At 38.1% G+C, this 138,491-nt stretch overlaps 16 protein-coding genes, 1 long non-coding RNA gene and 1 pseudogene across 25 annotated transcripts; 14 read left to right on the top strand and 4 right to left on the bottom strand.

Annotated features, from left to right (window-relative positions):
• The first annotated feature begins 3,902 nt into the window (after positions 1 to 3,902).
• Positions 3,903 to 8,170, top strand: LOC116211630 (transmembrane protein 184A-like). Of its 2 annotated transcripts, none has more exons than XM_031546093.1 (7): positions 3,903 to 4,391; positions 4,476 to 4,658; positions 4,786 to 4,859; positions 5,477 to 5,626; positions 6,092 to 6,377; positions 7,041 to 7,274; positions 7,414 to 8,170. In XM_031546093.1, the coding sequence occupies exons 2-7, from the start codon at positions 4,503 to 4,505 to the stop codon at positions 7,663 to 7,665; spliced, it is 1,152 nt and encodes a 383-aa protein (XP_031401953.1). In that variant the 5' UTR covers positions 3,903 to 4,391; positions 4,476 to 4,502; the 3' UTR covers positions 7,666 to 8,170. The 2 variants fall into 2 exon arrangements, with proteins under 2 accessions (XP_031401953.1, XP_031401952.1); XM_031546092.1 differs by having other exon boundaries at positions 3,907 to 4,391; positions 7,371 to 8,170.
• Positions 8,171 to 10,356: 2,186 nt separating this feature from the next.
• Positions 10,357 to 11,911, top strand: LOC116209906. Of its 2 annotated transcripts, none has more exons than XM_031543660.1 (2): positions 10,357 to 11,027; positions 11,682 to 11,911. In XM_031543660.1, exon 1 carries the CDS (start codon positions 10,631 to 10,633, stop codon positions 10,994 to 10,996), a length of 366 nt encoding a protein of 121 aa, XP_031399520.1. In that variant the 5' UTR covers positions 10,357 to 10,630; the 3' UTR covers positions 10,997 to 11,027; positions 11,682 to 11,911. The 2 variants fall into 2 exon arrangements, with proteins under 2 accessions (XP_031399520.1, XP_031399519.1); XM_031543659.1 differs by lacking the exon at positions 11,682 to 11,911 and adding an exon at positions 11,376 to 11,659.
• Positions 11,912 to 22,098: 10,187 nt separating this feature from the next.
• LOC116211639 (nectarin-1-like) lies at positions 22,099 to 23,217 on the bottom strand. Its single transcript, XM_031546101.1, has 2 exons — positions 22,977 to 23,217; positions 22,099 to 22,852 (listed from the first exon to the last, which is right to left on the bottom strand). The coding sequence occupies exons 1-2, from the start codon at positions 23,089 to 23,091 to the stop codon at positions 22,317 to 22,319; spliced, it is 651 nt and encodes a 216-aa protein (XP_031401961.1). The 5' UTR covers positions 23,092 to 23,217; the 3' UTR covers positions 22,099 to 22,316.
• Positions 23,218 to 32,452: 9,235 nt separating this feature from the next.
• On the top strand, positions 32,453 to 33,781 carry LOC116212213. The gene is made up of 4 exons (XM_031546781.1): positions 32,453 to 32,788; positions 32,982 to 33,207; positions 33,314 to 33,383; positions 33,613 to 33,781. Exons 1-4 carry the CDS (start codon positions 32,453 to 32,455, stop codon positions 33,779 to 33,781), a joined length of 801 nt encoding a protein of 266 aa, XP_031402641.1.
• A 4,445-nt stretch (positions 33,782 to 38,226) lies between these two features.
• LOC116211419 (heavy metal-associated isoprenylated plant protein 2-like) lies at positions 38,227 to 39,291 on the top strand. 2 transcript variants are annotated; one of them, XM_031545790.1, is made up of 3 exons: positions 38,227 to 38,385; positions 38,497 to 38,572; positions 38,676 to 39,291. In XM_031545790.1, exons 1-3 carry the CDS (start codon positions 38,380 to 38,382, stop codon positions 38,930 to 38,932), a joined length of 339 nt encoding a protein of 112 aa, XP_031401650.1. In that variant the 5' UTR covers positions 38,227 to 38,379; the 3' UTR covers positions 38,933 to 39,291. The 2 variants fall into 2 exon arrangements, with proteins under 2 accessions (XP_031401650.1, XP_031401651.1); XM_031545791.1 differs by lacking the exon at positions 38,227 to 38,385 and having other exon boundaries at positions 38,491 to 38,572.
• A 132-nt stretch (positions 39,292 to 39,423) lies between these two features.
• LOC116211418 (pentatricopeptide repeat-containing protein At3g56550-like) lies at positions 39,424 to 42,025 on the bottom strand. The gene is given in 2 exon segments (XM_031545789.1): positions 39,424 to 41,435; positions 41,438 to 42,025. Coding segments are annotated over 2 exon segments (1,758 nt in total). The 5' UTR covers positions 41,898 to 42,025; the 3' UTR covers positions 39,424 to 40,137.
• Positions 42,026 to 45,657: 3,632 nt separating this feature from the next.
• On the bottom strand, positions 45,658 to 57,273 carry LOC116211179 (vacuolar protein sorting-associated protein 51 homolog). Its single transcript, XM_031545427.1, has 20 exons — positions 56,222 to 57,273; positions 55,787 to 55,926; positions 55,551 to 55,605; positions 55,325 to 55,432; positions 54,800 to 54,898; positions 54,580 to 54,657; positions 53,734 to 53,811; positions 53,126 to 53,266; positions 52,343 to 52,443; positions 52,165 to 52,232; positions 50,012 to 50,085; positions 49,825 to 49,891; positions 49,296 to 49,399; positions 48,640 to 48,900; positions 48,403 to 48,519; positions 47,353 to 47,424; positions 47,205 to 47,255; positions 46,842 to 47,069; positions 46,578 to 46,754; positions 45,658 to 46,214 (listed from the first exon to the last, which is right to left on the bottom strand). The coding sequence occupies exons 1-20, from the start codon at positions 56,390 to 56,392 to the stop codon at positions 46,119 to 46,121; spliced, it is 2,286 nt and encodes a 761-aa protein (XP_031401287.1). The 5' UTR covers positions 56,393 to 57,273; the 3' UTR covers positions 45,658 to 46,118.
• A 5,338-nt stretch (positions 57,274 to 62,611) lies between these two features.
• Positions 62,612 to 64,086, top strand: LOC116210302. Its single transcript, XR_004157463.1, has 2 exons — positions 62,612 to 63,066; positions 63,156 to 64,086. It is a non-coding gene; the product is annotated as an uncharacterized LOC116210302 (long non-coding RNA).
• Positions 64,087 to 68,442: 4,356 nt separating this feature from the next.
• LOC116209864 (DNA replication licensing factor MCM7) lies at positions 68,443 to 75,413 on the top strand. Its single transcript, XM_031543596.1, has 15 exons — positions 68,443 to 68,603; positions 68,723 to 68,790; positions 68,962 to 69,021; positions 69,104 to 69,327; positions 69,899 to 70,076; positions 70,330 to 70,452; positions 70,621 to 70,710; positions 70,868 to 71,010; positions 71,502 to 71,679; positions 72,550 to 72,741; positions 73,020 to 73,192; positions 73,310 to 73,513; positions 74,137 to 74,302; positions 74,620 to 74,841; positions 75,001 to 75,413. Exons 1-15 carry the CDS (start codon positions 68,573 to 68,575, stop codon positions 75,103 to 75,105), a joined length of 2,157 nt encoding a protein of 718 aa, XP_031399456.1. The 5' UTR covers positions 68,443 to 68,572; the 3' UTR covers positions 75,106 to 75,413.
• A 2,027-nt stretch (positions 75,414 to 77,440) lies between these two features.
• On the top strand, positions 77,441 to 92,253 carry LOC116210526 (bromodomain and WD repeat-containing protein 3). Its single transcript, XM_031544409.1, has 25 exons — positions 77,441 to 77,804; positions 80,495 to 80,864; positions 81,481 to 81,635; positions 81,841 to 82,080; positions 82,891 to 83,000; positions 83,110 to 83,187; positions 83,282 to 83,388; positions 83,545 to 83,639; positions 83,717 to 83,847; positions 84,003 to 84,106; positions 84,188 to 84,265; positions 84,439 to 84,517; positions 84,640 to 84,808; positions 85,411 to 85,481; positions 85,580 to 85,660; positions 85,753 to 85,823; positions 86,809 to 86,905; positions 87,041 to 87,100; positions 87,462 to 87,516; positions 87,605 to 88,005; positions 88,295 to 89,112; positions 89,607 to 90,327; positions 90,682 to 91,248; positions 91,376 to 91,434; positions 91,756 to 92,253. The coding sequence occupies exons 2-25, from the start codon at positions 80,509 to 80,511 to the stop codon at positions 91,949 to 91,951; spliced, it is 4,899 nt and encodes a 1,632-aa protein (XP_031400269.1). The 5' UTR covers positions 77,441 to 77,804; positions 80,495 to 80,508; the 3' UTR covers positions 91,952 to 92,253.
• A 4,760-nt stretch (positions 92,254 to 97,013) lies between these two features.
• Positions 97,014 to 99,498, top strand: LOC116211682 (50S ribosomal protein L24-like). Of its 2 annotated transcripts, none has more exons than XM_031546159.1 (6): positions 97,014 to 97,147; positions 97,767 to 97,878; positions 97,962 to 98,057; positions 98,645 to 98,748; positions 98,862 to 98,998; positions 99,254 to 99,498. In XM_031546159.1, exons 2-6 carry the CDS (start codon positions 97,819 to 97,821, stop codon positions 99,334 to 99,336), a joined length of 480 nt encoding a protein of 159 aa, XP_031402019.1. In that variant the 5' UTR covers positions 97,014 to 97,147; positions 97,767 to 97,818; the 3' UTR covers positions 99,337 to 99,498. The 2 variants fall into 2 exon arrangements, with proteins under 2 accessions (XP_031402019.1, XP_031402020.1); XM_031546160.1 differs by having other exon boundaries at positions 97,764 to 97,878.
• Positions 97,020 to 114,575, top strand: LOC116211680 (ribosomal RNA small subunit methyltransferase). Of its 2 annotated transcripts, none has more exons than XM_031546154.1 (4): positions 97,020 to 97,147; positions 111,590 to 111,713; positions 112,501 to 112,848; positions 113,537 to 114,575. In XM_031546154.1, the coding sequence occupies exons 3-4, from the start codon at positions 112,543 to 112,545 to the stop codon at positions 114,269 to 114,271; spliced, it is 1,041 nt and encodes a 346-aa protein (XP_031402014.1). In that variant the 5' UTR covers positions 97,020 to 97,147; positions 111,590 to 111,713; positions 112,501 to 112,542; the 3' UTR covers positions 114,272 to 114,575. The 2 variants fall into 2 exon arrangements, with proteins under 2 accessions (XP_031402014.1, XP_031402015.1); XM_031546155.1 differs by having other exon boundaries at positions 112,482 to 112,848.
• LOC116211681 (2-dehydro-3-deoxyphosphooctonate aldolase 1) lies at positions 100,712 to 106,209 on the top strand. Its single transcript, XM_031546156.1, has 14 exons — positions 100,712 to 100,866; positions 100,969 to 101,054; positions 101,157 to 101,254; positions 101,887 to 101,983; positions 102,370 to 102,435; positions 102,890 to 102,949; positions 103,045 to 103,119; positions 103,293 to 103,377; positions 103,501 to 103,559; positions 104,264 to 104,308; positions 104,472 to 104,570; positions 104,987 to 105,034; positions 105,216 to 105,263; positions 105,666 to 106,209. Exons 2-14 carry the CDS (start codon positions 101,016 to 101,018, stop codon positions 105,720 to 105,722), a joined length of 876 nt encoding a protein of 291 aa, XP_031402016.1. The 5' UTR covers positions 100,712 to 100,866; positions 100,969 to 101,015; the 3' UTR covers positions 105,723 to 106,209.
• A 707-nt stretch (positions 114,576 to 115,282) lies between the features above and the next one.
• LOC116209880 (50S ribosomal protein L24-like) lies at positions 115,283 to 118,759 on the top strand. Of its 4 annotated transcripts, none has more exons than XM_031543623.1 (7): positions 115,283 to 115,436; positions 115,904 to 116,027; positions 117,022 to 117,133; positions 117,217 to 117,312; positions 117,898 to 118,001; positions 118,115 to 118,251; positions 118,507 to 118,759. In XM_031543623.1, the coding sequence occupies exons 3-7, from the start codon at positions 117,074 to 117,076 to the stop codon at positions 118,587 to 118,589; spliced, it is 480 nt and encodes a 159-aa protein (XP_031399483.1). In that variant the 5' UTR covers positions 115,283 to 115,436; positions 115,904 to 116,027; positions 117,022 to 117,073; the 3' UTR covers positions 118,590 to 118,759. The 4 variants fall into 4 exon arrangements, with proteins under 4 accessions (XP_031399483.1, XP_031399484.1, XP_031399485.1 ...); XM_031543624.1 differs by having other exon boundaries at positions 117,019 to 117,133; XM_031543625.1 differs by lacking the exon at positions 115,904 to 116,027 and having other exon boundaries at positions 115,305 to 115,436.
• A 1,202-nt stretch (positions 118,760 to 119,961) lies between these two features.
• On the top strand, positions 119,962 to 125,512 carry LOC116209879 (2-dehydro-3-deoxyphosphooctonate aldolase 1-like). Its single transcript, XM_031543622.1, has 14 exons — positions 119,962 to 120,119; positions 120,222 to 120,307; positions 120,410 to 120,507; positions 121,141 to 121,237; positions 121,624 to 121,689; positions 122,143 to 122,202; positions 122,298 to 122,372; positions 122,546 to 122,621; positions 122,707 to 122,765; positions 123,541 to 123,585; positions 123,749 to 123,847; positions 124,264 to 124,311; positions 124,519 to 124,566; positions 124,969 to 125,512. Exons 2-14 carry the CDS (start codon positions 120,269 to 120,271, stop codon positions 125,023 to 125,025), a joined length of 867 nt encoding a protein of 288 aa, XP_031399482.1. The 5' UTR covers positions 119,962 to 120,119; positions 120,222 to 120,268; the 3' UTR covers positions 125,026 to 125,512.
• A 354-nt stretch (positions 125,513 to 125,866) lies between these two features.
• On the top strand, positions 125,867 to 129,737 carry LOC116212212. Its single transcript, XM_031546779.1, has 3 exons — positions 125,867 to 125,916; positions 126,743 to 127,011; positions 129,475 to 129,737. The coding sequence occupies exons 1-3, from the start codon at positions 125,867 to 125,869 to the stop codon at positions 129,555 to 129,557; spliced, it is 402 nt and encodes a 133-aa protein (XP_031402639.1). The 3' UTR covers positions 129,558 to 129,737.
• Positions 129,738 to 131,116: 1,379 nt separating this feature from the next.
• Positions 131,117 to 131,723, top strand: LOC116209878. Its single transcript, XM_031543621.1, has one exon. It carries the CDS (start codon positions 131,136 to 131,138, stop codon positions 131,406 to 131,408), a length of 273 nt encoding a protein of 90 aa, XP_031399481.1. The 5' UTR covers positions 131,117 to 131,135; the 3' UTR covers positions 131,409 to 131,723.
• Positions 131,724 to 131,818: 95 nt separating this feature from the next.
• On the bottom strand, positions 131,819 to 135,248 carry LOC116212211 (annotated as a pseudogene).
• Between the last annotated feature and the right edge of the window lie 3,243 nt (positions 135,249 to 138,491).

Here is a 138,491-nt window from a genome sequence, read left to right as displayed (position 1 = left end):
GACGGGAGGGCCTACGACCAGGACTAGCATGAGCCCTATCTCCTCCACAGCCTCCCGCTCTCTCCTCAAAGCCCTGAGCTCTCTCACAAAATGCAACTGTAAACCATGGCGCTGAACACTAGTAGGAATGCTATCCGTCCGATGATAATGATAGACAGAAAGACCTCGTTGTCCACTGTCAGCGATACCGCGATAATCAGCTAGAGGGAGAAGAAAGAGCTCACTGTAGTGGCATCTATCAGCCCAACGCTAGCCGCCGTATACATCTTCACGTAGTCCAAGCACGTCAAACTCGTGCTGTTGCCAACTGTGTCGTCAAGGAGAAACCTCTTATGGAGCTGACTATAAGCAATGCGGCAAGAGGAGCAATTGATGATGTTCCCAAGCAACTGTGGCTGGCACCAATGCTGGACGTCTCTAAGTGCCGTCGTCAGTACAAGCGACTCGAAGTCTCAACATGTCCCGATGCCCTTGCACCGAGGCCCGATGGCCTTGTACCGGGGTTCGGTAGCCCTTGCATTGGGGCTCGGGGTAGCCCATGCAAGCAGGGCATCGCAAGAAGAATGGATGTTTGTGCCAGGGTACCGATCCTGGAGGGCGAACAGACACGAATCACCTGACTCCGGCCTGGGAAGGAACGACCCCGTACGTCGAAAAAACTCCTCAAGTGCAAGTTCCAATCCAGCATTGATGGCACTGCACTCGAAAGTGACGTTCCGGTTCGGAGTGCTGGTCAGGTTGACCCTGTCCACTATGGTGAAGTCGACGGGGTAGCCCGTGTTGGAAGCCACTGACAGTAATGGCAGTCCAAGCAACCCGACTACCTTGGCGAGTAAAAGGACGGATAATCGTACCTGCAAATAGGAGGTTGCTTTGTGTTTTAAATAGAATGCCACATAATAAATGTACGAGAGGATGAATCGATGATCACTTTAAATTTAAACTTATCAATATAACATTACTACCGATTTAATGATTGGCGATGCACGACTGGTATGAGGAAGAACCAATTAAATTGCAACAAACTAAATAATAAGTGTTAATCATTCGATTAATTGTAGTAAGTCTTCTTAATTGAAGCAATCTTATTGGTTTTTCCTCACCACATCATTATGAGGTAGGATCATTCAAAATTTTCTCGGTGGCAGGTGTGCAAACTGCCTCTAGATAATGCTTTTTACGACAATTTAAACTGCCGCCGACGTATTCATTTCTACGGCTAATGCAAGTCATGAGGTGGTCATTGACTTCTTCTATCTCTTCAAAAAAATCTAGATCTATACTATAAGCTAAAACAAAATTAGAAAGAAGTGTACAAGGAGAAGGAGTAGTAGTGAAAAAAAAATCTCAAGAGAGGGTTAATTTGACATCTTTCACCCATCTAACCAAAAAATATATATATATATATATATTAAATATTCACTATTAACTTTTCTTCTTTCCTTTTTGGCCTCTTACTATTAACTAGTAAAATACACTTATATACTACCACCAACTTCTTCATTTCTTATTTACTTTTAATAATATTGTTGCACTTTTTATAAAAATCCCCAGTTCTCCATCTTTTTACCATCAAAATCATCATGGCAACTCCTTTTCATTTATTTTTATTGCTTTCTTTTTTGAAGTTTATTTATTTTTCATTAAAAAAATTGTATATTTTTGGAAAGGGAGAGTATTTTTTTCATTAAGAGAAATATAAAAAAAAAACTTATTTCCCTTTTATTATGTGATAATTTATCTATACAACTAAATCTTCAAAAAAGATTTTATTTCACACTTTTCAACTTTTTTGGTTGTGTTTTCAACTTCAATCTCATATAATCATCTCATCAACTTCCTTCATCATGATATTTCTTTTTAGTTTTTTAATTCTTACATAAGTTAGTTAAAAAGGAAATATTAGCATCTACATAAATTAAAATCTATTAATTTATATATGTATATAATTGAAAGAAAATTATAAAATTCAAATTTCTAATCCACATTAATGCGCAGTGGATAATTACTTACTAATTATAAATTTAGGTAAATGAGCAAAAAACTAGTATTAATGGTAAATTTTCCTGAAAGATTAAAAATAATTATGTGCTAACTTTTGACGAATTATTTTTTATGCTGTAAATCTCTTTATGAGAATTGGAAATATATTAATTAAGACTTATATAGACATAATTAGTTAACTTTTATGTTGCAAACTCGAAAATTAGAGAATAAAATTATATTGGATCTTATTATATGGATTCTCAAAATTCAAATTAACCGCAAAGTATCATATTGTAAGCATGAGTAAAAAAGAATTTCTTATGCAATTATGAATATTCAGTTAAAAGTTCAAAGTAAAAAAAAATCACAATTAAAAACTTTTAATGAATACAAGTTTCAAATCTTTGTTTATTAATATAAGAAAATCCCACGGAAACTTCCGCTCTTCGTATTTGAAAATAACACGTTGAACCGAAGGCAGGAACAGGAAAAGAAACTTCTCGAAAGTCAACTTTTACTTTCATTAAACTAAATTGTCAAAACGATAAAGGGAGGATTTTCTTCTTAGGCCCCTGCGGCTATGCGTTGGACTGATGAAATTCTAACTTTTCAAGAAATTATCATTATCAAAAGAATTCGGATATAATCGTCAAAATATTATTCCAAGGGATAAAGACAAATTTGTGATGAGTTAAGAGATGATAAACAAACCCTCCATAATGTTTACAAAATGCCTCTTTTGTCAAGTTGTCTAAAATTAAATCATCGCTTTGATTGATTTTCAAGTAAAAATTCTATCCAATTCAATTATATTTTTTTTCCAAATTCAACATTGAAATTATTATTATTTTGTCTTTTTCTTCACTTAATAATAATATTTTACTCATATTTTTTCTAATCATTTTTATAATAAGTTTTTATTAATAAATTCTCTATTACTTTCACATTTATATATACATACATATATATTCTCACACATCCATATATTTGACAACACTTATAATCATTAAACAAAATCAAGTTAAGTTGGATTATGATTCAGCTCGCAAACTTATCAAGGTGCCAACCAACAAATAGATCTCAATAGGAAATGGGGTCTTCTTAATCAATCAGTTTGTCATAAAATGATTTTAAAAAAATTCGATGCTTTTTGTGAAATTCCTAGGTACATACTATTAGCCCCCCATTACCCTTTAATCATAATAAATCTTAGAGAAAAAGGAAGTAATAGATTAAAGCTCGAAACCACAAGTGTTGCGGAAAGATAGGTTCCATACTCTAATGGAGCTCCACCAGTATTTGGCAGGCTAACGAGTTCAATTAATTAACTCTGTTCAAGCCGAGTCGACTCATTAAATGAGTAAAACTCTCCTAATTCCATCAACAAGACTCGAAATTGCTTAAGAGAAACAAATTTTAAACTGTTTGAACATCCATAGTGATATTTATCTTGCTCTTTTTTAGTTGATATTATAATTGTAACACCCTCAACCTGTTGAAATTTTTTTTGGCCATATCCTCTTTCTATTTATAAAAATATTCCTCTCTTCTTCTTTTTTTTCATGTACCGTGATATTCAGAAACCTAATCAATTCAAATCGAATCAATCATTTAAGAAGTAAAGTTTTCACCACGTAAATTTTGTTCATTTACAATATTCAAATATGAAATCTTATTTAAGACAAATAAATATCGAACTACTTGAATTATGTTTGATTGAAAATATCTTCTTTTTTTTTTTTTCATGAGCAATTCGAAACACATCCTTTTTCGTTTTCTAGTTACCTACAAAGACAGCAACACATTCTCGGGCGAAAAAATAAAAAGAAAGGGAAAAATGGATAACTATTTGAAAAACGGCCTCTCACCTTACGGTTCTCGTCATTGGCTTCAGAAACTTTAAAAGATGAAAAAATCAAAAATAAAAATTAATAAAGGAAAGAAAATCACATATCGAATCGATCCGAATCGCTTCTCATTTTTACAGCGAGAAGAAGACTCTGAGAAGGAAGCCGCCATTGTTGTTTGCCAGTGAAGCATCATTCCCCCCTCTTCTTCTCCCCCGTCGGATTCTCTAGCCGGATCCCGTTCCTCTGTTTGTCGGCGCTGTGCTTCCCCTGCCGGCTGTCTCCGGCAGGCCTGTCCCCCTAACTGCCCGGCTTTGTCGAATTGGACCTCGATCATCCGCCCAGATTGCATTCCCTCCCGGATGTGTTGAGCTTTGAGCGATTGGTTTTGTACTGGAGTCGGTTGCAGTCATATAGATACGGCGGCAGGTCAATCGCAGGTCAGATCAGGGTTCGCGGCCGTACGAGTTCCTTCGGAGCTGGCATATGGACCATTTCGACGATTGCTTATTGAATTCGAAGTGCGAGCTGTAGCATTAGGGTTTATCTTCCAGCGAGGTACCTATCCTTTGGTTGAATTGGCAAAAGCTTGCGCATTGAGGTTTAGGTTGTCTGATCTTTGTGGTTTATGGTGATTTGCAGGGATTATTGGTTGATGTGAAGTTTGCAATGGCGGATTTAGAGTCAATTCTGTTCATCGTCATTGCATTCCTTTGCACCGTTGGGTCCATTGCCTTGGCGATATTCCATATATACAGGCATCTCTTGAATTACACCGAGCCCATTTATCAGAGATACATTGTCCGCATCATATTCATGGTTCCGGTGGGTAATCTGTTCTTCTGGTGGAAACTACGTTGTCTTTCTATTAGCCTGGGATTCATTTTGAAGATACTTGATGATAAATTTTGGGATTTGCATAGCGCTGTGTAATTATTTCTTCCATTGGCAGGTTTATGCGCTGATGTCTTTCTTGTCGCTCATCTTGCCAGATAGTTCGATATACTTTAATTCCATTCGAGAAGTGTAAGTTTTGTCAACTTTGCCTTTTTTATTTTTTCCATTACAGTTCAAACTGTCAAATAGTTGAGATTGTTCGTGCTGCATCTGCGTGTCCTTTTTATCTTCTGGTACTTTAATCACTCTTTTCTTTTCTTGATTCTTGGTCAAATTTCTTTGGGCGTTCTAAGACTCCCTCATATCCGTTGTTTTCTTTAACCATTGGTTGGAAGTCCCTCCATTATGAACTGCTTTTATGAAGCTCTGCATCTAATGCTTAGGCCTGACTAAGGGACTGAAAGCTGAAGACAACCTGAGCATAGATGTCCATCATATTCTCATATGTCTGATCATTAAACTTCTAATTTTCCGACTAAATGAGCAGCTTGAGAGTTTGGAGTTCCTCCACACGATTTATCTGTCTCTGTAGTATCATGACTATGTCATAATAAGAGTAATATGACGTCTGGTCTATATTTGTTGTTTATGCAACCGATATTTTCTCTTTGTTATTCTTTGTCTTTCTTTTTTTGTCGGAAGGTTCACAACTTAATTGTTTTTTTTTTCCTGATTGGAATCCGTGATATTTTTCCATGAACAATTCTCTCCCCTATCTAATACCTATTACTTATGATCTCTTTCAGTTACGAAGCATGGGTCATTTATAATTTCCTGTCATTGTGCCTTGCGTGGGTTGGTGGCCCGGGAGCTGTGGTGTTAAGTTTAACTGGCCGAGTACTAAAGCCATCATGCTACTTAATGACCTGTTGCCTTCCTCCATTGTCACTAGATGGGTGAGTAGTCGACAATCAAACTTTGATCTGTTGATTAATATCTTGTTGATGTAAGTCTTTAGATAGGTAGAATATATGCGCATGAACTTGCATGACCTTTAGATCCTTAGAATTAATTTAGTTAAATCAGATAACTGACTCTTAGAGCCAATTTATCTTCATTACTTTTGCTTCTCATGCGTTTATCTTATTGCTTGCATGTGGAATATTACTATATTATCTAGAGCTCAATCATTCAACTTACAATGTGGAAATTTTTTTTTACTGAAAATCTGTTGAGCATGTTTCAAATATGCATTGGATAAACAATATTTATAGTTGTCATAAATGTGTAGATCTCTAGGTGGAAGTTTTTCTTTTCCTTGGAAAGAGCGGTGTGGCTTATGGATTTTATGGTGATCCAGAGAATTTCATGGTAACCGCTTGAACAGATAGGTGTTGAGATTTATAAAATCTTTGATGCAGGCGCTTTATTCGGAGGTGCAAGCAAGGATGTCTACAGTTTGTGATACTGAAGCCCTTTCTAGCAGCTGTAACTCTTATACTCTATGCAAATGGGAATTATCATGATGGAAACTTCAATCCGAGGCAATCTTATCTGTACCTCACTATAATCTACACCATATCCTACTCGTTGGCTCTTTATGCTTTGGCATTGTTTTATGTGGCCTGCAAAGATCTGCTTCAGCCGTTCAATCCAGTTCCAAAGTTCATAATCATCAAATCTGTTGTCTTCTTGACTTATTGGCAGGTAACGTTTTGTTCTTATCTCTCTCTCTCTCTCTCTCTCTCTCTCTATATATATATATATATATATATATCTGTGTGTGCTTAACCAGAGAGACATGAGCCTTGGACCTAATACTGAATGATAATGCAAGTTGTAATTACTCATCTGGTTGGGGATGCATGTAAACTTCTGTCGTAAGTAAATTTATGGAAGCATGTTTTCCAATTACTTTTCCCTGACCCTTTGAAAATAGTAGTCAACCGCTGCTCCCTCTTGTCCAATAAGGCCAGAGAAAGAACCAAGCTAGAATAACTGCTGGAGAGGCTTGAAAGTTAGAAACCATGTCTAGTATGGCAGAAGCAAAATAGATATTTATCAAAGATGTGATTTGATAGAGCTACGGCCTTGTGTGAAAGTATCATGTTTATTGCTAAACTGCAATGTCTGAACTTCCAAGCAATTTTTCCTGATACAAGGTGGGATTTAAGTGCAAGCTTGCTTGCCTCTTATTTTTCTCACGTCCTGGAACTTTTAAGTTATGATGTACTTTATCAACAGTGTAGAAATTTTTCTGTGAATGCAATCTATCGGCAAGTTTTAAGCCTCATCTGGTTAAAAACTTGAACTTGAAGTATCCACGCCCTTCATCTCATTTTTCTGTTGCTTCTTTGCCCCCTCTTGCAGGGTGTCTTGGTTTTCCTTGCTGCAAAATCCGGGTTCATAAAAGATGCCGACCAGGCTGCTCGGTTTCAGGATTTCATCATCTGTGTTGAGATGCTGATTGCTGCTATTGGCCATCTATACGCTTTCCCATACAAAGAGTATGCAGGAGCTAATGTTGGTGGTTCTCATGGTTTGATTGGAAGCCTTACGCATGCTGTGAAGTTAAATGACTTGTACCATGACACTGTCCATCAGGTGACTGCTGAAATCTGTTCGTTTTATTTTCCAGTAAACAATACTCTAGTCATCCTTATTTATCTGCATTATGCTTGACATTTTCTAAACTTGCAGTTTGCACCGACTTATCATGAGTATGTGCTTTATAACCACACAGAGGGTGAAGAGGGAGCTAAGAAGTATCGCTCAAGAACCTTTGTGCCGACAGGCCAAGAAATGGAGGCTGTCAGAAAGAACAAAGCCATGTTTGGAAACAAGCTGGAGGAGGTGGAGCTCTCAGGCTCCTCTGCTACAAGCTCTCCGAACAATGATAGCAGAGTGCCTGATTCTACGAGTTCTGAGGCCCCCCAATCTTCTCTTCTTGTTGATATATCAGATCCCTTCTCTGTGTCATATGACATGTCACTAGTCGACCTGAACAGCTATCCTGCAGAAGTTCCAGCCGTCAGTGAGGAAGGAAAGAGATGACAAGGAAAATGATATTTTCCTGTGTAACTTCTGCAGCACGATTTTTTGCGAGATCAGTACGAGGTTCAGGTATCATCCTTCAGTCAGGGAAGCACTATTGCTTACAATTGTGTGTTGTCAGGTACTTCCCACTGATGTCGTCTTTGGTAGTCTAGTTGTCCTCTGTACATTGTAGATACCAAACTGCCATACGTGTGAATTTACAGTGTCAGAATTGGCTTGTGCTCTCTAGTTTAAAATTCTTTTCCGTGTGGTCTAGTTCTGATTTGCAGGATGATCAAATCCATCATCATATGATGATAGGGTTCAATCGACCGGCTAGCTTAATTAGAGTTGCTTGAGCATTATCATCGGCTGTGGTTTGTTTTCTCACCGTTTCACCTCCATCTTAATCCAAATTTCTGGTCCCGGCGTTTCTCAAGGGAGGACCCAGTTTCTTATTCCAAGTGGGGGTTTCTCCATTTTGTTATGGCTTTCACTGTCTTATTCACTTGGAACTTAGCTTTCTCATGCTTTCGGCCAGGTCCCAGGTGCTGTAGTACATGTTAAGCTTCATCAACTCTTTTAAAAATATGATGGCGACATGTCAAAAGGTACAAATGCCTAAATTTAGGTTAGAGATTGCACATAGTTAGGGAAGAAATATGCGGTTCATTATGTATTTTTATCATATGTTGTGTTCTGGTAGGAACATACGCCGGGTCAATAGTTTTGGTGCAAGTACGTTCAGGTTGTGGTCATTTCCTTCCCTTCCAGGCGTCTTGACTTTGTGAATTTTTGTAGTTAGCTTCGCAGGGGAAGATATACACTGAGAACATACGTGGGATTGGTGTTCATTGGATCTTTTTCTTTTTTTTTAGTAAATATAATATCTCATGGAGTTCGCTAAACTTGCAAGGAAGTACACAAAATACACATCAAGAAGAGATCTCTCTCTTATTTATTTATTTATAAATAATTTTTCTCGTTGGTGTGTTGAATAAGGGAAAGAAGAGATGGCATTTGGGTACAACTGTCTTTGATTAAAATTGATCTTGGAGTCACCATATGTTACGCAAGTTCCTCTGCATGCATGTAATGACAATGCATGTACTTTGCCTCTTTTATCTCCTTCCACTTTCCGGACTGCTTTTGCTCATCACGTAACCATCCATGTCAAGTTTTTCTCATTCTTCTTCCTTAAGATACAGCAGGCTCGTATGTCGGGAACAGTTCGGCCGTCCGAGACGGTATGTGTATCTCTGAAGATAACTTACCCTCAAGGAGGGGCATGAAATCATCGAGTAGGTCCCAAGCATGGGATCTCTAAGCCAACGATTTACGTTGAGAAGGATATTGAAACAGGTCTGTCAAACGGGAAATGGGCAGATTTTAGGCTGAGTTATTAAAGTGTGAGAGTTATTGATGACGGATTGGCGTGATCGATTGACTCACTAATTGGAGGATATGGCTCGTGAACATCGTAATCTTCCGTCAAACTGAAAACGGGGGAATGAAGGAGCAATGAAGCTCTGTGATGGAGGTGAAATTCGATGAACCGGCAGGAGAATCAAACCAAACTATTCGCGTTTGTTAAGGAAAAATAAAAAATAAGAAAACAAAGTTTACTTGTGCATCGTTTGAGGTTGCCATTACGTCGATAGTAAATAGTAACAATTCAAAAACTTAAAACAGGCTAGTCGTTGCGCTGACAAAAAGTTTTACCTATTAAATGTGTCGAACAAAAAATGTTTCATGTGTTCATTAAAAAAAAAAATAGGTTTCATGGGAAGAGTTATGATCGAGAGGGACACAAGAAACGAAAAAGACAAGTTAAATTAAAAGGAGAGAATTTTAAATTTTCCTATGTCATAATGATGCGCCGGAGAAATACTGATAAAATTGTTTCAATTAAGAATAATTATATGCTTTGTTTGATTTCACAATATGATTTTAAAATCACACTTTAACTTAATTTTACTTCCAATAAAACAAAATAACTCATACAAAATCAAAAAGTGAGCCCCATTTATACCACTTTTTTTTCACAACAAAACAAAATAACTTATACAAAGTCAAAGGGTGGATCCCATTTATATCATTCATTTTCAAAATCAAAATTTAATTTTAAAATCATACTTTGAAACCAAACGCAGCATATAGTATTCGCTTGAGTGATTGATGCTCATTTTTTATTATATCCTCATAATAATCAATATAAAAATTATTCTAATTCAAAATTATAATGACAATGGCATGAGTTATTAGTTTACTTATATATTCAATTTAATGATTCTTCAACAGACGTGAGCGAAATTTTGAATTAATAGGATTTTAAACACATCAATTATAAGGATTTAATATTTTATTTTCTTTTTATTATAATTTAATTGATATTTTTTCACTTCAAGCCATGGAATAGCATTACCGAAAAATCTCTATGTTAAAGGAGAGGGCACAAAAGCCGCGTGATAGCCCACCTTCTAAAAAAAATGGCTGGAATTTCCCTTATTTATTGCACTTACCCGTACGAAGGAAAATTGAATTTATCACCAACCTATCCCAAAAGAAAAAGTAAAAAATTAATTTTATCATATAAAAACCATTAAAAAATTAACCACAGTTCCCTTGTATATATAGCAAGAACAGACACGAACACGATAGAAAATAATAATGATAATAATAACAATATTCCATCCATAAAGCTCGCCCCGTTTCCCTCCGCCTCCCCCCTTCCCCGGCGGCGCACTGTACTGCCTCCGGTCCCTACTTCTTCTTCTTCTTGCCCCCTTCCCCTTTCCATTCAACCCCTCCAACAAGAAATGCAACCATACGAAGAACCTCCCCATTCCTGAAATCACTTCCCACTTCAGACAACCCACGAGAGATTATTACCCCCATCCTATCCTTCTTCCGAGGGGCCGGAGATGGCGTTGACGGGCATGAGCTACAACTATACCTCCCTCACGGGCCCCATTTTCAGGACGGACTCGGCTGGGTACATGGCGGAGCCGGTGGGGTGCAGCAAGAGGCAGGTGTTCCTAAGGAGCTACCAGTTTAGCAGGAAGAGGAGCCTGTCGGAGCGGATCAGGAGGTCCCTGGTCCGGGTGAAGCGGCTGTTCTGGTTCAGGCTCCGGTCGGCCCGCAAGCTCAGGCGGGTCGTGTGGGCCAAGCTGTCGAAGCTCCGGCAGGGGTTCTACGGCCGGAGGAGGCCGTCGAGGTTCCTCCGCCTCGTCAACGGGAATCACTACTACTACCGCAGCAACTGCGATGGCTTCCCCTGCTTCTGCTAGAGCAAAAATTATTAGTCTGGTGGCCTGGCCGGTGGGTCTCTTTCTATTTTTAGCTTCTTTTTTTTTTCTTTAATTTAAAAATATAATTATAGTGAAGGAAATTATCTATTTGTTCTTCTTTTGTTAGTGATTAAATTATTAGTGTTAAGGGGTAAAGTCAAAAAAAGCAAAAAAGAAGAAGAAAGAAATTGATGGTTCATTGCATGATTTAATTGGATGCATAATTCTTCTGCTTTCTCTACCTTTTTCTTTTCTTTTCTTTTCTTTTCTTTATGGTGGTTTTGTTAAATCTGATGCTTTTTTTTTTGTCTTATAATTATAAAACCATTGAAAATGATTTTTTTTTATTTTTTTTGGTGTTGGGTGTGGAGAATTAAAGGCGATTTTAACCAAACAAGTTAAGTGGGAAGTGATGATGGAGAAGGGGAAATCACCTCAGCTGTGTGCCGATTTTGGCTCTAACAATTACAAGAAACAGTGAAAGTCAAAGGCATTGAAAGATCCAATGAGTTTGAATGAAAGAGAGTCGTGGAAGGAAAGAAGACGTTGCCGTCGTTGTTATTAATTTAATCTCTCGGCCTCTTTGGGTTTCTAATTCACATTGCACTTGTTGAATATATGGTTTATGATTTACATATCACTCCGACGAAGATCGTTGGCCAATTACAACCGTTAATTGTCGCAGAAGCCGGTTACAGTTAACAGCAGATCCACACAAGAATCCTGCGTATAGCCATAACCATATCGGCTGCATAGTCGGCCCCGCATTATTCACGCTGCTGGAGTCTGATCGGAGTTATATGCAGTTAATTGTCATGTCATGTGGTGTACGTCGGAATTCGGTTTATTTAGCTTTAGCTTCAATTGCATGGCAGACCCCCAAAAGGAATTTCTTCATGTTCATTTCTGGATTTCCTTTCGATTTCTCGGAGCGACCTTTTCTCCGTTCTTTGCTTCATTCTTTATCCCTTTATCACCTGAGATTCACGAGGATACTGATACAGAACAAAAGAGAAACACAGAGACGTGAAGTACCCAACTGACGCCATTAAAGAGGCCCTTTGCAGGGTTCAATTGGGGTTTCGGATATCAGTGTTCACACCAAAAAACCAGGCCTCATTTATCATCCTCTTCCTCTTTCCCATAACATTAAAAGAAAGGGATGCAATCCTCAAAGTTCAATGCTTTTGACCAACTCGCGTGACTTTGGTGAAAGCATGCACAAGTTCTGCTGTACAAAAGTTGAAAATCTATAAAAGTCGACCAAAGGAGGAGAAGAGTGACGACTGGTGATCACTTTGGCAATAAAAAGGTCTGGGAACCCTTTGTTGACCGATTTAAAAACCGAATTGGTGATCAAACGTGTTTCAATCGGCACTTGATAGGTCATATGGCACGCCGAGGCTTTTGTAATAACAAGTTATCCGGTAGAGCCATACATGTCAAGGTTGATAGCTTGTTTGGATCACGGACTAGATAGGAGTATAGAGGGATGAATTATGTAGAGTTATCATACAAATTTGTATAAAAACCTTTAAAATCCATCCCTCCATGATCATTCATAACCCGCGATCTAAACAAGCTCTAAGGAGTACGGTTCTCGATTAGCTGGTTAAGACATGTACACGAACATATGGTTTGGACATATCGAGATATTTATTTCCGAGGAAGATTCTGAGGTAAGGCTGCGGGATGGCATTATATTCCACGCAAAAAAATCTCACCAATTTGTGCAAAGATTGAAAAGGAATCAAATGGGTTCTTTGCTGTACAACACAGCCCCTCAAATGCGAGAAAGTCTCAAATGCCACGGACGTATATCACCTAATAATGTCACAAATTAATATAATTCATCAATTTTTTAAAAAAAATTAAGTTTTAGTAATATTATAAAAAAATCATTATGGATAAAAATAATTTTTTTATATATGGTGAAACAGTGTCGCTTGATATACTCGTTCCTGTTACGCATAATTCAATGCACGTTGACTTTTGAGGGAGAGATTGCATGGAATTCAGAGTAGATCTTCGCACGTGCTTTCTACACAATTAAGCAGCGCACTTCCAATCCAACCCAATGGCGTGTTGACTAAAGAAACATTTCATTCAAATCCAAAGTTGGAAACCACAGGGACGATGATGTTTTCGCTGTGTTGATGTTGTTGTTGGATCTCTGCATCAGAAATCAAGAAGGTCCATGAAGGACATGGGGAAAGAAGATCGACTGACTCGATCAGGAGCGGCCGATGCATTAGGCTGACAATGGCCTTTGCCTTAGACCGCCGAAAATTAGAGGCTCTCCAAGCGATCTATAGGCTCATAACTTAATGTTATATTTATTTTTATATAGATTAAAATCTCTAATAATTCATTTAATCTTTAATAATTATCTCTCTTATATTCAGTTAATTTTCCACAATTCCTATTTTTTTTTCTCTTAATCAATCCAATTTGTTTCTCATTTTCCCATAGTACCTCATTACTCTTCCTATCAACTAATAATGAATCTTATTTCACACACGCTTAATTCCCGTAGGATTAATTTGAACATTTGAATTGTCCATTAAAACTAATTAGCAATAGGCACGCACGCTTGACCCAAAAAAAAAAAGCAATCAAATAATTTAACTGATAAATGGTAATTTTCATTAATCGGCATAGGAAAGGAAAATAAAAAAGGTAAATTAGCTATTTGTTAGCTATGTAAACCTTCCTTATATTCTGCAATTAAGTGACAAGACCAACGACTATGCATTCTTCCCGATTGTAATTATTCTTTAATTAATTCACCAAGACCAATCGTCATTTTTTCCAATTATAAACTTTAACACCGCTCTTTTATTTTTTCAATCTTATATCTTGATTTTCAAGATCTAATTAGTAATTTTACAGCTCTAAAAGGTAGAACAATAAATCTTAGGGTTAATTACGTAGAAAAACACTACCTTTGCACTTTTTCCTAAACATAACACAACTTTTAGAAAATAGCACAAAAATACATGATATTTGTATTTTTTTCCTAAATATAGCACGATCTTTTGAGAGTAGCACATAAATGCACGACTTTTGCCCTTAAATATAACACAATCTTTAAAAAATAACACAGAAAAACACGACTTTCAGGTTTAGCTGCAATTCTAGTATGACGTCAATTATTCATCAAATAAAACCGTAATAGCTAACGGCGCCTGGTGGCACGACATGATTGGACGAATGGCTCCCACATATTTTTATTTAATTAAAAAATAATTCTAAAAATTTTAAAAATTAAAAAAGAATTTTTTTTAAAAGAAATGAGCGAATTGTAATTGCAAGAGCGCAATCGAAGCCCCCACCGCCAAAATAAAAATGCCCTCAATTTTGAGGCTCTTTCGATTCCGGCGGTGGGTGCCCTGATTACGGCCACCACCCACATAATTGAGATCATGTTGCGCCCAACGATCCCAATTGGGAGATAGTGGCCACTGGCATAGCCACCACCGTTGGTCCCCTCCCCCTTTTCTCTTATTGAGTTGAATCCCCCTTTCTTTTCGTTTAATTTTTATAATTTTTATAAGGGATTTTTACCTAAAATGACTAATGGTTTACGTGTTTTGTCAAATCTATCATATGCTTTTTTTTGTTAGCTATATCCCATGATTTACATTTTACTTCAAATCTATCCCGCCGTTATCTTTTCCGTCGACATCTAACGGTCGTGCTGACGAGGCACGTGGAGAGATAGTGGGCCCTCACTTGCCACGTGAGCGCCACGTCAGCACGGCCGTTAGATGTCGACGGAAAAGATAACGGCGTGATAGATTTGATGCAAAAAGTAAACCATGGGATATATCTGACAAAAAAAATCATATGATAGATTTGACAAAACAGGTAAATCATTAGCCATTTGGGGTAAAAATCCTTTTTTATAATTATTTTTTAATTAAATAAAAACCTGTTGAGTCTACTCGTCTAATCATGTTACACCATGTAACATCATTAGCTCCACATTAGCCGTTACTACTATAATCTGATTGAATAATTGACATCGTGTTAGATGCACAATTAAACTTGAATGTCGTGCCTTTTTGTGCATGCTATATTTTTTTAAAAAAAGTGCAAAGGTTGTGCTTTTTTGTGTTACTCTTAAAAGGTCGTGCTATATTAAGGAAAAGATATAAAGGTCGTGCCTTTCTATATTATTTTCTAAAGGCCGTGCTATATTTAGGGAAAAAAAAGTGTAAAGGCCGTGCTTTTCCGAGTGATTAACCTTAAATCTTGCATAAAAAGTGTTGTAAAGCGGACATTCGATTCGACTTATGATTACTGGGAATTCGACAAATAATCTGCCCAATTTAAGCCTAAGCTCAAGCCCACAACATATTTGAAAAGGGGGCAATAGAGAAAACTTATCAAGTTGAAGGGAATATATAAAATTGTTGTAAACTTCGGGGCAGAAGGAAGGAAGGAAGAAAGAAGTTGGTTTGATAAGCTTCTTTTTTTGATAAGTGGTTTGATAAGCTTCAGTACTTCAGCAGCAGAACCAGAGGAAACTCATGCATGGAGAATGGAACATCCTTGTCCCTCGCAATAATTGAAAGAAGATGGATCGGATTATTCATGACACCCTCTAAGCGATGTACGTAAAATTAATCACTAAACAAGAACTCAACTAGGACCTTGTTTAGATTAGCTTGACATGACCCATGCAATTCGATTGCTTCTGTGATGATATGTTCCCAGAGTATATAATGATATGACAGGCCAGGTATCCTGCTCGGTTTATATGATCAGGTCCAGCTAATATGTTGAATCCGATTAATATTAGGTTTGGCTAAGAACATTTTCCTAGACCGACATGTTAACATATGTATGATTTAACCTTTCAAGTAACATATGTTAATATATCTCATTCCAGCTATTTCTGGTCATGCCTGGAATAGAAGTTAGTTGAGAGATCATGACTCGATCGCATTGACTTGCTTGTAGCTTTTGATCTTACCATTACGCAGAGAAAGTAAGCGGGAGGGTTTGCAGTATTGCTCTGTATCTGCGTTTGCTCTTGTATTACTGACCTATTTGATGGTTCTGAAGTGACCCGTGTGGTAGATTTCGCGAGTACTACGATCAAAATAGTTAACAGGTCCTCTAGTCGAGAAGCCAATCTAGAGGATTTTCTCATACACTTGTGGTGGATTCTCCAATGTCCGATCGAAAGACATCTTTCACACGTCTTGCCACAATACATTGTTTTGTCCTACCCGGCCATGGCAGTGCAAGATACAGTCTGATCTCAGCTTTTGAGTAAACAATCTGTTAAGCAGCCAATTTTCCTTGAAGTTCAAATTGATAGGGAAGTGCATCACAACTCGCAGTTGTAATTTTAGGCATTAGTTTTAACACTTCGTATTGACATGCAGGCAGAAGCAGACAGAACAAAAGTACCAGAAACGTGAGATGAGGTTACCAGAATCTATTGTCTTTGACTGTACTAACAATGTCTAATCGACATGTTTTGACAGGATCATTTCTAATTTCTTTTGACTGATCAGAAGGAAAGCAACGCTAATCGAATGCTAAGGTCCTTGTAATACTAAAATGTGTTAATAATGCCCGTCACCCGTGATAAGAGGTTGTCACTCCTTTCTTCTCACAAAAATTATAAAATGCATTTGGTCAAGGAGCAGACCAAATGGAAACCTGGTCGGGCTTGGTGCTCGTATCAATCCAGCACCGAACCAAAATCATGCCCATAATGAGAATGGTTCCTTTTTATACCAGTTCCGGCTCTGTTATGGTTATCGCTTTTGCTTGTGCTGGAAATGACTGGATCTTGGTCAGTTTTCTCTACCGTTGCAAATGAAAACCAATCCATATACGAAAACGAACATAAACATAACAGTCTTTAGGCTAGTCCTACTTACCTTGATCAAGAAATGAACAGGAAGGGGATGATGAGTGAGAACCAAAATGGAGATGTGTATATATTGCGGAGAAGTTAACAGCTCAATATCCATAAAACAATGGGGGACGTTGAGTCGGTAAATGAAACGCACGAACAATGCCTTTCTGATCTGCATAAAAAATGTATTACCTTCTTCTTTCTGATCGTCCTGCCCCAGGATGATACCGACATTGCAACTGTTTGTTCTTAATCTTAAAGCGCACCAGTTCAAGCACGACAGAGCTGGTTATTTTAAAGTTCGATCTTTAGTTATGACTTGGGTTTGGGTTCAGACTTGGCAAGAACTATACATCTTGCTCTACCTGTAGCCAAAGTACAACAGGAAGCCATATCGACCGGAACAAAACTAGATTACTCAGCTCTTTTAGGTTGGTGTTTTAGACATGATTTTGTCGGGCTTCGCCTAGAAGGCAAATTTAAACCAAAATGTGGCCAGTATCCTAAGGTTAATAATGATTATCTTTAATTGATGAATAGGTCGAGTATATGCTTCTCGAAGGCTCGTTTCCTAAGCTGGATATGTTATGAAGACTGCTGGCATAATTTTCGTGGGCTGGAAATTCGGTCAATGCAAGAGGCGATCTGGAAATTCCTGAACACAGACAAAATCTCCCGATGTGGGACTTGAATCCCCACCGCCGGGAGGCTGGGTCCCCCAAGTACGGCAATAGGACCCCAACACAACGAGGTCAATGCACGCATAATATATATATATATATATATATATAACCGAAGAGGGAACAACACTAGCTGGCAAAGCACGGGGTGTAACCAAACTAGCTGTATTACCTGTTATAAACACATGCACAAAGAGTGCTGAAGTAGTATTCTTCCAGATCATGTTGAAATGCTAAGATTACCCTCTCATATTCCTTTGACTAATCAATAGCTGAAATACTATTCTTCCAGAATGTTGAATTTCCAATTTTTTTTCACTTTTTTTTAATTTATAATTTGGTACTGTAAAACATATATGAAATTCATCGAGTCTACTGACGATGCTAAATAGATGAGTTTTCCAAGTATTGATTGCTCACTGTATAATCTCTAAGATTAATCTTCTGGTCAGTTTATTGACCAAGAGGCTATGGATAAGAGGAGTAGAAAACCGCTGTCTTTGATTAAGGTTTGGAGTTGGAGAGGTGGGGCTGATCCCATTGCCGCGATATGGATCCACAGGGACGAAAAGGTCATCCTTCTTTTTCGCCTTCGCCTTTACCTTAGCCATGGCTTCTTGTTCTTTCTTTCTTTGATTAACCGACGCCTCTCAGGTCTTGATGATCATCTCTATGTCGTGCATGTAGTCTGTCTTGAACTCCTCGAAGATTTGCAACCTAACTTGCCTTGTAATCTTTTAACCATTAATAACTGGGCCTAGAATAAGTACGAGACAACCCTCTAATCTTAAACAAAGAAGTAATCCATATGCATGGGAAGGAAGGCACACAATAAAAATTTAAGAAGAAAATGTATAAAAAAATATTAATAAAAGATCAAAAGAAAATAAACAAAAGAAAGAAAGAAAAGCCCTGTATTGCATAATGAGTTTTTGAATTATTCACCAAAATACTACATCACTTCGCGAAGTGTTGGACATGGCATTTTTCAAGGAGTTCAAGACAGACTACATGGCATATATGTCTGTGTAACATATTTTGACTCGTTCATTTCTAATTCTTATCAGAAAGGATGCAATGCTAACCAAATGCCAAGGTCCTTTTTGTCGGCCTACCTCCCAGATCAATCAAAAATATATTCATCATGATTAGAGCAAGCTATGTCCAGGGGCCTGTCGAATCAGCTAATTAGCAGTTGATGATTGCATGATCCGAGATAACAGCTTAGGACATCATTGATTGGACTATAGTCATGACAAATTTTCCAGAGTTGAAGGCAATCACACTGCAGTGTGGTGATGCTCAATGTGGAACCTCGCAATGAATAGTAGACTGCAGTGTTCTCATGGACTTTCCGTCAGAAAAACCAACCAAGGACTCCTTTTGAATGTTAGGATCGTGCTCAGCAACGCAATGAATGGTCGAGGACCTTATAAAAGGTACATTTCGGTTTCTTTACCCCAATTCGGTAGTTTATGAAACTTTTGTTTTGTAAAGTGAAAACTACCTCAGCGAGGTGCCCTATAGGGGTTTCAGGCCGTGTCCTGTGCAGAGGTTGAAGATGAATGTTAAATGTAAAACTTTATTGGATATACACTGATGCATTGTGCACCTGACTATGTTGGAGTATTGTCTCAGAATCATGAGGCTTGAGTCAACAAAAGCCATGTGAGATTACTTGAAGGAAGAATATGAAGGAGATGGAAAGATTAGAGGTATGAAAGTGTTAACTTTGTTGGGAGAATTTGAAAGGCTTCAGATGAAAGAGAGAGAAACTGTGAAGGAGTTTGCTAATAGGCTTGTGGTGAGTGCTAGGAGCTGATATCAAGGGTGATAGGCTAGTGCAAAAGATTCTGATTTCTGTACCAGAAAGGTTCGAGGCAACTATTGCTTCATTGGAGAACATTAAGGAATTTTCAGACATCAAACTTGCAGAAGTTCTTAGTGCTTTGCAGGCTCAGAAGTAGAAAAGTATGATGAGAAGAAAAGGAATTGGAGAAGAAGGAATGGTTGAAGGAGTTTTGAAGCCAAAATGTAGCAAAGTTCTGGTGGAAAAGGAAAGAATTTGAAAGAATATGGCCGTGCTTCTGAGATTGTTGCAGCAGAAAGATCGAGCAACAATAGAGGGGGAAAACATCCTCCATGTCAACACTGTGGTGGAAGGAACCATCCACACTACAAGTGCTGGAGAAGACCTAATGTGAAATGCAGAAAGTGTCATCAGTTTGGGCATGTTGAAGTCATCTACAAGGAGGAAGAGGCTTAGCAGCAATAAGAGGCACAACCTACAGTTGAAGAAGCAGTAGAACAACTCTTTGTCGCTTATGGTTTTACCTCACTTGTTGCAAAAGGATGCTAGGGCTTGTTGATAGTGGCTGCAAAAATCACATGACTAGTAATGTGAATCTGTTTAAGGAGCTACATAGATCAGTTTCCTCTAGAGTAAGAATTGGGAATAGAGAGTACTTGGCAGTGAAGGGTAAAGGAACTATCCAAATAGAGTTGTGTTGGTACAAAACTAATTTCTGAGGTTTTGTATGTTCCTAAGATTGCCCAAAGTTTGTTGAGTGTTGGTCAGCCTGTAGAGAAAGCATACAAGGTGATCTTTGAGGAGAAAACGTATTTGATTTCTGATTCAAAGGGTCAAAAGTTATTTGAGATTCCAATGATTAATGTCGTGGACTAGAAATTCGATTGCTGCATGGGGCAATGGACATGGAATATTCTTCTAGTAGTCTGTTACTGAATTTCAGGCAAGTCGAATACATTTAGAACACTAGCAGCAAGGGGAGATCAGGTTAAGTACCCCGAGAAGAAACTAGAGTCTATTCTTTGTCTTTGATACTGTGCCTTAACAATGTCTATACGACATGTTTTGACACGATCATTTATAAATTCTTTGACTGATCAATGCTATGCTAGTTGAATGCTAAGCGGCTAAGGTCCTTGTAACAGTAAACCAGAAAAAAGCTCGTCATAGTTGTCACCTCTGATTTGAATTTGTGAATTCCTTCTTGTCGCTTCATTAGCATGCTATCTTCAGCATTGAATCTGGGCCTGTTGCATCAGCCCAGAAGCCGATGATTGTGTGATTCCAGATAACAGCTCAGGTCTCAGGACATCACTGATCGGAATATAGTCATGAACCAGAGTTGAAGGCAATCTCGATATGCAGAGTGATGTTGCCGGGCGTGGCGCCCCATGATGAATAATACATCTGGGATTTTCAGTTTTAATGACCAGCAACGCTTATGCTTTTATAGTTTTAGTACATCATCTCATTCCTGGGCTAGAGTATGACTCTGGATTTGGTCAGTTTTTTTACACCATGCCTAAATGAAACCACATCATAAGCGAAAAACAAGCATATATGAAACAGTCTCCACAATTGTCCAACATATTTGTAACTTTTTCCTACAAATCCCAGCACGATTGAGGGGAAGCATCAACAAGTACATATTACAAAAGTGCAAAGTAGCTGAGAAGGGAAATCATGGTCAGCAAATCGTTCGAACCAGTGATTACAAGAAAATCGTGATGATGGAATGGAATAGCAGCAGGGCATAATAGTCTCCCATTTGCTAGACTTCCGTCACTTCCGAAGTCCACACTTTTCTATCCGTAGAATGATACCACTTTTATGTGAGTTTACATCTTTGCAATACAGATTCATGGGAGTCGTCAAGAACTTTAGTCTAATTGACTGAACATTTTCATATAAAACTTCTGAGGTCGTCTATTTTAGAAGTGTTAATAAATATTTCTTCCTCACATATATGACTTGCTGATGATATAATCTCTTTCAAATCATATTCCGCAATCATTCGTAAGCTCTACGCTTGTCCTCATTGGCATGGTTTGTAAAAAAAAACCCATTACATCGCCTTAGCATCGTATAATTGTTTGAATGGTGGTATTTATCTACCTTTTGTCTTTCATTAATTTGAACTGCCAATTAAGATACGCTTCTGTACCCCGCAAATGTGAATACTCGAAGAAATAGGTATCTGGCCGGTCTATTAATATCAATATAACAGCAAATACCGGGTAAGGTTCCGTTTTCATAGTCGTGAACAGTCACTTTCAATTCGAAAAGTTCTTGCGTCAAAAGATTCCAATTCCACCGTCGAGCTTCATCCTGCAATGAACTCGACCATTGACCAATAATTCTATATCACAATTGAACAAGTTCCTGAACTGGATAATTATAAAAAGGGACAGCCAAATAAGAAATTAAAGTTGCTGCATTTTTCTGGAACATTCTCTATTAGTATATGAATAGTATGTAAGATTTAATTATTCAATTAGGTAAGATAGGTGGTATGTTATGTTTATTTCCAATTGACATTGGAACAATTAGGCTGCTTGCAGATGGACTCTGATATATGTCGAGACTTTTCCGAGAAAAAGCTCTTTTGCATTCCAACTTGATGCAACTATGGATGATGTTGCCTGCTCGACAATAAGTTTTTGTGGACAACTTACATCGTTGTCCACATCATGCTCACAACTGCAGGAATGTAGGTACTGAACTATGAATATATATATATTCAAATTCATCGAACATTTATTGAACCATTTGAATTGTTACAAGTACAATGTGGAACCAAACAGAGGAAAGGCGATTGATAACCGCAACATCTTATTCGTGGAACCTGAAATATTCAAATGTTTGTCTCCTCCACTTCAACATTAATTGGTAAATTTTAAACTGTACACGGAGACAGATTGAAAGTACTTCCCCATCACTGGATGACTTCTACTTTGGAGTGAGCTTCTTCCTGATCTCCTCGACCTCGTAATAGTCAATCTGGAACGCCTTCGCCAACACATCATCAGCCACGCTCGGTTTTGAAGCGAACAACATAGCGGCAATTGACTGTGTTCCTGGCAACTGACTGTTGAATGCAGCAATCACTGCAGCCTGGCCCATCCCGCTATTCTTCTGGAAGTGGACCAAGCCCTTCGGAAACACAAAGATCTCGCCCTGCTTTATGGTCTTGGAAACAAGGACATTAGCGGTGGTCATGAAGCCAACATCGAGCTGGCCCTCGAGGACGAACACGATCTCGGTGGCCCTTGGGTGGGTGTGGGGCGGGTTGAGTCCACCAGGGGCATAGTCGATCCGGGAGAGTGAGACTCCTAGCGTGTTCAAGCCTGGGATCTGCTGAACGTTCGCTGGGGTGACGAGCGAACCCATAGTGTTGTTGGTGAGCCCAGGCTTGGCCAACGCACCAGAGGAGAAGTCCGTCGCGTTGAAGGTTGCCTTGCAAGGGAAGCCATTGACTTTGATATCTGAGCCAATTTTAAGTTCAAGAATTCACATCAGACAGATAATATCGAGTGGAATGGAACCGCTAAATATAATCAGTCGCAAACGAGCTTGGAGATCATTTTGAAATTTAAAGCATGTCATTACCTGAAGCGAGATCAGCGACACAAACGTCCTGAAGCATGTCAGGATCGGTGGCAATTGCTGCACCACAGAAGATGGCAAGAGCCATAAGGAAGAGCTTGACAGTGGTCGTGCCCATATCTTTTCCGGTATCTTCGGACAAGTGCAAAAAAGATGGAAACAATCAAGAAAAAGGAATAGGAAAGGGATGATGATTGAGAACCAAATGTGGAGATGCACTTATAAGGAGGAGAAGCTGACTGCTAATCCCACAAATGAATGGGGATTTTGATTTGGCAATATAACGCACGAACCATGCCTTTCTCTGCTGTAATAAATATATAATTATATCTGATGTTTTCATAATTCTGCAGGGCAAGAAAAACACTAATATTGGTTGATATATAAATCCAATGATTGTATTTTTTTAGTTTAGTTTATTATATTAGTTAGTAAACATCCTAACTAATAAATGGGGATATTAAGTTTTGTCAACGGTCTCATCTTCGATGGCTGATAAAATCATTGACCGAGAAAGGAGATTTGGAGCAGTAACATCGTCCTTAAACTAAAATCGTGCATCTTTAATTCCCCTTCCGCTATCGGCCTCGTTTTAATCGAAGAAGGAAAAAAGATAAACTCATTAGTAAGATCCTTGCTCTACTTGCTGCCAGAAGTGCGATAAAGAACGAGACCAACGGAACTGAACTAGATTACCCTGTTCTTTTAGGTTAGTTTTCTACACATGATTTATCGGACTTGATTGGAAGATCAATCCAAGCCAAAACTTGGAGACTGTCCAACGCTCTATGATTTTCTTGATGAGCAGATCGACTGAATGCTCCTCGAAGGGTCATTAACTACCTCATAAGCTAAATAAGAATGCTGGCATATAGCTAGATTAGATCTTTAACTTCTCGATCGATCATCCCGCCTTTAAAATATGAATGCCGTGGACGTCCGATTAGTGCATCAGACAATGGATGACATCCTGGGACACAAAACGAAATGAGAAATCTCCATTTCTAGTCATATTTGTTTATGATATATGAGAATGAAAACACTAATGAGCACCAACGATATTTGTTATAGCGTATACTTTGGGAAGATGCTTTTTTATTAGTACTTAATTAATATCTTAACCCAAAACTTTAAGATGTTCAAGAAAAGTTGCATGCATCATAATAATCATCCTATTCCTTTGACTAATCCGCACCGGAATACTATTCTTCCGTAAGTTGACTTCTCATTTTTCTTTTCTCTTCTTTCTTTTCCTGTTTATTAAGACATCTGGAAAATTCATCCCGAATCTACTCAGCTAAACATTTTAAGTTCTTTTTTTTTTTTGGCCGAATTGAGTGTTTACTATCTACTATACTATCAAAAAATATAGTTTTTAGTGTAAGATCGACCAACTGGCTTCAAGTGAGCGGAGTAGAATACTAATTTCTTCGATTAAGCTATGGATTTAGGATTTAGTATTAAGGGATCTATAGCCGCGAAATGGATTTATAGGACAAGAAAGGCGCCCGACGTTCTTTTCTACCTTCGCCTTGGACATGGCTTCTAGTTGTTCTTTCTTCCTTGATTTTCCAAGGCCCCTGGACTGGCAGCCCCTATGACCCCTGATCCGCAGGTCTTGATGGATGGTCATCTCGATTTATACGCATCGTCGACTGTCGGTAACTCCTTGAAGGTTTGCACGCTTGCAGCATGATTTGCCTTGTAATTTTGAATTTGTTCCATAAGATCAGGGCCTTGAAATGCAAGACAGAGATATTAGGGCATATGTAAAGTAGTGGGCTCATACCTATTTTGGATCTCTCTTAGTTTAGACTCATTCATCAAGGCCAATCTACATGGAATTTGTCTGCAGACAGGCCCACATTGGTCCATTGGCCATGCGTGATAAGAAACAGATAGAGATCAATAATGAATTCGTGCTTTCTTATAAGATAAGATTAACCTTTTTTGGAGTTCATGTTTGTGATCATGTTAAATAATACAATAACTAGTCATTTCACTCGCGCGTTACGCGAAAATGGTATTTGTGGCAGGAGTTTGTGTAGTTTGTTATAGATAATCTTTAAAAGTATTGATTAGCTTATTATTGTAGAATTAACTCTTTGATAATGTTAAACTCATCGTATTACATTTGCTCTATCAAATGCTTTGTTTACATTAAAAGCTATATTATTCACTTAAAAAGCATTGATTTATATATTTTATAAATAAGATTAGTAAAATCACATGAATCAAATTATTTTAATCAAGATTAAAAAATTAATTAATAACTTTTAGTTTTTAAAAAACTCTTAATTTTCAATATCGAAATAGTAGAAAATATTTGCATTTATATCCTTTATACAATAATAAATAACTCGTAGAATTTAAATGTTTCAACTTTAAGTAAATTTAATAAAAAGAGAGATTAAATTTATTCCATTCATACTATGAACTTTTAAATAAATAAATTCTTTTAACATCATTGTTAATTTCTAAGTATATTTAATATTAACATAAAGCTTGTAATAATTTTGTAATATTCCAAACACCCTTATAATTTCAATTACGTAAGTGATTACTTGTGTGGAAAATTTTAGAAAAATATTTTCTTATCCTTTTTAAATTGAAAAACCCCATTACAATTTCAAGAATATAAAGCGTTTGTAGAACTGAAAATTGAAAAAGAAAATACTTTTATTTAATCGAATTCCAAAAGAAGTATTTGTTACTAAATTGTACGAACTCTTAGATCAATTCACTTGTATTATTTTCTTTATTTTTTGATTGTATTTAATATTCTTCTAGTAAACATAATTTTACTTGTTAAATCGAGAATTATAAAATTGGAATAATTTTAGTAAACTGAAATGATAATTCCTTCGAATTTTGTGTGTTGAACAGCCTGTGAATGCCTCACACAATCTAATTGCCACTCATATTGTAATTAATTACAAAAAAGCCACCGTGAGTGATTTGGTACAGTCGATTCGGCGATTTAGCATCTCCCTTTAATAAATTGAATTGATATAAATATCCCTATAAATCAATTTATTTACTTGTGCATTGACTACTAATGTATTAAAGAGGAAAGAGAAGATTAGTGAAATTTGGGTAAATAGGAGTATGAGAACTTGACACATTGCACCACCTTATTAATCCTGAGATGACACATGAAGCAACATCATTAAACTTATTTTTTCATTTCACTATCATATATTATATATAGATGAATAACATCGATCTTATTGGTATATAAAGTTTTTCTTTGGATGCAATTTTGATATGATTTTGGCTTCTTCTATAAGTACTTCAGATTTCAGTGTCTCCACACTTGCTAATGTTGGTTCATGATCCTACAAATTATAATCTAGGCTTCACATGAAAACTCGAAACTCAAAACTAAGGGTCTAGTCCAATGGTCACCGTGCAACTGTTCGCAAAAGCTGCGAAGATTCAAATTTCATATCCTCTTGAAATGAATTGTACGAATTCGTCGCTATAAATTTTCCAAACTGCTTGACTTTTCCGTGTGAAATGAAGGAAAAAAAAAAAGAATCACACCAAAAAAAAAACACCATCAAGGATTTGTTGTGCGGATAAGACCATAACTAGCTAAGATTTTATTAGTTATCATTATATTAAATAATAAGCTATCTAGGATTATTAGGTTAATTAAGACTCAGGAATACATAAATTTATATATGTCAATATCCCGACGACCTAGACTTTTAAATTTTTACTAATTAATTAATTGACGGTCGTCACCTTTTCCTTATTTGATGAGACAATATGCAGTCAATTAAATTAATTAAATTATTTATCAATTAATCTTTATTTATTGTGGATTTATTGTGGATGTCAGTGTCGAGACCAAGATTTTGGGCATCGAGGCGACGAAATTAATTAAAAAATAAAAATATTTATGCTTGAATTTTTGCTGTATCCTTAAAAAATTTCTTCTTATTCAACCGTACAATTCACAATATCGTATGTTGTAATGAACATCAAGAGAAAAGAGCACTTTGTGTTTCTTTTTAAAATATCATAAAAGCACAAAAATTATCTTCCCCACTATTATATCATGATCAGTTAAAATTCATAGAGTCTGATGATATTTACACGGATAGTATATATGTATTTTTCTTGTAATAATACTCACTTTGGGTATTAGCTTGATCGATGGGTTTAATTTTGTAACTGTAAAAAGTGAAAAAGGTGAAGTCGCAAACACGCGGCAAAATGATTATGTCGCAGCTATTTAATACTTAATTTATTTATGGAAATTAATTAAATATAATTGTGACATAAATGCTTAGCCGCTTTTTCGGTGAATGGCGGGGCATAAATGCTTAACCGATTTAATAGACATATTAATTAGTCAAATGACCCGGAGGATTGTTCATATTGTTAATAACTTAATATTGCTAATTTTATAATACAAAATATTAAAGATAAATAAAAATATTGGAAGTAGTTGTATTAATTTGTATCTCTAAATAATTTAGTAAAAGTCTTCTTGGGAATTTATATTATAGAAATTTGGAAAAAAAATTGAGAAAATGTCCACATCAATATATAAAAGCTGAAACGTGAAGTCATGGGATTCTATTTAAGAACCTTCACCTCTCTAAATTTTCTATAAATTTTTCTCGATTTTTTTATTATTTTAATAAGCAAACACAATTATTCTGTTAATTTTTTTTATGCTCGGCTAATTATTACGTTTCTTGTGAATACCCTGTAAACTCACAGAACAGGTAAGTTCGGCCAAAGGTTGTTCATGTGGCTCAACATGGAGTATTTTCCTGCATGTCGTTCGGGGCGTGATTTGAACCTGGGACTTCCCATTAGTCGTCACATTTTAACCACCATAACAATCCTATCGGGTTTTTGTTAATCATTATTAATGGGGATACTTGAAGAGACAGCTTACCACGAGCTAAGAACCATGAATAAAAGAATTTCATGAGTCCAATACGCTTACGTGGAGGCTATCGTTGCACGAACGGAAAAATTTCATGAGAGTACACTAAATTAATATATCTATATATATACACACACACTTTATCCTTGCAATTCACCAATTCAGTTTTATATATGGATTTTCATTTCTTATTTTACTTATTCATGTTTAAAAAAGCCCATTATTCTTATTAGGGTAAATTGCAATAAAAACCATGAATTGTGCATGAAATTTCAAATCTACCACGCACTTCAACAGTTGGAACAAAAAATCATCAACTATTACTTAAATTCCACATCTACCATTCATTCAGTTTTCCGTCCACTTTTGTTGTTTGGCCTGTAGCAATCGTTTGCCACAAACATTGCCAAGCCCGCAAAAATGGAAATATGACATGGGGTTCTACCTCAACTAACATATTCAAAAAAAATTAATACTAAAGCATGTATAATCAAAATGATGTTATTTTAGATTTATTTTGAAAATGAAAAAAAAAAATATTTAAGAAAATAGGGATAAGGGAGACAGGGTGGAGGACTTCACCGGCGACCCCTCACCGATAAAATCGCCCAAGGTGTTGGGGCCTCCGGCAACCTTGCTAGTGGGGGAGGTCCTCGGTACGAAGCTTGGGTCGGGGCTCCTGCTCAACTCTCTCTCTCTCTCTCTTGACTGAGTAAGAGAGTTGATTGAGGGGAGCATGGGAAGGGTCTTCCCCCCTATTCCCTTTCCCTCCGAAGAGAGTAGGAACATAGGGGAATGCTCCACTCACGACCTCACTTGGAGGAAGGTCACCAGCAGAGAACCCTACCGAAGCTCCCTTCAATTCATTAAATTAAAGTAAAAAAGAAAGAATTTTGGTTATTTTTATAATTTTTCAAAAGAGCAAAACAATTTTGCTTTTTGAGTTTGACGGACTAAATTATGGCTTCAATCCACATAAGAGGCCACGTCAAATTTTTATTCGGTCATTTTAACGATGGGCCATTTTGATAGATGAAATCGAAGTTTAGAAATGATTTTAAGACAAAAAGACTTTTGGAGGATCAAAGTGGTGACCCAAATTTCAAGGATCATTTTGATAGTTTTCTCTAAAATATTCGTATAAGGCCTTTTTATTTTAAAATTATTTTCTTAATTTGAGAAATAAAAAAGAAAATGAAAGCGTCAAAAAGAGAGGAAGGGCAGTGTTCGCCTACCGTCATCCACCAACCACTACTGCCTAAGTGATGTCACTAAAGTATGCAAGAGACCTCACTGCGGAGGTTGTGGCCAGAGGAGGACCAGCGATGATGGCAACCTAGAACAAAAAAATCACAGATGACTGTATTACTTTTTGAACTGAGTAAAATCATAAAAAGTGGTTATGGGACAAAGATGGTTTGCCATCGATGAATCACTGTCTCAAGCAACGTTAATGGGGACCTCTTCTCTCTTCGATCAATTCTATTTAAAAAAATTTTGCTTGAATTTTTAAAGATTTTATGTTCTAAAACAAAAGAACATATTTTAAAAATAAGAAAGGACTATAAAAAATATTTTATGTAATGTGGTGTTTTCAGCCAAAAAAATAAATGTCTAGGGTTAAGAATAAAAATTCTAAAAGTTATGGCTCGAATTAGTATTTTCATAAAAATAATGGTTTGGTCAAACTAGTCAAATAAAATTAAGCGCATATGTTTATAACAAATGGAGTTATATGCCATTTTCTTAAATTTTAAGGGAAGTCATTGCATTTTACTTTAAAAGAAATATTCATCATTCATCTTTTCACATAACATTAATATTTTTGCTCTTTCAAAGACGTCATCACTAGTAACCAAGAGATTTTTACCATGCGTTTGTTTTCGGAGTTAAAGTTAAGAATTTGTAATTGTGATTTTGATTATAGAAAAAGACAAAAATAAATTTGCCCGTTTGTGGGGTCCACAAACCTGTCTCTAACCTTGCCCCCCACCACACCCCAAGCCGTGCAAAGGCATTCTTAGTTTGACTGCAGCCTCAGTGAGAGGCCCCTACCCAACGTTCTTCTGATCTTCAGACACCTCGCTGCCTCCCCCACTTTCTTCTTTCTGTGATCTACATCCCTTAAGCTTTAATCCGCGAATCTGTCGGTTCTACCGCATGATCCCTATTCTGTACGAACGCGTGAAGCCGCATAGTCCCCCTGCAGAATTCGGTCGTCAGTGGAATCAGTGGACAGCCGTCGAATTTTGTTAGGCCCCTACCAGTGGGTGTTACGGTATAAGAGGCGTCTTCGTCCGAAGCCAATTCCATATCGAAGTGAAAGGTACTTTCTTTCACCAATTTCAAGTTATATTCTGTGATTTTCCCCAATTTTTATGCCGGGTTGAGGATAGTTCTTCGCCCATGTTGTTGGTCGAAGTAGCTGATGATTTTTGGTCGATTTCGATTTGATTGCTTTCTGTGTACATTTGTGCAATGGATTTTGTTGTTGTTGTTGGTCAATTTGTCGATTCCGGCTACTTTGGATTGGAATACTGATCTGTTTTGCATTGATCTGTTTTGCTGAAACCTTCCTGGTTGCATTTGTTTCATTCCCCTGGTCACAGGCAGCACACATGCTCGATGAAATGTCTGTGAAGGGCCTAATAGAAATAACATTACAATGTAATCGTTGCTTTTGCTTTCGTCATGTGCTGTTCATTCAAAGTAAATACTTCTCAGATGTCAGATGAACTTATGGGGATTTGCATACTGATCAATAGCATGGCTTGATGAACGGAATGGTTTGAATGATCAGCATATATTCTTTTAGCTTTACTGTTAGTTAGCCAAGTAAATGCTTCTTTACAGCATCAGCATACGCATATGCACAAGTATGCTTCAGGTAATACTTTTTATTGGTGTTAATGGATCAACAAACATCTGGCATTGGCAAATCGATTGTATCAGTGTGTACGTCTTAGTGATTGTGCTGAATTTATTCGATATGTGCTGAATTTAGGTTGCGAAAATACTTGGTTCTGTACGTCGAATTTGGACATATTCTCTGTTGTTTGAACTGAAGATGTTGCCTTGCCTACATATTTATATGTCTGTTTTTGTTCCATTTTCCACAAGTGCACACAAACATTGTTGTTTGTCATATTTTATTGTACGTGGCTTTATAAGTTGTTGTTATAGTTGTTTCAAAGACATGGCCCCCAAGGGTGAAGGCGTACTTGAGTGGACTGAAGCGCTGGAGAACGCTTTCATTACCATCTTGCTCGAGAAGTTCATAAGGACGCATACAACATATTGGAAAGCCAGGGACTGGGAACCAATGAATAAGGAGCTGGAAGAGCAATTTCCGGGCACCATTCTCGACACCAACAAGTTGCGGCAGAAACTACGAAGACTGAGGATCCAATACACGCAGTTCACCGAGCTGATTGCGCACACTGGAGTCTGCTGGGATGAGACAACCAATACCGTAAAGACGAATGCTGATGTCTGGGACAAGTTTATTAAGGTATAGTAACGCTAACCTTTACTTCTGACACTTTTTTCAGTTTGTAATTTTCCACATAAAGTAGTTCATACTTTTATATTTGTTGCGTTTTTTTTTTTAACATGCAAAAGAACAGCAGCTTCAAGACTTTTCAGAACAAAGGTTGCAAGCATTACACATCATTAAAAGAGTTGTTCAGGTCTAAAACAGCAACAAGTGCATTACGAATTTCATCCACCGACCCACCAAAGAGCCCAGAAACATATGCACGCATGGAAGAGGAGTTCCTAGCAGCAGCGTCAAGCCGTGGGAAAGAACCGATCAATCTTGAAGAGGGATCCAGCGATAGTGATGACCCCGTTCATGAGGTTACCGAACCAGTTGTTACTGGGTCCCGTCGTCGTATGCGCAAAAGGAGTTCGACCACCGGCTCGCGATTGCAGGAGTGCCTGGAGATGTTGAAGTGCAATTTCAGCAATATGGACAAGGACAGAAATTGTACCCCTCTTGAAACGAAGAAAAGCAAATCCGTGACGAGCCCCGACAAACCAACGAAGGGCAGCATCGAGGAGGCGATGGATGTGCTCAATAAAATGCGTCCATCCATGTCCATAAAAGAGTATCTCGTGGCTAGTGATCGACTTTCAAGGGAGGAGCACACACGGCGTATGTTCATGTGCCTTCTCGATGATACAAGGTTGCCATGGGTTTGTAGCCTGCTTGACCCTTGAACGGCCACGGTCCATCGTCTACTGCGATATATCTTTATAACTAAGAGTTTATTTGTTATGTCATTTACCAAACCTTTGTTTTATATTTGTTGCGTGTGCTATTACTTTGCTTGAACTATGTGTTTGTTTTATGTGACTCTTGTGACATGCAATTACGATGTTTGTGCATTGCACTTGCATTTGTTTTACATTTGAATCATTCTTCCTTTGACCATATCATTTCAATTCTATGCTTTTGGTAATCTGTCATCTTGTTTGTCGATATAGTTCGCTAAGCTAAAGGGAGCACACAATGTCAAGACACGGGAATTCACGACGAAATGATAACCAATCAAGAGATGCCCAACTTATGGGGATTTATCTGGCGCTGGAGATTGCAGCGGCCGAAGAAGATGTCCCGCGCAACATTCCTTGTCGAACCTCACGTCTACAAGGCAGATATTACATAGAGGAAGTTCTTGGAAATGACACAAGGTGTTACGAGAATTTCAGGATGAACCCTCACGTATTTCATAACCTGTGCGATACGTTAAGAGCAAACTGTGGAATCAGAAATAGCAGGAATGGTATGACCGTCGAGGAGATGGTCGGCATGTTCTTAATGGTAGTTGCACATAGTACTCGCTTGGCCGTGGTTGCCAAACGATTTCAGCATTCTAAGAAGACGGTGTCACGAGTCATCAAGGTAATAGCTCATGGAATTCATTCGTTGTCACCAACGTATATAGACGAGGAACGTTGATGTGCAGCCGGAAATTCAGAGTTGCCAAAAATGGTACCAATTCTTTCAGGTATGTGTCGTACATGTGAGAAATTAAAATATCACTAATTTTTTTTGCTTTATAATGTAATTCGTATTCTTTTCATTATTATTGTAGAATTGCATTGGAGCAATCGATGGGACCTATGTGTCTGCTTGTGTTCCATCATCGGTGAGAGGCGCGTACCGCGATCGGAATAACGAAATTACGCAAAATGTACTCACCGCTTGTTCGCATGACATGATGTTCCCTTATGTCGTCACTGGATGGGAGGGTTCTGCTCATGACTCTCGAATTATGTCCGATGCCGCTACATTGGAATTATTTCCTGCACTATATGGCGGTAAGTTCTTCATGCTCATATCGTATGTTCCCTTGTCAATCGCGTATGTATTTTCATAAATACATTCCACTACTGTTATATCTTAGATCTACATTTGTGCTTGCAGAACAATATTATGTAGTTGATGCGGGATTCCCTAATATTCCCGGTTATCTGGCTCCTTACAAAGGCCAAAGGTATCACCGCAATGATTATAATGACGACACCCCACCAACGACAGAAAAATAGTTATTCAATCAGCGTCACGCATCCGTTCGTAATGTTATCGAACGGTGTTTTGGGGTGCTGAAGAACAGATTTGCAATACTGCGGACAATGTCAAATTACGGCCCGATTCGCCAAGGAAATTACTCTTGCATGCTTCGTGTTGCACAATTTCATTCGGCTTAATAATTATCACGATAGATTATTCGAAGAGTATGGAAATGCATGGGAATATTACGATGAATTCCGAAATCCTCCGCATCTAATTGGGGATCGGGTTGATGTAGACATGAGAAGCAGGGAAATGAATGCATTACGTAATCGTATTGCAAATGCAATATGGAATGCGGAAACAATAGGAAACCGGTAATATTTGAATGAATGGAAGGTATAGATAATTAATTATAATGGGATTGTATATTTAATAATATATGGGGTCCCACCATTTTGACTTTTGAAATGTGCGTTTTGTTGTGTAGTGTTTAAGTTAAAGTTAAAGTTAAAAAAGGCCCCGTTTGATTTGTAAGTTTGATTTTAGAATCATGATTTTGATTTTAACTCAACACACTACACAACAAGAATACATGTTTCCCAAGTCAAATTTATAGTCTCATCTTATTTGTCCTTTTCCACAATCAAAATCAAAATCAAAATCAAATTTACTTTAACTCTAAAATCAAACGTACCATTAAACCACGACTCTGAAAACAAACGGGCTATTAGATTTGTAATTCGAAGTGCAACTATTCGTACCCGTACCCTTTATTAATTGTTTAGAATTTATGTTTTATTATATTAAACTCATGGATCCAAAAACGGAGCCAAATTTTGTCTCATGCCCCTTGAAATTTTTTAAGATTCAACTTTGCCTAAAAAAATTTCTTATAATTTCTAGTAAAAGTTATATTTAACTTGCTCTCAGCTACTTAATTGAGTTGTCCATTGACTAGGAAAGATTTTTTAATTTAACTTGGAGTTTTGGAAATTTCACGCACTAATGTAAAATTATTAACGTTTGTAATTGGGTATCTCATCCAAAATGTATTGGCAATTGAAAACTTAAAGTACAATAAATGCAATTTCTGTAATCTAAATATATAACTTTTTGTTACGTGTGAAGATATAGAAATAAAATACATGTAATATTAAGAGTACATTATAAGGAAAAATAGAAAAGGATCTTAATATACTTAATCACTTGTTTATAATGGTCATGTGTCAAACTATCAAATTTTTGAATTTTTTATTTTGATTTTTTTATATTAGTTTATAACATCATGTAAAGCTTACATATATATATATATATATATATATTTAATAATTTATTTACCTAAATATAAAAGTTTCATTTCAAGTCGCCACCACAGTTTAAATAGGCTTTTTTTATCATGAGTTTGAAAATATCTTAATTATTTTTTCGATTAAATGCAGGGTTACTTTAGCCTATTGACAATTTTCACTTGGGTTGGTAGTGGTCGCGAGATGCCTTAAATAAATTTCGAATACCACTTACAATTAACGGAGTTCTCGATGCTGATTTTTAATCGTGGTGTTGGAAATATCCTAATCTTTTTTTCGTTTAAATGCAAGGTTACTCCAACTTATTGACAATCATCGCTTGGGTTGGTCGTGATCAAAAGATGTTTTAAATGAATTTTGAATACCACTTACAATTAATAGGGTTCTCAATGAGGATTTTTAAACTGATTTAACTAAGGATTTTTTCTACCGACTTTTATTTATTCTGCATTTTTGCCTTTTTATATTCATTCCATATACTATTAAGATCAATTTTGATCCTTTTTCCGCATTCACGTATGCTTTTCGAGGTAAGATAAACTTTGAAATTTTAAATTAAATTTCTACTTAGTAAAAATTACAATAATTATAATATTTTATATCTATGGATCTGTTGTATTATTATAATATGGTGCATCTTTTCAATTGTAAAATGCACCCCATATTTTTTATTTTACTTTTTATACTAAATAAAAGAATCCTCATAATATTTGAGTAAATCATAGTCTGATATTATATGTCCAAGTATGGGACCAAATAAATTATATTGCCTTACCAAGAAAAAATATATTGAAGTAATGATAAGCTATAATGGTAACATATAAAAAAATTAGGAGATACCTAAGGAAGAGAAATTAGCTAGAATTATATGCTAATACATATTATAAATAGATATGAATTAATATTATAATTTTATAAAATTAATTGTATCTCTAACGTATATATAATTATCTCCTAATTTTTATGTAGATATTATGTAATCTCAATCTTTAATATTTCACTCAACTTTTGCCTCTTTATAATTTTTTTATCATATCAGCTAATTAAGTTTCTCATTTTCCCCACATCTATATGTTTATTAAATTAAGACAATTTTGAATTTAGTATATTATACCAATTTTAAAATAAGAAGCGATATTAATTTGTTAACATTTTATGCTTTTAATATTACTAATATCATTTGTCGCACTTATATCATACGAAAATATTGTTAATTGAGAATTTTTTTGGAGACCCGTTGCATCGTGCGGGCTCCTACCCCAGTTGATTTTAAAAGGCAGAAACCAAACATAATTTTATAAGTTATGTTGTAGCTTTATATATAGATTGCCCCATTGACGAAAAGTTCTGACTCAATCCTTACATGGACCTTCCTTACAAATAGAAAACATTATGCTTTTGCTCTCAAGAAGCCTCAGTATATAACACTCTTTCTAAAGTCGCCTGCTCCAATCACCGAGAAGAGAAAATATTAAGTGAGACTAACACTCCAAGGTGATATGCGTGAATTTTAATCAAACGTTTGAGAAAAATACAAAAGAAATAGGTTTTGTGGACCAATTATTTGACACGCTCTAAATGGAGACTTGTATATCACAGCGTATGCCTTTATCACAATTCCGACCACCTGCAACTGCGAGTACAACGAATTGGTTAATATGCCTTCGATCTACCAGCACAGGTGGGTAGACTTAAATGAACGGATGAATACCGACGCGTTGGAAGAAGGGAAGGATCCTTCGTAAGATCAATAAATCAAAGTCAATATACCAACTTAAAGCCTCTCCTGGTCCACATCAATAATGGAACCCATAACCCAATGATACGTCTTAGGAAACTCATTTGTGTGGTCATGTTTTGTTTCTCCACTCCGAAGTCAGATTATCAATTAGGTAGGAACTAAGAAACGCAAGTTCTCCATCGAAAAGAGATGCAATTAAACACGAGACGCGAACACTCAAAATTTCAAGCGCGATTTGAGACTTTCGTACCGTAACGCTGCTGTTGGCAGAATTCGTAATCTGATGGAATACCTTCGTAATATTGTCGTGCAATAAATGATTTAAACTTACTGAAACTGCACCGTGCAATTAGGGCTTCAAGAAGAATATCTAATTCAGTATTGTTTTCACGCATATTCGAGATTATTAAAGACTATTATTAAGTGTTCCTGCTGACTCTTCAATTTAATTAATGACGATTCTCTGTCTTTTTCCCCCCCATGAGAATGCCTTAATCGAATGATAATCTTAATTACATAACGTTGACTCCTTAATTAATTAGTTTTTGATGGAGACTTCTAGAGAAATTAGTGGATGTTATGTTCAGATACACGGCTCTCCCCAGATCCGACAGTTTGCGGGGCAAGGAACTAAAACAAGTGGGCAGATTTTTTCTACGATGCAAGAGGAAAACATCCCGTCCCGTCATCATCGGGGTCCAATCCGTACAAAAGTTAGTATTACTAAATAAGTCGGATCACCCCGTGTTTTATCGTAAATACATCTGAATAAAGAAAATGATTAAAATAATGCAGTGACATAAAGCGTTACAACCTCTAGTAGATGGTTCGAAATTGATTCTAAAAGAACCCATTTCACCATGTAGACGCGGAAAAGGTTCGGGTAGGGAGAACTCTTAGATTCTCTCGTCCGGATTGAAGAAGTCATGAGTTCGATCCTCGCTAGTGAAACTTATGTGCCTCTTTATTTAATTTTATTTCATTTTTTTATTAGACCTACGTGACTCCATTAATACTAAAAAAAAAAGATCAAGAGATTCTGAATCTTATTCATTTCTATGTAATACAAGAACCTTTCTCTATTTATTTATTAAGCTCGTCGATCTTCCCCGAGAAAAAAAAATCCCAATCGTTTAATGAACTAAAAAATAATCTGCACATTTTTCTACCGGCCAGAAAAAAGGAAAGTACTTTTTCTTGAATATAATTAAACTAAAAAAAAGTAACATCTAGTTTTTTTTTATTAATTGAATTTCTGGAGACTCCGTCTCGGAGAATGGCTGACAAGAGGTTTCCCACCTGACCGCCAAGTGGTTATTTTATTTATCACACCCTCAAGGCCTCAACTAAATTACAGACATCTTTTCCACCAAAGGAATAATAAAATAAATAAGTAATAATTTTCTTATTCCAATGATGAAGACTCATGTTCGCATCATGATTGGAAACATATATTGCAACTAAAATCAAGAAGTATTGGATGGCATTCTCGCTAGTGAGTGTTTTTATATATATATATATATATATATATATATTTCTTATCAAACTTATCGCTCTTCCTTATACTGAAAATAAAAATAATAATAAAAATAATCATTGGCAACCATTGTATCTAGAAAGTCTGTACTTTATAATAATAATAATAATAATATTTCCTTTGCTATCTTTCCTCGTAAGAGAGGAAGAAAGACCAAGTCATAAAGGGCGGCAGGGGCGTACGCATATCAATAGGGACGAGGGACCCTTCATTTCGTTTCGTTTCCTTATAAATACAGACAATGTTTAGATCGACTTCCTCATAATTCTCCATACACATTCGACGCCTCAACCGAGTCCCTTATAATACTCCAGAGACATTCAACGTGTACATAGATCGATTCGCTCATAATTCTTCATTGGAGACCGAATCACGCACACACGCAGCAACAATGAAGGTAAGACGACAGGATGTATTCTCCACCGCAACAGTGCTGCATGAAGCTTCCCTTCAAATGTGAAACCTTTGAACGAAGCTGATCTTTTTGAGTTTGCCATTTTTGATGCAGAAAACGGTAGTGAAGGTCTGCGTGGACACCGAAAAGAGCAAGAGGGAGGTACTGAAAGCTGTTGCCAAACTCGAAGGTAAATACACATATATATACTCTCCTAACACGTCGATGCAGAGCGAGATTTCTGATTTTCTGCAAGAATTCCGATTGATGATCTCTGTCGCATAAATTTGCAGGCATTGATCAACTGTCCATTGACGGAGACAAGGGAACTGTGACAGTTATTGGAGATGTCGACCCAGTACTAGTCTATAAGCAACTCAAGAAGGTCAAGAAGAGTCCGAACATCGTCAGCGTAGGGCCCCCGAAGGCTGCTGAGAAGGAAAACACTCCGAATCCAAGTCCTTCCGTATATTATCCCCCCTCATATCCGACCTACCTGCCTCCTTACTGCGAGCTAATCCCAATTGGGTCCACTTTTGACAGATGGTAGAGTTTGTTAATTTATCATCGCCCATGAACTTTGACGGCGGCCGGCGGTAACGAGAGTTATGGAATACAAAGAGATTCCCCTTCCGTAGTATGGCAATTTCGGCTGGAAACTTATGGGGGCCAGTCCTCTAGGAAGATCATAGGCGTCAACTCCATGGACCTGCAAGAGCAGGGATTTTTGTGTGTGTGTTATATTAGCTCATTGGTGCATGCATTGTAAGGCTCAACATATGGAAATAGAGCATGTTTACTTAGAATAAATCCTTTTCATAAATTCCTGTTTGTCCGTACCTTTTTTCCCATGTTATGTTGTACTGTAGCAATAGAACAGAGAGTTGAATACACTGCTAAATTCAGCCATGTCGATGCTACTTTGCTTTCCGGTGAACCCATGTTCCGAATACCTCAGCTTATATCTTTTGAAACCTTTTTGAACGATGAATCCTAGTTATGGAAATTCAGATTCCGAGCCAAAGGAACTTCCTCCAATAGTAAACATAAGCAATACTGTTGAAATTGCTACGATTTGGTCACAGTATGTTCTGTTCATAGAAAAACATAAATTCCTCAGCTGGTCCATGAATTTGAGTGCAATTCTCTCAACTGGGCAAGTAATTTGGAATTGTCGGGATCTTAAGTTGGTAGTCCGAGTGAGCAATCAAGTTGGAGTTCCCAAGTCAACAACAGTCTACGGGTCTCACTGATAGGCGAGACCCAGTCATAGACAAGGAAACCACAAGCAGAGTCTTCCCTCCAAGGACAATTGCAAATATGGCTAATAGAACAGTACTCCTGATTTCCTCCTGAAGGCCTGAATCGATCGACGCCTTAGGGATCAGGATGACATGAGAATATTATAACTGCGTGCATCTGACGTCTTTCTTGTGGGGCTTTCTTCAGTCAAAGGCTTATGGGAGCAGTATCAATCCCGACCTCGGAAACAACTATCAATCCCGGCAAATATAGTGATTTTCTATAATCCTTTCCATCCTAACAAGACGGTATCATCTTAAGAGTTGAACACCGGAGTCTGTTCCAGCACTTGGAGAGTACTGCAGCTTGAGTTAACACCTTTCCTAAATGGAATTTGGCAAATCTGGAACCAGCTCCTGGTGGGAAGATGAACCTTCGTTCCTTGTCCTCATAACTTCAGTTATTGCACAGGTCAGTTCATGGGGAAGTAATAAACAGCAAATCACAATTTTTTCACCAATAGTCCTTGCAAGAACAAACTCCACCTTCAAAGTGATGGAACCGAACTCGGTCCCTGACAACAAGTACTCGACCAAATGCCAGTGAGACAGACTTCATAAATGAATGGCAATCTCTGCAAATTCTCAGATTTTTCACGATTCTGAGACTCGTGCCTTCTGGAGTTCTTGCCAACCCAAAAGCAATAGCCAGCTTCTCGCTATGAGTGGTGCCAGATACTGCATAATCTTCAAAAAAGACAGTTTCAGAATTACCCTCCTTAGTTTCAAAGTTCATGTAACCAACTGAAGCAGCTCGATCAATTACTTCCTCTAATTTATAGTAGATTTCTCTACAATCAGGATGCGACAAATCATCTGCAACAAATCTGTGAACCTGATCGTTTATCTCAATCCAACTCCAACCTGGGCTAGTCCTTATATCTCGGCTTTTAATTAAACTCCTCATTCTGGCAACACCTCTCTCGTTTTTAGACTCGGCATAGATGGTAGCAAGCAAGATACAGTCCCCTGCATTACAAGTCCCGAGTTGGACCAGATTCTTCATTGCGATCTCCCCCATTTTTACGTTCTTATGGATCTTGCAGGAACTGAGTAGAGTCCTCCACAGGACTGGGTCATCACGAGAAGGAGAGCACCTGATAAATTCTAATGCTTTCTCAAGCTTCCCTGCACGCCCATACAAATCAACCATGCAACCATAATGTTTAATCCCGGGACTCAAACTGAAGCTAGAGGTCATCATGTGAAAATATTCTATTCCCTCATGGACTAAACCTTGGTGACTGCACCCACATAATAATCCGAGGAATGTAATCGAATCAGGCTGAATTCCAGCACTTAACATCTGTCTGAAGAACATTTCAGCTTCATCTCCGCGCCCATGAACTGCAAATGCAGAAATGATAGTATTCCACGTGAATACATCCTGTCTCGGCATCCCATTGAAGACACGGAGGGCCTCATCTAAGTTCCCACATTTGGCATACATGTCAATGAGAGCGTTTCCAACATAAACATTCTCCAGGAGTCCCTCCCGAGAGACGCAAACATGCAGTTCGACCCCGACGTTTAGCGCCCCCAAGTGGGCACAAGAAGAGAGAAGCCCCACGATCGTGAATCCATCGGGCTCCACGCTCTGATTCTTCATCTGATGGTACAGCTTCAACACCTCGTGGTGCAGCCCGGCTTGAGAGTAGCACGAGATCATGCAGTTCCACGAAACCAAGTCTCTCCCGGGCATTTCATCGAACACCTTCTCCGCAGCTTCGATGGACCCGTTGCCCGCAAACCTCCAATCAGGTTGGTGCAGACCACCACATGGGTCACGCATCCGCGCCGAACCACGGCCCCATGAACCTCCTCACATTTGCTGCGAGCCCGAATTCTCCCGCAGGCCTTGAGTGCGAACGAGAAAGTGAAGGCGTCGGGCAGAGAACCGGCCGAGGCTCGTGCTCTAACCATGTCGTTGTAGTAGAGAAGGGCGATCAAAGGGGATTCAGAATCGGGGCTCTGCGAGAAGCCTCTGATGATGGAGTTCCAGTGATGGGTCTGCGGGTCCGGGAGGCGGGAGAAGAGGAGCTGGGCGTACGGTAAGGAACCGGAGGCTGAGACAGCGCAGAAGCGGAGGAGCTCGCCGGAGACAGCGGGATGGGCGTGAAGGCCGGTGACGAGGACGTGCGCATGGATCCTCTGGAGCCAGCTGAGGCTGTTGCAGCCCTGCAGAGCTCGGAGGATGGTTTCGGCCGTTGACATCGACCTGCATCATGAAACACTGGTTGACCGTCTGTCATTGCAACAGTTTCATTAACAACAATGTATGTCCATAATGGGATAGAATGAGCAGGGGGCGAAGCCAGGATTTCTGTCGAGGGGCAAAAATATTATAATAAATATAATTTTAGGATAAAATTTTAAAATTTAAAGTTCAGGGGGCAAGGGGGACAAAAATATTACAATAAACATACTTCTGGAGTAAACTTTTAAAAAATTTAAAGTTCAGGGGGCAATTGCCCTCCTTATATGCTGGCTCCGCCCCTGCTTATGAGGCTTCTTAAAAGGAGCTTTTGCAGACGCCAATTGAAAATTGTCGCGGTGCAGTTTGTAGGGTGAATGTCGATAAGAATAAAAATTTTAAATATTTATTATTTAATAAGAATTTTTTTATTTTTTAGTATAACAAGGAACTTGTTAAATAGTAATAAATTTATATAACTCACTATTATAACATAATAAGATGACTTGCTAAAAGATAAGTTCTCATTGAATTATAAAAAACTTGATATTTTTTAAGTCATCTTTAAAATTAACCTTTTAAGGATTCTCCTTATGCTAGCAAAACTGGTCGATAATATATTCACGGTGATATTTATGGAATTGCATTTCCCATTCTTTTTTTGGTAAACTATCATTTTGGTCCTCAATTTTGGACCGGCAATCAAGTTAGTCGCTCAAAAATTTTTACCATCAAAATTATCCCTCAATTTTCATTCCGTTTATCAAAACTGTCCGACGTCATATTGCCGTAACAAAAAAGCTGAGGTGGTGATGACACCGTTATTTTGGAAATTATGTTGGTTTGGGATTAATTTTCCTTTTTATATGTTACTAGGGTGTGAGCACGGCGCTATGCACATGGTGTTGTTATATCAAATCTTACCTCGAATTTTTTAAATTAACCCAACCTTCGACCGTTTAAAAGTACATCTGACAAGCCCTTTCATTATTAGCCTCCCATTAAAAAGTGGACGGAAATTATCTGATCCCACTGCCCCATTTGTTTTTCCTCTCTTCCAACGATATGAAAAGCCACCTACTTCTAATTATTTTCCGTTATTCTTATCTAGGAAAATTCTTGGATCCAACGGCTAAATATTCAGTTGTTACACCTCGTATGAAATGTATTCATACTTGGACAATAACGTTCCGTACAAGAAGAATAACATTTCACACAAAACTATCAGTCGACTGCATGTACTAATTAGTCAATTGATATTTTGTACGAAATTTTTTTGTACTTGAATAATAATGTTTGGTGTACTAGGGGGAATAACATTTTATACAAAACTATCAGTCCACTACATGTAGTAACCTGTCAACTGATGTTTTGTATAAATGTTTTCGTACTTGGAGAATAACTTTTCGTGCAGGGACGGATACCCGGCTGAATATTCAGCCGCTGAACCCGAGAATTGCCCCTCTTATGTCATATATTAACTTATGATCTTTTTTAATCATATCAATGGTTATATTGTTATCTTGCCAATGCAAAGTATCAAAAATTTGAAAAGCATGCGATACCGCGCGTAACGCGACGCAAGCTCTACTGCACTGGGCATGGAGAGTACAGCCTACACTCCATATATGTACTACTCTACAGTGTAAACTGGGCACAGAGAGTAGAGGAAATAGGTCCACAACAAAAATTTGGGCGAACCTCAAACAAGTTCGTAGACTCATTCCTTCTCGCTTTCCCTTCCCGGTTTTGCCCATACTACATATACGTTAACTTACTAGTAGAGCTACGCTGCACTGCACGTATCAGTATAAACTCAATAATCCTATGTTCAAAATTGTCAAAACTTATTATCTTCTTTAATATTTTCTTTAATTGAATGGCTATGGTTTAATAGGAAAATCATGTGAAGGACTTGGTTGGAAATAGAAAGTTAGATCAAAACTTTTCTTCTTCTTCTTCTTCTTCTTCTTCAATAGTATAGACTAGACATGTATCTCCGCTACGAGCGGTATTTATAAATTTCTCTTTTATTAATAATACGTTCCTAACAAAGTATAATTATTTATTATAAATATTGGATAGAGTTTCTCGTAAAAATTTATAAGAATCTTGCCTTTTAAAAATTTTGAATTAAAAAAAAGGATAATGAGTTCAATTTAGGTAGGAGAGAGGAGAGGGCGATGGAACCGTGAGGAAGAGAGAGAAGTGGGGAGATTTATACAAACTAGTGTTGTTGCCCGTGCATTGTATTTTTATATATTAGTTAAATTTTTGTAAGAAATATTTTTAGGATTTACTGTGAGATATATTTCAGAAATGCAGTGTAATGATGACTTGAATATTTTTAGTTTATATTTTAAAAAATTATATCGACAAATGTATTATTGATGATGGAGTTCTGAAATTAGGAAGTTGTGCGACTATTTGTATTTCTCTATGTTTACTTTAAACCTTTTGTATTCCGACAATTTGTATATATGATGGGTACATTTTATATTTTTATTTTATTATATTTCTAATTAATTATTCTACCATGGTTTTCTAATTAGTTTACTGTGGAGAAAGGTTGAGTGTTCTCGGGAGAAATAAATAAGAGACAGCAATTATGCTACATTAATTTTAGTTTACATAGTATATGTTAATTAATGGAATGGAATATTTGTAAATTTTTTATGTATTCTTATCAATGGTACAGATTCAAAGTGCCTATTCATGGCGAGAAATTGTCTATAAAAGTCTTCTATTGCACAAATTAAAACTTCCATTTTAGAGTCAGAATTTAATATATAGAACTAAGTCAAACCCTTAATTTACTATGGGTAGCAATATTACACACACGCTCATATGATTACAATATTCCTCAATTGGGCCTAAAATTATGGGCTCTGACTGTGAGTCCAGGTTTTTTTTTTTTTTTGATAAACTAATCAATTTCTTTTCACATAAAAAAGACACATAAAGAATCCAAAAAATTGATTATTTTAACAGATTGAGAAATTAGTTTAAAAATATATTTTACGACTTATTCAACCACGTAGTATTGGCAAAAAAACACGTGCAATAAAGCATCTAATATAAATAGAATATATTGAAATTTTAATATCAATAATAAGTCTATCACATAATTATAAAGTAAAATAATTGTTTTACTCCATGTATACTAAGAAAGTAAAGACTTAACGAAACAAAAATCTGCTCATACTAAAAATTTATTAAAAAAAACATGGTATTTGTATATTTTAGTATTTCCTTTCTAAGATGTTTTATATTGAACTTATTTTTGTGCAAATTATGTTCAGAATTTTTATATATCGGCGCTTTGTTATCGTTGTATTTTCATGAATGGGAACATTTATGCGGAGTTTACGGGGCCAAGTTGATTCGTTTCCTTTTACAATTAATAAAAATTCATCATTTGTTGTTTATGTATTTATATGTAGGTTATTATATTAAAAAAGGTGAGTGAAGAGACACTCGATTAGGAGTTAAGGACATAGTTTAAAATCTTACGTAGTAAACTCTCATCGAACGAGTGGTAGCTTCTCAAATAACGATGATACCTTGAGAATTCAGTTTTTAAAAAAAAAAAAAAAAAATGGCAACGTGAGAAGTTAGTTTGAGAGTACGTTATTATATATACTCCCATTGTTTTCAAAACCCTTAGCAATTGTTGTGGAAAAGATTCTGCTATAACAGATGATTTGGTTTGTGACCATTTCAGTAGCGCACGGTGCATGTGCTGTCGCACGCAAAATCAGAAGCAGAAGAAGAAGAAAATGTCGAAAAGTATCGCCATCCGCACTGGAACGGAGTTCATTGAATGTAATAGTTACTTCACACGGTCTGTCGTCTCAGAACACAAGTCATATACACGCAAGCCTTTGCAAATAACGTAGGGAACTGTGACATCCGAGTTGTTTGGTTCTTTTACAGCACAATAAAATGTATACTCATCTCATTTGATGTTTCCTAAGCTCGAGAAAAGGAGGGTTAAAAACAGATGCCGGTGGGAGAAAAAAGAATGCAGCACTCGCTACACGGTGAGGAGGTTTCCCTTTCTCGACACCATTGAATTCATATATAGTCAGCAAGCTCTTCATGCTAAAGCCGGATCCTGTGACCACTGATTGGGGCTTCTGCACAGGGGGCATTCTGAGCTTCTGAACTGGTAAAAAAGAATCTGCTGATCATGTCATTTGATTAATTTACTGCGATCAAAGGAACTTCGACAGTCAGCACTAGCTCTTCGCCAACTTTGCCTGTATCAGTTTGTCCAAGATGGGCGGCTCTAGAGGGATTGGATCGAGGCAACGCTCCGAAGCAGCGACAATCACCTGTTCCATAAATAGTAGTTTAATACTATTAGTAAATATAACATACTTTGCAGCTTTATGGATTCGGGAATTTTTTTGCCATTCAACATAAACAACAAAGTTGACAGAACTTCTTTCAGGAAAAGCATGATTTATTACATCTATATATGAACCGTCATTTCAGGCCCACATTACTTGTTCACATATAACTGTACCAGTCATATTCTAGCAAATATAAAGGATCCAAACCCGCAGATTTATATACTTGTGACGAGAATCGGAACATAGAAAAGAATGAACAGATATTCTCTTGAATGATGGTGCCCAAAATCAGATTTTTAATTGTTCTTTTCGTTTTAAGTGCGACTCCGCTATTTCCATTACCTCGTCGAGCAAAAAGTCAACAGCAGCCTCGTCTTCGGCAATTTCTTTTAATGGCATCCTCAGGAATTGAATGTCTAGTTGAATTTGCTGGAACCCGCTCCGATTGAATGTTTGCAGCCGAACAAACTCTTGCAGACTTTTGAGGGACAATTTCACAATTGTTGATACCACTGATTCCTGAAAGACAAAAATTTCAGTACTGTCACTTCACAGAAAGATTGGTGGTTGCCTGTAAAACTTCCCAAGAATAGAGACAAGATGCACCTGCGTGTATTCGACCTTTGTGAAAATCTCGACTTTTTGTTTAAACAGTTTCGCTAGATGTGTTTCTAGAAGCTGGCTCCTGGCCCTATGGGTATTAGACCGACCCATCCTATCGTCTCTGAGAGGATTGCTGCGTGAGGATGTTGTGCTTCCATTGCTGTCTGAGCGATGGTGCTTTCGGATCCCTTGCGGTAAAATCTGCTTCACTTCAGACCGTGCTGCTTCCAACTACCAAAAGGTAATGACAAAATTTAATGGGGATAGGTAAGAATCTCATTCAGTGATATTATCCAGCTCCCGAGAAACCTAGTGAAACTCTGTTTCATCCAATCGATGACACTAAGGAGCAGAAGTCGCATTTACCTCTTGAAGTAAAAGATCCACAAACATATGCACATCCCTTGGCTCCTTGTGCTGTTAAAAGAGAGAACACATAAGCAAAATTGCATAGCAATGTCAAAAGATTTTGCAAGTCCTCCGACTGATCCAGTTAGATATATCTCGCACTGACCTTGACCCAATTGGGGGTTGTGAACCTCTTCCTCAGGATCACTGAGATCCGTTGTGTTCTTATTTTGATGTACTGTAAAAAAGAAAGGTATAAAGGATTCTTGAATATGAGATCCATTCAGGGAATGGACGAAGTCTTATACCCCAGAAAAGTAGAAAGAAAATTGCGTGAATTCCTAAAGAACATGTTTGAGGATATGAGTCAGCAAAAGCAGTGGGATTCATGAAGATTGACATTGGGTATCATTGGCAATCTGATAATAATTGGTGTCTCATGATACCACAATCTATTCCAATCAGCAAAGAAACCTTTCTTAGAAAGATAGAAAAAGGTTGAATATGTTCGGTAAACGTACTATAGAATGACCTAAATTTATTCCCATAAAAGCTCTGAGAATAACAACGTTTTCAACCAAAGACCAGAATTGTGCCGAGCAGGTGGAGGTCAACCGGTCCTACTGGTGAGATTGTCAATCCTATTTCAGCTCGCAACATGAGTTTTCTAATCTTGAAACAAGATAGTAATCATCATACTCCACTTCCTAGGCTCTCTCCTTATCTTTGTTTCTACCCATTTCGTTCATACCCTCTCTTTCCTCTTGTACTTTCTGGATAATTCTCCCCTCTCCAATAAATCAGTTTTGACTCTTCTAAAGTTCTAATCTCTGCCCGAACAAAAAACCACTACTACTCTTTCAAATCGATATTCTAAGAAAAATAGTTCGACCAAAAGAAAAGTACGAAATAGAAAATCCAGTTCCCCCTTGATGCTCCTGGTTCTGCCAGTTTCACTATGTTCTTCCGATTTTAAACCTAACCCACTTCCATAGATGTTCTGGACCTGGAATAGCTATACTGAAATTTTCCAATTTTAAACCTAATCCAATTCTATAGATTCTGTCAACGTGAAAGCCTTCCAGTTACCGGCACAACTGGTTCAACCGGTTGGTTTCGTCAAAAAACTTATTACAAGGTCCAACCAGCACATTCAAGGATTAGTACAATAATCTGTTAAATAAGAGTATATGGGTGTTTGATTATGGACACATACGAGGTTCACAAACTTTTCGCCAGCTGATCGAAATCTTCGGCAGATTTCTCCTGGAACAAATGCAGGTCCATACTCATATCCTCGGGCACCGCCCCCAGAAAAAGAGGAAGCAATTTCCTGAAACATAGAAAACGAAGTAAAACCAAATGTGCCAGGCTGCATGATGAGAGTAATACAATTGAAAGAATGCAGGTGGATCACATATGAGAAACATAGGATTCATCAAAGGGTCCTTGCCTCTGTGATTGTTGGAATAGCACTCTGTTCAATGAAGACGGAAATTTGAGACAGCACCAGGACAAGACCCGTGAGAGCTTTATCTGTTTGTGCTCCCTCCTTCAGACCTTGGTCAAGAGAACTCTTTTTCTCGGAAAGCAAAACAAAGTGATCATCTAGGGTTCTAAAAAAAACTTGAAACCCTTCTAGGACCCAATCAATGATTGAATCTCTCAGTTTAATTACAAGCTCTAACTTATCATCCAGAAGCTGCCGGAAATCCTACAATAAAAGAAATTTCAAAAATTAATTAAATGTACATAGAAGATAATCGAGTACAAAACAAAGTCGAGATATTTGATGGTGACATAGAAACCAAATGCCCAAAAGGTAAATATGCTGCAGAAACCATACTGGCATTTCAAGCCCTTGATAGATCGACAGTTCACCCATAAACAGCTCAGTCATCCCATCAAAAAGCAGCATCATTAAGGAGAGAAAGAACGAGCAAAAGAGATTGACCACCCAAAATGTCCATTCATATGTGCCATTCTCTCTAAATTCCATAGCACGGATGCGCATGCAAGAATCATCACCTTTACCAAACATATATGAAAATAAAAACAGCATTTTCTTCCAGCACAGGCATGCAATACTGCCATGGCATCTCATTTTACCAGTAATACATCCATGCTGCCTTGAAGAACAGTCTTCTTTCCAGCCTCCAAAGCATCCTGCAAGGAATAGTCTCCCACTCTTTCCTTTGGGCCAACAAGGGAGTCTGCCAGTTTAACAGTTCAATGAAGTTAGTTTCAAGATTACCCACCACGTTCATAAAAAAGAACTGAATAGACATGTTCAATTTGTACTTCCTTTTGTTTAAGCTTATAACTTGCTTGAAATGCTTGGTCATACACTAAAATCATATCGTAATACGGTTGATAAATTAAGTGATCATAGATAAATTTTATATGCTAATTAATAGATAGATTTTAATAATGTCCTGCTCTCCTTTTTCGATGGACATCCAGCCAACAGAGCATCTAAAAGCTCCAACATGAGCAGCCTGAGACCCCAGAAAACCCCATTTAATTATATCTTTTTGTCCCTTTCGATGGACATCCAGCCATCCAAAAGCTTCACTCTCAAAATTTTCAGTCTAAAGCTGTATTAACATTAATAAGACATAATAACTGAGAAAATAACCTGCAATATCCTGTTGAAAGTGAGTTAATTTGCTGGAAATATACTTCTTCACAACAAGCCGAGCAGCCTAAGACCATAACAAGCTAATGTTATTGCAGAATCCACTATCCAACCAAATATTACAGCACTATATGTCAATTTGACAAAGAATATGGAATGAGAGCTGATTAAATTCAAAGATGAAAACCTCCAGTGAAAAATCTGGGAGACCAGCCTCTTCTAGCACATTGTCCAACAGAAGAACGTCTGTCCAGATAATTTCTGCTCACAAACCAGCATTAAAAGCATTCCAACCACATCAGTTAACATGTTAAGCAAAAACAGATAGTATACCATTGATATTAAATTCTAAGCAAGAAATAGATTGACCTAGACAGTTATCCGTGCTTGCATGTTATATCGTAACTATAAAAGAAAGTAATTGTTATTACAGTGTACGCTATTTTTATTAATTAAGCACTTTATAATCGTAACTACAAAAGAAAGTAATTGTTATTATTTTTTAAGCTATTTTTATTAATTAAGCACGTTATAATCGTAACTACAAAAGAAAGTAATTGTTATTATTTTTTAAGCTATTTTTATTAATTAAGTCCACTATATATATAAACATAGAATAGATCTTTCCCAAATCAGTTTGAGCAAAGAATGGCAATTCCTCAAAGAGAAACTTCCTGATGAAGGTTTCCTCAAAACCCGGTTTGAAACCCCTTTCTGCCCATGCATGGAGTTTCACTAGCTACTGACAGAGGAGAATCACAGAATCACAATATCCAAGCTAAAAAAAAAAGATGATGAATCTGAAAAAGTTGACAAGTCTATAAATACTCCCAATTCAAAGGGAATGGAGTATTGTCTTATATATGGGATTGATGACTATGTGCTGTGTAGGATAAATATTGTCTTATACTTCGAAGAGAATAATACTTTAATTTATAGATTTAAAAATATTCCACACACACACACACACATACACTATATTTTGTGCTGGCGCTACGCATGGTTCTATATAATTTTTGGATTATTGAGTCTTACTCATTTACCTATTATTTTATTAATTGTTAATTTCATCATATCAATATGTCATTCACCCAGAACATAGTAATAAAATTAGTCTTCTAATTGTATTGAAAAATTATGAATCAAAATGTATTGAAAGGAAATCAGATGTAGAAAAAGAAAATTAAATTGTTTAAGTGAGAGAAGTAACCAGCCCATGAGAGAAAGCGAGAGAGCGAGAGAAAAGTCTTGAGAGGAAAACCAGAAAAATTCGCAAAAAATTAAAAAATCCAAGTTAAAAATCAAGAATACATAACAGCATGAGAGAAGAAAATGAACCTACATATCCATACATTTTATGCAAATGGAGGTGATGATCCTATTCTCTGTTTATGGTGTTGTATAGATTATATAGCTGGGTTCTCAAGGTTTTTTTCTTGTTCTCTGCATCTTGAGTCCTGACATGGAATTTTCGGAGCTTCTGGGATTTTTACCAATTCTTCTTGTACTTTTCCCATTGTAAAATCTACAAATGTATGTAGCAGTAGCAACTTCCCTTTCAATGTAAGATATGATTATATAAATACAGTATTAGATCAAAATTGATTCTTCCATTATTAAGTTATCTAATATGAAATTCAAGATATATTTACGCACTGTTGTTAAAGAGAAGAATATAACTGTACAACACATCGGGGACTCACGTTCACTTGTATTCCGTTCAACATATCTCTTTTTCCTATTTTTCTGACTTTGGGTATATAAAATTTACATCTTTCTATATCTTTTAAATAATTTGGAAACAAATCCTATATATAAAAGCTCTTCCTAATTGCCTAAAAGTTCCACATGAATGTGGAAGACGAATTTCTGATGGGGATTATGAACATATGAAATGGAAAACTACATACATTTTATTCTTTTCTTCAATAGCTTATTGACATGCATATGTTCTTTGTGAGTTTCATCTCTGTTTCAATTCATCTATATTATAACAAATAACATATGGTCTAAATCACCTGTGAAGTCTAAGGATGGCAGTTTATCTTTTATACTTCAAACAACAGGTTACTCAATAAATTATCAAAGTTTAATTACTCATATTTTCAACATCTACATTGAGATCAAAACCATATGTAAACAAATGTGCCAGAAAAACCAAAATTAGCTCACAATATAATAACAATCCGTTTCCTTTATTAAGTCACCCAAATGCATAAAGCGTGGGCACCCCTCTAGTTAACTTTACAACTAAAAAGAGCATGCAATATACAATATATGTACAAATATTCAAGATTTATGCAGGTTAACCTCTGAAAAATTGAGGATCTAACTACTTACTCAGGAAATTAAGCAACTCCGCTGAAGAGATATGTTTCTGCATGTATTGCTCCGTTACTTCAAAGTGCCTAGGCAAGAAAAAGTTCCACATAATTGACAAAGAAACTCCATACCTAGTAAAAAAATAAACAGTCTCTGAAGTTGATGAAAGACTGGTTCGAGGACAATTATCTCCTACCTAGTAATCAAATCTCGGGATAGTGAAATCAGTTGCTTGTCGGAATCAGGAAATATCACTCGATAAGCACGGACAGCCTCTGCGAACTCCCCAACAGAAGCCTGACAGATAACCCAAGACGAACATTTGACCAACTAATCATCATAACATGAGAAAAGACACGAGTATGTCCAATCGTATCAGGGATACATTAGAATTAAATTTATAATACTGTCACTATTCCCACATAACAAATTAGCAAGAAATTTCTTCTACAGCTTTTTCTCAAATTTCGCTTGTGAAAAAACACTAAAATGGTTGGAAGGTGTGGTACAATTATGCACTGGAGTGAAAGTGATATGTGTTTCTGATATTGTTTACATGTATGCTCTGAAGTGAAAGTGATTATGTGTTTTCAATATTGTCAAAATGACACGCTCTATATTCATTCTCTTTCTTCGTTTGTGCATTTTAAACACTCTTGCTACCTTAAGCAGTCACATTGTGCAGAAACTATAATACTAATCAGTTTACTTAATAGGATATGGATGTATTCTCTGGGTACATGATACTGACGAGCGCAGATACAGCTTTAATCCGAGTATGTTCCTTTAAAACATTTTAAAGTTTGCAGACAGATCCAAGTTCATATTCCGTTACCTCTAGGAACATGTAGCAAAACTGCTTTTATCAGATGTGCCAATACGAGGGTGTATTACAAAGAAAGGCAAACCTGCAAATCTTCTTAAATGTTTGCTACATTAAGAATGAACCATAAAAAAGCAGCAGTTATCCCCTTTTTACCTCATGATTGCCTATGGAACTTCCACCTCCAGAATGACTAGTAGAATCTTCTCCAGCAGATTCTATCCCTTCAGTCTTAACTTCAAGGTCTGCTAAAGACTGTTCCAACTTTTCCAATAGCTTGGCCTTCAAACTGTCCACCTGCTTACAGTAAGCCCATCAGTTAGGTAATACTTTCTTTCTTTGTGATACAAGTGGTCAATCAATGATGGTTTTCAAGCTAACCGGATGAACAGGGCACAAAACACACACGCAGAAAGACAGAGACGGCCGTCAAATTTGCCATTGTTTTTAATTGATGAATTGCTCTTTTGTAATAAATAAGAGCAGCAATCTATACCCATACTGGAAAAGGGCACCAAATTTGCCAAGTGAAGGAAAAACAATTCTATTTATGAAACAGTGGTAGGACAATACAAAAGTATGAAGGATTATTTTGTCGAAAGGTACAAAAGCAAAACAGTGAAAAGACTAAGAATTGTAAACTTCTTCCACAAATTCTCAAGCAACTAAAGTAAGCTAATTAATCCAGCAATCTTGTCTGCATATGATAGCAATTCCTTTAATAGATAAACAAATTCAAAGAAGTAGCAGCAAAAAGCACAAACCGGAAAATCCAATTGCTTGAGAAGTACAGCAGCCTCAGCTCGAGATTGGATGGATTCAGAATCAGAAAATAGCTTACCCTGAAAACCATAGAGCAGTTAACAAGTTATTCACCAAAGATAATTTGTATCCAAATTTCAAACCTTAGGGATCTATATGAGAAGAGTGTAAAAATAGCTTAAGATTTGACTGTCCTATTCACGCCAAACCAAACCTAAGTTGATAGTGTACATATTGCTCAGACATGACTCTTTCAAGAAAAATGTACATCATCACATTGATGAGCAACCTCAAGACGTTAATTTTCAACAAAGAACAGGATTTGTTTCTCTTGCATCATCTGAGCGCCAAATCAATTTAAACGGATTTAAAAGTCTTATCTTGCGTCATCTGAATGCCAAATAAATTTAAACTGATTTAAAAATACAAAAGATGTACGAAAAATATGGCAAGGTGCACAAGTTACTCGAGAACACTGAAGTAGAACCATCAAGTTTGGGCATTGATTCTCAGCATGTAAACTGTCAGAGTGTGTACTGTGATATCCTTATTTTCCCTGAGAGACTATGTTCCGGTATGAAAACAAAAATATGGCAAACAAAAAACAAATATATGAACTACCATGCCCTCAACTATGAGTTGAAATTTATCAGCAAGGCAAGCAAACCATCATTGAAGGTTGTCCACAAGAATCAGATGCCTAGTCAATAAGGATTATGGTAGACAAAGGAACAATAAATCGTAAAAGTAAATTCACGAATAATATTTATAAAATCCCTCATCTTTAGGTTTGAGTATATTTAGTACCCAAGAAGCGAAAATTCTTTCTTACAAGAAAAGGTAAATACCTGCAAGTTTTTTATAATTGTTGCAATCGCTTCTTCAGACGCTCTTTTACAATCTTGGAACGACGAGTCCCCGTATGCCTGGAAACATGAAAAGAACACAACTACACTTGTAATTTAAGAGTTGAACATATCATGCAAGAAAATCCAAAAGATCACAGAACATAAGGGGTTTCCTTCCCTAGCAAAACAGCAATAGGAGGTCTTTATGGCAGCAACTAACCTTAAAAATTGGCATTGCTCCAGTATAGAACTTGACCGCATCTGCATAAGCTTCCGATTTGATACACTTTCCAAGTCTAGCTGGTAGATCAAAGATGAACTGCTCTATTCCACAAAAGATGAAATTTGTGTAACTAGTATATGGCCAAACACCATATTCTACAAGAATTATTGAACAACATTGAACCAAAATATCCATTATAAGTTCCAGAATTTTCGCCAAGAAATTTGCAAAGATGTCCGATGAGAAAATTATTGCAGTAACATCACAAATGTGGCTCTCTCGATATCCTAGTAGCTGAACCTAGTTTAGGCAGCATAAAAGAAAAATGGACATATACAATTTTAATGAGGTTGAAGAACAAAATGGTTCAGCCATCTAAAGAAACATAGATGCCCAAATGACTTACAAGAGGATCTCACCGTAACTATATCAACTAGCAACAGTACGTAGGAGCATTATCAGAGACCAGCCAATATGAACACATTATGCACAAGGTAAAAAGTTGAATTGTTGAATGAATACCTGAACTTTGCGGAGAAGGTTGCGTGTACGATGTAGTTTCTCTATGTGTTCTCTCTTTTCGAAGAGAGAGGTATTCACGCCATCACTTCTAGATTGAACAGACATTATCTGAGATTATTACTATAGTTTATGAGTTCGAATACGACAGTAACAGTACAAGTGAACACAGGCCCATGCCTGTCAGGTGGTATTTTTCAAGAGGGGTGCAGGGATCCGATCCATTTACCTTGTCCAAAAGCTGTTCCATATTTGATTCCATGCCGACAATATTACTCTTCATTCTGTTACGTGCACAAAGCAATTGCATTTCACCATATTTTCTATGTATGGAACCCAAAATCATGAAAACAACAAGAATGCGTAGCACAATAATTTTCTAAACACCGACAAATTGATCTAGCAAAGCCCGAAATTTCCCAAAGAACAGCAGTCAAATTTATCTGACACGGTAAGCATCGATACCTCCGGATTGTATCAGTGGCACTGATGAACTTGTTATAATTCTCGTAGACCAGCATCTGCAGGTCAGTGTCCAGATTTTTAATCTCAGCTGCCATTTCGACATGCCTCTTCAACAGCACTTCCAAATTGGACTTTTGGACCTGCATTCAGGGAAAACATCGACATTATCAAGAACATGCCCTGAACTTTCTGATCATTCCATCATGCCATCAATTTCTCAGTCGACCAACAAATTCTAGAGCTGCTCCAATTCACTCCGATTTCAGATCAAGTACTAAGACAAATTCACCAGTACAACCTACTCATTCAATTACCATTACTATTCCCTCGATCATCCTTAATTTAACCAATTCAGCAGCTGTGATGCAAGCTGAGAGAAACTTCTAAACAACAAACATCATTGCAACCGCGAACAGGATGGCTGGCGGAACGTACCAGGAGATCCATGTACTGATCCGCGTCAAAGGAGGCGGTGTTGATGGCGTCGAGGGAGCCGGGCTTAGACGAGGCGTTAGAGGACATGGAAGGGTCAGGAGAGTAGAAGCTCGACAGCAGATCTCTCATCCTCTTCGCCTTGTCGTCCAGCGGAACGTCTTCGGCTGCCATTCTGTCCTCCTCGCCGAGCTAAGTTCAGTCGATTGGATCTGAATCGGAGATTCGCCGGAGCTGCCACTGGGCGGTGAAATTCTTCAGGTGCCGGAGTGGTCCGGTCAGGAATTGCAAGGTACGGTCCTATGCCTGAAGAGGAGATCACTTCAGTTGACGACCCGTTTGCCTTTTTAACAACCGACGACGTCGTTTCGAGCAACTCTACCAGTCATTCATATAGTTATTGGCCCGCGCCATGCACAGTGCAGGAGGGATAATTGATTTTTCACTTTAGATTTGGGGTTAACAAGACGCGTGTCACGGTGCTCCATCGTGGGTCTCACCGGCCGTCCCCAGCCCCACCTTCCGACCACTACGAGTACCGATCCTAAAGGGCTCTTACACAACGGTGCCCACGGCGACCTCCTCCGACTTGGTCGCAGCCATCGCCTCAACCTCCTAGCTGCCTTCTACCAGTTATCGGTGGAGCTAATGGTAGTCTCCAGCTCAAGAGCTCAAGATATGAGACGAAGGTGGCGTTGGAGGGCTTCCCATAGGTCGCAGTGGCCCTCCTCCACATCTTCTCCGTTTATCGGCGTGGCATGTTCAAGGAAGCCTATTGCTCCCCTCTGGTGGACGCGCTTACTTGCTTTCTAATCAAACTCGTGAAGGCAACTTGAGGTGACCTATGTCTCCTCGGTTGGAAACGACAGAGGCAGTTGAGGCCACGCTGACTCTTGACCAGGTTGGGCTGCCTCCTGACCACATTTTGACTTGCCCGCGCACCTCATGACTGGCCCTGGCTCCGATCGTTTACTGAACATCGCCTCCAAACCTACAATCCTCCCTTAGACCAACGACAATAGTGGTACAGGTGGTGTCCTCCCTCTCCCAGCCTCTCTCTGTCCGACTAATCCTTTTTCCCCTAACGGCGATTTTCTAATCTACGGCTACCTACTTTCACCTAGCGACAACATCCTCGCCCATTTTAAAGGATTACACCATAGTCCAATCGATCCTACCAGCCTAAAAAAATCCACTTTTTGTGGCATTGGCCTTTTTATTGTTGTTTTTTTTCAAGTCTCTGCTCCCCAATACCAGTCATCGGTTTAACTCGATCAAAGAAGCATGTCGCTTTGATTTGACAGTCTAATTTTGCTTTAAGTTTGATTGTCGCTAGTTTGAATTGATTAAGGATACCAGGCTGCCTTGATTTAACTGTTCAGGGATTGGACTGATTAGGGTTTGGTCAATTAATTGGGTCTAGTAATTGTGATCTATGAAGAGTTCATGTGCCAAGTATGATTCAAGACTCTTCTTGGCTTTGTTCCTTTGTTTAATGACACTAGTGATCCTAAAAGTTTACCATTTTTTGACATTGGGTCCTAAAAGTTTAATTTTGGAAAATCAAGTCATAAAATATTTGTAAATGGGGGCAACAATGGTCCTTTCCATCACTGCCGTTCACAGAGACACCTATATGGAGACAACGTCTTTAATGTTGTCCAAGTGGCCGTTAAGTCGATGACGTGGCATGTGGCCTCCCCATCTGGACCCGAGTGGATGATCCAGCTAACATTTCAACCCCGCTTGAAACCCGAAACCAAGAAGCTAAAAAACTGAGGAAGAGAATGCACTGTTCTTCGAGAGGAAGGCACTAAAACGAGAGAAACAAGTAGATGAAGAGAGGAGAAAGTAGGAGAAACAAGTAGAGGAAGAGAGAAGAGGAGGTAGCAGGAGAAATAAGCATCCCTCATATCATGCAGAGTTGGGAAATACAAGATTTTCAAAAGTCTCCCGCTTTTAAGCACTCATTGGCAGCTAAATCAATAACACGTTCACAAAAAGAGAAACCCATCTTCTTCTTTCAACTGATAGCCAAAGACGATATCTTCAAGTCCCCGTGAAATCCCAAATTCGTTTTGTCACCAAATCTTGAACCCAAAAGAAAACGAAACAACCACGAGCCAACTCAAAGCTCCATGGAAGGAACTACAACCAGGAAAAACAGAAGTTCAGTTCGTCGAAGTCGACCGCTTCATAGGATGAATCCAATGCCTAAAAGAGACACGAACACGAAATTCCCAACTGGGTAATTGGCTCAATAGGAGCACAGCAACAGAGCTTCGTCACCTTTCAAAAGAGGAATCAGTGGCGAGGGCCAAAATCCCACCTTCCCGATTACTGCAAAAACCAATGACGAATCCAATGACTGATAGGATTCGGGTTCAATGATGATTGACTTTATGGACGGAAATGCTTGAAGATTTTTGGAGAAATGGCAAACGACAAAATCACTTGGCGAGCATAGAAGGGGAAAGAGCGGGAATCCGATTTTCTAAAACGTTTGTAAATGGGGCAAAAATGATCATCTCCATCACTGCCCTTCACCGAGCTGCCTACATGGAGAAAACGACGTTAATTTTGTCCAGGTGGCCATTAAATTGATGATGTGGCACGTGGCCTCCCCGACTGGACCCGAGTGGAAGACCTAGCCACCATTTCAACACGGCTTGAAACTCGACCCAACATTACCAAAAATTAAACTTTTCAAGATTTAATGTCAAAAAATGATAAACTTTTAGGACCACTAGTATAATTTTCCATTTCATATAGTAGCAAACTTTATATGGATTGCACCTGGCTTTGCTTCCCGATAACGACCGAGTCCATATAAAGTTTCGTTGTAAGAGATTGGGAACAGAAGACAGCTATTGAAAGGATTTCTGCAATTGAATTTGTGTTTATTTAATGTGCTTGTCAGATTGCATTTTTCTTTGTAGTGATCTCGGTGGATCCGTTATTTTTTTCCTGTTATTGTAATTATTCTCTTGAACATTTTACCCGTATCCATTTTTGTTGTAATATAACAATCATTGATTACTGAGAGAAAAAAGACGTGTACCCAAGGCGTGCCATTCTTTTTTATCCTTAAATTTTAAGGAAATAAAATAGAAATTTTAATGTGTAAAAGTTATTTGTAAAAATTATTAAAATGAAATTAATTGAACATTAAAAAAAGAAATGGTGAGACGAGGTAGACAAGGAAGAATGAGAATATCTTGCTATATAGTATAATTTTCTATTTTTTACTTGAAAAAAATTATTTTTGATCCTCAACATGTGATTATTTTTTCATTTTAGTCCTAAACTTTTTTTTTGTTCAACTTTGTCCTAAACGTTACCTCTTTTGTTCCGGTTGGTCCTACCATGACCTTTTCCATCCAAAACTAACAGTTTTCAATAAAAAAAATATTTGAAAATTAGAAAAAATAAAATAACCAAAGTTTTCTCAAAAAAAAAAATCATAGCAAGCATCGGGAAGCAGGGCAGGGAGAGAGAGAGGGAAAAAGGGATGGTCGAGCACCAAGCATTGGAAAAAGGGATGGTCGAGCACCAAGCATCCCACACTCCGTGAGAATATCGAGCACATACTTCCTCTGGTTAAGAAAAAGGCCAGATTCCATTTTGCTTACCTCAATCCCAAGAAAATACCGTACCGGTTCTAAATCCTTGATGCGAAAACAACGGTCAAGATATCGCTTGAAGCAGGTGCATTGCTCATGGTTGTTCCCAACAACTAGAATATCATCGACATATACCAACGCCGCCAGAAAAATATCGCCACGATTAAAAACAAACAGTGAATGATCCGCTCCAGACTGTCGAAATCCATAGTGGCTCATAGATTCTGCAAGTTTGGCATACCAGTTTCGCGGAGCCTGCCTCAACCCATAAAGTGATTTCTGAAGTCGACAAACTATTCCCTGCCTGCTGGAAGAGTATCCAGGTGGTAGATGCATATAAACTTCTTCATCGAGATCTCCATGCAGAAATGCATTGTTCACGTCCATCTGATGTATTTCCCATCCCTTCGCTACTGCCACAGCCAGTAGACATCGTACAGTGACTAATTTTGCCACGGGTGCGAAAGTCTCATGGAAGTCCACACCTTCTATCTGAGTGAATCCCTTTGCAACAAGTCGAGCCTTATATCTCTCTATACTCCCGTTAGCTCGACGCTTGATCTTATATACCCACCTGCAATCAATTGGACGCTTTCCCGGTGGCAAACGCTCGATAGTCCATGTGCCATTGGCCTCAAGTGCTTTGATTTCTTCTGCCATAGCTTCCCTCCACCGTGGATTAATTGCTGCATCCTGATAAGATGTAGGTTCCACATCTGAATCCAAGGCACTTACATATGCAAGATATCGATTAGATGCACCAGAATATGATAAATATTGCTGAATCGAATGGACCATACCTGAGGATTTCGATGAAGTAGGTGAACTGGGGGGTGTGTATAAGGCGGTGTGAATACGAACTTCAAAATCCTTCAAATATTTGGGCGTAGACCTAATTCGATCTGAACGCCGCAACAGATGTTCTGTAGTCTTCACTTCGGTATGTGATCTATCAGGAAATTCTGGTCCGTCCATTTCTTCTGTCAATAGCTCGTCAAAAACTTCTCTTCGATTACCCATCGAGCTTAAAGAATGCGGATGCCCATCTTCTTCTCTTTCATCCGAGTTTTCAAATCTCGACTCCCCCTGACTTCTTACTTGATCGACATGCCTTTCATTATCAGTAAAGAAATGAACCCGAGCACCATCTTTCTTTCCGGCATCATTCATCTGTAAAAATGGGAACTCCCTCTCACAAAATCGAACATCTCGAGTCACAAATATCTCATTCTTTTCAAGATCATAAACTCGCCAACCCTTTTTGCCATATGGATAACCAACGAACACACACTGACGAGAACGAGGTTTGAACTTATCTTTGTCCCTCGGTCTATCATGTGCATAACATAAGCATCCAAATACCCTCAAATTAGAATAATTAGGGGATCTTTCAAACAGGATTTCATATGGACTCTTACCTCCCAGAAGTGATGTGCGAGTCACATTAATTAAGTGTGCCGCCGTGGTAACACATTCTCCCCAGAATTTAGTCGGAAGTCCAGCTTGAAAAAGTAGCGATCGTGCAACATTCAAAATATGCCTATGCTTCCGCTCGACACGTCCATTCTGTTGAGGCGTGTCTGTACAAGATGTTTGGTGAATGATCCCTTTGGTAGAGAAGTAATTCTGTAATTCTCGCGAAACAAACTCCTTCCCATTGTCACTTCGCACTATTTTCACAGTGCGATTAAACTGATTTTTCACCAACATGCAAAAATTAATAAAGGTGTCGCTGCGTCTCCGATTTCTCCCTTAAATATAATCATATGGCACGACTATAATCATCAACAATTGTCAAAAAATAGCCAGCACCAGAAATATATGCCACTCTATAGGGCCCCCACAAATCACAATGGATCAGTTGAAATGGAAAAACAGCTTTATTCATACTTAGGTCAAAACTTGACCGAGTTTGTTTTGCACGGAGGCAAACATCACATTCCTTATTCATAGCTGTATTCAACTCTAAATTAATACCGTTAAACTTGACTCGCCGTGATGGATGTCCAAGTCGCATATGCCACAAATCACCCGTCTCTTTACTGATGACCCGATTAGCTTGCTCTCGGATAGCCACACGCCGAAGATAATACACACCCCCTTGGAGCTCACCCACTCCAATCATCTTCCTCGTGGTGCGGTCCTGTATCAAGCAAAAATCGGTGTAAAATATCACACAACAATCTAGATCCTTTGATAACTGGGATGCAGAAATGAGATTGCAATTAAATTCCAGAACCAATAAAACATCTGAGATGACGAGAGGGCCTATATGAATTCGTCCAATTTTGCAAGCATCAGAAACTCCCCCATTCGGTATGTGAATTTTTGGCCTCTCGGTAAGTAGTCGCGACTCAACAAATAAATCTGCACGTCCCGTCATGTGCCTAGAAGCTCCACTATCAATTATCCAATCATGCCCAAAATTTACCGTAATAAAATTTTTACCAGAGGCTGGATGCATGTTGTCATCATCTGGTCCCAAAAAATCGAGTAGCTTCTGAAAAGCCGTGTCCAAAAGACGAGATAATTTGTTCTGCCCACCGCTGGCCTAGCCCAATTGCGCCCGATGGGCCTGCAGTCTGCCCATTTGATTCGGCCCTGAGCTGGATTGCCCAATTTGTGTATGATGGGCCTGCAGCCCACTGACTTGGCCCACGCCTGAGTTGAAATGCCCAATTTGCGCCTGATGGGCCTGAAGCCCACCGAAATGACCCCTGCCTAGGCCCATCCGTTGTTGCCCTCCTATCATCATCTCCCCCATCTTCCTTCCTGCAGATCCTCCCTTCGATTTCTCCTTCACCTGCCTTGAATCCCAGTTGGCCGGGAAGCCATGGAGCAACCAGCAAGCACTCTTAATGTGGCCGGGACGACCACAGTGGTAACACGTCTTGGTCGTTCCTCCTCTACCTCCTCCTTGTCCTCCGTAATTCGAATCACCGCTACTGCCCTGCATCTCCAGCTTCCCTCCCGTCGCTCTGCTCAGAAATACTGCCCCATCCGGTGCATTACTTTCGTGAGATAAGACCACCATGTTCTGCCACTCTTCGTGTAGAATCAGGGCATGCACCTTGTTGAGCGAATGGGCGGGTTCGTGACTGAGTATGTTCGATCGCACGGTACTATACTCAGATCCTAATCCCATCAAAATTGATGAATCTTCTCCCGTTCTCTCTGAGCCGCATATGTTCTAGCCGCCGAGCAAGTACACGCCGGAATTTCGAGGTAATTATCTAGCTCATCCCAAAGTGTCTTCAGCCGAGAATAATACTTCGGGATTGTCATGCCTTCTTGCTTCAAATTGCCGATTTCAGCCTTTAATTGATAAATTCTCGTCTCTCGGAGATCTTCCCACAAGGTCTGAGCCACGGTCGCGCAAGCCACACTGGATTGGAGTTCCGAATCCAGTGTGTTGAAAATCCAGGAAATCACTAGAGCATTGCTCATGTCCCACTTCGCTTGATTTGAGTCCCCTTCCGGTGGTCTTGGCACCGACCCATCAATCATCCCGACTTTGTTCTTCGCTCTCAGTGCATTCAACATGGCTCTCGACCACGTGAGGTAATTCGACCCATTCAATTTGCAATTGATCAGGCTAACACCATTGTAATCTGATGGATTAACAGTGAAGACGGACAATAAATCAGTCTCCACGCCCCCCGAAGCCTTTCCTGAAGTTTCTACCCCTTCTCCATCTCTGCCCTCACTCACAACCGGTCAAGAAGCCTAAACCAGAGAAGATAACACTCTCCCAGAACCCTTATGCTCTAATACCATGATAATAGCTGAGCTAAAAAGCTTGATTTCATTCATACTTAATCACGTACATATATTGTCGATTACATGAAAAGAGGAAAGAATTCTATGATATCTATTGCCTAATATGTGTGTAACTATTAAGCCTAGTTAATATACAAGGGCATAATAAATCTCCGCTAATTTTGGCAAGATATATTCTGTAATACTTCTCATTTCTTGTGACAGTTGTTGGATTCGGTAAGAAGCGAGGACCCAATTCATCTGAGAAGTAAGCATGAAAGGGAAAGAGGATCGTTGTTGTTTTCTATTTTCTTCATTTTGTTCCTTTTGAGGTGTTTTAGAATGACTTGATGGGAAAGTAAGCACTAGTATTTGTATTGCTATCCATATATGAATGGTAAAGGCTGAGTACCACTCAGATTATGCATTTGTGTGACTTCGATGTTTGGTTGTTCCTCATCAAGTTACTCTCTGTCATTCATTTTCCTTTATTATGGTTACATTTATTTTCTTGAGGAAGGACTAACTAGGCCATCACTACTTCGAGTCTTCAAAATGAGTTACATATGGTTTAAGATCAGTGGATGTTTAAAAGCTCGAGACTCGTGCTTTCTTAACATTGTCTTTGTTTTATTTGAGCGGATGAACTTGACCATTTATTTCATTATTCGAGGGGCAGGGTGATGGGCGGGGACCATTTATTAAAATAGTAATTTCTAATAATTACAATTAATAAAATAATATTTTCAATTCATTATTAATAAAAATTTTAATATTAATAATTTTAATATTATTTAATTAAAATAATTAATTTTATTAATAAGCATAATTTTCAGTAACTTTAATTAAAATAATTAATTTTTTTTAAAAATTACTTTTTAAATTATTTAAAATGTTTATTTTTTATTAATTATAAAAATTGTCATTAAAGTTTTATATTTACCCTGTTAGATTTGGCATGAAGAGTATTTCTGTCTTTTCTCCATATTCATGTTCTTTCCATTCATTATTCAAGCCAACCAAACAGAAGAGTTATAATTCTCAGTTTTGTTATTCCCTTTAATCAAACAAAAATATTTCTATTTTATTCTATGTATATTCTATTCTGTATTAATTACATTCCAACGAACCAAACGTAGCCTTAGAGTTGATGAGAGGGTGTGGCGACCTACTGGGGCCCACCATCGCTCCTACTTCGTCGCTGGCAATCTCGCCGAAGCAATGGGGGCATCAACAGGTCCCCTCCGCCTCCTCTCCCTCTCCATGCCCACCTTACCGATGATAGTTGTGACTTTTTCTTTCAAGTTTCATATTTTTATTTTTTTTCCCAATTTTCAGATATAATTTTTTTTATTAGGAACGGTTAGTTTTGGATGGAAAAGGTAACAGTAGGATCAATCAGAACAAAAGACAGAAAGATTTAGGAAGAAGTTGAACAAAAAAAAGGGTTTAGGACAAAAATGAAAAAGTAATCGAAAGTTGAGAACTAAAAATAGATTTTCCCCTTTTTACTTTAATTAGGAGTTAACTATCAATTTGGAGGCGTTTGGTTTTAGAGTGAGATTGGATATTCTACTTTATTCTATTTTTGAAATAAGAAAAGACAAAAATACATTTATTATAAGTATTGACAAATATATGAATGAATTAGAAAGTACATTGAAATTTTATTATTAAAAAATTAAAGGTAAATTGCACCGTATATCATATGATTCTACTTTTTTTTTTCAAATATATCATATGCTTTAAAATTATCAAATATATTCCATGGTTTATATATTTTTCCAAATTTATCCCGCCGTTATATCTTCCGTCAATATTTAACGGTCTTACTACTGTGACCCTTTACTCGGGATATATATGAGAAAAAAAATTAAAACCATGTGTTCTATTTGAAAAAAAAATTAAAACCATATGATAGATTTGAGAAAAAAATTAAAACCATGGGATATATTTGAAGCCTACTTACATTTTATTAACGGAAAATATAACGCATGGATAGATTTGGAAAAAAAATGTAAACCTTGGGATATTTTTGATAATTTTAATAGCATAAAATAGATTTAAAAAAAATTGAAATTATGGAATATATGAGGTAAAAATCACATTAATTAATTATAAAGATAAAGATTTAGAAAAAATATTAGTGAGAAAAATTATTATTAAATGGGAGAAGAAAAAAAAATAGTAATAATTATAGTGTTGAATTTGAAAAAGAATAAAGTTAAGTGGGATAAAATAAAATTTTATTTAAAAACCAAACGCAAAATAATTTAACTATTATCATAATAATCTCAATTTATGAATGACGATATTTTGGAGAAGATTTTTACTTTATATATTAGTATAAATGTAACTTACTCATTTTTAATTATCGTATGTGAGTATTCGGAAGACAATATAGCACATTTTTCCAGGTGAATTGAAAATTTTGAAATCCAGGCTTTGTTTAGCAAATGAAATTTCTTTTAACTTTACTCCATTTTAACTCAACTTATCTTCAATTTAACAACACAATTATTACTTTTTCTATTTTTTCTTTAATTTTTTTACTTTAACTACCATTCAATCCAATTTTTAATATTAGATTCTCTCAACTATTTAGTAATTTTTCCACAATTCAATAACACAATCATTACTTTCTCTTAACTATTTATTACTTTTTTCCATAATTTAGCAACACAATTATTACAACCCTAAAAAAATAATTATTTATAATATAAATGAAGTGGAGTGGAGTAAAGTTAAAAAAAAAATTCATTTGCCAAACAAAGCTATGCCATGTTTGTTTTTAGAATTATTTTTTAACTCTACTCCATTTAACTCCACTTATCTTCAATTCAACAATACAATTATTACTCTTCCTTTTTTCTTTAATTTTTTAACTATTCAATTTCAATTTCTAATACTAAATCCCTTCAATTATTCATTACTTTTTTTACAATTCAACAACATAATCATTACTTTCTCTCAATTATTCATTACTTTTTCACACTTTTTTTTCCATAATTCAACAATACAATCATTATAATCTAATAAATATATATATATATATATATATAGTTAGAGTAGAAACAAGCTTCTGTCCATTTCATAAAGGAAGTACTGTAAATACTATCATCAAGTCAAATCTTTAAAACTCAACCCTTTAGATCTCTAAAACTCGGGAGCTTATTCGATCCCGGACGGGACTAATTCAGGGTTTTTAAATGCACACAGTTGATTCCAAAATTCAACATAGTAGATTGCACTTTGACTCCAGTTGACTATGTTCATTTTGGGCCTTCTTGAACCGATTCCCGCCCTGGACTAGTTAAATTTTCCTAAAACTCTAAAACCCTTTGTATTGATAAGACGTTATATCAAATCATAATAACTGAAATAATGAGCGGGCTACTTAACTTTCTTGCGGTGAGCATGGTTATATGGTTAAGAGAATCATCTCTAACTTAATCAAATCAGAAAATGATTCAATATATATAGTTAGAGCCTCCGCATCCCATTTATGTACGCTTTAATTTTCCTTAGGCTTTGCCCCTCTTTCTACCAAAAAAAAAAGATTCAATATGAATTGAAATTATAAATTTGAATTAAAACTAGTTTATGGAGAATAAACTAGACCTAATTATTGGTTTCCCCGTTTCGCTAACCTGTTTTCCAAATTTTTAGTAAAATGATTAATAAAAAAACCCAGTAAAAGTTAATGGGTTTGACTCATTGGATGCAATCCTTATGAATTAAACTATAAACTAAAGACGATTTAGTTTATCTCGATTCTTTTTTTTAGTGGATTTTATTTCGGTTTTCTTTTATATATATTTTAGTTAAGTAAATGCTTTTCATTTTTTAAAAGTATAGTTTAACCAACTTGGACATAATAAGGTGACATTTGGTAATGGAGTAGTGCATAATTTTACTTAATTATATGGGATAAAGATAAAAATATGTGAGATAATTTATTATTAAATTGAAGTAAGATAAAAAAATAATGATTGTGTTGTTGAATAAAAAGAAAAATAATGAATAGTCGGGAGAATTTAATATTAAAAAATTAATTATAATAATAGTTAAAAAAAAATGTGAGAGAATTTATTATTAAATTGAAGAAAAATATAAAAAAGTAATGAATGCGTTATTAAATTGGAGAAAAAGTAAAGCGGACATAAATGGAATAGTTTATAACTCGTAAACAAACAAGGCTGTGCTAGCCAGCCTCCTTTTGGCTGAGGGTTGAAAACCATATTGACGTAGAACTGGTTCTTTGGCAAAAAAGAGTAGAATTGATTCAAAAGATTAAATTCTTTTTCTATTCAATAATAATTCGTGTTTTTATTTTGGTTCTTTTTGCCCACTCTAGGACTCTCACCATCCAGAGTGTGATGCAGCATCCGCATCCACACTAATTAAAAGAAGGAAAAAAAAATTCTCATTATAGTTTGGAATCGGGATAAATCGCACAATATTCTTTTATTTGGGATAATTAATCCCCATGTAATTTGCTCCGTTAGACATATGAGTTTACGACTTTAATTTTTTTCATTTTCAGTCCTCAATTTTTAATCTTTTAATTATTTTGATCCTAAATCTTTTTTTTTATCATTACTATTCTCAAATTTTTATTTTGTTTCATTTTAATTCTATAAAGAAAAATTGAAAGGGGAGAAAGTCGGGGTCGCCGATTCCTCCACCGAAGCCGCCGGCACCCACAAATTTTTTTTTCCTGAAATTTTTTAAAAAGAACAATTTTAGGGCGGCCGCACAATCACGGGCGATGACCCTTTGATATAACGATACACCCGCACACACGCGATCCTTCTCCTCACCTCCATTTTCCCGCCAAAATTCCCCTAATGTCCCATCGCCTGGCGCCAAAATCCCCGAACATCTTCGTCTCTCACAGACCTCCCATCTGTCTCTCGCCCTGTTTCACTCTGACTCTTCTCGTCGACGGAATTAGGGCTTAATCATAGCCATGAAGGACTTCAATTTCAAGGCGGACAAAGGTGATGAAATCACTCGCCTTGATTTCTTCACACTCCCTCCCTCCTCTGTCAACTGACCCTTTGCTGATTCCGGTGCTAATTTCTGAATTAACTGATTTTTCATGATTGCATTTGCTCAGATCTGGCCAAGGAATTCCTCTCCACGTTCGCCGACATCAATGGAGATCTCAAGTACATGAACATCCTCGTAAGGCCCTCCTCTGTCCCCCATTCCCTGTCCGCGAATGAGATCTTTTATATATATATATATATATATATATATTTGAGCTGATATTGCTTCCAGTCGGCACCGACTGGACGGATTTTGTAACCTTAGTATTAGATTCTTCACTAACCCAGTGGCCTCTGAAATTTTTAGCAAGAGGTTGCGAACAGGAAGACCCGGGCCGTCCAAATCGATGTGGAAGACCTATTCAATGTGAGAATACTTCCTCCCTTAGTCGGTATTTTCTTGCTCGTTCTTCCTGCTTGGAGGAGTTTACTGACCTTGTTGCTTTCAGTACAAGGATGAATTTGACGAATTCGTTAGAAGGGTCATTGAGAATACCCGTCGGTACATCGCGATTTTCGCTGAGGCCATTGATGAGCTTCTCCCGGAGCCCACAGAGCCCTTCTCGGATGATGATCATGACATATTGTTGACCCAGAGGTCTGAAGACAGGAGGGACACTGCGGACGGCGTGGACCCTCGCCAGAAAATGCCTGCTGAAATCAAGCGGTTCTTGTAAGATTGATGAAGACCTTGTCCCCTTGGATAGATCATAAATTCAATATGTTTATGGCCGTATTGTTTGAGTGCTCGTTGACTGTTAGAGCTGAAAGCAATGGGTTTCTAAATTCATAGCTTGTAATGGATTGCTATCTGATTGTTTCATGGTTCTGTGTGGGCTTTTCATTCACCATATGCATATTTATATGTTCTGTGGGGATGGTGTTATAGGTGTGTGGGTGCACGTTTAACGGTTAATATAATCGATGATAGCTGAAATAAGAATGAGACTAGATGGATGAAAGGCATTTCAAAATGGTCTGCCAAATGTTGGACCATATAAAAAGCAGAAAGGGAAAAACATTAAGAATAAATTGAGAGAAACGACATTCTCTCCAGAGCAAACAATAACCGGCTGTATCCTTCGCAGGTTAGATTTGCAGTGTTTTCTCTTCTCTTTTTCTCGTGAGGATGAGTACTGCATAATGTGTAACTTTTTTCCTGGATAGTTATGATTAGGTGTGCTTTGTTTTGCTAATTGCTTTATTGCAAACATCTTTTGACTCTAGTGTATTCTCGACTGCAGTGAAGTTTACATCACAGCAACTTCTAAAGGACGGCCATATACAATTAGGGAAGTCAAAGCTTCTTATATTGGTCAGCTGGTGAAGATATCTGGTATTATTATACGCTGTTCAGATGTAAAGCCATTGATGCAGGTGGCTGTCTATACGTGTGAAGATTGTGGTTTCGAAATCTACCAGGTATTCCATTTTCGGACATGGAATCCAATTATGCATGATACAAATTTTTGAGGGACATTGGGCAAATATTTTATAATATTTTTCAATTGATTATGAGAGGTCAAATAGATATGGTCAAGGGATCAGTAGTCCTATACCAAACTTTTATCTTTCTGTTACTGGGTCAGTGTTTTATCTTTCTGTTACTTGCTCAGTGTTTAGTTGCACGAGTGAATCTACTTGATCTTAGTAATCTCATTTATTGCTCAACCAGGATGTCTCTGCTCGAGTTTTCATGCCCCTAGTTGAATGTCCATCCAAGCGTTGTGAAGTGAACAGGAAAAAGGGGAACCTTATCCTTCAACTTAGGGCTTCAAAGTTCTTGAAATTTCAAGAGGTTTGTCATTCTCTATCTCTCTCTCTCTTTCCACAGTGATATTCACTAGCAAGCGGAAAGCTTCTTTTTCCCCGTTTCTCAGTTATCTGTAAAACAGCTTTTCCATTCTTTACTTTTACTATAAAGAAAGCATAATTTTGCTCTTGTTGCTGTGTGGTATGAATGCAGGCCAAGATTCAAGAGCTAGCTGAGCATGTCCCCAAAGGTCACATCCCTCGTACAATGACTGTTCATTTCAGGGGAGAACTCACGAGAAAGGTTGGTGTCATATTGGATGCCCTTTTTCTTTCTTTTTTTCTGTCATTCTAACAGATTTTGAACTCTCTAGGTCTCAGATGTAGCTGACAGTGGGAACAAATTGAAACCAGAAATTTTGTTTCAAGTGATAGAGTTCTAATTGTTTTAGCATTTTCAGGTTGCTCCCGGTGATGTTATTGAATTATCAGGGATCTTTCTTCCTATTCCTTACACTGGCTTTAGAGCCATGCGAGCTGGCTTAGTTGCGGATACTTACTTGGAGGCCATGTCTGTAAATCATTTCAAGAAAAAATATGATGAGTAAGATTCATTTATCCTATCATCGACAACATAGCACCTAGTCTGAACTGACTGAGCCGTCTATATGCATTTTTTCCAACTCTCAACCTCAGAAAGATCCAATGCTGAAAGCATGCTGAAAAGAGAAAGGATTTGCAAGTATGAAACTGAGAATGCATATTAGCAGCAATGTGATATTGGTAGTTATTTCGCAAATGCTTTGGAATTTCTCCCATTGTGTATCTTCTGAGGCTCTTGATTTGTCCTCTATTAATTTATCGGTGCATTCCATAGGATAAAAGTTTAATACTAAGGCCAGTTCTTTTCTTAAATTGGATGAGACTGGATCTACATGCTATATGTTTCTTTTATCAAGAAATCTTTCTGAAGCTTTTGTAGTTGATGGGCATACACTTTACGTTTAGTCCTTTGGACAGACCATGCGAAAAGTTATGCCTTTTGATTGTTATCACAGATAGGACTTTAAGATTGTTCATTTGTTTTAACTGCAGGTATGAACTCAGAGAGGAGGAGGAGGAACAAATTGCAAAATTAGCTGAGGATGGTGATATATACAACAAGTTGGCACGATCCCTAGCACCTGAAATTTTTGGTCATGACGATATAAAGAAGGCGTTGCTTCTTCTTCTTGTTGGTGCTCCTCACCGGAAACTGAAAGATGGGATGAAGGTAAGAGGACAATATTCCAATAGTATTTACTTGTCAGCTCTCTCTTTTTGCTGCTGAGGCATCCATACTCTTAGAAGTATAGTACCAGAATTCCTACGAACCGTGCTGCATATAGCAGGTAAATAAGTATGAATAAAAAATCCATGGATAAAGATAGGAAAGTTTATTTCTAATCGTAACTAAATCTTCAATTTTTGGTTCATATAGTAAAGATTGGAGCAAAATAGCTATTAAAGGATGTATTTAGTTTACTAGAAATATCAACGTATGTTTTTAGCTCGGTGGAAATACTTTTCCTAAGGACTATTTGAAATAGAAATAGAGAACGAAGTAACTAGGAATATTGTTAGAATACCCTATTCCTTATTCTAGAGGGATTGTCTAGAAAGCAAATTGTTTTGAATGCATTCATTCAAAGTGAAAATCTGACATAGATGTTATGGGTTGAACTTTTTTTAATTATTTCATTCACGTCTTACTCTTATTTATATCTATATTTAATTGGAGCCACAGATCCTGTGTGGTTCCAAAGATTTTTATGACAGGTTGCTGTTATCGACACACTAAAATTTTCCCTAGTGTTAATCAGATGGAGCATGGACTGCCTACTCACGGATATTAGTGTTTAGCATATAAATAAGATATTTGTGTAGTAGCAGAAACTATTTGGTACCTCAAATGTGTGACTAGGAACAAGGTTGATTATATATCTGATTTATAGATTCAGATGTAATTTCGGAAGAGTTAAGAAAGTTCTTTAACCTGATAATATGTTTTACTTGTCCTTTATTTTATTTGGACGAACTTCCATTTCAAAGTTCTTTTCTTCTGGAGCTCTTGAAACTTATGATTGCCATTGTTGTATTTCAGATTAGAGGAGATCTCCACATATGTTTGATGGGCGATCCTGGTGTTGCAAAGAGTCAGCTTTTGAAACATATTATCAATGTAGCACCCAGGGGAGTGTACACAACAGGCAAAGGGAGCAGTGGTGTTGGTCTTACTGCTGCTGTGCAGAGGGATACCGTGACAAATGAGATGGTCTTGGAAGGGGGAGCATTGGTATGACTTATCCTCTTTTTGTCCTTTTCCTTTTCCCTTTTCTTTTTCTTTTAACCTGCTGGTCAATTTTAGTTTACTCTTTAAGTTGTCAAGATGCAAATTTTGACATTGATTTTTTTTTTCTGTTATCTCATCAATTAAATTTCACAGCAGCAACATTTACATGTTATTTTTCTGAAATATGAATTTCTCCCTCTTGCAACCATAATATAATCAACATTTTTATATGCTATGAAGTATATGATGGGACCAAAGCAGAAATTTCCGTGCTGTTTCAGGTCCTTGCAGATATGGGTATTTGTGCCATAGATGAGTTTGACAAGATGGACGAGTCTGACCGAACGGCAATACATGAAGTAATGGAGCAGCAGACTGTCAGTATAGCCAAGGCGGGTATCACTACGTCGTTGAATGCAAGAACTGCTATTCTTGCTGCTGCTAACCCAGCCTGGTACAAGTGTTTTTAGGATAGAGCACCTTTTATGGTTTTGTATTTCCATTTGGTTATATCTGATTTTAGCCCTAACGTTGAAGTCAGCTGACTGGCTTTTATAATTCTCTACTGAAGGGGAAGATACGATCTTCGAAGAACTCCGGCTGAAAATATCAATCTCCCTCCGGCCCTCCTTTCGAGATTTGATCTTTTGTGGTTGATCCTCGATAAAGCAGACATGGATAATGATCTTGAGATGGCTAGGCATGTTGTTTATGTTCACCAGAAGAGAGAATCTCCCGCTCTTGGATTCACGCCTCTTCAACCTTCTGTCCTGCGGTAATTTGTCAGCTCTTCTATGAGAAATAATCACGTATGAAACTTAATAGTAACTGATCTTCATTTTGTTTCTCTTTTTTTTGCTGAAAAGGTAATGCAATAACTGATCTCTGTTCAATTTTAGGAGTTAAGTATCACTGCATGCACTCATACAAAGTGAAAAATTGTTGCTTACATGATTCCCGATATAGTTTCCCTCTATTGTTGGTTTAAAAGGCACGTTAACAGTGAAAGTAGAAGCAGCTAGTGTACTGTGGCCTGCGTTGTGGCCTCTGAACTCATATTGTTGCTTTACCTGTTTTGAAGGACCACTGCACTCCTCTTCGTTTACTTTGACTTGGACAGAAGCTATTTGCCTGTATAGCAGCTTACCGAGAAAGTTTGTATTTTACAATAATCAATAGCCTCTCTGCAGATGCTGCTCCAAGCTTGATGCAGTAATCTTCGTTCCTGTCAATGGAAATACTAAGATTGATTTAAGATTGATCTTTCTTTCTTCGTGTTTTGGTTGCTTTTCCAGCCTAAAAGGGGGAAAATACAGAAACATGTGAACTTTGTGGCATTTAAGAAAGATCTAGATTTTTTATCTTTTGTAATTTAGGATTTATTCTTTCATTTTGTAGGGCCTATATCTCGGCTGCGAGAAGATTGTCTCCATACGTTCCAAGGGATCTGGAAGAGTACATCGCTAGTGCTTATTCCACCATTCGACAGGACGAAGCTAGAACAAATGCCCCCCATTCCTACACAACAGTGAGAACTTTGCTCAGCATTTTGCGAATATCGGGGGTAAATACTCCTCATCTTCATATATCTTAATCCATATTATGTTAAAACTTTTCATCTGCCATTTGAATCTCGTGGCTGTAATTCTAGAGATTGTCTGAGAATTTAAGGCCTGAAAGTCTTCTTTACAGCTGAAAAAGAATATGAATTCTTCCTGTTTATTGTATATACCATTCCCATCAAATAGAACATCATATTCCACCGGAAAAAAAAGAACATATATTAGGCTTAATTGTCTGGTTAGATAGACTTGGATTTAATATGAGTCCTTATTACGCCATCCGGTTTTCATCTGCTGCCTTGATGTGGTTCACTTCCAGGCATTAGCAAGGCTCAGGTTCTCAGAAAAAGTGGCGCAGAGTGATGTGGACGAGGCGCTTAGGCTAATGCAGATGTCAAAGTTCTCCTTGTACTCAGAAGACCGGCAAAAATCAGGCCTTGATGCTATATCCGACATCTATTCGATCCTGCGGGACGAAGCTGCTCGTTCGAACAGGATGGACATTAGCTATGCGCATGCACTTAATTGGATTTCTCGAAAGGTATATCCTGCAAGACCTCGGATGAAATAGAACTTGTAGTACCATGATGTTTCTGTTGTTCTGAGAAGAAATAGACATACATGGATACATACATACATATATATTATATAATTATATATGTGATGATGATGTTTCTATAACTCATATATGTGTTGACAGGGTTATAGTGAAGCGCAGCTGAAAGAATGTTTGGAAGAATATGCGGAGCTAAATGTGTGGCAGATTCATCCCAACACATTCGATATCAGATTCATTGATGCGTAAACCGAGTGTTTAAAAGCAAGCGGTACCGCAAATGGAATAGCAGCTGATGATGTGGCGGATATTCATTGGCCTGTCTCTACAGTATCGTCACCGCACTAGAGTTTAACCGCAAAGTTCGGGTGCAAAAAGGCTGATTAATTCTAAGGTTGACTTGAGCAAACAAAAATTGATGTATTCCTTCATGTCTAAAGGACTCCCCACTAATATATGATTTTTCTTGCTTAGTTTCGTTCTGTGTCCATCTTATGTGGTGTTTGATTGTCCAAATTATGAGGTTAGATTAATTTGATTCACCTTGTTTGGTTTAATCCATAACGAAATAGACTATATGTCAAAAGATCTCTTGATTGTTTAGTAACTCGAAACTACTTATTTCTTGGTTAATCGCTCAATTAATCAGATAACTTTTAAAAATTTGTAGCGGTGTCACTGAAACTTTTTCGACTTCCAAAGTAGTCCCATTTGGTTCCCCGTAAATATATATATATATATATTTATTTATTTTCTTTTGCTGGATAACATTTGGTTACGCACATGGAAGGGAATAGAGGGGGAAAGGGCGATTAATTGGAGAGTACGGTGGTGGCTCCTTCGTCGGCTACCACTGCCACAAGGGTTGCCAATGACCTCATTTGAGCGATGGTGATCTAGATTTGAGCCACCATCACTTGAAATCTCCCTCTCTAGAGAGGAGGAGATCGGCATGGTGTGGGATCCATCATCGTCTATGACGAGGTTGCTGGCAAGCCTTCTCTGTGATGATGGATGTTGGCGATGATGCTTGGTCCCTTGTTGGTTGTGTCTTCAAATGCTCTAACCTGTTGTTAGGGACGATGACGGATATGAGTTCCAAAATGGAATCTATATGAGAAAATATTGAGTGATATTTCGGATGTTATTCAAATTCAATTATCGTATTGTCAAATCCTAAGGCAATCTATTACTTTGTGCTTGAAAAGAATAATATTGACATGAAAATGAAGCTGTGAAAACTTTATTTTTGATACCTAGAATCTGATAAATGAATTTTAATTTCAATAATTGAGTTAAAATGTAAGCTGTCATTTCCAAAAGAATTAATCACTTAGAAAAACACGACATTTACACCTTTTTTTTCTTTCTAAAATAACATGATTTTTAAAAGATAGTATTGAAATGCACGATATTTGTATCTTTTTTTAAATATAGCACGACTTTTAGAGAATAATATAAAAATGTACGACCTTTGCACTTTTTACTAAATATAATACAACCTTTAAAAAATAATACATAAAGACACGATTTTCAAGTTTAGTTACGATTGTAGCACATTTTAAAAAAAAGGATCATGCCTCAAGAGACTGAAATGTAAAGTGTTCAGAAGTTCAAGGACTAAAATGAAAGTGATAATGTCTCACCTCCATGTAGAAATAATCTTATGTGGACCCTAAATTCATCAAGGCTGAATTGCAAATATAGAAAGTTTAGGGATTGGTGACATGAAAATTTCCTAAGTTGAAAGTTCTAATAGGTGACGCTGTATGGGATGCGTAAATCAGACTTTCTATATAAATGGAGGTGGAAGGACGACGGAGTTAAGGTACTTCATTGTACAGTGATGACTGATCAAGGACTAAACTATAAATCTGGGATGACTTTTCTTTTGTCCAAAAAATAAGATCAACAAAAAAAAAAACAGAACCCACAAGGCACTTATTCTTTACTGTTACATTGGTTCGTTAAAAGTAACCACTGCAGTTACTGCGTATGACTTATCGATCTCGATCATATACTATACCCTTCGATCGACAATCAAGTCGGTCTTTAAGCTATCCAACTAGTCTAGAGTCTAGGCGCTTTAGTAAGCTCACACTATCAACTCATTCTCGAGAGTTCAGATACAATCGAATATCGTACAGATTCATGCCGACCAATTAAGAGAATGCACCGGACCGATTGCATTCTCGCTGCTCAAGACTCAATAAAGCACACACACACATATATATATATATATATAACTCAAATGAAATGTGCGATGGCCGCAAATGTAATAGTTCTGGTAATATCTTAATCTTAAATTTTCAATTACGAATCGAGTTTTGTTTTCGCTTTTTAATGCGTAACAAAATGTTACCGGTCGATCCATCATCGATAATCTTTAATTCTCGTCTATCTCCTTGATCTATATACATGGCAACCCAAAATACGTAAGAGGTGGTGGGGTGTTCTTTTTTTTGTTTGGCTGGGTATGAGAGGCGGTGATGTTGGATTTTGTCTCCTGATGATTAATGAGTATAATCGGGACTTACCATCTAATCCCCCAATCCAAATTGGCTGCTTTAGAAAAATTCCCTTTCTCTCTCTCTCTCTCTCTCTCTCTCTCTCTCTCTCTGCGTTCCTCTTCAGACAAAACCGCTCTTCACTCTCTTCTTCTTCTTCTTCTTCTTCTTCACCGAGCATTTATGCTTCCTCGCTTTGGCTCCATGCGAGGAAGCTGATGAGTGCTTGGATTCTCCCTCCCTCTCCTCCCTCTCTCTTTCTCTCAATCTGACGCACAGAGATTCCTCATCCGTCGCACGGGCCAATCCCATTTCAGCTTCTCGGATCTCTTCCCCGTCCCCCTCCCAGGTGATTCTTCCATGATCGTTGGTTAGGCGCGGCGCGAGTTTCCCTCCGCAGCTGAAGACGCCGGCCGCTCTCTCCGTTGAAGCAGTTGGAAGGTACTACCTGCTTCTGATTACTCCGGTCATGCTGTCCATGAGCACGTTGGCTTGATTCCTCAGGCCGTTCGTTTTTGGAATGCGATGAATCACTCGACTGTTCTATTGTGGTAGATGTTCGCATATGCTGCTCTGAGATGAACAATTTGATTGCATTTCTCGTGTGTCTTAGGAGATTTTCTATTATTGACTGATTATGGGAATCGGTTAAATTGATCTTAGATGGGTTCGTTTAATTTGTGGAAGCATGGTTCAGATTGTTGGCTGAGGCAGGGTGGAAATTTTGACTTACTGGAAATGGAGTTAGTATGAACGAACGAACGAACGAACGAATGAACGAATGAATGAATGGTTGGGATTCTGCATTCGGCAACCCAAGTACATGGCAGGGAGACTTGGACTTGCTAGAAATGAGATGTGGTCATTTATGACTTTCATTAAGCTGTAGGAGCATATTTGCGTCTGGAAAGCTAGAACATATGAAACTCTTTTAACTTTCCCAATTTGGTGAAGCTGCTGAGCTTTCGGAATATATATGTGTAGATAATTTTGACGAGTCTAATAAATTCAGAAGAAGAACTAAGGAAGTAGGGAAACTGGGGATTACTTTGGCATCATATGTGTTCGAATGTGGATACTGTTTCTTTCTTTGCATTTCTGTATATATACATATACAAATATATATATATATATATATATATATGATACATTCATTTTGGAGCTTAGTTATTACAATGTGATTGAGCTTGTCTTTGGATAGCACAAGTCAGTGTTTGTGTATTTAATGTAGATACTATCAGTACTGTCTTTATACTTATCAAACAAATGGACTGACTCAATTCTTAGTGGAATTAAATCAGGCTTAGATCAAGTTTATGCTCAGAATGACCATCAGTACACATAGCAGAATTCCCTTTTATGTCCTTTGAAATGATTTGAAAGTTTTAGAGGAACTCTGAGATTGCCAAATGTTATCTAATCCCGAAAACTTAGGAACATTTTTCTTTCATTCTTTATTTGTTTTCAAGAGAGTAATGCAATTTCTTGAGGTGATCAAACACTTCTAAAGATTAAAGTAAACTGTATATTTAAAGGATCATGGACCAAGGATAGATTAGTTTGGGACAAGGTTTGTGAATTGCCTTTGGTTTGTTAAATATATTCCCGATTACCCTAAGTAATGTCGCTTTACGTGGTTCATCAAGTTATCAACCCACTAATAGAACTGCTAGAAAGCTGATATTTATCTATGATAGTTCAAATGAGTTCTCCGTTGGGCATCTAGTTGTTGCAAAGGGGGCAGAGAATGGGAAGAGAAGGGGGGACTAAATAATGTTGCTTAACATGTCTCCTATTGTTATATATTTCATATAATTAATTAGATGTGCAACAGGATTTCTACAAATATTAAAAGCTCGGAATTTTTTTTAAAATGTATTTCAATTTTATAATAGAATGGTTTGCATAGGTTTCACTTTTGCCACATGTAAAATGTATTTTTCAATTTCATAACAGAGGCTTGCATAACTTTCCACTTTTGCAGCATGTTGGTCTTTAATTATATTGGTTGTTGAGTTCAGGCTAACGAATAGTCATGTAATTCTGGAAATCTTTTTCGCGGAAGACATCCCTTAATGGGAGTTGAGTTACTAGAAAGAGCTGCTGAGTTATCATAAAGGTTTTTGGAAATAAAAGTTGTATATGTCGCCTATGGGAAATGAAATTGGCTCTATGCTTATGAAATATTTTTATATGAAAGCAAGATCCCTTTCCCTTTTGTGAATAAAGAGAAGAGTTGCCATATGATTCATGAGCTGTGCTGGACAAGAAGTGACATGATTAGCTACATCATCTAAATAAGTTGTTGATGGAATTATTGTCTTTCTGAAAGTATATATAGGTATGTATGTATGTATATGTCTTTTTGTGTATATATAGGATAATTGGAGAAAATAAAACTAAGATCGGGTGAGTATGATGTTTAGTCAAGTGTATAAGCAATAATAAATAACTACTTTATTTGAAATCTTTTTATACAATCCTTGATGAAGGACCTTGCATTGCTTTCATTATTATTCCAATTTGATTGCTAACTGCTAAAGTTGCTATTTTCTTTTCCCGGTATTTAGTTGAGTTGTCGTGAGTATTATTAACTTACATAACTTGATCCCAAGTACAAAACCTTGTCTCTTGACTGATTTAACCTATTCATTTTTGAAAGAAAGACAAGGCTATTGATTCCTGGAACTAAAATCTGTAATCAACACTTTTTGAGGAAAAGGAATTACGTGATCTCGCTATGTATATGTATATGATGGACCGCAGGACTGCTGTCGGATGCTTTTGAATGTAATACATATAAAGAAATTGCTCAGGCATGCAATGTTCCTTGTATGCATTGTACACAAGGAACCATCACTGCTTTTCGTATGAACTTCTCAGTAGTAAACACTTTTAACATTTCAAAGACATTATCTGTAGAGTCATAAAGATCATCTGAGGGATGAAATCGATTTAATTACATCCTTAATAGTTGCTTTTATGCTCTGGTATATGCAAATTCTGATGTAAACCATTTGCTAACATCTCCCTCTTTCTGAAGTAGTGTGATATTCTCTCAGATTACTACATCTAGATGGTCACCGATAATCCCTCACTATGGCTAACGCAGTGTTTGTCTTTTGATTTAGTGTTCACTTGTGTTATGGATTTCCGGAAGTGTACTTCCTTTGGTGGGCCACTTTCTCCTGGCATGAGACCATTGTTGCTCCCAAATAATGGGGCTGGAGTTGGTGAATATGAAAAGCAAGAGAGAGCGGCTAGTCATGCTACTGAGAATGATATAGATGTTGACCTTGGAGAAATATACTTCTTGATTATGCATTTTCTGTCTAGTGGGCCATGCCAGAGGACATTTGTGCACCTTCAGAATGAGCTTTTGGAACATCAACTTCTGCCTAGGAGATATCATGCTTGGTTTTCAAGGAGCAGTGCACATAGTGGCAATGAAGAAGACAATGGGATCTCTTTCCCTCTAAATTATAGTAATTTGGTTGAAAGGTGAACTTCTCAATATCTTCTCTTAACACTTCATAATTTCTGTGCTAAATAAAGTTACATTTAAAGATCGTGATCTTTTCTTCATGTATCATATCCATGAATAAATATTGTGACATTCTATATTAGTTTACGGTGGTTAATTCTCAACCAGGAAATGTTTTTCAAAGTCACACTTAATCTCTGATTCCATTATTATTACTAGAATAATCCATTCTTTATACAATCCGATTTGATTATGACTAAAATCCTCAGCCTTTTTGCTTGCTGAAGGATTTTCCTTCAGTTCACCTTTCCTTGATAATGTCACAGTTGGCTCTACTATTATCACTGAGAAGCATTCACTCTTTATTGTAACATGCATAAATTATGTATTAAGATTCTTTCAAGATGTGAATATTGCGCTTCCAATGCATATTGCTTCGAGATTCACCCTTATTAATTTACTTGGAATTGACTTATTGCTATGCTGATGGAGTGCAAAACTGAATGAAGTTAATAACCAGGAAAATTACAAGGTTGAAATTTAAGACTCTACTTTGGAGAGATAAACAAGCTTGGTTTTGTCATATAGCTGAAGGTAGTCAGAATTGAACTATTGCCTTTTCTGTATCATCAGGTATCCTCATGTTTCGAAAGATCACTTGGTAAGGCTTATGAAGAAACTCATGTTGACTGTGGCTCCTCCACTACGTAGCAAGATTGGAATAAAGGTTCCCAGTGCAGCTGATGTCCCTACGTTGCTGGGAACTGGTTCCTTTTCGCTCCTGGATTGTACGTATTTTGCATATTTTTCTTTGACACAAGTCTTTACTTCCCTCTCGTGCATTGGTCCCCACAAAATTGCAAAACATAATTACTATTTTATCAGTTGATACGGTGCTTATGGACATTATAATGCTAATATTGGTATAAGCAATCGCTGTATAATATTTTCCTTGTGAATTAGTTGATTTGAAGTGTAAAGTTGTGTTTGCAGGTGACGGAACTGTGGCAAAGAAGCCTTTTAAACCTTTACCAGCCTACTTGCTGTGGCCTCACATGCATGCTGACCAGGTTCGTGGTCTATTTTTGAGGGAAATTGGAGGAGGGTTCAGAAAACATCATCGGGCCCCGTCAATTCACTCTGCCTGTTATGCAATTGCTAAACCATCTATGATGGTTAAGAGGATGCAAAATATTAAGAAGCTAAGGGGACATCGAGTTGCTGTCTATTGTGGTATATAGCCTTTTTATTTTTGGATTTTCATACAACTTCCCTAATTTTGTTTGATGTATGGAACTTGCATAATTATATTATTTTGATACTTTATTATTTTAATAACTTTGAATTTCTTTTTCTTGCATACGATGACATGCTGGTTTGTCTTTTGAATCATCCATATGTTGATGTTAACTTGGCGACATTAAGTTAACGTATGAGCTTTCTACAATATGTTTTAGATTATACTAGTCTATTTTTCTATAATGAAATGGCTTTTGTGAGTCTAAATGACTTAGAAATATGGGGTGCTTTTGGGTTCTTTCTACAGAATAATTTGTAAAGACTATTTGTTTCTTGTGTGGCAAATACTGATCTTCTTTAGATGCTTCACATCAAAATGTTCAATAAGGTTTCAAGAACAAAGAGAGCACTTGACCTGGTGGAACTTTATTCATATTTATCAGAGAACAGAATGTATTTGTACTAGAGCCAGCTGTAGAGCTGCCTAGCTAAATATCATATGAAAATGATAGAAATGAGAGTGATTCCAAAAGGTGTGTAAAGAAAATGTGGATTGCACCAGGTAGAGGCAGGAAACTTATTGTGTACAAATTAAATATTTTTAATTAGGTGGAAATGGTAGCTATTTATTTATCGAGGCATTTAGTTGACAGTTGGAATGGCTTTTGAATTATTTTGTTTGTATTGATAGAGCTTATGGTAAATGGTTTGGGTAGTACTCTTGTGAAAATTCTTGGAGGGAGCCTGTACTTCCTATAATCAAGCTTCTCAGGGAAGCCCTTGACATTAATTTGTTTGTGCCAGCCATATTTGATCGCTCAGGAAGATATGTCATTACTGGTTCAGATGATCGCCTCGTCAAGATTTGGTCAATGGAAACAGCATTTTGCCTTGCCAGCTGCCGTGGACATGAAGTAAGTTTAGAATGTCAATATCATGGAAGTCAAAATTTACGCACTTCAATCATCTGTTTCATTGTGCTGATTTCCTTTTCCTTTTTTTTTTCCCTGGTGATGTTTGAAGGGTGATATTACAGATTTGGCTGTTAGTTCTAACAATGCCCTGGTGGCATCTGCTTCAAATGACTTCGTAATCAGAGTTGTAAGAAATTATTTACTGTCACCTTTGTGCAATATTTCGTACTTTAATAGACTACAATTATTGCATTTCTTTTTTCATATGTATTCTTTTATAGTGGCGCTTGCCAGATGGAGTGCCAATTTCAGTTTTGCGTGGACATACTGGAGCCGTAACTGCTATTGCATTTAGCCCAAGGCCCAGTTCTGTGTACCAACTCCTATCGTAAGCCCTTACTTTGGACCTTGTTGTTGCACCTCTTGCTCATGATGCCTTTCCAGTCACTTAGTAGATCTAATCTCTTTGAAATGAAGAAACAATTATCAGTTTTTCAATTAAATTGTGTTTTACCAGTTTAATTGCCTAGCATGTATTGTGTAGGTCCTCGGATGATGGAACTTGTCGGATCTGGGATGCTAGATATTCTCAATGTACTCCAAGAATTTACCTGCCAAAACCTCCAGATGCTGTTGCAGGTTAGATATTTGTCTTGATGTTTATCATCTTCATGATTTTACCAAGAGAAATGGGCCCAACTCTAAAGTATATGCAGGGAGGAGTAATGCTGTCTCAGCTGGCGAACCCTCTTCTAGTATGAATCCACAGAGCCATCGAATACTGTGCTGTGCTTACAATGCCAATGGAACTGTCTTTGTCACTGGTAGCTCTGACACTTTTGCAAGGGTGAGCTTAACTCGACACTCCTAAAGGTCCTTTGGATATTGGTTTTTCGCTTTCACACAATATGTATGCATATATGTATACTGTATGTTTGACGCTTATGCTTGTCATTGCTGGTGGATTTTTCTGTTTTATACTCAAAAGTTAGGTGCATGCAGGTCTGGAATGCTTGTAAAACTAATACAGAGGAATCAGAGCAACCAGTTCATGAGATGGATATCTTGGCTGGTCACGAGAATGATGTTAACTATGTGCAGTTCAGGTTTGCTAATTATGAACATCTGAAACTTTTATATATTTGAATTCACGCTAATTGTCACAGCTAGAATGTTCTGGAATGCAGTGGATGTGCTGTGGCTACTCGATCATCAATCTCTGACACTTTGAAGGAGGAAAATATACCTAAGTTCAAAAATTACTGGTATGAAGCCTTTCAAGATGCATAATTCTATACAGGACATCAAGCACATTTTGAACTGCCATTCCTTGTCTTTTATCTTCTCCAGCTCTGAAAAGCTTCTCTTTGCTTAGCTCTGAAAAGCTCTTGCTTTTCAAATAGTATTGACTTCTTGTTTTTGGCAATAATTTTCTCAGGTTCTCTCATGACAATATAGTTACTTGTTCTCGTGATGGAAGTGCAATTATATGGGTGCCAAGATCACGTAGATCTAATGTGAGATCCTCACAGCGTTATAACTTCTATTATAGACATGTTCCATCTTTCATATCTATAGTCTAACTTTCCCAAAAATTTCGCTCCTTTTTTTTCTTTGTGATGAATATGACTATGAATAGGGGAAAGGTGGACGCTGGACACGTGCATATCACTTGAAAGTTCCTCCTCCCCCTTTACCACCCCAACCACCCCGAGGAGGTCCGCGTCAGAGATTCCTTCCTACTCCAAGAGGCGTTAATATGATTATGTGGAGTTTGGATAATCGCTTTGTACTTGCAGCTATTATGGGTAAGGTACAACTGCTCTGTAGGTGTAATGTTTTCTTCGAAACTTTTATTCTACTGAAGCCTAATCCCAAATCTTAAACACCTCCAATTACACAAAAGAGGTTTTTGAAGTGGATTCGTCCTAAGCCACATCCTCTGCTGCATGATGGCGACTGTCAGATGTTTTCTTTTTCTGAGCTAGTGCATTATTTGTGGTTTCCCATAAATTTGTTTTGAAAAAAATATTGATTTTCTCTGGTGCATTCTATGGGTCTCCTCAAAATAATAATTCCTTTGTAAACCTACTTTCTTTTTGATGACAGCTTTTTGTCTGAGTAATTATCCAATAGATCTTTTTTTTTCTGTATTTAATTTATTCCACATCACTGACTAGATGTTGATTTCCAAGCTAAGGGGCATTTATTTCTTTAGCCTACTCTTGGTTATTGTTGTGAACTGAAAGAGTTAGCTGGGGTCAGTTAATATATCACGATCTTAATTAATTTACTAATTAATTGGCTGGTTGATTTGAGTTTGACTAGTTCAATCTTTTGTTTTTCTGCACCTTTCATTTTTTGATTCTTTTGTCTCATCATATAATTAGTTTGACTTTGATTGGCACAGATTGCCGGATATGTGTATGGAATGCAGCTGATGGTAGTTTAGTCCATTGTTTGACGGGTCACAGTGCATCTGTAAGTTAATTTTTGAATTCTTGAAATAGAGTTTTAAGAATCATGATTCATGGTTATGCATTTGATGGCTCACTAGTTAGTGGTGTTGCATGTAACAGTCTTATGTCTTGGACGTTCATCCATGGAATCCTCGGATAGCCATGAGTGCTGGGTATGATGGAAAAGCAATTGTTTGGGATGTAAGTCAAAATCAGCCAAAGTACTCCATTATAACGTAGTTTTGTGTGACCTGCTCATTGTTAATTGTGATGCTGTTTTATTGTGTTTCTAGATATGGGAAGGAACGCCTATTCAAGTATATGAAATTGGACGCGTTAAGTTGGTCGACGGAAAATTTTCTCCGTAAGTGAAATTTGTATTCTCAACAACTTTTCAATGCCTCTATGACATTTATTTGCGGCCAGTCATGTGGCTTGGTATGAAATCAATCTTGGACCAAATTATCCCCTCACTAATAATTTTTTTTTCTATGTAAAGTCTGAGAATATTATCAATAATCAGCTGTTGCATAAACAACTATAGATTAGAGTAGACTGCTTTACAAATTACATGAAAGTCTTTGAACCCCAAGGGATTTGGCCTAGTGGTTAATGAGCACCCAAGTTTGCTCCGAGACCCGGGTTCGAATCCCCTTGGGGCCACCGGAGCGCCTTTGGCGTGATTACCCGCTTCGTGCGTCGCCGGGGGTTCACGGAGCCCAGGGGATTAGTCGGGCGAAGCCCGGACACCCCGGGTTAGCAAAAAAAAAGAAAAAAAAAGATACATGAAAGTCTTTGGCAGCTGACAATATGGTACACATTAGACCCAATCACCTGTTCAAAAGCCATGGTAAAGCAACTTGACTCTTTGTGATACATGTGCTCTGGCGCCATGTTTCGATGAAGTTTACCTTCTGTTCATGCCCTGCTTATTCCTTTGTGATTGGAGAAAATGAAAAGAGAGAGACATGTTGGAAGTATGTCTCTAGTGGCAAATAGAAAGATAGTAACTAATGGGGCAATGCATTATATTTCTAATGGAAATTTTGGTGTAGTTTCTGCTTTCTTCTTTTGATATGATATTCTGAGTTGTTTTCTTTTTGTTATTCTGAAAATTAATCATATAATGCGTGAAGCAGTCTTAACTGACCTGTGCGCTGCTTATATACAGTGCTACTCCTGCTTCCATGTAAAGTAGATGCACTTCTGCTAATGGGCATTCTTCCTGTGACTGAATTTCAACTTGGCTTCTGAATATTTAATTAAAAAATAAAATAATCAATAATGCCTATTTTTTCTCATGCAGCGCAAGCCTAGCCTGATCCTTGCGGACTTATATTTTTGTGCAGGGATGGGACTTCTATTGTTTTTTCAGATGATTTTGGTCAAATCCATCTGGTAAATACTGGCCAAGGGGAGTCCCAAAAAGATGCCAAATATGATCAGGTACTTGAAACTCCTTATTCTAGAGTTACCTCTTTCCCCTCAGCGGTTGCTGCAATCTGTTGTATATCAAAAAACTTGGCATGTGCATGACCTGCTTGACTTTGACATTTATTTATTTGATTTCTCTTTGTGCAGTTCTTTCTCGGGGATTATCGCCCACTTATCCGTGATACTCTAGGCAATGTCCTTGATCAGGTTAGGGGTCATCTCTCTAGCTAATTAGCTGCCAGTAAGGACAGATGCATGAAATAGGATTGCTCGTATCCAGGAAACAGTATGCCCTGGCTATATGTAGTTATCATCTCTGTAGTGGTGCAAGACAAAAAAAGCTTTCCCATTTCAATCATCTTGCTTTCATTTCCTTCCATGTCTCTGCAGTTTTGCAGCATCAATGTTTTCTTATGCGTTAGCCAGTTTTTAAGTTTTTACTTGACTGCACAGTGGGACAATTGAGTGATCAATTATATTGCCTTAATATTCTATTTCAAGTATTAGTCCAGTCTTTCTTATTTGCATTTTGCTGGAACTAATGTCACCTATGGTGCATCTGAGGCAGGAGTCCCAGCAACCCCCACACCGAAGAAATTTTCAAGATCCACTATGTGACTCGAGTGTGTTGCTGACCTTGCATCTCTAGTTGCTATCTGATTATATAGCTTTTATCCTCTGTTGGAATCTAATGATTATCCTCAATGCCAGGTCTGATTCCATATTCCGAACCATATCAGACCATGTACCAGAAACGTCGGCTTGGTGCCCTTGGTATGGAGTGGCGTCCTTCACCCACAAGATTTGCTGTGGGCCCAGATTTCAGTCTAGGCCAGGATTATCAGGTGCCACCATTGGCTGATTTGGAACGGATGATGGAGCCATTGCCCGAGTTTATCGATGCCATGTACTGGGAACCTGACAATGAGATTATGACTGACGATAATGATTCAGAATATAATGTTGCTGAGGAATATTCCAGTGAAGGTGAGAGGCAAAGTTTAAGCATCGGTTTCTATAGTGATCCTGACTGCAGTGCTGCAGACAGTGAAGACGAGCGGAATAATAAAGATGGGCGACGGCGGTCGGGAAGGAATAGACGTAGTACTGAAGTAAGCTGTTTCTTTCCTTCTGTTTTGATTCCCTTTTTTTTTTCTTTTTTACTTTTTTGTTTAATTTTATTTTATGGAGTAATCTTTATGGGTCAAATGTTGCACCAATGCATGCCTCTCAATTCGATGAATCTAGTGTAAGCCTCCTTGTGAAGCCCATTGAGGGCAGTCACATCACCTTGGATGAGGTCACGAGGAATCGAATGAGACGACCAGACATTATTGGTTCCTATTTTCTTCCTGTTAGTTTCCTGCTGTTGTGGCTCTGAAGTTTGCTATTTTCTTGAAGGTTGAGCCAGTCTCTTCTGGGAAACGGACAAGGAAGAGGAATCTGGATGACTGTGAAGGTTCTAGCTCCAGGATTATTCGAAGTAAGAAACCAAAAAGTCGCCAGAAAGGTTCCAAGCAAAGATCTTCCAGAGGAAATGCCTTGAGACCTCAGAGAGTCGCTGCAAGGAATGCTCTGACTATGTTTTCTCAGTACAGTGGAACATCTACTGGGGAAGAAGATGATGACGACTTGGAAGATTCTTCATCAGAGAGAGATTCCGGGCCACTGAAATTGAAAACTGAAAGAAGTGAAACTGAAAGGAAATTGCCTAGTGTGCGGCAGGAGGAATGTAGGAATGAAAACGGACAAATTTACAGGCCTGCGGAGGTCCCTGAATGTCAGCCGAATGCTGGTAACAGGAAGAGATTGGTCCTCAAGTTTATGCTTCGTGATTCCAAGAAATCAGTGTCTTCAGAAAATGTCAAAACAGAAGCTGATGCAGTGAACTCGTCTTCTAAACATTCTCTACAAAGTCTGGAAAATAAGATTTGTTCGATATCCAAGGATGTTGCAGCCTGTTCTGGAGATGCAGGAGATGTGCAATCGTCCTTGGATGAGAACAGACACAATCTCATCTCTGAAGGGCTAGGGGAAAATGCTTGCAATACCATAAAGGTGCGAACTGCTGCCAGTGAGGATAGGGATGCAATTAAATGGGGGGAAGTCAAAGTTCGATCAGCAGCATGCTTGAAGTCAGACGTGTTTCCAACTGAAGAACTTGATGGATCCAACCCTAGCTTTAGTTTTCAGCAGGAAAATATGAATTCCATGAAAAGGTAAGTCAATTTGAAAAGAACCAGAACTGAGTTATATTCAAAGAGAGAGAGGGGAGGAGATCTCTGCTGCGGTGGCTCGTATCCTGCCACCGCAGCCCAGGCGACGATGCCAGCGACGTCGCCTGAGACGGTGGTGGCCGGTGTCATGGCCACCAGGCCACCACTGCCCCCCTTCATGCCTCAGATCGTTTCAGATATGGGGTTTGTCCTTTGTTTTAAAAAAAAAAAATTTACATATTTCCTTTTTCTTTAATTTTATAATTTATATGTTTGGGATCAAATGTTGAAATTACAGAAGTTTGGGGCATTAGTGACAGATAATGTAAAATAAGCTAAAAGTAATTTGACTTTATATTATAAAAAATATTGATTTATTCCATTAAGCACTTAATCTACTATGTGCTTTCATCACTTAAACTTTCGGCGCTTAAAAATAAGTCGAAACAAACACATGCTTAGTTAGATTACTGGGTTGAAGCTTTGTTGCCTTGCAGGGATGAGGGACCGTCTGAAACCAACACACTGGGTAATGACTCTGCCCTTAGAGCTGAGCATTTTGTCCCTCCCAAGGATGCTCATATGTTTACATCCAATGAGCTGCCCACTGTGACTGGGCTGCGCCTGGAAGGCAACCCCACTCCAGTGCAAGAGAGCCCTCCGAAGCGATCAACCATCCTTAGAATTAAGACAAAGGGTTTACCGAAGCTCACAACTCCTGGTGGTTTTACTGGGGATGAAACTGAAGATGATGTAAAACAGAACAAACCGAACTTCGGAGTTCGCAGAGAGCATGAAGGTACTACAGAAAGAATCAGCTCTGAAGATGAAGACGTTGAATCTGATTTCCCTGAGAAAGCAACTGATGCCGTACGTAGAAAAAGGTCCATGAAGATGAAGGCAACATCAAGAGAGCCCAACACGACAAACTTTACTTTTAGGTTTAGGAGATATGAGAATGCAGGGACTTCAAGATCACTGGACTTCCCTAGGAAAGTGTACAATGAGCACCTTAAGCATCAGATGCCCACTTCCAAACTGACGGTGAGATCAAAGTCTAACAAAACTAGAATGGATGATGTACTTGATAATGATCAGGGCTCTCCTCAAGGAAGTAACTCAGGACAGGGTAAACAATCATGGCTTATGTTGTCTGAGCGCGAGGAGGGATACCGATACATTCCTCAGATGGGTGACGAAGTCATTTATTTGAGACAGGTAACCATCTATGTATTTTTAGTAAAGTATATAAAGCTAATGAACCCCTTAAGGCACTTTTCAAACTTAATGTTATTACACTGGGATTGATAATGGCTTGGTAAATGCAATCGAAATGCTTATATCTGAAGCATGTATTTTGTGTAAGTGCATGGAAGACAATAAATATTCTAAAAGCTTATAGTTAACAAGGACAGTTACAGATCCTAATGCAAATGATTGTTCCTGAAGCAGTTGGCTTAAGGGCAATGGTTTAACTTGAACTCCTCCTTAGTGCTGCTTACAAACAAATATCTGCTTAAGAAAAACTCGTTCAGCATTCAAATTTGTATTTTGTTTATGCAATTTTTTCAGGGCCATCAAGAGTTCATTGAGTCAAGCGGCTCATCAGATAAAGGTCCTTGGAGAGTGTTCAAAACCCTTAGGGCTGTTGAAATTTGCAGAATTGTAGGCTTTGAGTATGCTGCCAGTCCTGGTTCAGGGGACAGCTGCTGTAAACTTACTCTCCAATTTGTTGACCAGGCCTCAAGCGTTCTGGGTAAATCTTTCAAGCTGACACTTCCTGAACTTGTAAATTTCCCTGACTTTCTAGTTGAGAAGACGTGGTACGAGAATTCCATGAGTAGAAAGTGGATTGTTGGGGACAAATGTCAAGTATGGTGGAGGGAAGATACTAAAGCGGGTGGTAGTTGGTGGGAAGGTGAGATTGTTTCCTCCCAGGCAAAGTCGTATGAATTCCCCGATAGTCCCTGGGAAAGGTATGATGTCCATTATCAAGAAGATGCTGGGAGCTATCACCACAGCCCATGGGAATTGCACGATCCTGATGTTCTGCGCAGCCAGCGCCTGATAGATGGTGATAGTAAAGATATCCTCCTGTCTCTTCTTGCTTCATTGGAGCGGTCGGTTGCTAAAAGTCAGGTTTGTCCTTGTCCTGTGGCTTAATATCTGGTCCCATGCATAATTACCAAGTTGAAACATACTTCTGGTAATTCAATGCATGAGCCATCAGGATATCATTGAAGATGAAAATTTTTAAATGTTGCAGGACTATTACGGTTTTCAGAAGTTGAAAGAACTTGGTCAAAAGCCGGACTTTTGCAACAGGTATCCCTTTCTCTTCGAATAGATTATGTTATTTGCTAGTCCAATTTTTAGGGCTGCATGGCCTTTAGACTAAAAATGGCAAAACACGATCGAAAAAGCATATCTATATCTATTCTAATCCTTTTTTTTCCCTCTCTAATTATATGCATTTGATCTTGTGGATATAAAAGATAATAAAATCAGGGCGTAGCGCAGATCAGTTTTTTAGTACTATTTTAAGAGGAAGCATGAAATGTTTAGTTGTTTCCTTACTGTACAATCATAGCACCCGCCTTTTATTTTCTTTAAAAATCAGCATTCTTCTCGTTCTCGAATCGGCAGGTTCCCAGTACCTATCTGTCCGAAACTGATACAGCAGAGGTTGGAGATCAGTTACTTTCGGAGCGTGGAGGCGGCAAAGCACGATATACGGGTGATGCTCTCCAATGCCCAGTCTTACTATGCCTCCAACAGTGACATGTCAACCAAGATGAGGCGCCTCTCTCACTGGTTTGACCAGGCATTCTCAAAATTGTAGGGACAGCAATCATATTCCAAAGTGTGTGCACAATTTGATCCAACTTGTTACTATACTATTTAGGATACTTCACATGAGATTAGATAGGAGATGAGGTCGATTGGAAAATGATCACACTGCACGAAATCGTCTGTATGATAAGCTGTAGAATATTTCATCGACGGTTTCGCTCCCTTAATTGATTGAAGATATTGTTGAATTTGTGCACAGTTATCTTGGGTAGAAAGCCCCTTCTCTGTAACCGTTATATGATTCTTTATTTCCTCTAATTTCCACCCCGCACTCTTGTGATGTTCTTGAGAGATGATTTGCAGAAGTTGTGGCCACAATTTGTCTTTGGAAAGCCATAATCTGACTCTTCTAATGGATCGGTAATGCTTCCAATGGCAAGAAGTACATACTTTTGAGGTTACACGTCGTCGATTAATAGATAGGGCAGAAGGTACATGTTTTGAGGTTTCATTTGGATTAAGACGATGGAATGGGTAAATTGCGCCCCTTGTAAATCCTTTGTCGGCCTTAGTTTTGTGGCAGATCAAACTTCTCGAGTAGGTGTGCCTGTGAGATATGCACTCGGAGGGAGATCTGCTAGTTTTCAGCGTGCCGACGTACCCTCAATATAGAAAAACTGATGAGGAAAGGAGGTCTCATTCGAAACCATTCGAAGTGAAGATTCAACGCAGGGAGGCCATTCGACATGATCAGTTAGGGCCAGTAAGAAACTATCCTTTTTCATAATAGAATTTCACCTAAAAAAGCTTAATGTAAAATATAAATTTAATAAGATAGAAGAATTCTTGGTAATTTGAATATATATATCATTATTCTAAAGAATTTGAAAATCAAATCTATGTAATATTGAAAATATCATATCTATTTTTAATAACTATCTGTACAGTATATATCGTTCAATATATTTCGTTGATATGGTTTAATTTATATTTGCCCCCCAAGTGAAATTTCTAGCTCCATCCCTAATTGCCGGCGGGGTCCATTGCCGGTTTTCTCTCTCCGTCATTTGTTTGAAGTTTAGATAATTTGAAAACGAAAAACTTTTGAATTTTTTAGGTGAGTGTCTAGAATACGGAGTCTCCTTAAAAGAGCACCTTTACAGAGTCTCCTAAAAAAATAAGAGTGTGTTTGGATTGAGAGTTGAGTTGAGTTGAGTTTTGGTTTTAATTGGTTTGTAATGATTGTATTGTTGAATTATGAGAAAAAGTGTGAAAAAGAAATAAATAATTGAGAAAAAATAATGATTAAGTAATGATTGTGTTGTTGAATTATGAAAAAGTAATGAATAGTTGAGAGAATTTAATATTAAAAATTGAATTGAATTGTTAAAAATATTTAAAAAATAAAAAAAGTAATGATTGTGATGTTGAATTGAAGATAAGTGGAGTTGAGTTGAGGTGAGTTAAATTTTGTTGCGAAAACAAACACACCCTAAGTTGCTTGCATTTAGTAAGGTAACTTGCTATTTAACAAATGTCTTATTATATTTAGAATGAGTAAATATACAATTTTATCCCTGATTTTTATAACTTACGATAATCATATCTCTGACTTATTTTTTGCATCAATTTAGTCCCTGAGTTTGTCGATTTCCATCAAATTGATTCCCTACGTTTCCAATTTACATCAAATAAGTCTCTTTTACATCAATTATATCCTCCACTAAATGAAATTACATCAATTACATCATCAGCTGAAGGAAGTTACATCAATTACATCATCCACTAAATAAGTTTGGTCATTTATGACGCAATATACATCAAGCGGGTCCTTTGAGGTACATCAATTAGGTCCTTTCGTTAAAATTCGTCTGATAGTGTTAACTAAAGAGTACGTTATATCGTTTAGATCCTTGTTTTTTTTTAATATCTTTTTTTTCCTTTTATAACGGAAAATTAAAAAAAAAAAAACAATGTGTGCCGGTGGGGGCTCCCTCGCCAGCAACCTTGTCCTGAGGGGGAGTCCACCGGAGGGTCCAGTACCCAATGGACAAGTTAACGGTGGGGGCTCTGTCCATTTTTTTTAAAATTTTAAAGATGATGAAACGACGTCATTTTGAGTGGTTAATTCAATACGACGTCATTTGAATCTTTTTTAAAACGACAAAACAATTTCATTTTGGGTCCATCCCTCAAAATGATGCCATTTTGTCGTCTTTGTAAAGCTCCCGTTTTTCATTTTTTCTTTTTTTTTTCTATTAGGAAGGAAAGAATAAAGGAAAATTAAAAAAAAATAAAGAAATGAACTAAATGATGTAATATGCTCCACAGTTAACGTCATATCTAACACAATGATGACAGAAGAACCTAATTGATGTATCAAAAGAAGTTCTTATGTATTTTGTATAAAAAAAGACACAATTGATGTAGCGATAACTTAATTGATGTAATTTCTTTTAGTGAATGATGTAATTGATGTAATTTCCTTTAATGGAGGATGCTATTGATGTACAAGGACCAAATTCATGCAAAAAATAAATCAGGAACCTAATTGATATATCCTGCGAAAGTCATGGACCAAATTGCCTATTTACTCATTTAAAATAATAAGTTTTTTCTTATTTAATAAGATATTAAAAAGCAATAAGTTTATTATTAAATAAAGTATCTTGCTATTTAACAGGTTTCTTATTATTTCGTCACCAACAATCATCCGATAATTTGCGACGTGACATTTTATGATTGGCCTATGCAAAATCCTCCTTCTAAGGAGGCACCGAACAAAAGTTATGAGTTGAGAAAAAAATGAATCAAAAATGGCTCGGAGATATCAGTCTTCAGAGTCTTGAGTTGAGCCGTCAAGTCTCAATGTGCACTTGCATACCATTTGAACTGTCGAAGGTCTTCCCAGTCAGCCTCGTCATCATGTTACTTGTCAAAGCCTTATGTGATTTGGACAATTGTTCTTTAATTGTCTTCAGAAAATCCTTAATCTTAGTCACCTCACCAATAGCTCCCTGTATGCTTTTATTCACACGAGACTTCATGAGCATGAGGCTTAAGCGGTTGGATTTCTCCCACCACTCATACTTCTGCTTGACCTCAGGTGCATCTGTATCCGTGAGAGGCTCCTTCTCACGGAGTGCATAGTCCAGGTCTATGTATCATAGAGTAAAAAGAACCGACTCCTCCTAGTTAGAAATTTTTTGTCAATCAAACATAGGAATATAAGCAATATTTTCAAGAACAGATCGAGGAAGAGCAGCAAAGAACAAGGACATCAATTAAGTGTTATGTAAAATAAGAAATAACCATATATAGCAAATTCCTCATTCCTTTGGAGATAGGCCGTAAAAATGCATGAATTTACTAGTGAGACAAGCAAATTTGATAATAATGATGAAATTATTCCTTAATCATTTGGGCATAGAACAATCCCACCATACTACCAAAATTTACCTTTTCAGACTAATCTAAGTCCGAAGACTAATAACTACCATTTGGGGCAAAACTATTAATCTCACGACTCGATTATAATTTGATGCGAATAACCATATTGTAGTTTAACAATACGTGATTTGCCTTATTTAGGGTGCTTTGTCTACTCCTATATCCTTAAAACCACACTATATAGCATCAGAACCGTATAAATCCTGATTGAATTAGTCAGAACTGATCAGACCGGTCATAATAGCCCAACCGATCAAACTGGCCAAATCTTGACCAATTCAATCAAACTGGGCTGGGCTTAACTTTATGGGCTTGAGTCGAAACTCAGCCCAGTTGCCTGAAGCGGGTCGAGCCAATCGGGGTGGTCTGAAGTCGGGGTTCCTAACCCGGCTCTGTTGCATTCTCTCGAAAACCCTAGCTGTTGCCTCTTCCTCTCACATTATCCTAAGAGCCACCATGCCTGCTATCGCGGTCACCTTTCACGACGACAACGCCCACGCCATCAATGGCCACAACTGTCGCCGGCTAGGCTTGGGCTCGGGAGAGAGACATAGACCGAGAAGGGTCAACACCCTTGTTTTGTAGGTTATTCAAGGTTATTCAGCACATTCTCCCTGGCGAGCCCGACCGCTTGAGTTGCTGCTGCCATGGTTTTTAGAATCGTGATTCGAATCGTAGAATCGTGCGATTCTACGATTCCGAGTCAGGGGGTTGAGTTGGAAAATATAGAATCGCATGTGAATCGGGAGTTGAATTGCAGAATTGGGTCGATTCGGCGATTCCGGATTCAGCCCAGATTCGGCTGAAGCCCAGGCCTAATTCGGGCGAAGCCCAGGCCTGATTCGAGCGAAGCCCAAGCCTAAGCCCGACAACCTTTATTTGTTCCAGCAGGGTTGATGTAATCTATTTCATTGTTTGACCTTTTTTTTTTTTGGTTGAACCCTGCTCAAGTTTAATGTTTAAGATCGGCTTGGTTTGAGAGTTCTTGATGGAAAAAATAAGAAGACACTTGCTGTAAAGTAATTGTTGATATTAGAATAAAATCCTCGAGTGTTTGGGAGACAGGGGGAAGTGAGATGGAGCGATGAAACATATTCTTCTTCTTCTTCTTTTTTTTTTTCAAAAATAAGTGATTACTGAAATTTTTACTTTATTTTTTTCTTCGAAAGATCAAAGAGTCTTAAAACTGATGAAAATGGGTGATTGACATGCAACCAAAGCAAAATGCAATTTTCACATAGATTCTACTTGAAATGACCGTCGAGAAATTACGCTTATGAAATCCCTCAATGTATTTTTAAACGTAGTTTATGACTTTTTTTTAGTTAATATCATATAATTTTCTACTCTTTATTCCTTCTCATAACTAAAACTCTTTTATTCCTTTTCTCATAAATAAAGACACAATTCACCGAAAAAAAGACGTCAGTATTTTACATTCATTTCTGGTTCCAAGTAAAAACTTCTAAAATCATCCCTTCCTCTACATTTGAGTTTCACTATGATTATTGATGGATAAAACGACCGCGTCTCGGCCAAAAGAGAGAAAATCCGATCCTATAGGGGCTCGTTCAAAAGCTTTAAGCAATTGAGGGAGCATTTCGTAATTTCCACTTTAATAAACCTCAACGGAGAGCTGAGCTCATATATTATGGATTTTAGTGTTCGTCTCCTCTCCTTCCGTTCATCAGTGAGAAGAAAAAAACAACTCGCGGCTATTGAAGATTCGCTGACCCCTTCTGCTCTGCTCTGCTCTGCTCTACAATCGCGACGAAGAACATCCCTCCTTGATTTGGTCAGTTGGGTTCTTCCCTTCTCTCTCTGTTCCTTTATATCTGAGACTCGGGTTTCGCTCTTGCCGGGTTTCTGGTTTTTTCTTGGAATGGAATGGATGAGAGTCAGTGAAGCCCGTGAATAGGATCTGAGATTCCCAAATCCAAATTGAAATTCCATTGAAGTGTTGATTTTTTGGTGATTCGTTGCTTGTCCCAAAAAGGTAGCTTTGTTGTGAATGCCGCTGGCGGCTACTGGTCTCAGCAAGGGAGGCTTGTACTGTTCTGTTCTATTCTGTTGATCTGCTCGCTTGTATTGCACCATCTTTTCTGTACTGTTGGAATCATTGCCTAGTCTGCTGTCAATGATATTCCTCATGATGAGTTACCCAGTTGAGCATTCGATGAAGTTCTTATCATCTAGTGCCGCGGTGAGGACTGGTGTTGAGGTCTCCTGCTGTTGTTCATGGCTCGAGGAATTGCTTTTGCCTTTTCTTCTTCTCTTGCTTTGTTTGTTTGATTCTATAAAATACTGTTTACGCCATGTTGGTGGGTATCATTTCTGTTGGTGTTGGCAGTGGGTTTGCTCCCTCTGCATGCTAGACTTTGACAGCTGATAGATTGTTGCTGGTGACATAGCAGGTGGCGTGGCTGTTGCATTGCTGATTAGTGGGGGGTTCTTTCTTTATTTATCATGGGTTGGAAAGCAGCTCAGAAGCTCATCCAGAATTGGAAGATTCTCAGGGGAGACAATGTGAGCCCAACAAATTGCTGCCAAAATATTCCAATTTGTTGTTGTCTATTTTTTTATATAGCACTCATCTTTTTCGGTTGTAGGTGATGATAATTAGGGGAAAAGATAAGGGCGAGACTGGTGTTATAAAGCGGGTGATCCGCTCTCAAAACCGTATTATTGTTGAGGGCAAAAACCTGGCAAGTGTTGAATGAATTTAACCTCTCTCTCTCCCTCTCTCTCTCTCAGAAACCAATCTTTCCTGCTATAAGAGGCATATTTTTTTATAGTAGATTCCAGCATGCCGCATTTAGCCATGTCATATATGTGCTTCCAAATGCATCCAAAACATTGAGAGGTTAAATTGTGTCGATGCGAGGGCGCTAGCATTAGTTGTCTTGCTCTTTATAGTATTTATGAGCTCCACCATCTGTATTGTGTTTTCACCAAAGAAGTTTTTTTACATTGGTTACTGCTTTTCTATTCACGTGGTTAGGTGGCACAATGCAGTACAAGGTTCATTTTTTACGCTGATATGATAATACGAGGACAAAATGTCAAATGTAAAATATATTTTCAAAATTTTGTAGGCCTCCGTTCAGTTGCTTGTGAGCTCTCAGCATCAAATAGATATTCTTGTTGATACCTCAAAAATTTTTTGGTACTCGTGTTCAAATTTGTCTAGGCTCTTGAAATTGGATTTTGCATGATCTACCCTTTTGTGATATACATGTATCATGTAACTCGTCTGTAAATTAACCTCTCATGCGAATTATTTCATTTTCAGGTCAAGAAGCACATCAAGCAAGGCCAAGGTCATGAGGGTGGGATATTTACAGTAGAAGCGCCTCTTCATGTCTCAAATGTCCAAGTCGTTGACCCAGTAACAGGGTACCAGTGTTTCTGGAATTATGTCTTGCTAGCAAGTTTTCTCCTCATTTATGATTATCTTGTTGAATTGAACTGGGTTGATCTCACTGTATCTTTTCATTCCTCCAATTTAGGAATCCCTGCAAGATTGGAGTTAGATACCTCGAAGATGGCACTAAAGTGAGAGTTTCAAGAGGTCAGGGAGCATCCGGTTCCATAATTCCTCGTCCTGAGATATTGAAGATAAGAACTACTCCACGACCGACAGTTGGTACTTTCTCAAATCTCACTAAATATCTTTAATATCAGTTCTGGCATAATTCGATGCATGGATCTTCGATGCCGCTTGTGCTCTATCAACTACACTGATAGATACAGAATTACCTCTGCTGATGGTGGGAGTATTGATATCATGAATGAGTTAGTGAGCAAGTTCAAAGCCTGCCACCGCTCAGTACATTTGGAGGGTGATAGTTCTTTTATCATGATTTTGATGTCTTATTTCACTTGGTTCTCCTTTTTGCAGCTGGGCCGAAGGATACTCCAATGGATGTTGTGTTGGAGAAGACATACGATGCCAAAACAGGAAAAGGCATGCCCGACCTTTAAGCAAACTGGTTCAAGAGGTTGTAGTGAATGTAGGAGCCTTAGTCACATCCTTTCTCAACGGATTAAACTGTGCCAGATACTTTGTTTTGGAGGGAATAATTGGAACACTTTGCATGAATGTTAATACTATTTTGATCTGAAGTAAGTCTTGTCTTTGGCTAATGCTTTTCCGCCACGGGGTTCCAATTTAATTCCCCTCTTAACTCCTTTGTCTAGTCTTTGGACCACATTCCTCGTGTAGTTGTGGGCATTCTATATGTGCTCGGTGGGAGACTGTCCGGGTATGTGGTATGCTTGTTGTACTGAAAACAACAAAAGCTATATCAAAAACTTCCATGGGATCGATTTTCTCTGTGACTCTCCCGCAGTCGTCCTCTAAACTCATTTAATCTGAGGTCCATAGTGGTAAAAAGGTGACCTCTCGACATTTCACCTTCAGCTAAAATGCAAAATGACAAAGAAAAAGCGATGTCATTAATGAAACGAACTGGCGATGTATCAGGCAGTCTAAAACATTGTATCGGCGTAACGAGTTTTTATAATTTTAACTCTAACTTTAATTGTATTCAATACACAATAAAAATCAATAATGCAATTATTATTATTTTTTTAATTATTTAATCATTTAATTTAATTTTTAATATTAAATTCTCTCAATTATTTTTTTTCACAATTCAATAAACACGATCATTACTTTCTTTGAACTATTTATTCCCTTTTCACTTTTTTTTATAATTCAAAAATACAATTATTACAACCTAATTAAATTTAAAACTCAACTCTGTTTAACTCTAAAAGCAAACACACCAAGCTTCTGGATGATAAGTTTCTCAAGCATTATCCAAAACTTTCCAATGCGGTACCACAACAAGTTATGATCACAGACTTGTAGAAGTACGTGCACCTCCTTTCCAATAAAACTAGATGACCCTGCTTGGGTCTGCAACGGCTGCAAGGTAATTTAGAGCTTAATATTGTGGAGTACTTGGATTTATGGGGTATGAAGCCGTGGTTGAAGGTGGAGGTCGATAAAAAGCGGCCCGTTTGATTTCAGGGTTAAAATCACAAAAACTTTAACTTTAACTTTAACTCAACTCACTACACAATAAAAATACACATTTTCCAAGTCAACTTTAACTTTAACTCAACACATTATATAACATTTGTCATTTTCCACAATCAAAATCAAAGTTATTTAACTCTGAAACCAAACGCTTCAGACAAGTCAGATCCTGTGCAACTGAAGTTCCTCCGAGAAACCATTCATATTGCTCATCATCGTTTGAGTATTGCTTTGCAGTTCGGTTCTTCTCTTGATAGCAAGTCGGTCAATCACACAAGAGAGTGCAAAAGATAGAGAGAGAGAGAGAATCATAAGTACAGGGATCAGTTTCTAATTTTCCAAGACATAAGGGAACTTTCTGTAATTTTCACTTACAGCGTTGCAGAAGAACAGACAGCCTCGTGGCTTTGTACTGTTTTGTCTGCAACAGCGGGAGCGAATATCCGTCCGCCATTGGCGAGCCATCGGTCAGTTCTCTCCTTTGGTCTCATTGATTGATTCGTTTCCTCTCTCTTCACTCCAACGATTCTGAATCTTCCGTCTTCTCTTCATCCTGATCTCGAATGCAGTAGTATAGTACATTAAGCTTGTGTAGTCGTCCATTTGGGAGATTGTAATGGATTCGTCATCAGCAGTTCTCTTCAACAAGCTCAAGGTTGGAGCTTCTCCATTGCCCTCTCTCCCCCTCTATATATGGATTTTGTGAAAGCTACTGTATCAATTTATGTGATGTTACACGGGAATCGGTTCTCCGCAGGCTGCGCAACCTCTCTTCTTGATGGCCGGTCCCAATGTGATCGAGTCCGAGGAGCATATTCTTCGTATGGCCGGGCAGATTAAGGCTGTCGCTTTGAAGTATGTATGCAGCCCTTTTGTTCCCCCTTTCTCTGCTAAAGACAATGCAATGAACGATAATGTTTCCACCTTTTCTTTCATGATGTCAGCAGACAAAATTTGATCTTCAAATGGCGGTGTCTTTCTCTTTGTTATGCTGTTATTTGTCTGATCAGATAATGTGATCTGTTCATATTGGGGTTCAGGATTTAGTGAATTAAAATGAACTGTCCTCATAGGTGGAACCTTTATTGGGGCTTGGGGGAATCTAAGGGGAAAATTGGGGGTGATTGCTTGAAATCAGGGTGGCAAATTAAGCATATGATTTGAATTTTTCAGAATTCAGATGTACTCTACTGATTTTCTCAAGATTTTGGAGAAACTAAGGAGAGAGAAAGCCACCGGCAACCCTTATGTAGACCATTTACTTATACATATCCACACCCAAGAAGGGGAAAAAAAAAGAAAAAAAAGGAAAAGAAACCCTGATATTGTTTTTGACTATTATCACGTATTTGTCTTGAAATAAGAGAAGCGATAGCATCTGCCTAGACTGTGCTTCATAGAAGTTGTAGGTTTGTTCTCGGGTTTTGATGAAATCTGTTGGTTTAATTCATGGTTCATCTTGTGACAGTTTTGTGTGCATTTTGCAGAGTTGGTTTACCAATTGTATTCAAGTCAAGCTTTGACAAAGCTAACCGCACGTCATCTAAATCATTTCGGGGACCTGGCATGGCCGAGGGTCTGAAGGTGTTTTCTGCCATTAACATCTGCAAACAAGTTAGCTTTGATAGATGCTAAGAATGAAGCGGTTTTTCACATAATGTCTAATACCCAGAATATTAAGGGAAAAAAGAACCTGAGATGTCATCATGCCGTTTCAGCCGAGTACATTAGATACCAGTAATGACATGCTGCACCTCCATGTAAACCAATAATGCATTAAACATAAATGTGTTTCCCACTTTGTTTATATCTGTTAATGGTCAGAAAAGAATCTTTTTTTCTTCTTTGGTAATTAAAAAATTCTTTTTGCTTATTCTAGTTTTGACTCAATCAGAAAATTTCAGCATGTTCAGTGAGCTATCACAATGAAGATCCTTTGGTAACTTAAAGTTTTTTGACATCTATTACAGATCCTTGAGAAGGTTAAGGTAGCTTATGACATTCCCATAATAACTGACGTGCATGAAACTATCCAGGTATTCTTTATTGGTTTCATGCCTGCTAACTAATATTGCATGACATTTATCCTAAGTATACACGTGAGATATCTCTTATATTCAAAATCTTTCTTCAACATCATTACAATTATGAGATGGCAGCTAATGGTGTGAGTCCTCTTCAAAGATTGATAAAAACCACATATTACATAAAGGAACATCATATGAGACATCTAGTTCCTAATGTTGAATTGCATAACTACTAATATATGTCCTGTAGTGTAGATGTTCATATGTTTTTGAAAGCTTTAGCAGTATAGCAAGAAGTGAAGTTCATTTACTATATAGAATTCATGATGCCAAAGGAAAATGCAAGGGGTTTTGCGGTAAATATTGTCTAACGATGCATGCTACTGGCATAAAACAGTGCATGAAGTTTTGCATGCTAGCATCAGCACTACGTAATACATTTTTTCCTCATCTTTCTTTTCAGTGCGAAGCGGTTGGCAAAGTTGCAGATATTATCCAAATCCCGGCATTTTTGTGCCGTCAGGTTTGCTAGTGAATAAATTTGTATTTTGTTGAAATCTGCGTTATTGTCTGCATTTTATGAGTGTATTTAACTTTTAAAATTTGTTATAATGATAGACAGATCTCCTGGTGGCAGCAGCGAAGACTGGAAAAATCATCAACATTAAGAAAGGGCAGTTTTGTGCTTCTACTGTAAGTAACATTTCTTCTCAACAATTGTAGCCTCTGTGTTGCTTGCATTCCTTGTTAAAATGTGGAATCTCATCTTCCCAAGGAAAGTCACTGTGTAGGTGCAAGCTAGTAGCCTTTTCTTACACCTGTATGCTGCAATTCTTTTCACGACTTGCATTTTGACATATTTGCAGGTTATGGTGAACTCTGCTGAGAAAATAAGACTGGCTGGGAATCCAAATGTAATGGTTTGTGAGAGAGGCACCATGTTTGGCTATAGTAAGTGAAGTGGGAGATATAAATTTTATCTCATAAGAGCTTGACCACTATCTTGCCATTGAATCATATGTTAGATCCACTTATCGGTCCCGTTAGTCCTCATCTTCTTCTCTTCATTTGTAGATGATTTGGTTGTTGATCCACGGAATCTTGAATGGATGAGAGAAGCTAATTGTCCAGTTGTAAGTCATCAGCTGCATTTCCCTTACAATGGTTGCTTATGATTTCTTAGTGCACAACTCTCCGGTTCATTTTTTACATCGTGCGTAGTTTTATAACCCGGACCAGACTGGCTGGTTGAACTGGGAACCAGTGCCTGACTGATCCAATTCTTTAAATGAACTTATTTGCACTTTAACTCTGGTGAAACCCCAAGGAACCAGGTGGTTCTTTGAAAACCCATCGAACCAGCTAGAATCAGCCGGGTAGATCACTGATTTTTTTTTGTAAATGTCAAGTTTGAGACTTCAAAATGGATAACCCATATGAAATGAAACCGGCTTATATGATCTAGCATGCTCAGCTAATGCAGACTAACTTTTTATGGGCCACCCTTTGTCACTTTCCTTCTTTGTTGACCGGGGTGAGATTTCCATGGAGCGACAGAGCATTATTAGCTATTAAAGTCCTTTAAGGACTTTGTTTCATTTGCATTAATTGATTCATTTTTCACTTGTATTGTGGGCATGATGAGTGAGTCACCTTTTTCTCTCTTGTAATTCTAATGGGCCTTAAGATCTAGGTCCTTAAAATCCATATTGACTGTTATAATAGAAAGGGAACTGGCTTTCATTACATATACAGCTGAACTACTACATTCTCCAGTGCTTCATCCAACTGCATTTCTTCTTACGAAGCTACTCTTTAATTTGTTGATGGTATGCAGGTAGCTGATGTTACGCATTCTCTCCAACAGCCTGCTGGGAAAAAGGTATGAATAACTTATTTCATGTTTGCAGAAGAGCTCTGTACGGTTTAGTTGCTAATCTTCGCTGAGAACAGAGGCATTCCACAATTTTGTTGAATAGAAGGTACCATTGATATGTAGATGTCTGGTGTAGATTTATTATATCATAAATGGGTATTTCTTACAGTTGGAAGGCGGAGGTGTTGCTAGTGGGGGCCTTCGTGAACTGATACCATGCATTGCCAGAACAGCAGTTGCTGTTGGAGTTGATGGAATATTTATGGAGGTAATCTGAATCTGCTAGATCCGATCATGCATAATCTCATGACTTGTGCATGCCTTTAAAGTAATTGGCCCATCAAATTATGAGAATGCTTACCCAAGCAGATGTATCTTCATTCCAGTCACCACCGACTATGCTTAGCAGAAACAATAAAAGGAGCTGACATATTAGATACTGCATCTGCATTTGTTTTAGAAATTTTTACAGGGTTTTAACTGATTTAGCAATTAGATCATTGGAATTATCATATGATCATGTATTTATTCCTTCCTGCAGGGAATGAAAATTGCGGAGTTATTAGAGAAACCTTCAAATGATTTCTATTTTAGAAAAGGAAAAACTTGCATGCTTTCTTGCTGATACCCAATTGGTTTGTGTTTGCGTCCATTTTCTCTAAGAGTTTTCTTTTGGGTTCTCAGGTGCATGACGATCCTTTAAATGCACCTGTTGACGGTCCGACCCAATGGGTGAGTTAGAAACTAAACTGCTCCAGTTACCCAGATTCTCATACTACTGTATAAGTCTACTCGTGGGAGTTGGTTCTCTTGCACTGAGTTTCATTTATTTTCAGCAAAATATGAAGTTTTATATAATTTTGAGGCACATACATCATTCGGTCCTGATATAATATCTCAACATCAATTACAGCCTTTGCGCCATCTGGAGGAACTGCTTGAAGAACTTGTTGCAATAGCTGTAAGTACCTTTTCCTGTGCTCAAATGAGTTTAAATGCTTTGTTGTTTTCGTGTGAACTGTGAAAAAAATCTTGATCTTGCCAGCAAAATTCAGGGACAAAACTACATTTGATATAGAACCAAGTATATGCTTAAGAGAGAAATCACTTGAACCGTCAACCGAAATCCCAATCTATCTTGTGAATGAATGGTCTATGGCTTAATTTTCCCGCTGCGCTGGTGCTTAACTCTCATCAGATGCATCTCCTTTCTCACCTCACCGACTTTCTCTCGATTCTTCTTGTTCATATACTTACCCAGTAGCACACAGAACCTTTCTGGTCTTCTCGAACCCCACTGAGTTTCTCGTGGCTTACAGTCGAATTGAGTTAACGTTCGATTTTCCTTTCTTGATCTTTGAAGAGGGTGAGCAAGGGGAGGCAGAAGTTCAAAATTGATCTGACACCGTATCGCATATGAGGTGTGATCAGTTGGGGATCCTGGCCAGGCTTTCATGGAACTCTTGGACGTAGGAGGAATTTTTCCTTCATTGTTCTTTGGCAGTTACTTCTATCATCTCTCCTTTTGAGTGTGGAATAAGTTGTGGCGGGCATTTCACTAGAAGCAGTTTCATCGATGTCCGATTTCAAGACGGCACCAGATTGGCCAGACTCGTGAATCAAGTCACTGTAGAATCAGAACTTCATGCTTTTATAGGTTTGTTTTAGACATCAAAGACGGTTAAAAGTGCGTGTGTTAATGGGTCAAGATGCTCACCTTGTAGATTATTATATCTGATCTTGTCAGTTTAATCTTATGTTGGGCAGTCTAATTATATTCCGGAATTCGCAATCCAGAGTCCCTATTTAGGTAATCGATGTTCAATCAGTTCGAGAGAAAAACAAGGGGCAAGTGTAGGTCTATCTAAAATTTAAATACATGAATGATGATCGTTAATGTTTGTAAAGTCTGTGCAGATTGAATGAGAAATGCTTAACATTAGTGGTCTATATGCCTAATACTGGGAGGTTATATATGAAATGCTATACGTCAGTGGTCTACATTGAGAACGACCTAAATGTGAGGTTCTGTTAACTGTTAAAAGCCTAAATGGATTCGAAGATTCGACTCAAGGGACTGAAATGTAAAGTGTTCAGAAGTTCAGAGACTAAAATGAAAGTGACAACGTCTCACCTGCATGTAGAAATATTCTTATGTGGACCCCAAATTCATCGAGCCTGAATTGCAAATATAGAAAGTTCAGGGATTGGTAACATGAAAATTTCCTAAGTGGAAAGTTCTGAAGGTTACATTGTATGGGATGCGTAAATCAGACTATATAAAAGGAGGTGGAAGGACGACGGAGTTAAGGTACTTCATTGTAAAGTGATAAAAGATCAAGGACTAAACTATAAATCCGGAAAAACTTTTTTTCCTCCCAAAAAATAAGATCGACGAAGAAAGAAACAGAACCCACAAGGCACTTGTTGTTTACTGTTACATCGGTTTTTTTGTTTTTTGTTTTAAGTTACTACTGCATACGACTTATCGATCTCGATCATATATTATACCCTTTGATGGACAATCGAGTCGGTCTTTAAGCAATCCAGCTAGTCTAGACATAACGACAACGCGTGGTATGGTATTCTAAATCATAAATCCACTCCTTATTTGAACAATGATGTGCCATGTTGTAGTCAGCTCACACTATCAACTCATTCTCAAGAGTCTAGATGCATTCTAACACTATACAGATTTGTGCTAACCAACCAAGAGAATGTACCAGGCCGATTGCATTCTCGGTACTCAAGACTCAATAAAGCGTATATCTATCTGTATGTATATATATATATATATATATATATAAATGGAACGTGGGATGGCCGCAGAGATAACAGTTTTGGTAATATTATCGACCGATCATCGTTAATCTTAATTTTCAATGACGAATTGGGTTTTGTTTTTACTTTTTAAAGAGTAACAGAATATTACTAGCCAATCTATCATCGATAATCTTAATTTTTGTCTATATTCTTGATCTATACATGACAACCCAAATCCAAATACGTAAGAGGTAGTGAATTTTTTATTTTTTTTTGGCTGGGTATAAGAGTCGTGATGTTGGATTTTGTCTCCTGATGATTAATGGGTTTAATCGGGACTTACCGTCTAATCGCCCAATCCAATTGGCTCCTTCAGAAAACTTTCCCTTTTGGTCTCTCTCTCACTCTCTCTGCGCTCCTTCTTCCGACAAAATCGCTCCCCACTCTCTTCTTCTTCTTCTTCACGAGCATTTATGCTTCCTCGCTTGGAGCCAAAGCGAGGAAGCTGATGAGTGCTTGGATTCTCTCCCCCTCTCTCCCTCTCCCTCTCTCTCTCTATCTGACGCGCAGAGACTCCTCATCCGTCGCAAGGGCCAATCCCATTTCAGCTTCTCGGATCTCTTTCCCGTCCCCCTCCCTGGTGATTCTTCCATGATCGTTGGACAGTTCTTCCATAATACACAACGGAATGGTGTGAACAAGGCTTTGGAAGAATTTTATGAGGGTCCGCCGGAGCAATCGAGATAAAGCTAGCTCTCCACCCGTATCTTTTATCGACAGTTCTGCAATCTGTATTTTGGATTGGTCTGTTGGGTTAGAAGGGCTTTCTTAGCTTGTGATTGTATAACTAGAAAGGGTGCACCTTTGTTTGTTTTCCGGAGCTGACAGTGCTTTCGTGGTTTGATTCATTCTCTGCGCGAATAGCTGAGCTCGTGCCACGTTAATTTTTTAATGCCAATAATTTTTTAATGACATTGGCATCACAGAGTGTATTGGACTTTCTGTTTGTAACTTCATTCTGGTACTGGGACGGTTTTGCAACCGAGTCATGCTTATTGTGATAGCTATGCTGCAAAGCTGGTCTTGTCTCCCTAGTGATACAATCACAAGCTAAGAAAGCCATTTTAACCCAGACCAATCCAAAATATAGATTGCAGAAAGCGATCAAAGATACGGGGGGGGGGGGGGGGGGGGGGGAGAGCTAGCTCTATCTCGATTCCTCCAGCGGGCCCTCGTAAAATTCTTCCAAAGCCTTGTTCACACCATTCCGTCCCCCAACTGTTGTGTGTTATGGAAGAGCTGTCCAACGATCATGGAAGAATCACCTGGGAGAACCTTTGTTTGTTTTCCGGAGTTGACAGTGCTTTCGTAGTTTGATTCATTGTCTGGACGAATCGCTGAGTTCGTGCCACGTTAATTGTTTAATGACTTATTGGCGTCACAGAATGTATCGGCTTCTCTGTTTGTAACTTCATTCTGGTATTGGGACAGTTTTGCAACCGAGTGATGCCAATTGTGATAGCTATGCTGCAAAGCTGATCTTGTCTTTCTAGTTATACAATCACAAGCTAAGAAAGCCATTATAACCCAGGAGACCAATCCAAAATACAGATTGCAGCACTGTCTATAGATGCGATCAAAGATACGGGCAGAGAGCTAGCTCTATCTCGATTCCTTCCGTGGACCCTCGTAAAATTCTTCCTCATCCACAGCCACTCGCTCCGTTGAAGCAGTTGGAAGGTACTCCCTGCCTCTGATTACTCCGGTCATGCTGTCCATGAGCACGTTAGCGTGATTCTTCAGGCCATTCGTTTTTGGAATGCGATGAATCACTCGACTGTTCTATTGTGGTAGATGTTCGCATATCCTGCTCTGAGATGAACAATTTGATTGCATTTCTCGCGTGTCTTAGGAGATTTTCTATTATTGACTGATTATGGGAATCAGTTAAATTGTTCTTAAATGAGTTCGTTTAATTTGTGGAAACATTGGTCGGATTGTCGGCCGAGGCAGGGTGGAAATTTTTACTTACTGGAAATGGAGTTCATTGGAAGGAATGAATGAATAATGGTTGGGATTCTGCATTAGGCAAACCAAGTAAAAGTGAGATGTGGGATTCTGCAGGGAGACTTGGACTTGCTAGAAATGAGATGTGGTCATTTATGACTTCTATTAAGCTGTAGGAGCATATTTGCGTCTGGAAAGCTAGAACATATGAAACTCTTTTAACTTTCCCAATTTGGTGAAGCTGCTGAGCTTTCGGAATATATATGTGTATATAATTTTGATGAGTCTAATAAATTCTGAAGAACTAAGGAAGTAGGGAAACTGAGGATTACTCTGGCATCATATGTGTTCGAAAGTGGATACTGTTTCTTTCATTTGCATTTCTGTATATTTACATACACATATATATATAAATCTTCCATGTTGATCCCCACCTATGGAAGATTCTGAATAAATCTTCCACATTTATATATATATGATACATTTCATTTTGGAGCTTCGTTATTACAATGTGATTGAGCTTGTCTTTGGATAGCACAAGTCAGTGTTTGTGTAATTAATGTAGATCCTATCAGTTCTGTCTTTATCAAACAAATGGACTGACTCAATTCTTAGTGGAACTAAATTAGGCTTAGAACAAGTTTATGCTCAGAATGACCATCAGTACACATATCAGAGTTCCCTTTTATGTTCTTTGAAATGATTTGACAGTTTTAGAGGAACTCTGAGATTGCCAACTGTTATCTAATCCTGAAAACTTAGGAACATTTTTCTTTCATTCTTTGTTTGTTTTCAAGAGAGTAATGCAATTTCTTGAGGTGATCAAACTCTTCTAAAGATTAAAGTAAAATGTATGTTTAAAGGATCATGGACCAGGGATAGATTAGTCTGGGACAAGGTTTCTGAATTGCCGTTGGTTTGTTAAATATATTCCCGATTACCCTTAATAATGTCGCATTACATGGTTCATCAAGTTATCAACCCACGAATAGAACTGCTAGAAAGCTGATATTTATCTATGATAATTCAGATGAGTTCTCTGTTGGGCATCTAGTTGTTGCAAAGGGGCAAGAGAATGGGAAGAGAAGGGGGGCTAAATAATGTTGCTACACATGTCTCCTATTGTTATACATTTCGTATAATTAATTGGATGTGCAACAGGATTTCTACAAATATTAAAAGCTCGGAAGAATTTTTTAAATGTATTTCAATTTTATAACAGAACGGTTTGCATAGGTTTCACTTTTGCAACATGTAAAATGCATCTTTCAATTTCATAACAGAAGAGGCTTGCATAACTTTCCACTTTTGCAACATGTTGGTCTTTAATGATATTGGTTGGTGAGTTCAGGCTAACGATTAGTCATGTAATTATGGAAATCTTTTATCATGATTTTGATTTCTTATTTCACTCGGTTCTCCTTTTCGCAGCTGGGCCGAAGGATACTCCAATGGATGTCGTGTTGGAGAAGACATACGATGCCAAAATAGGAAAAGGCATGCCCGACCTTTAAGCAAACTGGTTCAAGTGGTTGTAGTGAATGCTTGAGTCTTAGTCGCATCCTTTCTCAACGGCTTAAACTTGTGCCAGATGATTTGTTTTGAAGGGAATAATAATTGGAACACTTTTGCATGAGTGTTAATACTATTTTGATCTGAAGTAAGTCATGTCTTTGGCTAATGCTTTTCCACCACAGGGTTCCAATTTAATTCCCCTCTAATTCCTTTGTTTAGTCTTTGGACCACATTCCTCATGGAGTTGTGGGCATTCTATATGCGCTCGGTGGGAGACTGTCCGGGTATATGGCATGCTCATTGTACTGAAAACAACAAAAGCTATATCAAAAACTTCCATGGGATCGATCTTCTCTGTGGCTCTCCCGCATTAGTCCTCTAAGCTCATTTAATTTGAGGTCCATAGTGGTAAAAAGGTGACCTGTCGACATTTCACCTTTAACCAAAACGCAACATGACAGAGAAAAAGCTATGTCATTTATGAATCGGACAGATGATGTATCAGGCAGTCTAAAAACTTGTACCGACAAGATTAAGCTTGTGGACGAATAGTTTCTCAAGCATTATCAGAAACTTTCCAATGCGGTGCCGCAACAAGTTATGATCACAGACTTGTAGAAGTACGTACACCTCCTTTCCAATAAAACTAGATGACCCTGGTTGGGTCTGCAACGGCTGCAAGGTAATTTGGAGCTTAATATTGTGGAGTACTTGGATTTTTGGGGTACCGAGCGTGGCTGAAGGTGGAGGTCGATGAGGGAGATGACAAGCCGAATCCTGTGCAACTAAAGTTCATCCGAGAAACCATTCATATTGCTCATCATTGTTTGAGTATTGCTTTGCAGTTCTGTTCTTCCTCTTGATAGCAAGTCGATCAATCACCTAATGGACTGCAAGAGAGAGAGAGAGAGAGAGAATCATAAGTACAGGGATCATTTTCTAATTTTTCAAGACTTGAGGGAACTTTCTGTAATTTTTTGTTACAACGTTGCGGAAGAGCAGACAGCGTTGTGGCTTTGTCCTGTTTTCTCTTCAGGACCTCGCCGTTTCCATAAAACCTCGCCGGTCCACTTGCTCCGTCTGCAACCGCGAGAGCGAATATCCGTCCACCATCGGCGAACTATCGGTCAGTTCTCTCCTTTGGTCTCATTCATTCTCCGCCTTGTGCTCGTCTTCCTTAGTTTCTCGCCCTAATTGATTGAACGATAAGCCGGGGAAGCTTTTCAATAGGTCCGAGTTTCGAAAACTGCTTGAATTCTGCGCCGAGGTCGACAGTACCTTGACTAATTGATGTTGCGGTTACTAGCTAATCATCGTACTATTTCTCGATTTCCGAAACACGGTTACTCTTTTCCTGTTCAAGCACTGGAAGATTGATTGTTTTCAGGGGATGCTCTTTCTTGTTCTTGTTCTTGTTCTTGTTCTTAATATGGGCCTGATAACGTAATCGGTGGTTGCCTCTCTGCTTACTTTGTTCGGATCGACCTGATTGGGTAAGTATCTGAAACGGGTATTTCTGTTACTACACAGTAAACAAACATCTAATCACCAAAAAACAACTTTCTTGAACTTGTATCAAATTGATTTTTGATTGATACTATCAATTGATAACAGGTGATAAGTGATTTCTGTTTATGGGTAATCTTGAATCTTGATGGTTCCAGACTTCCAGTGGCCAATACTAAAATTGTTTTTTGCTTGGAAATTGGAATTGCACTGTAATTGTGCTGATGAAATTGTTAATAAGCAGCAGCTTATTGTGCTGAACGTCGGCTGTAATTGAATTGAAGCTTATTGTGCTGAAATTGTAATTGAAGCTGTAATTGTGCTGATGAAATTATTACCTGTATGTAATAATGCTGATGGAATTGCTGATGTAATTGTACTGAACAAGAATTGCTGCTGCTTCCTAGTCCTCCGCGTGCTGCGACATTCCTTATCCCAATTGCCTGGCAATGGCGGGAGGCAAGATTAAGAGGGAGAAGGCGAAGCCAGCTGGGGCACCGTACCAGGGAGGCATCTCCTTCCACAAGTCCAAGGGCCAGCACATTCTCAAGAACCCTCTCCTCGTTGACACCATCGTCCAGAAGTCCGGCATCAAGAGCACCGACGTCATCCTCGAGATTGGTCCTGGTACCGGAAACCTCACCAAGAAGCTCCTCGACGCCGGGAAGTCCGTTATCGCCATCGAATTGGACCCTCGCATGGTTCTCGAGCTCCAGCGCCGGTTTCAGGGTACTCCTTACTCGAACCGATTGAGGGTAAGGAAGTTAAATAATTTGCTTCGTGAAAAGTCTGCATATGCTCGGTATTAAGGAAGACAGGGATTGACAAGGGAGATCAAAAGTAGAACATGACTGTCTTGATCATTCTACATGTTATACTGCTCTGCTGCTGCTTCTGACATAATTTTATGGTGTTAGAGGCTGAGATATGGAATATCGGTTCGCATGATTGCGCTAGTTCGGTATATGTGCTGTGTGTTTTGTGGATATTGCTGACTACTTTGTTCCCTTGTTGAAAGTCTCGCATTTGAAGCAAAATCGTATTAACTGACGGGTCCGGGGATATGGAGATCTATGTGAGGAGCTAACTAATAGAGAATTTATATTGAAGTTTACCAACAAATTCTTTATAGATAAGAGTTTATCGACAAATTAGATGAGCAAAACAAAAGTGAGTGGCATGTTTTAACTCCTTTTGTTATGTTCTGTTTAAGCAATGATGAATGGTCCTAGCAGGGCATAAGCAGATTTCAGGCATATCACAACGTGTTCTAATACTTTCTTTGTCGCTTGCCATGAACTTTTCGTAGCAAATCTTGTTTCACGAAGGTGTTACATTTGTTGATCTGTTCGGCATCATTTTTCCTGAAAATTTTCTTTTCTGGTTCTGTTTGCTAAAATAGGAGTAACTGACCTATCTGCAACCGACACCCTTGTTTTGTAGGTTATTCAAGGTGATGTGCTGAAAACTGATCTCCCCTACTTTGACATATGTGTTGCGAACATCCCTTACCAAATCTCCTCCCCTTTGACCTTCAAGTTACTGAACCACCAACCAGCCTTCCGGTGTGTGGTTATCATGTTCCAAAGGGAGTTTGCGATGCGGCTGGTTGCTCAGCCCGGGGACAATCTCTATTGTCGCCTCTCTGCAAACACACAGCTCCGTGCTCGAGTTTTCCACCTTCTCAAGGTCGGGAAGAACAACTTCCGACCCCCACCGAAGGTGGATTCCTCTGTGGTTAGAATTGAGCCCAGGAAGCCTGCTCCCGACTCTAATCTCGTTAGAGAGTTTGATGGGTTGATGCGGATTTGCTTCAACCGGAAGAACAAGACCCTGGGCTCACTCTTCAGGCAGAAGACCGTTCTTTCCATGATGGAGAAGAACTACAAGACCTTGCAGGCCCTGCAGCAGTCGCAAGGTGACATGGCAGTCGGGATGGTGGGTAATTTGGATTTTGGGGGCACGGAGGAGGATCTGAAGATGGAGGTTGATGATGGCGATGACGAGATGGAGTTGGAGGATGGTGGTGAAGGAGGGGAGGGGTCTGAGTTCAAGGAGAAGGTGCTGAGCGTGTTGAAGGAGGGTGATTTCGAGGAGAAGAGGTCGTCGAAGCTCACACAACAAGAGTTCTTGTACCTGCTTTCTCTGTTCAACAAGGCCGGGATACACTTCTCTTGATTCTGGAGGGGCGCCTTTCAATATTTTTCGGAGTTTCTTTAATGTCTCACAGTTTTGTTGGCGTTCTTTTTCTTCCCCCTGGGTTTGCCAGCATTTATTTTTAGCTCAATAGGTCAAGAAAAGAAAGTCTAATATAACTTACATTAGCTCGGTTGCTCCCTCCGCCGCTCTTAGATGAAGTCCGTCCCGTGCAGTTCATTACAGTACAATGCGAGATAGTCGAAATTTTTGGGGCACTAAAATTAACCTTATTTGTTCAAGCATGGTTGATGTAATCTATTTCATTGTTTGACCTTTTTTTTTTTTTTGGTTGAACCCTGCTCAAGTTTAATGTTTAAGATCGGCTTGGTTTGAGAGTTCTTGATGGAAAAAATAAGAAGACACTTGCTGTAAAGTAATTGTTGATATTAGAATAAAACCCTCGAGTGTTTGGGAGACGGGGGGAAGCGAGATGGAGCGATGAAACATATTCTTCTTCTTTTTTTTTTCAGAAATAAGTGATTACTGAAATTTTTACTTTATTTTTTTTCTTCGAAAGATCAAAGAGGCTTAAAATTGATGAAAATGGGTGATTGACATGCAACCGAAGCAAAATGCAATTTTCACATAGATTCTACTTGAAATGACAGTCGAGAAAATACGCTTATGAAATCTCTCAATGTATTTTTAAACGTAGTTTATGGCGTTTTTTAGTTAATATCAGATAATTTTCTATTATTTATTCCTTTTCTCATAACTAAAGACTCTTTTATTCCTTTTCTCATAAATAAAGACACAATTCACCGAAAAAAAGGCGTTAGTATACCATTTACATTAATTTCTGGTTCCAAGTAAAAACTTCTAAAATCGTCCCTTCCTCTTCATTTGAGTTTCACTATGATTATTGATGAATAAATCGACCGCGTCTCGGCCAAAAGAGAGAAAATCCGATCCTATAGGGGCTCGTTCAAAAGCTTTAAGTAATTGAGGGAGCATTTCGTAATTTCCACTTTAATAAACCTCAACGGAGAGCTGAGCTCATATATTATGGATTTTAGTGTTCGTCTCCTCTCCTTCCGTTCATCAGTGAGAAGAAAAAAACGACACGCGGCTATTGAAGATTCACCGACCCCTTCTGCTCTGCTCTGCTCTACAATCGCGACGAAGAACATCCCTCCTTGATTTGGTCAGTTGGGTTCTTCCCTTCTCTCTCTGTTCCTTTATATCTGAGACTCGGGTTTCGCTTTTGCCGGGTTTCTGGTTTTTTCTTGGAATGGAATGGATGAGAGTCAGTGAAGCCCGTGAATAGGATCTGAGATTCCCAAATCCAATTTGAAATTCCATTGAAATGTTGATTTTTTGGTGATTCGTTGCTTGTCCCAAAAAGGTAGCTTTGTTGTGAATGCCGCTGGCTGAAGGTGGAGGTCGATGAGGGAGATGACAAGCCGAAACCATTCATATTGCTCATCATTGTTTGAGTATTGCTTTGCAGTTCTGTTCTTCCTCTTGATAGCAAGTCGATCAATCACCTAATGGACTGCAAGAGAGAGAGAGAGAGAGAGAGAGAATCATAAGTACAGGGATCATTTTCTAATTTTTCAAGACTTGAGGGAACTTTCTGTAATTTTTTGTTACAACGTTGTGGAAGAGCAGACAGCGTTGTGGCTTTGTCCTGTTTTCTCTTCAGGACCTCGCCGTTTCCATAAAACCTCGCCGGTCCATTTGCTCCGTCTGCAACCGCGGGAGCGAATATCCGTCCACCATCGGCGAACTATCGGTCAGTTCTCTCCTTTGGTCTCATTCATTCTCCGCCTTGTGCTCGTCTTCCTTAGTTTCTCGCCCTAATTGATTGAACGATAAGCCGGGGAAGCTTTTCAATAGGTCCGAGTTTCGAAAACTGCTTGAATTCTGCGCCGAGGTCGACAATACCTTGACTAATTGATGATGCTGTTACTAGCTAATCATCGTACTATTTCTCGATTTCCGAAACACGGTTACTCTTTTCCTGTTCAAGCACTGGAAGATTGATTGTTTTCAGGGGATGCTCTTTCTTGTTCTTGTTCTTGTTCTTGTTCTTAATATGGGCCTGATAACGTAATCGGCGGTTGCCTCTCTGCTTACTATGTTCGGATCGACCTGATTGGGTAAGTATCTGAAACGGGTATTTCTGTTACTACACAGTAAACAAACATCTAATCACCAAAAAACAACTTTCTTGAACTTGTATCAAATTGATTTTTGATTGATACTATCAATTGATAACAGGTGATAAGTGATTTCTGTTTATGGGTAATCTTGAATCTTGATGGTTCCAGACTTCCAGTGGCCAATACTAAAATTGTTTTTTGCTTGGAAATTGGAATTGCACTGTGATTGTGCTGATGAAATTGTTAATAAGCAGCAGCTTATTGATCTGCTTGCTTGTATTGCACCATCTTGTCTGTACTGTTGGAATCATTGTCCAGTCTGCTGTCAATGATTTTCCTCGTGATGGGTTACCCGGTTGATCATTTGATGAAGTTCTTACCATCTAGTGCCGCGGTGAGGACTGGTGTTGAGGTCTCCTGCTGTTGTTCATGGCTCGAGGAATTGCTTTTGCCTTTTCTTCTTCTCTTGCTTTGTTTGTTTGATTCTATAAAATACTGTTTACGGCATGTTGGTGGGTGTTAGGATTGACCGACTCCGTCATTTCTGTTGGTGTTGGCAGTGGGTTTGCTCCCTCTGCATGCTAGACTTTGACAGCTGATAGATTGTTGCTGGTGACATAGCAGGTGGCGTGGCTGTTGCATTGCTGATTAGTGGGGGGTTCTTTCTTTATTTATCATGGGTTGGAAAGCAGCTCAGAAGCTCATCCAGAATTGGAAGATTCTCAGGGGAGACAATGTGAGCCCAACAAATTGCTGCCAAAATATTCCAATTTGTTGTTGTCTATTTTTTTATATAGCACTCATCTTTTTCGGTTGTAGGTGATGATAATTAGGGGAAAAGATAAGGGCGAGACTGGTGTTATAAAGCGGGTGATCCGCTCTCAAAACCGTATTATTGTTGAGGGCAAAAACCTGGCAAGTGTTGAATGAATTTAACCTCTCTCTCTCCCTCTCTCTCTCTCAGAAACCAATCTTTCCTGCTATAAGAGGCATATTTTTTTAGTAGATTCCAGCATGCCGCATTTAGCCATGTCATATATGTGCTTCCAAATGCATCCAAAACATTGAGAGGTTAAATTGTGTCGATGCGAGGGCGCTAGCATTAGTTGTCTTGCTCTTTATAGTATTTATGAGCTCCACCATCTGTATTGTGTTTTCACCAAAGAAGTTTTTTTACATTGGTTACTGCTTTTCTATTCACGTGGTTAGGTGGCACAATGCAGTACAAGGTTCATTTTTTACGCTGATATGATAATACGAGGACAAAATGTCAAATGTAAAATATATTTTCAAAATTTTGTAGGCCTCCGCTCAGTTGCTTGTGAGCTCTCAGCATCAAATAGATATTCTTGTTGATACCTCAAAAATTTTTTGGTACTCGTGTTCAAATTTGTCTAGGCTCTTGAAATTGGATTTTGCATGATCTACCCTTTTGTGATATACATGTATCATGTAACTCGTCTGTAAATTAACCTCTCATGCGAATTATTTCATTTTCAGGTCAAGAAGCACATCAAGCAAGGCCAAGGTCATGAGGGTGGGATATTTACAGTAGAAGCGCCTCTTCATGTCTCAAATGTCCAAGTCGTTGACCCAGTAACAGGGTACCAGTGTTTCTGGAATTATGTCTTGCTAGCAAGTTTTCTCCTCATTTATGATTATCTTGTTGAATTGAACTGGGTTGATCTCACTGTATCTTTTCATTCCTCCAATTTAGGAATCCCTGCAAGATTGGAGTTAGATACCTCGAAGATGGCACTAAAGTGAGAGTTTCAAGAGGTCAGGGAGCATCCGGTTCCATAATTCCTCGTCCTGAGATATTGAAGATAAGAACTACTCCACGACCGACAGTTGGTACTTTCTCAAATCTCACTAAATATCTTTAATATCAGTTCTGGCATAATTCGATGCATGGATCTTCGATGCCGCTTGTGCTCTATCAACTACACTGATAGATACAGAATTACCTCTGCTGATGGTGGGAGTATTGATATCATGAATGAGTTAGTGAGCAAGTTCAAAGCCTGCCACCGCTCAGTACATTTGGAGGGTGATAGTTCTTTTATCATGATTTTGATGTCTTATTTCACTTGGTTCTCCTTTTTGCAGCTGGGCCGAAGGATACTCCAATGGATGTTGTGTTGGAGAAGACATACGATGCCAAAACAGGAAAAGGCATGCCCGACCTTTAAGCAAACTGGTTCAAGAGGTTGTAGTGAATGTAGGAGCCTTAGTCACATCCTTTCTCAACGGATTAAACTGTGCCAGATACTTTGTTTTGGAGGGAATAATTGGAACACTTTGCATGAATGTTAATACTATTTTGATCTGAAGTAAGTCTTGTCTTTGGCTAATGCTTTTCCGCCACGGGGTTCCAATTTAATTCCCCTCTTAACTCCTTTGTCTAGTCTTTGGACCACATTCCTCGTGTAGTTGTGGGCATTCTATATGTGCTCGGTGGGAGACTGTCCGGGTATGTGGTATGCTTGTTGTACTGAAAACAACAAAAGCTATATCAAAAACTTCCATGGGATCGATTTTCTCTGTGACTCTCCCGCAGTCGTCCTCTAAACTCATTTAATCTGAGGTCCATAGTGGTAAAAAGGTGACCTCTCGACATTTCACCTTCAGCTAAAATGCAAAATGACAAAGAAAAAGCGATGTCATTAATGAAACGAACTGGCGATGTATCAGGCAGTCTAAAACATTGTATCGGCGTAACGAGTTTTTATAATTTTAACTCTAACTTTAATTGTATTCAATACACAATAAAAATCAATAATGCAATTATTATTATTTTTTAATTATTTAATCATTTAATTTAATTTTTAATATTAAATTCTCTCAATTATTTTTTTTCACAATTCAATAAACACGATCATTACTTTCTTTCAACTATTTATTCCCTTTTCACTTTTTTTTTATAATTCAAAAATACAATTATTACAACCTAATTAAATTTAAAACTCAACTCTGTTTAACTCTAAAAGCAAACACACCAAGCTTCTGGATGATAAGTTTCTCAAGCATTATCCAAAACTTTCCAATGCGGTACCACAACAAGTTATGATCACAGACTTGTAGAAGTACGTGCACCTCCTTTCCAATAAAACTAGATGACCCTGCTTGGGTCTGCAACGGCTGCAAGGTAATTTAGAGCTTAATATTGTGGAGTACTTGGATTTATGGGGTATGAAGCCGTGGTTGAAGGTGGAGGTCGATAAAAAGCGGCCCGTTTGATTTCAGGGTTAAAATCACAAAAACTTTAACTTTAACTTTAACTCAACTCACTACACAATAAAAATACACATTTTCCAAGTCAACTTTAACTTTAACTCAACACATTATATAACATTTGTCATTTTCCACAATCAAAATCAAAGTTATTTAACTCTGAAACCAAACGCTTCAGACAAGTCAGATCCTGTGCAACTGAAGTTCCTCCGAGAAACCATTCATATTGCTCATCATCGTTTGAGTATTGCTTTGCAGTTCGGTTCTTCTCTTGATAGCAAGTCGGTCAATCACACAAGAGAGTGCAAAAGATAGAGAGAGAGAGAGAATCATAAGTACAGGGATCAGTTTCTAATTTTCCAAGACATAAGGGAACTTTCTGTAATTTTCACTTACAGCGTTGCAGAAGAACAGACAGCCTCGTGGCTTTGTACTGTTTTGTCTGCAACAGCGGGAGCGAATATCCGTCCGCCATTGGCGAGCCATCGGTCAGTTCTCTCCTTTGGTCTCATTGATTGATTCGTTTCCTCTCTCTTCACTCCAACGATTCTGAATCTTCCGTCTTCTCTTCATCCTGATCTCGAATGCAGTAGTATAGTACATTAAGCTTGTGTAGTCGTCCATTTGGGAGATTGTAATGGATTCGTCATCAGCAGTTCTCTTCAACAAGCTCAAGGTTGGAGCTTCTCCATTGCCCTCTCTCCCCCTCTATATATGGATTTTGTGAAAGCTACTGTATCAATTTATGTGATGTTACACGGGAATCGGTTCTCCGCAGGCTGCGCAACCTCTCTTCTTGATGGCCGGTCCCAATGTGATCGAGTCCGAGGAGCATATTCTTCGTATGGCCGGGCAGATTAAGGCTGTCGCTTTGAAGTATGTATGCAGCCCTTTTGTTCCCCCTTTCTCTGCTAAAGACAATGCAATGAACGATAATGTTTCCACCTTTTCTTTCATGATGTCAGCAGACAAAATTTGATCTTCAAATGGCGGTGTCTTTCTCTTTGTTATGCTGTTATTTGTCTGATCAGATAATGTGATCTGTTCATATTGGGGTTCAGGATTTAGTGAATTAAAATGAACTGTCCTCATAGGTGGAACCTTTATTGGGGCTTGGGGGAATCTAAGGGGAAAATTGGGGGTGATTGCTTGAAATCAGGGTGGCAAATTAAGCATATGATTTGAATTTTTCAGAATTCAGATGTACTCTACTGATTTTCTCAAGATTTTGGAGAAACTAAGGAGAGAGAAAGCCACCGGCAACCCTTATGTAGACCATTTACTTATACATATCCACACCCAAGAAGGGGAAAAAAAAAAGAAAAAAAAGGAAAAGAAACCCTGATATTGTTTTTGACTATTATCACGTATTTGTCTTGAAATAAGAGAAGCGATAGCATCTGCCTAGACTGTGCTTCATAGAAGTTGTAGGTTTGTTCTCGGGTTTTGATGAAATCTGTTGGTTTAATTCATGGTTCATCTTGTGACAGTTTTGTGTGCATTTTGCAGAGTTGGTTTACCAATTGTATTCAAGTCAAGCTTTGACAAAGCTAACCGCACGTCATCTAAATCATCTCGGGGACCTGGCATGGCCGAGGGTCTGAAGGTGTTTTCTGTCATTAACATCTGCAAACAAGTTAGCTTTGATAGATGCTAAGGATGAAGCGGTTTTTCACATAATGTCTAATACCCAGAATATTAAGGGAAAAAAGAACCTGAGATGTCATCATGCCGTTTCAGCCGAGTACATTAGATACCAGAAATGACATGCTGCACCTCCATGTAAACCGATAATGCATTAAACATAAATGTGTTTCCCACTTTGTTTATATCTGTAAATAGTCAGAAAAGAATCTCTTTTTTTTCTTTGGTAATTAAAAAATTCTTTTTGCTTATTCTAGTTTTGACTCAATCAGAAAATTTCAGCATGTTCAGTGAGCTATCACCATGAAGATCCTTTGGTAACTTAAAGTTTTTGGACATCTATTACAGATCCTTGAGAAGGTTAAGGTAGCTTATGACATTCCCATAATAACTGACGTGCATGAAACTATCCAGGTATTCTTTATTGGTTTCATGCCTGCTAACTAATATTGCATGACATTTATCCTAAGTATACACGTGAGATATCTCTTATATTCAAAATCTTTCTTCAACATCATTACAATTATGAGATGGCAGCTAATGGTGTGAGTCCTCTTCAAAGATTGATAAAAACCACATATTACATAAAGGAACATCATATGAGACATCTAGTTCCTAATGTTGAATTGCATAACTACTAATATATGTCCTGTAGTGTAGATGTTCATATGTTTTTGAAAGCTTTAGCAGTATAGCAAGAAGTGAAGTTCATTTACTATATAGAATTCATGATGCCAAAGGAAAATGCAAGGGGTTTTGCGGTAAATATTGTCTAACGATGCATGCTACTGGCATAAAACAGTGCATGAAGTTTTGCATGCTAGCATCAGCACTACGTAATACATTTTTCCTCATCTTTCTTTTCAGTGCGAAGCGGTTGGCAAAGTTGCAGATATTATCCAAATCCCGGCATTTTTGTGCCGTCAGGTTTGCTAGTGAATAAATTTGTATTTTGTTGAAATCTGCGTTATTGTCTGCATTTTATGAGTGTATTTAACTTTTAAAATTTGTTATAATGATAGACAGATCTCCTGGTGGCAGCAGCGAAGACTGGAAAAATCATCAACATTAAGAAAGGGCAGTTTTGTGCTTCTACTGTAAGTAACATTTCTTCTCAACAATTGTAGCCTCTGTGTTGCTTGCATTCCTTGTTAAAATGTGGAATCTCATCTTCCCAAGGAAAGTCACTGTGTAGGTGCAAGCTAGTAGCCTTTTCTTACACCTGTATGCTGCAATTCTTTTCACGACTTGCATTTTGACATATTTGCAGGTTATGGTGAACTCTGCTGAGAAAATAAGACTGGCTGGGAATCCAAATGTAATGGTTTGCATTTTATCTCATAAGAGCTTGACCACTATCTTGTCATTGAATCATATGTTAGATCCACTTATCGGTCCCGTTAGTCCTCATCTTCTTCTCTTCATTTGTAGATGATTTGGTTGTTGATCCACGGAATCTTGAATGGATGAGAGAAGCTAATTGTCCAGTTGTAAGTTATCAGCTGCATTTCCCTTACAATGGTTGCTTATGATTTCTTAGTGCACAACTCTCTGGTTCACTTTTTACATCGTGCATAGTTTTATAACCCGGACCAGACTGGCTGGTTGAACTTGGAACCAGTGCCTGACTGATCCAATTCTTTAAATGAACTTATTTGCACTTTAACTCTGGTGAAACCCCAAGGAACCAGGTGGTTCTTTGAAAACCCATCGAACCGGCTAGAATCAGCCGGGTAGATCACTGATTTTTTTTTTTTTTTTTTTTTTTTGTAAATGTCAAGTTTGAGACTTCAAAATAGATAACACATATGAAATGAAACCGGCTTATATGATCTAGCATGCTCAGCTAATGCAGACTAACTTTTTATGGGCCACCCTTTGTCACTTTCCTTCTTTGTTGACCGGGGTGAGATTTCCATGGAGCAACAGAGCATTATTAGCTATTAAAGTCCTTTAAGGACTTTGTTTCATTTGCATTAATTGATTCATTTTTCACTTGTATTGTGGGCATGATGAGTGAGTCACCTTTTTCTCTCTTGTAATTCTAATGGGCCTTAAGATCTAGGTCCTTAAAATCCATATTGACTGTTATAATAGAACTTTCTATCTCGAAACAATTGGAAGTGAACAGTGAAATTGATTTATCAGGTTAGAAAGGGAACTGGCTTTCATTACATATACAGCTGAACTACTACATTCTCCAGTGCTACATCCAACTTCATTTCTTCTTACGAATCTACTCTTTAATTTGTTGATGGTATGCAGGTAGCTGATGTTACGCATTCTCTCCAACAGCCTGCTGGGAAAACGGTATGAATAACTTATTTCATGTTTGCAGAAGAGCTCTGTACGGTTTAGTTGCTAATCTTCGCTGAGAACAGAGGCATTCCACAATTTTGTTGAATAGAATGTACCATTGATATGTAGATGTCTGGTGTAGATTTATTATATCATATATGGGTATTTCTTACAGTTGGAAGGCGGAGGTGTTGCTAGTGGGGGCCTTCGTGAACTGATACCATGCATTGCCAGAACAGCAGTTGCTGTTGGAGTTGATGGAATATTTATGGAGGTAATCTGAATCTGCTAGATCCGATCATGCATAATCTCATGACTTGTGCATGCCTTTGAAGTAATTGGCCCATCAAATTATGAGAATGCTTACCCAAGCAGATGTATCTTCATTCCAGTCACCACCGACTATGCTTAGCAGAAACAATAAAAGGAGCTGACATATTAGATACTGCATCTGCATTTGTTTTAGAAATTATTACAGGGTTTTAACTGATTTAACAATTAGATCATTGGAGTTATCATATGATCATGTATTTATTCCTTCCTGCAGGGAATGAAAATTGCGGAGTTATTAGAGAAACCTTCAAATGATTTCTATTTTAGAAAAGGAAAAACTTGCATGCTTTCTTGCTGATACCCAATTGGTTTGTGTTTGTGTCCAATTTCTCTAAGAGTTTTCTTTTGGGTTCTCAGGTGCACGACGATCCTTTAAATGCACCTGTTGACGGTCCGACTCAATGGGTGAGTTTTCTTTTGGGTTCTCAGGTGCACGACGATCCTTTAAATGCACCAGTTACCCAGATTCTCATACTACTGTATAAGTCTACTCGTGGGAGTTGGTTCTCTTGCACTGAGTTTCATTTATTTTCAGCAAAATATGAAGTTTTATATAATTTTGAGGCACATACATCATTCGGTCCTGATATAATATCTCAACATCAATTACAGCCTTTGCGCCATCTGGAGGAACTGCTTGAAGAACTTGTTGCAATAGCTGTAAGTACCTTTTCCTGTGCTCAAATGAGTTTAAATGCTTTGTTGTTTTCGTGTGAACTGTGAAAAAAATCTTGATCTTGCCAGCAAAATTCAGGGACAAAACTACATTTGATATAGAACCAAGTATATGCTTAAGAGAGAAATCACTTGAACCGTCAACCGAAATCCCAATCTATCTTGTGAATGAATGGTCTATGGCTTAATTTTCCCGCTGCGCTGGTGCTTAACTCTCATCAGATGCATCTCCTTTCTCACCTCACCGACTTTCTCTCGATTCTTCTTGTTCATATACTTACCCAGTAGCACACAGAACCTTTCTGGTCTTCTCGAACCCCACTGAGTTTCTCGTGGCTTACAGTCGAATTGAGTTAACGTTCGATTTTCCTTTCTTGATCTTTGAAGAGGGTGAGCAAGGGGAGGCAGAAGTTCAAAATTGATCTGACACCGTATCGCATATGAGGTGTGATCAGTTGGGGATCCTGGCCAGGCTTTCATGGAACTCTTGGACGTAGGAGGAATTTTTCCTTCATTGTTCTTTGGCAGTTACTTCTATCATCTCTCCTTTTGAGTGTGGAATAAGTTGTGGCGGGCATTTCACTAGAAGCAGTTTCATCGATGTCCGATTTCAAGACGGCACCAGATTGGCCAGACTCGTGAATCAAGTCACTGTAGAATCAGAACTTCATGCTTTTATAGGTTTGTTTTAGACATCAAAGACGGTTAAAAGTGCGTGTGTTAATGGGTCAAGATGCTCACCTTGTAGATTATTATATCTGATCTTGTCAGTTTAATCTTATGTTGGGCAGTCTAATTATATTCCGGAATTCGCAATCCAGAGTCCCTATTTAGGTAATCGATGTTCAATCAGTTCGAGAGAAAAACAAGGGGCAAGTGTAGGTCTATCTAAAATTTAAATACATGAATGATGATCGTTAATGTTTGTAAAGTCTGTGCAGATTGAATGAGAAATGCTTAACATTAGTGGTCTATATGCCTAATACTGGGAGGTTATATATGAAATGCTATACGTCAGTGGTCTACATTGAGAACGACCTAAATGTGAGGTTCTGTTAACTGTTAAAAGCCTAAATGGATTCGAAGATTCGACTCAAGGGACTGAAATGTAAAGTGTTCAGAAGTTCAGAGACTAAAATGAAAGTGACAACGTCTCACCTGCATGTAGAAATATTCTTATGTGGACCCCAAATTCATCGAGCCTGAATTGCAAATATAGAAAGTTCAGGGATTGGTAACATGAAAATTTCCTAAGTGGAAAGTTCTGAAGGTTACATTGTATGGGATGCGTAAATCAGACTATATAAAAGGAGGTGGAAGGACGACGGAGTTAAGGTACTTCATTGTAAAGTGATAAAAGATCAAGGACTAAACTATAAATCCGGAAAAACTTTTTTTCCTCCCAAAAAATAAGATCGACGAAGAAAGAAACAGAACCCACAAGGCACTTGTTGTTTACTGTTACATCGGTTTTTTTGTTTTTTGTTTTAAGTTACTACTGCATACGACTTATCGATCTCGATCATATATTATACCCTTTGATGGACAATCGAGTCGGTCTTTAAGCAATCCAGCTAGTCTAGACATAACGACAACGCGTGGTATGGTATTCTAAATCATAAATCCACTCCTTATTTGAACAATGATGTGCCATGTTGTAGTCAGCTCACACTATCAACTCATTCTCAAGAGTCTAGATGCATTCTAACACTATACAGATTTGTGCTAACCAACCAAGAGAATGTACCAGGCCGATTGCATTCTCGGTACTCAAGACTCAATAAAGCGTATATCTATCTGTATGTATATATATATATATATATATATAAAATGGAACGTGGGATGGCCGCAGAGATAACAGTTTTGGTAATATTATCGACCGATCATCGTTAATCTTAATTTTCAATGACGAATTGGGTTTTTTTTTACTTTTTAAAGAGTAACAGAATATTACTAGCCAATCTATCATCGATAATCTTAATTTTTGTCTATATTCTTGATCTATACATGACAACCCAAATCCAAATACGTAAGAGGTAGTGAATTTTTTATTTTTTTTTGGCTGGGTATAAGAGTCGTGATGTTGGATTTTGTCTCCTGATGATTAATGGGTTTAATCGGGACTTACCGTCTAATCCCCCAATCCAATTGGCTCCTTCAGAAAAATTTACCTTTTGGTCTCTCTCTCACTCTCTCTGCGTTCCTTCTTCAGACAAAACCGCTCCCCACTCTCTTCTTCTTCTTCTTCTTCTTCTTTCGCCGAGCATTTATGCTTCCTCGCTTGGAGCCAAAGCGAGGAAGCTGATGAGTGCTTGGATTCTCTCCCCTCCTCTCCCTCTCTCTCACTTTCTGACGCGCAGAGACTCCTCATCCGTCGCAAGGGCGAATCCCATTTCAGCTTCTCGGATCTCTTTCCCGTCCCCCTCCCTGGTGATTCTTCCATGATCGTTGGACGTTAATTTTTTAATGCCTATAATTTTTTAATGACATTGGCATCACAGAGTGTATTGGCCTTTCTGTTTGTAACTTCATTCTGGTATTGGGACGGTTTTGCAACCGAGTCATGCTTATTGTGATAGCTATGCTGCAAAGCTGGTCTTGTCTTCCTAGTGATACAATCACAAGCTAAGAAAGCCATTTTAACCCAGACCAATCCAAAATATAGATTGCAGAAAGTGATCAAAGATACGGGGGGAGAGCTAGCCCTATCTCGATTGCTCCGGCGGGCCCTCGTAAAATTCTTCTAAAGCCTTGTTCACACCATTCCGTCCCCCAACTGTTGTGTGTTATGGAAGAGCTGTCCAACGATCATGGAAGAATCACCTGGGAGAACCTTTGTTTGTTTTCCAGAGTTGATAGTGCTTTGGTGGTTTGATTCATTGTCTTGGCGAATCGCTGAGTTCGTGCCACGTTAATTGTTTAATGACTTATTGGCGTCACAAAATGTATCGGCTTCTCTGTTTGTAACTTCATTCTGGTACTGGGACAGTTTTGCAACCGAGTCATGCCAATTGTGATAGCTATGCTGCAAAGCTGGTCTTGTCTTGCTAGTTATACAATCACAAGCTAAGAAAGCCATTATAACCCAGGAGACCAATCCAAAATACAGATTGCAGCACTGTCTATAGATGCGATCAAAGATACGGGCAGAGAGCTAGTTCTATCTCGATTCCTTCCGTGGACCCTCGTAAAATTCTTCCTCATCCACAGCCACTCGCTCCGTTGAAGCAGTTGGAAGGTACTCCCTGCCTCTGATTACTCCGGTCATGCTGTCCATGAGCACGTTAGCGTGATTCCTCAGGCCATTCGTTTTTGGAATGCGACGAATCACTCGACTGTTCTATTGTGGTAGATGTTCGCATATCCTGCTCTGAGATGAACAATTTGATTGCATTTCTCGTGTGTCTTAGGAGATTTTCTATTATTGATTGATTATGGGAATCAGTTAAATTGTTCTTAAATGAGTTTGTGTAATTTGTGGAAACATTGGTCGGATTGTCGGCCGAGGCAGGGTGGAAATTTTTACTTACTGGAAATGGAGTTCATTGGAATGAATGAATGAATAATGGTTGGGATTCTGCATTAGGCAACCCAAGTAAAAGTGAGATGTGGGATTCTGCAGGGAGACTTGGACTTGCTAGAAATGAGATGTGGTCATTTATGACTTCTATTAAGCTGTAGGAGCATATTTGCGTCTGGAAAGCTAGAACATATGAAACTCTTTTAACTTTCCCAATTTGGTGAAGCTGCTGAGCTTTCGGAATATATATGTGTATATAATTTTGATGAGTGTAATAAATTCTGAAGAACTAAGGAAGTAGGGAAACTGAGGATTACTCTGGCATCATATGTGTTCGAAAGTGGATCCTGTTTCTTTCATTTGCATTTCTGTATATTTACATACACAATATATATATATATATATATATATATATATATGATACATTTCATTTTGGAGCTTCGTTATTAGAATGTGATTGAGCTTGTCTTTGGATAGCACAAGTCAGTGTTTGTGTAATTAATGTAGATACTATCAGTTCTGTCTTTATCAAACAAATGGACTGACTCAATTCTTAGTGGAACTAAATTAGGCTTAGATCAAGTTTATGCTCAGAACGACCATCAGTACACATATCAGAGTTCCCTTTTATGTTCTTTGAAATGATTTGACAGTTTTAGAGGAACTCTGAGATTGCCAACTGTTATCTAATCTCGAAAACTTAGGAACATTTTTCTTTCATTCTTTGTTTGTTTTCAAGAGAGTAATGCAATTTCTTGAGGTGATCAAACTCTTCTAAAGATTAAAGTAAAATGTATGTTTAAAGGATCATGGACCAGGGATAGATTAGTCTGGGACAAGGTTTCTGAATTGCCTTTGGTTTGTTAAATATATTCCCGATTACCCTTAATAATGTCGCATTACATGGTTCATCAAGTTATCAACCCACGAATAGATCTGCTAGAAAGCTGATATTTATCTATGATAATTCAGATGAGTTCTCTGTTGGGCATCTAGTTGTTGCAAAGGGGCAAGAGAATGGGAAGAGAAGGGGGGCTAAATAATGTTGCTAAACATGTCTCCTATTGTTATACATTTCGTATAATTAATTGGATGTGCAACATGATTTCTACAAATATTAAAAGCTCGGAAGAATTTTTTAAATGTATTTCAATTTTATAACAGAACGGTTTGCATAGGTTTCACTTTTGCAACATGTAAAATGCATCTTTCAATTTCATAACAGAAGAGGCTTGCATAACTTTCCACTTTTGCAACATGTTGGTCTTTAATGATATTGGTTGGTGAGTTCAGGCTAACGATTAGTCATGTAATTATGGAAATCTTTTATCATGATTTTGATTTCTTATTTCACTCGGTTCTCCTTTTCGCAGCTGGGCCGAAGGATACTCCAATGGATGTCGTGTTGGAGAAGACATACGATGCCAAAATAGGAAAAGGCATGCCCGACCTTTAAGCAAACTGGTTCAAGTGGTTGTAGTGAATGCTTGAGTCTTAGTCGCATCCTTTCTCAACGGCTTAAACTTGTGCCAGATGATTTGTTTTGAAGGGAATAATAATTGGAACACTTTTGCATGAGTGTTAATACTATTTTGATCTGAAGTAAGTCATGTCTTTGGCTAATGCTTTTCCACCACAGGGTTCCAATTTAATTCCCCTCTAATTCCTTTGTTTAGTCTTTGGACCACATTCCTCATGGAGTTGTGGGCATTCTATATGCGCTCGGTGGGAGACTGTCCGGGTATATGGCATGCTCATTGTACTGAAAACAACAAAAGCTATATCAAAAACTTCCATGGGATCGATCTTCTCTGTGGCTCTCCCGCATTAGTCCTCTAAGCTCATTTAATTTGAGGTCCATAGTGGTAAAAAGGTGACCTGTCGACATTTCACCTTTAACCAAAACGCAACATGACAGAGAAAAAGCTATGTCATTTATGAATCAGACAGATGATGTATCAGGCAGTCTAAAAACTTGTACCGACAAGATTAAGCTTGTGGACGAATAGTTTCTCAAGCATTATCAGAAACTTTCCAATGCGGTGCCGCAACAAGTTATGATCACAGACTTGTAGAAGTACGTACACCTCCTTTCCAATAAAACTAGATGACCCTGGTTGGGTCTGCAACGGCTGCAAGGTAATTTGGAGCTTAATATTGTGGAGTACTTGGATTTTTGGTGTACCGAGCCGTGGCTGAAGGTGGAGGTCGATGAGGGAGATGACAAGCCGAATCCTGTGCAACTGAAGTTCATCCGAGAAACCATTCATATTGCTCATCATCGTTTGAGTATTGCTTTGCAGTTCTGTTCTTCTCTTGATAGCAAGTCGATCAATCACCTAATGGACTGCAAAAGAGAGAGAGAGAGAATCATAAGTACAGGGATCATTTTCTAATTTTTCAAGACTTGAGGGAACTTTCTGTAATTTTTTGTTACAACGTTGCGGAAGAGCAGACAGCGTTGTGGCTTTGTCCTGTTTTCTCTTCAGGACCTCGCCGTTTCTATAAAACCTCGCCGGTCCATTTGCTCCGTCTGCAACAGCGGGAGCGAATATCCGTCCACCATCGGCGAGCCATCGGTCAGTTCTCTCCTTTGGTCTCATTCATTCTCCGCCTTGTGCTCGCCTTCCTTAGTTTCTCGCCCTAATTGATTGAACGATAAACCGGAGAAGCTTTTCAATAGGTCCGAGTTTCGAAAATTGCTTGAATTCTGCGCCGAGGTCGACAATACCTTGACTAATTGATGATGCTGTTACTAGCTAATCATCGTACTATTTCTCGATTTCCGAAACACGGTTACTCTTTTCCTGTTCAAGCACTGGAAGATTGATTGTTTTACAGGGGATGCTCTTTCTTGTTCTTGTTCTTGTTCTTGTTCTTAATATGGGCCTGATAACGTTATCGGTGGTTGCCTCTCTGCTTACTATGTTCGGATCGACCTGATTGGGTAAGTATCTGAAACGGGTATTTCTGTTACTACACTGTAAACAAACATTTTTTGTTTGTCTTGCACAGAATTAAGTCTGCGGTATCTATGGAGGCTCAAGCTCAAGCTGCTCCTGGATCTCTCGTTAAAATTTCACTTCGACTTGGATCGGAGACGCACTCCGTGACGTCAAATGAGGGAATCCTGTCCGAGCAGCTGGTTTCGGCCAAGGAGCAGAGCATGAGTATATTCAAGGAGTACATCACCAGGCACAACGTCCGGAACGATGTGCCCGATGAGCTTGCAGAGAGCTCATCGGAAGATGATGCTGATATCAACGAGAAGCCTCATGTCAAGTCCAAGAAGACGAAGATAAACTAGTTCTCGTTCTCTTCCAATGCTGATTTCTAGAAACAGGTAGGAACATCGACTGTCATGATGAATTGATTATGGTCTTTGGCCTTCGAGATCGACGATAGTGTAATATGTAGTCTAATTTAGAAATTTTCCGTAAAACCGCAAGTTGGACATTTGGTTCTATTCTGATGCTTTTGGTTATGGAAAGATTTTCCTCTGTTAGCAGAACGGTACTTGAAAACAGTTTTTCCTCGATCAGATTATAAGATGGAGACTGTATCTTGCTTCTGAGAGATTATATCAGACCAAATATACATGAATTCCATTATATTTCACGAATCCGATCTTAATGTTGTCTCACAACTGATGCTCGACTTTATTTATTACTATAGAGTTTGTACTCTTGTCGAGGTTCATGTATTATTTCGCTAAAATCATGTAATGTTCCTCTCCTGGAGCACTCTGATAAGCGCTTCTTTCTGGTGAGGCTTCAGGAGGTAAGAGTCCTTGCCTGCCTCTATGATCATCCTCATATCAGGCCCTTCCGAATGAGCAGTCACTGCAATGATTGGGATCCGGGTATTGTATTCCTTCTCCTCTTCCCTGATCCTTTGAGTCGCTTCATAGCCATCCGTTATCGGCATCTGCTAAGAGGTGAAATTAGAGTTCGGTCTAAAAGATCTGCACTCTAGCTAGCTACTGTAACTTCAATCAATCGAAAAGTATGAAGAATTAAAATTTTCTTAAATGCTTCCACATTATTACCTGACAGTCCATAAGGATGAAATCATAAGGCAAAGCAGGAGACGAAGAAGAAGCTCCGGGGGCAAGCGTCTTCTGCTCACTGAACTTGTTGGACACAATCAAAACAGCCTCTTCCCCATTGTCGCAGACATCCACAGTCGCCCCGAGATCCAGAATCACCGACCTAGCTAAGCTCTGCAGAATTGGAGAGTCCTCCACCACCAATACCTTCTTCCCGCTCCTCATCATCGGGACCCTCATCTCTTATCGAACCCGAACCGCTATCAACCTCCCCAGCCGCTGTCTGATCAGGGCCCACAATTTCCTTCATCTTGCCACTACCATTCCTCACCAATGAGGAACCCTCAAACTCAGGAGGGAGCTTGATCGCCTTGATCAAGCGGGTCCCATGAAATGGCCTCGAAATGATTACGTCGTCCGAGAAATTGAGGTTGCACTCCTCCTGCAGGACTCTTGTGATTAACAGATGGCTTATCAAGCCACACAACCTTGCAGCCGGAAGTACTGTTACTCTGAAGCCCCCTTCGGAACTCCGATAAAAGCCTGATCAGTTCCATAACCGGCCCAAAGCTTGTATTGATCACAAGAAGCAAGAACCTGATATGAACTGGTTGGATCTGGTCTTGGTCGCCACTGGAGTTTTTTGAGGCCGATTTGCTTAGGCTGTCTGGATGCTGGCACGCCTCAGGTTCTTCTGCTGAGCTATGGCGAGAGAGTTCCAGATTCTGCTGAGCCTCCCTCAGGATCGAAGGGAGCTCAGCCCATTCGCTCCCCACCCAAACCCTTATCCCAAGCCTCTCCATATAGTTCCTTGGCACCCTACTTCTCTCGCCATCCCATATTAGTAGAACGGCCAATGATGAACCTTCATGTCTTGGCAGGCCCGGGCCCTGGAGACTCGAGCTTGGATCTGCCTGTGGGGTTTGGATCATCATGCCTGGCTCTGGAACAACGCTGCTCTTGGATCCTAGTTCGGTGCCTTCTCATTTATCAACTTGTTATATGAAGGATGAGTGTTGCCTGAAACAGGTCGCAGAATGTTGAAGCGGAAGCATGTCCCTCTCTCCCCATCTTCCTTATCCACGATTGTTATGTCACCTCCCTTCGGACGAACCCGAAATAATCAAAGCTTTCCAAAATCAGCACATGGAAAACTTACCCGATATGCTAGGGGAAAACTGTTTTGATCTGTTTAATATTGTATGGAGAAGTCCATAGATGTATTTTAGGCATACTTATTGTGTGCAAGTAGAATTGAAACTTAATTGATTTTACCAGAGACTGAACAATCCCAAGACCTAAGCCGGTCCCTCCTTGTCAATGAGCTGATTCCTTAACCTGCACATAGTTCTTGAATGCAGACTTCCGTTTCTCCTTGGGAGTCCCTTTCCCAGTATCGTTCACCTCAAACACAAACTCCATGGAATTCGGGTCCCTCTGGAGCATGCTCACCTCCTCGATATCCTTGCTCCTTTCTCCTTTCCAGAAGAACAACCATGAAAACTTTCTGTGGACCTTTTTATTCGCCTTATGGATGGTGTGATCCTCCGAGCTAGGTTCCTGGGTCCATGCTCAAACCTAAATATGCCCCTCAGGTGTGAATTTCACTGCATTGCTCAATAAGCTGCTGAGGATCTGCTTGAGCTTTCCCCGTCTCCCTTTACCATTGAGTGCTTAATGGCTCATTTGGTTTGTGGATGCAATTTTAAAATCACAATTTTAACATAATTCTACCCACAACAAAACAAAATAACTCATACAAAATCAAAGAGTGGACCCCAATTATACTACTCTTTTTCAAAATCAAAATTTGATTTTAAAATCTTACTATGAAACCAAACGCAGCATAAGAATTGAGCCGTCAAAGAGGTCTAGGACCATGTCAATGCCTTTGTTCATGGCCACGGGATGGAACATGTCGACCACGTCCTCGAGGAGTTGTGCCAAGTCAAACTCCTCCTCCTCAAGCAGCATCTTTCCTGCCTCGATCTTGCTCGCATCAAGAAGAGAATTCAGTAGACCTGAAGAAATCGTACATAGTATAACTGCCATTATCAGTTTCCCAGTGATATATATGTAATATAACACAAGATAATATATTAGGGCTTGACTCTGTTTGGAGAACTCCTAGGTTTTCCATCCCTAACTCTCCCGGTGAGGAAAATGGCAAAGAGATTTTCGAATACTCTTTCGTTAACAGATCCAAACTAGATCCTTAGACTGTTCGGATCGCTTAAGACGCTTTTGGTTCTAAGGGAACAATATATATTATATGTTAAGTAAACTGCGTCCAGTTAATATTTTAGGACAGTTTATTGAGGTAATCTTTAATATATATTTGCCAATGCTTGTGATTAATCAGGTAATACTTGTAGACCTGAACTAGATACAACATCCGGAGAGACTACTGCTTATGGAGATAATAAGAAATTTCATGCAATAAAAATTTAAGATACTACATAAGGAAAACAGTCACATTAAATGCTACCGCCGAATCGTCAAATCCTATCGCTTCTTGTGGTTATAACAGTTCAATCCTAATATTTGAAACTTACGGCTTGCCCTAACATACTCACTTTAGACCCTAGTTCAAGCAGTTGAACCAACTGACCTGGTCTAATAAATAAAAAAGAAAAAAGAAAAAAGAAAAAAGAAAAAAAGAGAATGACTACGTAATTGAAGAACCTTTTTTTCGATAGTTAATAGGTAAGAATTTTTTTTTTACCTAATAGGTCTTTCACACAGTTGTCCATTTGTTGCAAAGTCTTCCATAGCTTGGGTGTAAGGGCATCTTCAGCTTCGATATGGCACATCTGAATGAGGGCACTAATGCAGGCAAGAGATGCTCGGATGTCGTGGCTTGCATTTGCGAAAGAAATGCTCTTGCTCTTGTTCTCAGCCTCTTGAGCGGCCTCCATCTGATCAATGAGCCTTGCACATAGTTGCATCTCTCTCCTTGCAGCCCTCACGATGAAGATTGTGAAGCTGAGGACGACTATTATCTGAAAAAACAATTGACGTTACGAGCGATATGTTCCTGTTGATGAAGCTCTTCATGGAACTGTCTCGAACAGCCAACACGTACACCTGAAAGCCCATACATCGGGAAGACTGTATTAGTGGAGAACGGAAACTAATTTTGCATTGGAAAGAAAAAGTTTGCTTTTAATACGAAATTACTGCGTGCTTTTCTATTTTTGTCCTAAATTATTTGGTACTTTATTTTCTATTGGGATGGTTTCTCTCATATATGGAGAATGATGAGTGCGGGTAATCCCATATAGAAAAGTTGACAGGAAATCCATAGGTTTATTAGAGATAATAAAACTATAAATGCATGTGCTCAAAACAAAATACACTGATAAAAATGTTAAGTAAACCATACAATTGATGGGATAAATTTGTGTTATTTTAAAGTGAAACATTTATATTTTAAGAGTGATTTATTATTGTATAAAGGATATAAAATTGAAGAAATCGAGATATTTTCTACAAATTTTATGTCAAAAATTTAAATTTCCTTTTAGAAATAATTAACTTAATTTTGATTAAAATAATTTTATTAGTTTAATTCTAAACCTTCTTTATGATATATATATATGTATGTATATTGATATTTTTAAATAAATAAAGTGGTAATTCTTATGTGAATTAAAGTATTTAATAGAGTTAAATCAATATCATCAATTTAACATTTTTGTTCTTTATAAACAAGTTAATTTTACAATCGTAAACTAATTAATGTTTTATAGATCCAGGTAAAAAATAAAATATACAAGTTTCTCTTAGGAATAATAAACCCACATAATGCATGGTGAAATGACTGGTTTTGAGCTAGTTACGAGATAAGAGATTATCATGGAACGAGCCTTCTCCATTGCTAAGAAAACAAAATGACGTATCCAGAGAGTCAAACAATTTTGCGGATTGACTAGCTAGCTAAATCAGGAGTAGAGTTTTTTATTTTGTTGCTCGGGTGCAAGGGGCAATAGAAATATTCGGCTGGCTTAACTTTTCTTAATTTCTTGAGATTAAGATCCGCGGATCTTTCTTAAATGTAAGAGTCCACGCAGTATAATGTTAAACCTCATGAATTATATTAAAAGAATGATTAATTTTTTAATTATTAGAGACACTCATTTTCTAAACATAGAATTGGAGACCAAAATCAGTGCCAATGGATGGCACAAATATACTTATTCTCATCATCACAAAGCGTGATGATATAGATATCATCAGAGGTCAGTATACAGAAGGGAAGGAAAAAAAGAAGAAGAAGAAGAAGAAGAAAACCAATACATATTATTATGAATTGATTCAAACCATTCGATACTTACTCTCATTAAATAATGTCTCGGGTTCGAGTTTTATAAATGGAGAAAATCTATATTGTAAGAGTTTTACTTTCTTAGTGGGCTGACCCGATTCGAATTGAATTAATCGAACATTTTTAGACTTTTAGAAATCAGACTACACACAAAAATAAAACTTTTAAATTTGATGGTGGGAGAATCTTCTTGTAACCTCACAAAGGAGTGAAGTGATTATGAGTCTGATGCAAACATGCACCTTTTCTTATTTTCTTTAGGTTGGCAGTATACTGACCCTTCCTGTCATGTTTGTGTTTAAGTTTGATGGACACCAACATAGGTTGCAATCTCCTATGCATGCATGGTAAAGCGTAATATTCACATGTGAACCTAGAAACTGAAAAAGTTGAAACCCACTTAAAAAATTACTGTTGAATATAAGTAAAGTTACAAAAAGTCCTATCTCATAATAACCTAATAGAAAAAAAAACAATAAAATTAAAATAATAAACAATCATTACTATACTTATTCAGGTTGTTAACACTTTTTTTTTTAATAATTTGATTAGTGTTTTCTCATTTCCCATGGTGAAGTAGAATTTTTGAAGTAATTTTCAAGTCGAGAATTAAGTGATTTGTCTCATGCTTTTTTTTGGTAGGAAAGCTGGGCTGTCTCATGTTTTTTTTTTTTATATACCATGATTTTTTGATAGGTTGATATGCATATATATAATCGCGTAGGTAACAATGATCATAAATATACAATATTTACGGGCCGGTTTCATCATCCTCTAAATATATTGTAGCAACCCACAGGTACAAATTAAATCTTGGCCATTTTTAATAAAAATTATTTAATTAATCACTTAAAGAGTTTCTAGAATCTGTTCAAAGTTAGGAGGGGAAAAATGAACGAGAGCATAAGAGTAACAGAGGCAAGGACACACCCAGTCGGGAGTTGGATCGAGGAGAGGGCGAGGTTCTTGATGGGCAAATATAAAGATAAGTTATTCAAATTACGATGTGTGAACATCAGTAACTTTATTGAAAAATAAAAATTATATATAAATTTCTTAAAATATTAAAATAAACTTCTTTGTAATTATTTGTGAACGACTTTGCAGGTAGTAATCATTAGCTTAAACCAAATACAACCTAACTGATATTACCAAATAAAGTACACCAAAGATATATTCAAAGAATTTGTTTGGCATATGTCTCTAATAAATCAGCTGAGCTAGCTTCGAGAAAGGAGCATATGTCGTTGGATGCAAGTTGCTTGAAGATGACTCATATATGAATCCTCTCTGTACCAAATTTAATTACTCCCGAAACTTCACATGCTATTTTTGTTTGTTTTAGTAAATCAGTATGCGAATATTTCCATTAAATCGTGCGTCAATATAACATTATATTATGTATACGTGACAAAGGGATGATGCTTCGTTTCGTTGCAGGTTGATGTAGTGGTTCAATTCGCTTGAATAAATTACATTGAAATATGTGAAACAATGGCTAATGCGATTAATCAATTCTGGCATATGTGGTGATCATATAGATGATCCGAGTTTGGCTCGCTCGGCACGGGAACTTAAAAGCGGATGAGTCCAATGTGCAAATTTCTCCAACTAGCGGACAATAGAACCAATGGGTCCAGCTAAATCACGTGAGATTTGTCCATCTACATCGTACATTAGAGGAACAACAAACTTGATAGCCGGCATTCTCCGTATCATAATTTGCAGTTGATAATTAACTGATCTTCTTTTTCAAGGTGAATATTCAAGGAAAAAATTAATTAAAAAAGGTGAATGTCCAAGGAAATAATAAGTTAATTACAATAATTAATAAAAACGTCCTCTTTGGCCTGCGTTATGTGGGTCGGTCTGGTGGATCGTGACCAAACAACATGTCGCATTGCGCAATTAATCAGGTAAAGATCTCTTTCCGTATCCATGGGCAGTTGATCTCTCTCTCTTTTTTTTTTTTAAATTTGCGCATGCTTAATATCCGAAAACACAATATTTCCGAC

This window comes from Punica granatum, chromosome 6 (assembly GCF_007655135.1).
Source record: "Punica granatum isolate Tunisia-2019 chromosome 6, ASM765513v2, whole genome shotgun sequence".
Classification (NCBI taxonomy): Eukaryota; Viridiplantae; Streptophyta; class Magnoliopsida; order Myrtales; family Lythraceae; genus Punica; species Punica granatum.
The sequence above is the reverse complement of the archived record's forward strand: the minus strand, read 5'-3'. Positions and strand labels throughout refer to the sequence as shown.

What these genes read in the sequence shown, in the direction of transcription:
- LOC116211630 (XM_031546092.1), top strand. Translation starts at nt 4,503, where the DNA reads ATGGCGGATTTAGAGTCAATTCTGTTCATCGTCATTGCATTCCTTTGC. An exon ending in CCTCCATTGTCACTAGATGG is followed by an intron (nt 5,627 to 6,091) that starts GTGAGTAGTCGA and finishes TCTTTGATGCAG; the next exon opens with GCGCTTTATTCGGAGGTGCA. An exon ending in TCTTCTTGACTTATTGGCAG is followed by an intron (nt 6,378 to 7,040) that starts GTAACGTTTTGT and finishes CCCCTCTTGCAG; the next exon opens with GGTGTCTTGGTTTTCCTTGC.
- LOC116209906 (XM_031543660.1), top strand. Translation starts at nt 10,631, where the DNA reads ATGGCGTTGACGGGCATGAGCTACAACTATACCTCCCTCACGGGCCCC.
- LOC116211639 (XM_031546101.1), bottom strand. Translation starts at nt 23,091, where the DNA reads ATGGGCACGACCACTGTCAAGCTCTTCCTTATGGCTCTTGCCATCTTC. An exon ending in TGTCGCTGATCTCGCTTCAG is followed by an intron (nt 22,853 to 22,976) that starts GTAATGACATGC and finishes AAATTGGCTCAG; the next exon opens with ATATCAAAGTCAATGGCTTC.
- LOC116212213 (XM_031546781.1), top strand. Translation starts at nt 32,453, where the DNA reads ATGGGGATTTATCTGGCGCTGGAGATTGCAGCGGCCGAAGAAGATGTC. An exon ending in CGGTGTCACGAGTCATCAAG is followed by an intron (nt 32,789 to 32,981) that starts GTAATAGCTCAT and finishes TTATTATTGTAG; the next exon opens with AATTGCATTGGAGCAATCGA. An exon ending in ATTTCCTGCACTATATGGCG is followed by an intron (nt 33,208 to 33,313) that starts GTAAGTTCTTCA and finishes TTGTGCTTGCAG; the next exon opens with AACAATATTATGTAGTTGAT.
- LOC116211419 (XM_031545790.1), top strand. An exon ending in AGCTGTTGCCAAACTCGAAG is followed by an intron (nt 38,573 to 38,675) that starts GTAAATACACAT and finishes ATAAATTTGCAG; the next exon opens with GCATTGATCAACTGTCCATT.
- LOC116211179 (XM_031545427.1), bottom strand. Translation starts at nt 56,392, where the DNA reads ATGGCAGCCGAAGACGTTCCGCTGGACGACAAGGCGAAGAGGATGAGA. An exon ending in CAATTATAAAAAACTTGCAG is followed by an intron (nt 53,812 to 54,579) that starts GTATTTACCTTT and finishes TATGGTTTTCAG; the next exon opens with GGTAAGCTATTTTCTGATTC. An exon ending in TCCCAGATTTTTCACTGGAG is followed by an intron (nt 49,892 to 50,011) that starts GTTTTCATCTTT and finishes TTATGGTCTTAG; the next exon opens with GCTGCTCGGCTTGTTGTGAA.
- LOC116209864 (XM_031543596.1), top strand. Translation starts at nt 68,573, where the DNA reads ATGAAGGACTTCAATTTCAAGGCGGACAAAG. An exon ending in TTCAAGAAAAAATATGATGA is followed by an intron (nt 71,011 to 71,501) that starts GTAAGATTCATT and finishes TTTTAACTGCAG; the next exon opens with GTATGAACTCAGAGAGGAGG. An exon ending in TTAATTGGATTTCTCGAAAG is followed by an intron (nt 74,842 to 75,000) that starts GTATATCCTGCA and finishes ATGTGTTGACAG; the next exon opens with GGTTATAGTGAAGCGCAGCT.
- LOC116210526 (XM_031544409.1), top strand. Translation starts at nt 80,509, where the DNA reads ATGGATTTCCGGAAGTGTACTTCCTTTGGTGGGCCACTTTCTCCTGGC. An exon ending in CCTAAGTTCAAAAATTACTG is followed by an intron (nt 84,266 to 84,438) that starts GTATGAAGCCTT and finishes TAATTTTCTCAG; the next exon opens with GTTCTCTCATGACAATATAG. An exon ending in TGACGGGTCACAGTGCATCT is followed by an intron (nt 85,482 to 85,579) that starts GTAAGTTAATTT and finishes TGCATGTAACAG; the next exon opens with TCTTATGTCTTGGACGTTCA.
- LOC116211682 (XM_031546159.1), top strand. Translation starts at nt 97,819, where the DNA reads ATGGGTTGGAAAGCAGCTCAGAAGCTCATCCAGAATTGGAAGATTCTC. An exon ending in AGATTCTCAGGGGAGACAAT is followed by an intron (nt 97,879 to 97,961) that starts GTGAGCCCAACA and finishes TTTCGGTTGTAG; the next exon opens with GTGATGATAATTAGGGGAAA. An exon ending in TACTCCACGACCGACAGTTG is followed by an intron (nt 98,999 to 99,253) that starts GTACTTTCTCAA and finishes TCCTTTTTGCAG; the next exon opens with CTGGGCCGAAGGATACTCCA.
- LOC116211681 (XM_031546156.1), top strand. Translation starts at nt 101,016, where the DNA reads ATGGATTCGTCATCAGCAGTTCTCTTCAACAAGCTCAAG. An exon ending in TTCTCTTCAACAAGCTCAAG is followed by an intron (nt 101,055 to 101,156) that starts GTTGGAGCTTCT and finishes GGTTCTCCGCAG; the next exon opens with GCTGCGCAACCTCTCTTCTT. An exon ending in TTGATGGAATATTTATGGAG is followed by an intron (nt 104,571 to 104,986) that starts GTAATCTGAATC and finishes TTGGGTTCTCAG; the next exon opens with GTGCATGACGATCCTTTAAA.
- LOC116211680 (XM_031546154.1), top strand. Translation starts at nt 112,543, where the DNA reads ATGGCGGGAGGCAAGATTAAGAGGGAGAAGGCGAAGCCAGCTGGGGCA. An exon ending in CTTACTCGAACCGATTGAGG is followed by an intron (nt 112,849 to 113,536) that starts GTAAGGAAGTTA and finishes CTTGTTTTGTAG; the next exon opens with GTTATTCAAGGTGATGTGCT.
- LOC116209880 (XM_031543623.1), top strand. Translation starts at nt 117,074, where the DNA reads ATGGGTTGGAAAGCAGCTCAGAAGCTCATCCAGAATTGGAAGATTCTC. An exon ending in AGATTCTCAGGGGAGACAAT is followed by an intron (nt 117,134 to 117,216) that starts GTGAGCCCAACA and finishes TTTCGGTTGTAG; the next exon opens with GTGATGATAATTAGGGGAAA. An exon ending in TACTCCACGACCGACAGTTG is followed by an intron (nt 118,252 to 118,506) that starts GTACTTTCTCAA and finishes TCCTTTTTGCAG; the next exon opens with CTGGGCCGAAGGATACTCCA.
- LOC116209879 (XM_031543622.1), top strand. Translation starts at nt 120,269, where the DNA reads ATGGATTCGTCATCAGCAGTTCTCTTCAACAAGCTCAAG. An exon ending in ATTAAGGCTGTCGCTTTGAA is followed by an intron (nt 120,508 to 121,140) that starts GTATGTATGCAG and finishes TGCATTTTGCAG; the next exon opens with AGTTGGTTTACCAATTGTAT. An exon ending in TTGACGGTCCGACTCAATGG is followed by an intron (nt 124,312 to 124,518) that starts GTGAGTTTTCTT and finishes CATCAATTACAG; the next exon opens with CCTTTGCGCCATCTGGAGGA.
- LOC116212212 (XM_031546779.1), top strand. Translation starts at nt 125,867, where the DNA reads ATGCGTAAATCAGACTATATAAAAGGAGGTGGAAGGACGACGGAGTTA. An exon ending in GGAAGGACGACGGAGTTAAG is followed by an intron (nt 125,917 to 126,742) that starts GTACTTCATTGT and finishes TGGCTCCTTCAG; the next exon opens with AAAAATTTACCTTTTGGTCT. An exon ending in CTTTCCCGTCCCCCTCCCTG is followed by an intron (nt 127,012 to 129,474) that starts GTGATTCTTCCA and finishes TCCTTTTCGCAG; the next exon opens with CTGGGCCGAAGGATACTCCA.
- LOC116209878 (XM_031543621.1), top strand. Translation starts at nt 131,136, where the DNA reads ATGGAGGCTCAAGCTCAAGCTGCTCCTGGATCTCTCGTTAAAATTTCA.